We start from the raw sequence: 103,265 nt of genomic DNA on the forward strand, positions 1-103,265 counted from the left end.
AAATTCACCTGTTCAAAGTCAGAACAGTACTGCGACTTAAGCAGACCTTTTGCTGGCCCATTGCATGGGGGTGATTTTCATTCTGTGTTAAGTTATAAATCAGTGCAGTAACTGTTCTGCAAACACATGGTTGTGAAATCCTCATTCAGACAAAACTTTCATGGAAGTTAGCAAGAATTTTGACTTGACTATGGGGCCTGGGCCCCAAATCAAATGTACAGAGTACAAAGTCAAAACATGAAGTGACATTAGATGTATATTATAGTGATTGTTTAGGTATCCATTCAGTAAAAATCCCTGCTCATTTTCAAAAACCATATTAATGGTCTTCTTTAGAACATGTGCCACATTTGGGAATATTTTGTTAACTGGCCTCATTTTACTTTTGTTTTTATCATGTAAATTATGGGCCAGGTCAGGCCATCAAGCGGGTGTTTCAATGGCTTTAAAACTGATAACATGAAATGGACCTATATTATTTCAGTAGGAATTTCTCTAGAAGCACAGTGCCACAATGAGAATTTAGCAGGACAGATTGTTTTGGTTTATAATGCACAGACACTTCTCCCCACACAGCAATCAGATCCAGTGTCTCCTGTATGCTACACGCTGGAGCATGTTTGCATACTTGGGCAGTCTGGTCAACTGTGGTGGTGAGCTCTCCACGCTGATCAAACAGGAAATGAGTTCCCGGGGCTTTTCCTGTTTACCTGGCTGAAGTGCAGTGGAGTTGAAAATGTTGTCCAGAATGGACACATTGGAGCACTCTGGGACACCTCCCGGCAGCCAAACAAGTCGAAATACACTGTGCGGTGTCTACAATACCCCTAATTCAACCGGAGAAGCTCAAATCTAGTGCTACTCCTCTCATTGAGGTGGAGTACAGGCGTCGATTTTAAAAGCCCTTTAGGTTGGCAGGAAGGACTCCATAGTGTAGAGAAGCACATTATAAATTCGACCTAATGCAGGAAATGTCGATCTAACCATGTAGTGTAGACCAGCCCTGATTCAGCAAGCCTAGAGGTGCCGGGGCTCAGCCCTGGCAAGCCCTGGCACAAATTAAGCACTGCTATTCTTCTATCTTGTTGCTTCAGCCACATCAGTTCTCTCTTTGCATCCCTCTACTGGCTCCTCCTTCTCCACTGCATTAAACACAAACTACTTGTCCTCACTTATAAGGCCTTTCACAGCCTACCCCTGCCCTACCCATAATTTCTTACGTAGCATCAAAACATCAGTTCCCACATTTGTAATACAAGTGACGCCTGTCTTAGCTGCCCGTTTGTAAAATTTTCTAACAAACACCTTTGTTCTTTTCTCCCTTTTTACCTCTTATGCATGGAAGGAGTTCCTGAAAATATCCTCAAAGCCACTGTTACTGTCATTTCAACCCTAACAGCTGATCCTCTTTCAGTATGGTTTGACTTTCCCTAAGTACATAGTGCATTACTTATGCCCATGATAAAAAATAATAATGTAACATTATAGTCATTGGCAAACATTTTATGTGGACATCTGCAGTATTGCTTCTTGGTTAATGGCCAACTAAACCATTAACAGCAACTAATGGTGTAGAAGAAAAATTTCCTCCAGTGCTACTTTCTAATTGCTAGAAAAGCAAACTAAAAATACCCTTTGCAGGTTTAGGGCCAGATCCTCAGCTGGTGCAAACAGATGTAACTCCATTGATTTCAATCACTCTGTGCTGATTTACAACAGCTGAGGATCTGGCCCATTGATTTCTGAAAAAATAAAAGCATAGAAATAAACAAACAAATAGGATGAGACTTGTCTCGGTCTCCCCATTGATTTTATTTGTATCTTTAAAAGACTTGCAAAAAGATCAGATAAAATAAATAGCCGCTTACATGAAATTTTAAAATATGCTTGCTCCTTGCTCACGTTTGAATGGTCTTTAAACACTCTCCACCCATCCAAAGTTGTTTAAAGAATTAAAGAGTACATTTTAAGCACACTCTTTTAAAAATTCTCACCTGAGCCTACTCCCAATTCTGATGGATCCCTTTTTCCCAGGTAACCCCCATGGCACCAGTGGCCAGTTGCTTGACATGCAACAGTAGCTACCCCATGCCTCTCCTTGAGATGACTTGGTATAGCCATCCCCACAGAAAGCCCACCATGAAGTCTTGTGAAAGAGGAAATGTGCTGCATGAACAATTCATAATGGTTCTTCTTTATACTGAATCTCTTCTCAAATTCTCTTCCTTGATTCTCTCTTCATCCAGAATCTCACAGACTTCTCTGAGGAGAACACTGATGCAGTACAGAGATTTCACTCTGTTTTCACTATCCACCCTCCCCCTCACCGTCCTCTCAACCCCTCCCCAACTTTCTCTCCACCACCTTGGTCTTGGTCCCTGAAGAGTTGCTCCAACTTGCAACATCTAACCACTCAGCTGGTCCTCTTGTTCCATCCTCCTACCTGACCCTGGAGTGCATGGAGTGCATAGTCCCCCACTCTCTGCAGATGGTTTCTATGTATCTATGTGGCTCTATGAAACTGCAACAGTTCCATTGCTGTAGGGACCTTATGTGGGCTCTGTGAGATAGGGTGGATTTCACCCTAAAAGAGGTATGAAATGGTAATTAGATAGTTTGCACTGCACGTTAAGAAATAGCAGGTGGATGTGTAAAGCGACCTTTTAAAATAATTTGATTTCAACTGGATAACACACCAATTTAATTTCTTTTGTTTTTTCCCCCAAGTCAATACAAATATCAACAGGGTCTCAAATACACCCTATAGTTTTCCAATGTCATGGGCAAGTGAGAGCAGATCAGATTCGGGATACACCTATGCACTGCTGGATGTGGTGAATTTCCAAATATTTTCCTGCTCTGCTCTGATTGGCATGGTGGAGACTTTGACTAAAAAAGCCAGTAGAACTCATTAGATATTCAACAAAGTGTCCTGTTGTTATTAGAGATGGACGTGAGCCACCATGTTCAGATCTGGACTTTCCCAAAGTTTGGCTTATTTGAATCTAGGATTTTAGTTCAAGCTACGAAAAAGATGGGGCAGCTATAACGTTTGGACCTGGACTCAAACTTTTCCAAAGTTAAGGGATTATCTGATCTAGGGATTTGGTTTAAATCTATCCCAAGTTATTATATACAATTGTCTTTTTGTTTCATACAACGAAGTGGGATTTTGTTTTTGGCTTTTTAGAAATTTCACTCATTGTTTATTCAGTGCCAGTACAAAAGACAAGATCCATTCTTCTGTTAATAATTGTGCCAGCGCCTCTGTAATATTAAGGAAGATTAATACTTTCTATGCATATAATGGAAAAATATAAATAGGACTTAAGTTTCATGAAATCTTTGTATGTATTTAACATAGATGATATGCTTTATTCTAAACTTCTGAATACTCTTTTGAATTGTGAACAGAAAGAAGTGTTTTTTCCCCCAGTGGTGCTTGCCAAATTTTATGGATCAGATGTTTGTTGGAACAAATCAGAAGTACATTGTAAGAGATGTAGCACACTGATATATATATATATATATATACACACACACACACACACACATATATACATATATATATACATATACACACACACACACACACACACACACACACCCCCTCATCCAGAAAAGAATGTCACCATTTGCTTAACTTTAAGCATGTGAGGGAGCTTGTGAGGGATTACTCATGAGCTCAATTTAAGCACATGCTTAGGTGCTTTGCTGGATCATAGCCATAGTACAGAATATAGAATTATGAGATACTATAAATATTCACACACATTTCACTGATGGTAAGTTAAGTTAACGTACATCTCTCTTCCAGCAGATACTGTAGACATTTACTATTGTGCCATTCAGTGGCTTCAGGCAAACAACCTTCAATCTGAGTGTTCAAGTACTGATTCTACGCAGAACTTCTAAAAACCTTCACACTGTGCTTAGAACTGGCATCAGAATTAGTTCAAAGGTCCCAAGATAAACATTGTAATTATGGTTCATATAAGAACTTTGCTATTTTCTCCAGAATGGGGGGTTTGGGGCTTTGTGGAAATGTCTTACATTTCTTTTCTCTGCTGCCCATTTAACTGATGGCCTTGATGCGGCGACTGCTCCTTCCTCCTCTTCTGATTCATATCCCTGTATTTCTTCTTCAAACACTGCGTCAAACTGGGGCTTTGGCATTAAAGCCGGTCTTCTTATTCTAGCTGTGTGATCCTGCTTGCTTGGGGTTCCCCTCTGACCTGCAAAATCTGACAGTTTCTCTCTTCTATCTAACCGCTCCATCTCCTGCTGACGACAGTTTGCTCCAAGTGAGCCTGCTCGGAGCTGTGGACTGAACATGATGGAGACCATTGAATCAGAATCACTGCTGTAATCACCTGGACATTAACACAAAAGGGATTGGTATTATTAGAAAAAAAAGAGAGTATTTTATTAAGAACGATTAAAAGAAAATACTTAATATAATAGAGTATTATTCTGAGGTCATACATGTTACACTGGAGCTGTAGTGCTCGGGGTAATTACTGTAAAATAATGTACATGTTATTATGAGGGACAATTAAAATAACCTATATTAAGTAGTGGAGAGACAATGGATTTTTGGCAAATAGTGCATCCTGTATTGGGCTTTGTTCTAACCTTAATAAATGAACGTACTCTGCTCCACGTTAATAGCTCTCAATGCTGCTATGGTCATATTATCCCATGCAGGAAACTCATTCTTGTAAGTTTTAATGTTCTGCAAGTTATTCAAGCAGATATCCAAACCCATAATTCTGAAGCATTACAAAAAACACAACCTAGACCTGAATGTGATTGATGAAAGGTTTCCAACTGGAACATTACAGGTCACCTGCAATTAACAAGACCAAAATAACCAGTTGCACCTGAAGGTTTGGCTTCAGGGCTCTTTGATTAACCTGGGTGTGTCAGAGGAAGAGATTTCTCTGAAGTCAAAGTTCCGTAACCGGATTAGAAAAACACCCTTTGGCACCCAAGGCACTTCCATGGTCTCTGGTGCAAAACTTTTGCCTACAACAAGGTGAACTAGCCCTCTTGTCCTATTTATTTAACTAAGAAAATCTTTGCTCTTTCATTAATTACAGACCATCTGAAGGTGTAAAATAAATTAGCCATACTATTACATAATTACTCATAAAATATACAGGAACCTCCAAATAAGCAAAAATACATGAAGCGTTATAAAAGAGATTATATCCTATTGCAATTAAACACACACATAGTTGTCTCAGAGAAAATGGACAATATGAAGAAAAAAATTTCAACTCTGAAAGAGGACTGGACATAATAAGGTGGCTTATATCTATATCTAGCCAGATGGGGTAATCGGTGCTACAAAGTGTCAGACATATTGGTCATAGAAATGTTTACTTGTGTGAAACAGGAGAAAAATGACCACTATTTTGAAATTTGGTTAATTCGTGTTACCATGCTGTTTTGGATACTCAAGCAACCAAAGCCCCAGATCCTCACATGTAGTTAGATGCCTAGTCCCATGGGCTCTGTCAAAGTGACTAATTTTCTTTGCATCTCACTGTGTTCTGCTGAAGTTTGTTTTGCCTTCCCTGATTATTACCAATGGGTAGCACAAGCTTCTGATTATTGTAAACTCCCTGCATAGATTCACTGATTGTCTCTTTAAAACTATATGCCCTGAGCTAGATTCTCAGCCCAGCCTCAGCTGCTTTGCACCATTCCTGGGGTATGTTCCAAATTCTCCAATGAAATAATAGGAGATTTGCTAATGGCAGCAATAAGGAAAGGTTAGGCCCTAAGAAAGGGATTGCAATAGATCTTCATATCATAGACTGTTGTGCTGAAATATTTAACAGCTTTTTAATAGGGCTGATATCCCTTGACCCAGTGGTGAGCTGGAGCTGGTTCGTGCAAACCGGTTGTTAAATTTTGAAGCCGGTTTAGAACCGGTTTAGACTTCGGCAGCAGGTCCCTCACTCGCTCCAGGTCTTTGGCGGTCCTTCAGTGCCGCTGAAGACTCAGAGCAACTGAAGGACGTGCCACCGAAGTGCCGCCAAAGACCCGGAGCGACTGAAGGAACCGGTTCTTCAGCTTTTGGCAGCTCATCACTGCCTTGACCCATAAATCCTGTTAGTTACCACCTGTTTTATAGCTGTAGTTCAGAAATCTCTTTGGAAATAAATAACTTCGAAGGTTTTGGCTGGGATCTTATCAAGGGCTCCTTACTGTGTTATGCACCCAATGTATGCACAACCTGAAGTGGGTAGTTTGCTTACACGGATCACAAACACTTTCTTTTGTTTCAATAGGAAAAAAGAAATGGAACAGAGTAAATCATTTTGCACATGCAGGAAACAAGCAACATTTGGCTTTTCACTATTTTTCCTACAAAGGTGATTTAAAAAATAGTGTCATTCACTGCCAGATTTTTAATTTTGGCAAAAATGAATAGCCGTTTTCAACAAAAGTGTGTTTCAGGAGTCCATATGTAAACAAAAAGCAGAAATGCGTCTAGTGGCGCATGATCTAACAGGTAGGATGATGGACAGAGAGTTAATAGACCTAGGTTCCATGCCTAGCTCCAACACTGGCCGGCTGTGTGACCTTGACAAGTCACATCACTGCTCTTGACCTCTGTTTCTCCTCCCACCCAGTGTCTGTCTTGTCTACTTAAATTGTAAGCTGTTCAGAGTAGAACTGCATCTTACTCTGTGTATGTAGAATACATGCTACAAGAGGGCCTGATCTGCTACTGTCATACCAAGAAGAAGAAGAAAAATGTATATCACAGTGGAGATGAGGGAAGAGACAATAGACACTTTGGGGCAGATTGTGTCTGAACCCCCAGGTGTCTTCCTGGCTCTTGAGGCAACTACAATGGACTCTGGGAAATATAAGGGGAGCCAAAAGACATTCTAGTTTTCCATCATTTAGGGAAAACAGGGAACGGTGCCCTCTACGTTTCTGAAGGTTGGATCCTCTGGCCTGGAGGGCTATAGATGTTGGTAACTTGAGGTAAGCGAGAAAACTGTTTAGGCAAAAATTGTAACTTGCTAAAATTCAGTTTTAGTCACTAGAAAGTGTGTTATGTTTTGTTTGTCACCTCACCTGTCTCTTTCTTCTGCTTAGTATTATTTAACTCTTTGTTGCTTATTAATAAACTTATTCTTAGTTTTATTATAAACCATCTCAGTGCTGTTATATTGAAGTAAAGAGCGAACCAGCAGGCTAGTCCCATGAGAGGGAACTTGAGAACTGGGATTCACTAATTGTTACCTTGCAAGGCAAGGATCAGACTAGCAGAATCTTGAGGAGTTTGCTGGATAGACTGGTGTGGCAGGAACCTGACCCACAATCTAAACTCCAGCAAAGTTCACCCTGGCTGAGGCGAAGGGGTAACACAGTGGCTTATTGGTTCTGGGTGTCCTGAGCAGGTGACCACAGTTGGTGCCATGTAAACACCATGGAGAGACGATAGGTGAAGGGGATGTGACTCATTTAAAGAAACTTTGGATTTCTTAGGGGATATTGTTGTAAAATTCTGGAACAAATTCTCTGTTTTCCACTGTATCCTTTTGGAGAGATATGCAGAGTAAAGCGTGTTTGTTACCTGTAGAAGCATCATGCCTTGCTTTTCGTCTAGCTGTATGATGAGTACCATACGGTAAAGAGAGGAAACGCAAATTTTGGGTGCTTGCCTGTGAACAAAGACAGAAAAGCATACAGTGTATTTAATTGTGCCAGCCTGGATTCAGAAGCAGAACCAGTTCAGCATGCATGACATTCCAAGCTGTGCCTTTCCACTGTTTAAACTATATGGGCCAAATTCAGTCTGAGATAAATGGGGGCAAGTTCCCAAGGAAGACTCTGGATTTAATTCAATGAAAAGGCAGTATAACAATAGAGGCACTGTTTTGGCATTCAATGATGGGCCAAACCAATGTAATTTACACACCAAGGGACTGGAAATCTGGGTTGTTACAAGAATAGCAACTAGCAGCAGGATGGAAATAAAGGGTAGTGGTTATTTGGGCTTTGCTGCATTTTGTGCTACACCTACACAGGTGTGCTACAACAGTGTGAAACCAGTGTAAGTGGATTTACACTTACACCTTCCACACCCTCAGACCCTGATTCTGAATCCATTTACACTGGGTTTACACCAGTGCAAACAGGATCAAAATCTGACCCTTGGGGTATGATACAAAGCCAGCTGAAGTCAATGGAAAGACTCCCATTGACTTAAAAGGGCTTTGCCTTAGACCCGAGGTGTGTGTTTCACTTGTTTTGTACCCACAGTGAATGGCAAAGTTAGTGCAAGTTACAGTGCTTTACCTCTTACAACCAATTACACTGTGTTCTGACTAGCATACAGGTGACATGTCACTGACATTATTGTTGAAGATAGCCCGTTGTTTCCGGGTGCTTTCCTCTTCTGATGCTCTCTGGGAAATATTCATTCCAATTATTGCAAAAGCAAGTTAAAATTGGCTGGGTTTTGTACGTCTAGAGGCAGACAGGTATTTTTATGCCCTGATCACACAAATTGTAGCTTGCATAACAATTACCGGTTTCCCACAAGAAAAGCTGTTTCCTTTCCTCACACTCTGCCTCAGGCTGTTCTGGCGCCGGATGAGAATTTCTTTGGCTTGTTTCTCGCTTGTTTCTGTTGGCAGGTTGTGTCTGTTATACGACAGGGTCTGAAATAGAAAATACATGTCTTTGACTCTCTTCCCTATGCACACTTGCCGCATTGGCTCAAGCAGTGCAGTCCAGTCAAGCATGCGACTGGGAGCAAGGAACTTCTCGTGTCCTATTCCTGGCTCTGCCACAGACTCGCTGTGAGATCTTGCACAACTTCTCTGGGACAGATCCTGGCCTTCAGTATGGCCCCCTTGTAGCACTCCAGTCCCTCCCTACCTGTGCAGCGGTGAATTCCCTGGCGGTGAACAGCCAGCAAAGCCAGCTCTACATGATCCTTACCCACATGTCACATCCTACAGAGCTGTGGCTGGGCCCAGGAGGAAAGGATTGCATAAACTGGAGGACCCTTAGGAATTAAGGAAGTCCAAAGGTGGGGACCTTTGCTTCCCACTCCGTTCCTGCACCAGATAGATCTCAGTCAGAACCAAGGACTGACCCCTCTGTTTCTTAGGCCTGGTCTACACTAGAAAGGCAGCACATCCTGGCATTTTGTGTCCTACCGACAAAAGTTTCCATTTAGCCAGCAGCGATTCCCCATCTCTGAGCAGCATACATCCTCTGCCAGATTAGTTCTATCCGTGCAATACAAGGGTGGATTCTACCATACTGGTAGAAGCTATAATGCCACAATGCAACATTACCTTCAGCAGTGTCTGGTAAAAGTTTAGTCACTGGGCCTGATTCTCTATTATCTTGGGTGACCATTTACACCTATCCAAAGTGAGTGTAGGGTGGACGTTAAACTCTTTGGGCCTAATTCTCAGCTACACCGAAGCTGCTTTACGCCATGCTGACATTGTAAAAGAGCCTTAAAATGGGCATTCGTTTAATGTATACTCACTTTAAGGCTCTTTAACGCTGCCAGAGTGGTATAAAGTGGCTTTAGTGTAAATGAGAATCAGGCCCTTCCATTTTAACTTGACAGAAATTTACAATCACTGTGCACTGGTGAATATGGCTGCAAATGGTGCAAGGCTGGAGAGAATCAGGCCCTCAACCTGTGAAATGAGAGTAATAGTTATCTACCTTATAGGGGTGTCGTGAGGGAAAATTCACTGATTTTTGTACAGCAATTTGAAGATTTAGGACCTGATCTCAATCCCACTTATATTGGGTTCACACTGATGCAATTCCAGTGACATTCCAGAGCATAGTTAGGTCCTCAAAGTTCAAGATAAGTGGGTAGTAGTGTTATTAAAATCCTTCATTTCCAAAAGAAGATATGGTTTCAAATACCACATAGCATGCTATAGTGCAGCACTAGTAGATCTTAAGGTAACTGATTTTGCAGACGCAGGGTTCACCTCAGTAATGTACAGGACAGATGCATATGGAACTTGCTAGTAAGATAAGAAATACCTTTCATAAAGACAATTGGCTACAATTCAGACAATTTTAAAGAAGAATATAACATGAACAATGACCTGTTATAAAATGATTATTCTTCATATGTTACATTAGTCAGAACAGTTGATCAACATAATTTCAGGGTTACCCAAGTGTACCTGCTAGCACACTTTGCCATAGGAGAGCATGACAGTGCTCAGCATTATGCGTGGTTGGTTAGTGATGCATTGGACTGGGTTACACTGATGTTGCACCTTTGACCAGCATCACACTGTATTTTTACAGGATACCAAAGTCACGTCCATTTTTTTTCAAAATAAATCCTTGCTGAGGCCCAGCTCACAGAAAAGCTTACAAGACGAGGCTCTGGGTGGGAGGGAGTTCTTCCCCCATCATCCTATCTTGAGGGATCTTTGTCTCCCACACAGAACAAGCCATGAGACCTACCTCCCAAATCTGGCAAATCTACGTAGGTCCTGTGCCTCCACAACAGCGCTGGCCCTAATGGCCCTGCTGCTCCTTCACAGAGTAGGGCCACTGAGATTAGAATAATATCAGTTTTAAACCTACTCTGCAGATGGTTTGCTTTAAAAAAAAAAAATGTAACTGCTGCCATGTTCAGGTAAATACCATTACTCCTAAATTCCATATCAGCTCCATCTCCTCAGTTGCCATGAAAATACTCAACAGGCCTGCTGTTGCAGTCACAGGTCACAGCTTGTGTGTGACTGGAGAGAGAGGGCTTGGAAAGTTAAACTAGATAAACTAGGTGTTGGGCAATATCAGAAAGGAGAACATTCCTGAGTCACCGAGATCTTTACAGATAGGGAAGCCTGACCTCTAGAGCTAGTTTCTGGATTTTCTTGTCCTGTTACATTGCAGATCAGACATCAGGGTGAAAAGCTAGAAGGCGAACTCCCTTTTACTTTTTGGTACTGTGAGATCTGAGCACAATGGGCCAGATCCTCAGCTGATGTAAATCAGAGATCCTCCATTGAAATCCAATTGACACCAGCTGAGGATCTGGCTCAGTATTTCCCATTAACACAGTTTCATGGTTCAGCTGAGAAGAACAATACTATCTTTGCAGCTACCATTGGTTGTTGCTATCATGGCGAGGAGGTTGTTGCTATCACGGCTATCAGAGCTTTGTTACAAGAGTCGCTTACACACCCTTTGTCGTACTTGATACAGACTGTGTGTCAGCATATCCCGCATGGACTCCACCTCTTCAGAGGAAAGCCTACGCATTGTTTGATTTCTATAGCTTCTGTAAATAGAAGGAAAAGGTTAACATTATAGTAATTTGTACAAATCACACAGGAATTATCTTTCCTATAAAATTATTTATTTTCATATGTTATTATTTCTAGAGCACTGCAGGTGGGAATGGCAATTTTGTAGCCAATGATACTAAGGAATCAATGAAAGCAAAAAAAAAAGAGAAAACTTCCTAGTTTGTTTTGTTTTGTTTTTTAAATTTTTGCACTTTGCATCATCTTTTGAAGAAAGAACATAAGAATGGCCATACTGGGTCAGACCAAAGGTCCATCTAGCCCAGTATCCTGTCTGCTGACAGTGGCCAATGCCAGGTGCCCCAGAGGGAATGAACAGAACAGGTGATCCATCCCCTGTTGTTCCGGCAAACAGAGGCTAGGGATGCCATCCCTGCCCATCCTGGCTAATAGCCATTGATGGACCTATCCTCCATGAACTTATCTAGTTCTTTTTTGAACCCTGTTATAGTCTTGGCCTTCACAACATCCTCTGGCAAGGAGTTCCACAGACTGACTTGTGCATTCTGTGAAAAAATACTTCCTTTTGTTTGTTTTAAATCTGCTGCCTATTAATTTCATTTGGTGGCCCCTAGTTCTTGTGATATGAAAAGGAGTAAATAACACTTTCTTATTTACTTTCTCCACACCAGTCATGATTTTATAAATCCCTATCATATCCCCCCTTAGTCTCCTCTTTTCCAAGCTGAAAAGTCCCAGTCTTATCTCTCCTCATATGGCAGCCGTTCCATACCCCTAATAATTTTTGTTGCCCTTTTCTGAACCTTTTCACATTCCAATATATCTTTGAGATGGGGTGACCACATCTGCATGCAGTATTCAAGATGTGGGCGTACCATGGATTTATATAGAGGCAATATGATATTTTCTGTCTTATTACCCATCCCTTTCTTAATGATGCCCAACATTCTGTTTCCTTTTTGACTCCCACTGTATACTGAGTGGATGTTTTCAGAGAACTATCCACAATGACTCCAAGAGCTCTTTCTTGAGTGGAAACAGCTAAGTTAGACCCCATCATTTTATATGTATAGTTGGGATGTTATCCAAATGAGCATTACTTTGCATTATCAACATTGAATTTCATCTGCCATTTTGTTGCCCAGTCACCCAAGTTTTGAGCGATCCTTTTGTAGCTCTTCGCAGTCTTTCTGGGACTTAACTATCTTGAACAGTTTTGTATCCTCTGCAAATTTTGCAACCTCACTGTTTACCCCTTTTTCCAGATCATTTATGAATATGTTGAATAGGACTGGGCCCCTACAACCTCTGGGGAACACCACTATTTACCTCTCTCCATTCTGAAAACTAACCATTTATTCCTACCCTTTGTTTCCTATCTTTTAGCCAGTTATCAATCCATAAGAGGACCTTCCCTGTTATCCCATGATAGCTTACCTTGCTTAAGAGCCTTTGGTGAGGGACCTTGTCAAAGGTTTTCTGAAAATCACTGGATCCTTGTCCACATGTTTGTTGACCCCCTCAAAGAACTCTAGTAGATTGGTGAGGCATGATTTCCCCTTTACGAAAAACATGTTGACTCTTCCCCAACAAATTATGTTCATCTATGTGTCTGATAGTTTTGTTCTTTACTATAGTTACAAGCAGTTTGCCCAGTTGAAAACTAAAACATTAACATATTGTGAAGATACAATAAGCTGCCATTCAGTTTACAATAGAAGCCAACCTTTTCTTTTTAAGAATTAACAGGGAAAGTCACCTTCCACACAGTAGGGTCTTGGAGGAAAGTGTTAAATCAGTGATTGAGGGGTGGTGTGGGATGTGGGCAAAAAAGGGTCCATATTTTTAAGGGACCTTTTGGACAGAGTTTCTTTTATACTTTTTTCTTTCTTTGCTCACCACAAACATCTTCCAGTCTCTGAGACCTTGACGTTGTACTGGCTTTAACAACTTTCTGCCAGTGCAAATGAGAAGGGAGCATCATACTCTTAATCCAAAGGAAACCAAGAGATAAAAAGGACAGTCCCATAGAATTGGAGAAAGTTCAGGATTTGTCAAGGGGAATGTCGCAGCCCAGAAAACTTGGCTGGCAGGTCTAGAGAATTTATACAGTTATCCTGTAACAGGGCATAGTCATCATGACAAATCCCAATGGGATCCTTGCAGAGAGAGATCGGGATCCTCTCTCCTTGCAGATAGAGCACAACCCAGATTGATCTCTGGCTAGGTGCTTAAGGTGATCAGGCTGATTTTCAGTTTATGTTCATCACTGACAATCTTATAGCGCCACCAAAGTTTCTGATACCCATGTGCTTGTGGCTGAGTAGCAGCGTTCCTTGATATGCACCCATTGGAATTGTTGGTCTTCCATTCCAATAATACATCCCTACCAAGAAAGCTGCCAAAACCAAACCAGTGCTGATAGAGGTGGTTGCTGGGTTCAGCTATGAATATCCTCATTTCTGATCTTGTCCTACCATTTGATATGGAGCAACTGACAAATACAACAAAAATCAAAACCATCAATCCTGTGTTCTTGTGCTCATGTTTCACTTCTGTACAACAGAGCTAGTATAACTGATTCTATAGATCTGCAGCTTCATAGCATGCTGGATGTCATGATGGATACAGTGATCTCACTCAACTGAAGCTGAAAGAACGTGCCTAAGGCAACAACTCTTCCATTTTTATGAATTAGCGTAAAAATTGTTTACAGTCATTTGTAACTACCTGTCCTTCTTGTGAAAGAAACAATGGAAGCTGGTTGATCTGAAATGCTAACTGGATTTGCCAGGTCAACCTCTGTGAGAGCTTAGTCATGTATCAAAGAGGAGAATGGAAAAAGGGATAAAGGGGCATGACCATCACAGGTGAACCATAGTCAAAGTTCACTTCATTGTTCCCACTTGTTTTCTTTTTCTTCACTTCCTTTTATATTTATTTGTCCCTCTTTTCCCTCATATTAAGTGATGTAATTGTGGTAAATGGCTTGATTAAAGGAGGGTTTCCTTTAATTACATTCTGAAAGGATTATGCATTCAGTTTCCCTTACATTAGGGAAAGAATACAGCCTTTAATATCAAAAAGAAGCTGTGTCTAGAATAAACTAAAAATTGTTATACGATTCATGACTTGGGCCAGAGCACTGATGTTCAGATATGGATTAGTTTAGGCTAGGGCTTGGGGTTCAGGTTCAATGCAGAATCCAGGCCAAGGTATGGTGGCCAGGGCTGGCCTTACCATGAGGCAAACTGAGGCAGCCGCCTCAGGTGCCAGACTGGGGTGGGGGTGGGGGAGCGCCACTAGGACCCAGAGTGTAGAAAATTGTGTCTGCTGCTGGTGCATATGTATTCTCTCTGCTCTAGATGCACAGAGATGGTGGAGTGCTGTGCTGGAGGAAGGAGGGCACAAGAGACAGAACAGGCAGGCAGGAGAAAAGGTGAGAAGGAATAACAAAGCAGCAGGAGCTGCAGGGAGAGAGAGAAGGAGGAGCCTGTTATGTACCTCTCTAGCACCCCCAGGAGCCTGGACTGATTTACACCAGCTTCTCAGGGAGCTTCCTGTTTCCTGCTGCTTCCCTGAACCCACTTGAGGAGAACAGGCAGTCAACTGAAGTAGTAGGAGCCAGTTAGGCCCTTAAGATGCTGACATCTTCCCTCACTCAGGCCCTGCTACCAGCCTGCTTATTTGTCCCCTTCAATTGAGTGTTGAGAGCTACTATAGCTGGCAGGGAACAGCAGTCATGAGTGAAAGAAGAAAATGCCCCTATGGGACAGCATTCAGAAAAAGAAAGAAAGCAAAGGAAGCTTTTCTATCTAAACAGAAAGGAGCTCTCCTGAGATACATAGACACAAATGTTCAGGGTGAGCCTTCCGGCCCGAGTGAGGATCTGAGTGGTAATCTTCCAGTTAGTCAGGGTGCAGGTGACCTGGCAGCTACTGCAGCATCCATCTCTCCATCTCAAATGGAGGTAACCCTGCACATTCCTGAAGAAAAGTGTAGATCAGAGAAGAGAGTGTGGTGGAGGTACAAGAAACAGCTGCTGCTGAGTTTAGTTCCTTAAGTCTAGATGATCCAGGACTTTGGACCCACTTGAGCAGTAGCCTGAGGGACTTCCTTGTACTGCATGGGCCACAGCAAGTGAAAAACTTCATGTTCCCCAAAGACAATGAAAATAGATGTTTCCATCCAATACATTACTGGCGTGAAATCCCCAATGGTGACAAAGTGGAGAGGCCACGGCTTATGTACTCAAAAACCCAGAATGCTGCATACTGTTTTTGTTGCAAACTCTTCCAGTCTAATGTTCCAGCCACATTGGGTTCTACAGAAACAAAAGGACTGGAAAAATCTGGCTAGAAATCTGGCATGCCATGAGAAGGCAGCAAATCACCAGAGAGCATTCCATAGCTGGAAAGAGCTTGAGATGAGACTAAGGTTAAAGGCCACCATAGATGATCAGCATCAAGAGAAGATTGCATCAGAGTCTCTTTACTGGCAAAACTGGAAAAGGCTCATTGCCATTGTGAGAATGCTTGCTACCCCAAACCTAGCACTGCATGGCACTTCAGATCAACTGTATGTGCCAAACAATGGAAACTTCCTTAAAATTGTGGAGCTGGTGGCTGAGCTTGATGCTGTACTCCAGGAGTATCTAAGAAGAGTCACCACCCAAGAAATGGACACACACCACTACCTTGGAAAAACAATTCCAAATGCAATTACTGGCAACCAAAGTCAAACAGAAAATTGTGGCAGATCTGAAGTCAGCAAGATATTACTCTGTTATTCTGGGCTGCACACCTGACATCAGCCATACGGAACAAATGACTTTAATTGTGCATTTTGTAACAGCAACAGAACTTAGTGAAAATGTTCCTGCAACAGTGACTATCAGAGAACATTTTCTAAAATTTATGGACTTTGATGATACTACAGGAGCTGATATGACAAATGTGCTTCTTAAAAAGCTGGAAGATATGGGAATTGCGACAGCTGACATGAGAGGTCAGGGCTACGATAATGGTGCCAACATGAGAGGAAAGAACAGAGGCGTGCAGACATGGATCCGAGAGTTAAATCCTCGAGCTTTTTTTGTCCCATGCAGTTCTCATTCATTGAACTTGGTGGTCAGTGATCCAGCATCAGCTTCTAGTGAGGCTGCTGAATTACTTAATGTAATTCAAAGCATCTATGTATTTTTCTCTGCATCAACTCATCAATGACAAATTTTGAAGCAACATCTGGGAACATCCTCTCTGACACTGAAACCACTGAGTGCCACACGATGGGAAAGTCGAGTGGAGGCGATAAAGCCTATCAAACACCAAATTGGGAAGATAGATGATGCCATAGTTGCCATGATGGAGAATAATGCTACAACAGGAACTGTTCGTGGGAGAAGGAAATGGAATCTCCAGAAACATACATAACTTCAAATTTCTGTGCGGCCAGCATGTCCTGCAGCGGCTCCTGGGGGTGGGGTGGAACAGGCAGCTCCGCCGTGCATTGCCTTCACCTGCCGGTACCACCCCTGCAGTTCCCATTGGTCGTGGTTCCCCGTTCCCGGCAAATGGGAGCTGCGGGGGGCGGTGCCTGCGGGCGAGGGAAGCGCACGGAGCCCTCTGCTCCCTCCCCCAGGGGCCGCAGGGATGTGGTGCTGGCTGCTTCTGGGAGCACAGGGCCAGGGCAGGCAGGGAGCCTGCCTTAGCTCTGCTGCACCATGGGGGTGGCAATGCCACGGGCCAGATTAAAAGCCCTAACAGGCTGGATCCAGCCCGCGGGCCATAGTTTGCCTTCCCCTGATTTAAGGCCTGATGTTCCATCTACATCTGCATGCAGCGGAGAGCCAGATTAGGTTGATCTGGAGTTGGGAAAGTAGCAGGATGAAGTGATTTCTACATGATACCATTCTTCTCAATACTTTCCCCAACACTTTTCCCAATTCTGTGATATAAAATCCCTCTGCAGATGCACCACAGGCTTCTGGTTCCATAGGTCTAGGGAGGGCAGGCCTGGACAAGAAGGGGGTAGAGAAGCAGCTACTCTTTGTGGAATCAGCCATGAGGGGATTGTACTGTATAAGACTTCAGTTGTCAAACTATGTTTCATGGACCACTGGTGATGTGAGAACCACTTGTCAGTGGTCCGCAGAGAGTTTAAAAGCAGCACTTCAAAAAAAAACATTAGCAATTTAAATGGTCACGGGATGAAGCCACAAGTCACTGGCCCATCTCCCCAATTTAGAACTCTAATGTGTGCATTTTTAAGTCCCTAGACAGGGGGCTAGGCTAAATGTGTCTTATTCATTTATTAAACTAGACTATTTAAATGGTTACTTTTTTTAAAATGTGGCTTTTTCTATAAATGTTGCATGACTTTTTCCTTTTCTAACTTGCCATTTTTTACCTGTGATATACTTTTGATCACTACATACAGACAACAGTTGATCTCAACAACTGGTCATTTCCTAGAGATGAGCCACTTTGGATTTTTAACACATTTGAATTTTGGCAGTTTTCAGATTCAAATGCCTGAACCCAAACCTATCCCTATGACTTTAGATTCAGGTTGGATGCAAAACCAGATAAGGCCTAGTTTCTGGTTGTGCTTTGAGGAAGGTGGGAATTTTGCAGTTGCAACAAATGGTGGCAATTTTGTGAAATTAGCTGTAATTGACCATCATACAGCTGCCATCAGGGCCAGCCCACAACACTTTGGCACCTGAGGCGGGAAACTCAAATGACGCCCCCATCCCCCATCGCTTGGGCCAAAACTTTGAAAGGTCTCAATTCTGCTTTCTTCCTGTTCTACTCTTCTCATGGTACTGCTCTGCTACCTACCCCAATAAAGGAGAACTAATAACTTAAAATGCCTTATTCAAAAATTTTAAGTAACATTTAACTTTCAAATGCCTGAACAGCAAATGTAAATTTTCTTGTCTGCATAGTAAACACGGCATTTTTATCTGTTTGAATAATCAAAGTGCTGCTTTCCGTGCCTTCTTGGCTGCAAAGATTTGAACTGCTTTCTGAAGGTCCACAGTCTGGGCCAGCTCATGCTCTATTGAGATGGTTGCAAGGCCGACCAGCCTCTCCTGTGTCATTGTGGAGCGTAGATGTGTTTTTATTAACTTCAGCTTGGAGAAACTGTGTTCTCCACTGGCAACTGTTACAGGAAGTGTTAGAAGTATGCGCAGAGCAACAAAAGCTTTTGGAAAGAGGGTGGTCGTCTTATTTGTGCACATACATGCCAGAACAGCCTTTGGAGTTGATCCTGCTGAGATGTATCTTGAAAGGGCTTTCAGTTCATCACCTAAATCACTCGCATCAATATTGTGCATGTCATCGTGTGTCAACACCGTCTCTAGTGCCCTGCATTGCTGGTGTAGGTCTTCTTCAGGTATAGTGAGGAGTTTTGGAATATCATAGAACATCCCAAATATACTGCTGTGTTCCTTGAGCTGCATGAAACGTTCTTCACCTGACTGTATTGCACAATCTAGCACCTGGTTAAAGAATTCAACTTTCAATTGTTGTTTGGGGTCTCTTATGGGATTATCCCGTGCCTCGTAATCAAAATGTCATCTTCTTCGGTGACTCTTGTATTCTTGAATGGGTAGGAAAATAGCTTCAGTGTGAAGTTCCTCTGCCAACTTCTGTGCACTCTTCAGAACATTTTGAAATCCCTCATCTGACCGGTAAGACTGTAGGTATGACTTTACTTTGTCCAGTTGTTCCATTGCTCCAGATATATCAAGGTCAACACCTTGGAGTCTCTTGCTTACAACATTTATGTCAAACAGTATGTCATGCCACAACACTAAGCCACACAGAAATTTGAAGTTATGTATGTTTCTGGTGATTCCATTTCCTTCTCCCACGAAGGACGTTGTAGCATTATCCTCCATCATGGCAACTATGGCATCATCTATCTTCCCAATTTGGTGTTTGATAGGCTTTGTCGCCTCCACTCGACTTTCCCATCGTGTGGCACTCAGTGGTTTCAGTGTCAGAGAGGATGTTCCCAGATGTTGCTTCAAAATTTGTCATCGATGAATTGATGCAGAGAAAAATACATAGATGCTTTGAATTACATTAAGTAATTCAGCAGCCTCACTAGAAGCTGATGCTGGATCACTGACCATCAAGTTCAATGAGCAGCGCGGGGCCAGGGCAGGCAGGCAGGGAGCCTTCCTTAGCCCCGCTGTGTGCCGCTGCCACCCTGGAGCCACTCGAGGTAAGCGGCGCCAGGCCGAAGCCTGCACCCCAAACGCCTCCTGCACCCCGCCCCTAGCCCTGAGTCCCCTAACCCCCTGCCTTGAGCCCCCTGCCGCATCCCTCCTGCACCCCAACCCCCTGCCCATAGCCCCTTCCTGCACACCACACCCCCTCCCGCACCCCAACCCCCTGCCACAGCCCTACATTCATGGCCCTGCATGCAATTTCCCCACCCAGATGTGGCCCTCGGGCCAAAAAGTTTGCCCATCCCTGCTTTAAATCATATCAGTGCTTGTTATCGTTTCGCTCTTTAGGTGACTCAAATAAAATACCCTCAGTTTCAGCTGAACTGAATTAGCAACAGAACAAACATGAAGATTATCTATATTGTTCTAAAGCACAAATAAAAAGCATACGCTTTGCATGGGATTAGCCATTAATCTGCCATGCTGATAACCTGCTTTCAGATAAAACAAGTTTGACTTGTTACCACTCCCATAAAATCATCTTTATTACCATTCTTTCTCTGATGCTTATTGAAACTTCCTGCATTTTACTTGCAGAGCCCAGGCCAGGTGTTTTATTTGCAAAAACATGATTGAGATTATATCATTCTGGGTGCATAACAATTGGCTATAACTCTCCGTTGGCCAAAAAAAAAAAAAAAAATCAATCTATTCTGATCACGAATGTACCCAAAATACTGTCCACATTTGTTCTAAAAAATAGAGCTGGTTAAAAAATAAAAGCCAAATTCCCCATCCAATTTTTTCCCCATTTTTTACTACGTTTTGAACTTTCTGTACTCTCCATCCAGTTCTACTAAGAAGAAAGTAGCATCCTAGTGGGATAACGCTTGTATAATAGTGTTACTGGCAATGAAAACACTCAGTCTCATTCTGAGCCTGCTTACACCAACGTCCATCAAGAAAAACTCCCCTGATGTCCAAAGACTGAGCTCAGAAATAAGCCCATCTTGTCTTTCTTATGATTATATTTAAAGTATATTGTCTAAAATTCAGCCAGAAATGTGGTATCTATAGCATCTGCTTGGATGTGCTTTGCCTTTTGAAATTCCTATTTCTAATGCTTATGTTCTCTAAGCCAGTATAACTAAGTGCTATATATTATCTCAAATATAGATGCTTTGTTGCACAGTCAATGGGCAAATACTTAATGCATAGTCCACCTGTAGGAATCCCACTGACATGAATGGAAGTTCTGAGCCTGAAGCGAATCCAGAAGGCTCAACTGAGATCTGCCCTGATTACCAGAGAGAAGATTTCTTCCCCTTGTCTCTAAAGCGTGAAAACCCCAGATAGCAATGATATGCCCGTGCAACTGATCAAAAGGGCTGATGAGAATGATCCCATCACCCTCCTGCATCCCAAATCTCTCATCCCCAGCCCTATCCCAAAGCCCGCACCCCCAGCTGGAACCTGCACCCCTTCCCGCACTCGTGCCCCAGCCTGATTCCCCTCCCGCCTTCCAAACCCCTCTCTCCCAGACCAGAGCCCCCTCCTACACCCCAAACTCCTCATCCCCATCCCAGAGCCCGCACCCCCAACCGCACCCTCGCACTTACAGCAACGCCGGCCTATTCAGCCAGACACCAATAATGTTCTAAATGGCCCAGTAGTACATAAAGTAGTCCCGCACCCCCAACCAGAACCCTCACCCCCTCCTGCACCCCAACCCCAATTTGGTGAGCATTCATGGCCCGCCATACAATTTCTATGCCCTGATGTGGCCCTCAGACCAAAAAGTTTGCCCACCCCTGAGCTAGAGGGTTCCTGGCAGCTGCAGTTCCCCACGTGCCCTGAGGGAAGAAGAAGGCAGCACAGCGCGCAGGAAACTCTGAGCAAGCCTGGGACCAAGCATCAGGCTGTTTCTCCCTCTGGATCCTGGGCTCTGCGGGGGGCAGGGGAGGGAGGGAGATGGGTGTATAGATGCGGTGGGGGGGGCACAGCTAGGTCCTGGGGCGAAGGGGGTGTGGGTATATGGGCCAGGGAGGCCCCACGGCTGGGCTCTGGGGGAAGTATCTGAGTTGGAGGGGCCCTGCAATTGGGCTCTGGGGAGAGGAGGTTCGGGTGTATTGGTTGGGGGCCCCCCGCAGGAGGGCTCCGTGGGGAAGGGGTTGCAGGTGTCTGCACCCCCACACCCCAGCTAGGCTCTGGCAGGTGGGCAAAGGGGCAGATAAACAGGAACTGGGTTGTCATAATGGTTTCTTTAACTCTCTACTCCTGGGGGAATTCTTGTGTGTGTTTGCATGGTTACAAACATACTTGCTGACCGGTATTTTGAAATAAATTACCAAAATAATTGAAACTGGTGTGGTTATGTAGTGTTATTTTGACAAATAAAATTTTCAGAATTTTAAAATATTGTGTGCATAATTTTAATTTTTTTGGCGCAGAATGCCCCCAGGAGTAACCTGAGTTCTGGCCAAGACTAGAAGCTGAAGTACCAAAATACTACAGGAAAGCCTGTCCTTATAGCATTCTGACCCAGTCTAAAGTAGCAATCTTACAAGAGAGCCTGGTCTCATGAGAACTATACCCAAATTTACAGATCCCAGAATTCTGGTTACTAATCTGAACTGAGGGCCAGACAAACCAATACGCTCCATTCCTTTGTGTTGCTCTCTTTCAACACAAAGCAGCCATAAACCAGAATTTACTGGCCAGTTAAATGAAGCATATGGCCGCTTTGCATCACTGGAGCAGTACAAAGCAATCAGCGAGTACCACTCAGTCTAGATCTGAATCTCCAGGCCTTTGCAGGCATGCCTGATGCTGCTGAAAAACATGGGTAAAGAGACAGTCTTTTCCCTCTTTGTAAACTCAGAACCATCGCTGAACATTTCCTTTCCTATGTAACATTTCAAGGTCCCAGCACCTAACATTTATTCCTCCCCTCCCAGTACCTTGTTCTTGTCACATTTCTTTTAAAGTCCTTGTCTCCCTCCACTGTTTCTTCATATCCCCCCCACCGCCCCCCACCTTATTCCTCTCTCCCCTGTTTGGTATGCTGTAATGGAGCTGATACTCACTGGAGAGAAGCTGTCGATTCAGCTGAACTTGTCATCCCATTTTCTGCCATGTCAATGGCCTGTTTGATTTCCATCTTCTTGTACAGAGATACAATGCTGGATTGGGGCTGGTTCCCCCGGATCAGGATTTTCTTTAGATATGTATTGTCAAACTTTTTAAATCTATGAAACAGAAATGAAAAGAAAATGTGCAGGAGTGCAGTCAAAGGGTCAAACAAAGGGAACCTGATGGGGAAACCGAGCAGAGAACCCCGGACAGCGCCACTGCTCTGAGAAGGCGTCAAAGGAGTCAGTGGACACCGCCCAGAGGAACTCTGCCTGGATATGTGAAAGGACCGAGGATCGGAAATAGGCCCCGCAGTCACAGGAGGCTCCATCGGCCAACCTCCTCTCCCTGGTTTTATAGATGGCCGTTTTAGCCAGGGCCAGGAGGAGGTTGACCAGGAGGTCCCGTGGCTTTGTGGGGCCATGGATAGGGAGTGCATAGATAAAGAGGGGAAAAATGCAACCAAAAACGTAACAAAATATTAGTGAGGAGCCGGAATAGGGGCTGCAACCTGGAGCACTCCAGGTAAACATGCACCAGGGTCTCCCTCACGCTGCAGAAGGGACAGGTGTCTGGGATGGGGGGGAACTGGGCCAAGTACACGCCTGTGCTCACAGCTCCGTGAAGGAGCCGACAACCAACATCGACGGCGGGCCTCGGGACCAGGGTGGAGTATAGGCTGGCCCACAAGGGCTCCTCACCCTCTAGAGATGGCAGGAGGTCCCGCCACTTTGTGTTGGGGTGGGATGTGCGGGTGAGGAAGTGAAGGTTGTGGAGCACGAGCGTGTATAGATGTTTCTTTGGCGCAGTCTGAAAACGAACCGGCTGCAAGTCATGCAGACGGCTCATGGTGAAGGAGGTGGGGGGGCTGGTTGGGTCCATGAGGCAAGGGCCTGATGAAAAGGTCCAGAGGGCCTGGGGTGGAGGGTGGGCGGGGCATGCCCTCTCACAGGGCCTGGTGGAGATAAACCCGACCAGCTGGAGGTAAAGCGGCCCTCACCTCCTGAAGTACGTGCTGGGGAGTACAAGATCTGGAAAGCCCCATGTGCTGAGCGAAGGTCAGAGGATCCAGCCAGTCTCCCTGATCGTAGTCCAGGAGGTCTCTGATTCTGGTAACTTCTGCCAGGACCAGCCTCTGGCGCACCGAGGGGGACTCCGCCACCTGCGCACTGAGCTGGGGATTGTATAGCAGGGGCTCCGTGAGGAGATCTGCCCCCTCAGTGGCCACCACGGACCTGGTTGCCGAGAATAGTTTCCAGGTCCGGAGGAGGTCCTGGGAGAAGACCGGCAGCCTGGAGAGGTCTCGCGGAAGACCTCTCGGATGGAGATAAAGGAGCTGCCGGTCGTATCGGAGCCCTCGGAAGTGGTGCAGGAAGGCGTGTGCCAGCACTCTCCACACCAGACTACCTGTACCATAAAAGAGCCTCTGCAGGGCATGGAGGCGGAAGGCACTTCAGGCCGTGCCCTTCCTCCTCCAGGGGCAGGTGGAGGACCCCTGCAGAGACCCAGTGCACTCCTGGCCAAAAGAACTCCAGAATCACCAACCAGAGGTTGGCCAGGAAATCCGGGGTTGGGACCAGGGTGTTGAGCCGGTGCCAGAGCATGGACAGGACTAATTGATTGAGCGCCAGTGCCCTCCCTCAAAGGGAGAGGCACCAGAGTAGTCCTGTCCATTTCTGGAGCCACTCTGTCACCCTGCCCTCTAAACCGTGCCAGTTCCCCGGCGGAGACGGATGCGTGGCAGAAAGGTAAACGCCGAGATAGAGCAGCGGACCCGCACTCCACCGGATGGCCTGAAGGGCAGGTGGGAGGCAGCTCGCCTGCCAGCTGGCCCCAACCACCAGGCCAGAGCTCTTGACCCAGTTGACCCAGGCAGAGGAGGCTGCCAAGTAGACAGCCTGGAGCAGGTGGAGGCTTGCCAAGTCGCCCGGGTCCAGGACCACGAGGAGAACATTGTCAGCGTACGCCGACAGGACCAGCCTCAGCTCTGGCTCTCGGAGCACCAACCCCATTAGCCTCCAATGGAGGAGACAAAGGAAGGGCTCAATCTCTGGAGTGTACAGCTGGCCAGAGGGGCACCCCTGCCGTACTCCCCGCCCAAAGCTGACTGGCTCGGTCAGGGTCCAGTTGAGCCTGACCAGACACTCTGCGGAGGTGTACAGCTCCTGGAAAAAGCCCATAAACAGGGGTCCAAAGCCTAATGCTTGCAGAGTGCCCAGGAGATACCTGTGATCCACCCTGTTGAACGCCTTCTCCTGATCCAAGGACAGGCGGGCGAACGACAGACCATCCCTACACCCAAGCTCCAGAAGATCCCGGACCAGATAAAGGTTATCAAAGATGGTACGGCCCGAGATGGTGTAGGTCTGGTCTGGGTGGACCATGTCTGCCAGCACAGACCCCAGCCGCAGCGAGATGGCTTTAGCTATGACTTTGTAGTCTGTGCTGAGGAGCAAGACAGGATGCCAATTCCGTAAGTTGCAGAGTTCCCCTTCTTCGCCAATAAGGTGAGCACGGCTTGTCTGCACAAGAGAGGGAGGACCCCGCTCTGCAAGGACTCAGCCCAGACGGTGACAAGGTCCAGGCCGAGGATGTCCCAGAACATGCGGAAGAGCTCCACGGTCAGCCCGTTCAAGCCCAGAGATTTATTGGTGGGCATGCGGCGGAGGGCTTCCGAGAACTCAGCCAGAGTGAGAGGCAGCTCTAGCCGGTCTCGGTTGCCTGCACTGACCGTCGGGAGCCCATCCCAGAGCACTCTGCAAGTGTTAGGATCAGTCAGATCCAGGGAGAAAAGGCCTGCATAGAAGGTCCTAGCCCTCCCGCACATCTCCACTGGATCCGTGAGGGGGGTGCCATCCTCTGCTAGGAGGTCGGTGACGTGCTTCTTGGGCCCCCCCCTTTTTCTCCAGGGCATAGAAGAAGCAGGAGCCGTGACCCATCTCCCGAAGGAGGCAGATTCGGGATCAAACAAAGGCACCCCAGGCCCGATGGTCCTCGAGGGCCTGGAGCTCCTCCCACTTCTCCCAGCATGCCCTGCAGAGGGATGGATCCTCAGGGCTGGCGGCCAGACGCCTCTCCAGCTCTAAGACCTCCTGTTCCAACTGCCCTATCACCGCATCCCTCTGTCGGCTGGCGCCCCGGGTGTAGTCACAGCAGAAGAGCCGGGCGCGCACCTTTCCCACGTCCCACCACCGCCGTGCCAAGGAAAAGACATGCCTCTGCTCTCACTAGGCCAGCCAGAACTCCCAGAAGGATGCCACAAAGCCCACATCCTCCAGCAAACCGTTGTTAAAATGCCAATAGGCCGGCCCCGGCCTCTCCTCACAGAGAGAGGCCATCATAGTGGCTAGATGATGATCTGAAAATGGGGTTGGCCAGATGCCGGAGGAGTGGGCCCGTGAAAGATGGAAATGTGACAGATAGATGCAGTCCAACCGGGAGTGGCGTGACCAATGGGCTTCCACCCAGACAAAGGTGAACGTTGAGATGTCGTCCGGGTGGTGGTTGTGCCAGACATCCATCAGGGAGTGATGGTCGACAATCTCCCTGAGGACGTTCGCAGTGGCCGGGCACTGCTCGGTCCCTGAGCAGTCCCACTCCTCGAGGGTGGTGTTAAAGTCCCCGCCCAGGACCAGGCACTTGTGAGGATCCAAGATGTCGAGGAAGGCGGACGCCTGCTGATAGAAACGCAGCTGCTCTGGGCCCAATGTCAGAGCATAGACGTTAATGAGGTTGACCACGAGCCCCTCCATACAGACCCGGAGGTGCAGCCGGAGGCCCGGCACAACCTTGGTGACCCCCAGCACCTTGGGCAGTACGTCGGGGGAGAACAGGATAGCCACTCCAGATGTATGAACTGTGAGATGGCTAAAGTAAACCCTGTCCCCCCATTCCAGCTGCCAGCTATCTTTGGCAGCCGGATCCATACGGGTCTCCTGCAGGAAAACCACAGAGTACCCCTCACTCCCAAAGGAAGGAGAGCACCCGACACCTGCGGAGACCCATCCTACAGCCCCGGGTGTTCAATGTTGCAAAGTTGATGGGTGCCATGAGGAGGGATGGGGTGGGATCCTCGCCGGCAGGGACGCTCACAGCCCCCATTGGGCTGCGCAGCAAACCATGACCTATTCCATAGGTGACCAAGGAGTCACAGAAGCTATGGACCCGCTGGTAGGCTGCGGCACCCTGCTTCCTGGTCCTTTTACCCTCCCCCACGAGGGCCCTCACGGCCCGGAAGGATTTGATGAAAATCCCCCCCATCGCTGGAGAGCGAGCTGCACTTTGTTGCGGGAGCCACGGACATCTTCAAGGAAGTCCCGCAGCTCTTCTCGCAGCGTATGTGGGGGTGGGTCACTGGCCCCTGACCGTCCTCTGGTGGAGCCCCTGGCACAGCCCCATGGCCCACCAAGACGTGCAGGCAAGGGGTGGACCCCCGACGTGGCACCCCATGGGCCGGTGCCACACGGCCTGCCTCAGGCTCCAGCTCAATGGGGGATGGCGGAGGGAAAATAGCAGCCCCTAGTGGGTCAGGACAGGGAAACACAAAGGCCGCTCCCTGGGGGGTCATCTGCTGGAAAAGGGAAGGAGACAGCCCCAGGGGCGGCAATAACATCATGGGAGGTGGAGAGGCTAGGGACAGGGTCAGCATCAGGGGCAGGGCCAGGATCAGGAACAGGGGCAGGGACAGGGGTGAGATTCTGGGCTCCAGAAGCCGAGCAACTAGGGGGTGACACCTCCCGGTCAGGCTCAGGGGTTCGGGGGGTGGGAAGGGGGCTCTCAGCGATGCTGGGCGCAGGCTCCATGGTGGGTTTGGCAGCCACGGCAGCAGGAGGCGGACTATCTTCTGTAGGGCCATAGCATCATCAGGGGGCTGGCTAGCAGGGGTCGAGTCAAGGGGCAGGGGCGATGGCTCAGGGACTCAGGGAGGTAACGGTGGGGCAACAGAAGGGAGGGAAGACTCCTCCTGGGGCGGGCCCTCTCCCATGCCCGGCAGTATCCCCGCCGCACCCTCCTCTACAGGCCCCGCCAGAGTGCAGGCAGCAGCGGTGGTGCTCTCCCGCTCATCTGGGCTTGCTGGGGAAGGTGTCCCTAGGGCCCGAGCAGGATCAGTGGTGGGCTGGGAAGGAGGATGGACGGCTCTGGGCAACCAGGGGGGCTGGCGACAAAGGAGTCGGTGCCTTGCCGGGGCTCAGGGGTCCTGGACGCTCCTCCTTGCCAGGCCAAGGGGCAGTCCCTCCGAATGTGCCCCATCACCCGGCAGAGGTAGCACCAGGCCGCCCCCGTAGAATAATGCACCCGGTAGCGGGCCCTCTGGTAGGGGACCAGGAAGGACCCCTCGAACACCTCTCCGCCGCGTGCCACCGGCGGCAGTTGAAGCTGCACCTGCCGGCAGAACGAGAGGACGTGACGGAGGGCGGGGCCTTTGCAGCCCAGTGGGAGAGGGCTGATAACGGAAATGGGTTTCCCCAGGATAGAGAAGTAAGGAAGTAGAGCGGCATTAGGGAGGAAGGGAGGGACGGAGGTTAGGGCACCCAGGTCTTCCAGTGGTTCCAGGGGGACGAACCCCCCCCACCGCCAGGCCCTTTTCTACTGCCTCTTGGGTGGCGGCCTCCAATGCCAGGAAGACGACGACGACCTTCCCATACATTTTAGAGGCCGCCACAATGGCTGTGGGCCCCACCACCCTCACCAACGCCCACACGTAGGTCTCCACGTGGGGTGGAGGCAGGCACCAGGAGGCAACGGATGCCGTGCTTCCTGGTCATGGCGGGAAAGGGGCCCCGGCCGCTAGGGATGGTAACAGAGGCGGTGTCTGGGAGAGATGATGTAGCAGCAGGCGGGGGGGGGGGGCAGGGAAGGGGCACCCACAGAGCTGGTGGAGGGAACAGCGGGGAGGGACACTGTGGCCAGTGGCGTGGCCTCGGCAGCGGAGGCAGCCCCTGCCATGGAGGGCCTGGTCTTTTGGGCAGGGCCCTTAGCCTTCTTCTTGCCCTGGCCATTCCCGCCGGCTGGGGGGGCTCCCCCAGAGTGGGAGGGGGCAAGGGACATGGCAGCAGCAGAGGTCACGTCATTACCCACCACTGCTGGTGCCCCAGCAGGGGCGGTAGCAGGTGGTTCGGCATCGGCGGTTAAGGTAGAGGCTGGGGGGGTGACAGTGGGGCAGGCGGGGGAGGGGCAGTTGGGTCTGCTAGAGGGGCTCCACCCTCCATGTCTCCTGCCATAATGAGGGGGGGGGGGGCGGGAACACCAGAGGGAAGAGGGAAAACAGGGAACAGATTGACCACTCCTCCCCACTAGGCTGCAGGCAGGGGAGGAGGGTGCCGGAAGGGGAGGGAGCTATCATGGGCTTGTGGGGGGCAGTCACTGACTCAGGATGGAAATCCGGCTCCTCTAACTGCACTAGGGGTGGGGGGTTATAACAACGTTGGGGGGTGCGTGAGATGGGGCAAACTCAAACAGGGGAGGGGCACAAGCACATGGAAGGGGGCATGGGCGCACAAGGGGAGGGAGTAATTAGGGGAAGGGAGACCGCAGGCAGCGGGGAACAACCAGGCTGGGGGTGGGGCAGAGGAACCAAGGGGTTAGCTTCAGAGGCTGGGGCAGGACAAACAAACAAAAGCTGCAGAGGGAAATGGGTGGGGCAGGCAAACAAACTGAGGCTAGCGAGGGGCTGGGGCAAGAGGGGGGGCAAAAGACTGCAAGGGGCAAATAGTGCAGGTAGCAAGGGGCAAAGCTGGGGGCTTATCATAGAATCATAGAATATCAGGGTTGGAAGGGACCTCAGAAGGTCATCTAGTCCAACCCCCTGCTCGAAGCAGGACCAAGTCCCAGTTAAATCATCCCAGCCAGGGCTTGGTCAAGCCTGACCTTAAAAACCTCTAAGGAAGGAGATTCTACCACCTCCCTAGGTAACGCATTCCAGTGTTTCACCACCCTCTTAGTGAAAAAGTTTTTCCTAATATCCAATCTAAACCTCCCCCACTGCAACTTGAGACCATTACTCCTCGTTCTGTCATCTGCTACCATTGAGAACAGTCTAGAGCCATCCTCTTTGGAACCCCCTTTCAGGTAGTTGAAAGCAGCTATCAAATCCCCCCTCATTCTTCTCTTCTGTAGACTAAACAATCCCAGCTCCCTCAGCCTCTCCTCATAAGTCATGTGTTCTAGACCCCTAATCATTTTTGTTGCCCTTCGCTGGACTCTCTCCAATTTATCCACATCCTTCTTGTAGTGTGGGGCCCAAAACTGGACACAGTACTCCAGATGAGGCCTCACCAATGTCCAATAGAGGGGAACGATCACGTCCCTCGATCTGCTCGCTATGCCCCTACTTATACATCCCAAAATGCCATTGGCCTTTTTGGCAACAAGGGCACACTGCTGACTCATATCCAGCTTGTCGTCCACTGTCACCCCTAGGTCCTTTTCCGCAGAACTGCTGCCTAGCCATTCGGTCCCTAGTCTGTAGCGGTGCATTGGATTCTTTCGTCCTAAGTGCAGGACCCTGCACTTATCCTTATTGAACCTCATCAGATTTCTTTTGGCCCAATCCTCCAATTTGTCTAGGTCCTTCTGTATCCTATCCCTCCCCTCCAGCGTATCTACCACTCCTCCCAGTTTAGTATCATCCGCAAATTTGCTGACAGTGCAATCCACGCCATCCTCCAGATCATTTATGAAGATATTGAACAAAACCGGCCCCAGGACCGATCCCTGGGGCACTCCACTTGACACCGGCTGCCAACTAGACATGGAGCCATTGATCACTACCCGTTGAGCCCGACAATCTAGCCAACTTTCTACCCACCTTATAGTGCATTCATCCAGCCCATATTTCCTTAACTTGCTTACAAGAATACTGTGGGAGACCGTGTTAAAAGCTTTGCTAAAGTCAAGAAACAATACATCCACTGCTTTCCCTTCATCCACAGAACCAGTAATCTCATCATAAAAGGCGATTAGATTAGTCAGGCATGACCTTCCCTTGGTGAATCCATGCTAGCTGTTCCTGATCACTTTCCTCTCATGCAAGTGCTTCAGGATTGATTCTTTGAGGACCTGCTCCATGATTTTTCCAGGGACTGAGGTGAGGCTGACTGGCCTGTAGTTCCCAGGATCCTCCTTCTTCCCTTTTTTAAAGATTGGCACTACATTAGCCTTTTTCCAGTCATCCGGGACTTCCCCCGTTCGCCACGAGTTTTCAAAGATAATGGCCAATGGCTCTGCAATCACAGCCGCCAATTCCTTCAGCACTCTCGGATGCAACTCGTCCGGCCCCATGGACTTGTGCACGTCCAGCTTTTCTAAATAGTCCCTAACCACCTCTATCTCCACAGAGGGCTGGCCATCTCTTCCCCATTTTGTGATGCCCAGCGCAGCAGTCTGGGAGCTGACCTTGTTAGTGAAGACAGAGGCAAAAAAAGCATTGAGTACATTAGCTTTTTCCACATCCTCTGTCACTAGGTTGCCTCCCTCATTCAGTAAGGGGCCCACACTTTCCTTGGCTTTCTTCTTGTTGCCAACATACCTGAAGAAACCCTTCTTGCTTGCTGGAGGGGGTCAGTCCAAGGGGGGGGGGCACATGCGCCCATGTGCATTTGCGAAAAGTCAGTTTGGGCTGGCTGCTGCTTCAGGCCCAAATGGTGGGAAAGGGTGTGGCAAGCCAAGCAAGCAGCGGAGTCCCAGAGGCAGGAGTTTGTGGCAGATGGTAAGTGTCCACTGGGGGTGGTGGAAGGGGCAGCGATGACAGTGGTGGGGGTTTGGGGGGAGGACACAGATGACCCAGGGGGCAGGCTCAATGCTACACCCCCTGTGTCCCCACAAACACAGTCAAGACCCCCGCCACAAGAGCACAGTTCAAAAGTTACTCAGTCTTAAGGCCCCTTCCACAGTGGCCTGCAGAGTCTCTGTGCACTCCCCCAGCAGCAGATGGTCCTCTTCTTCTCCTCCTTCGGGTTCCAGCAGCTCCAGACGGCAGTCCAGTGGCCAGGCAGGCAGAAAGGACCTCTCACAGGTGGTGGTGGTGTCTGCAGCAGCAACGGCCAGGGCTGGGGTCCCTCACTCCCCTGCTCTTGGGAGTGGGCCAATAGCCCTCCCCCCCCAAGGGGCTGTAGCAGTACCAACAAAAGGTGGGGGGTCCAGTGGCTAGCCAGCAACCAGGTAGCAGAGAAGGGGTGGGGGGGGGTGTCTGGCCCAGCCAGGGGAGTAGCTGGAGGAGCAAGAGCCCAGGGCCGGGCAACAGTCTCCTATCTCCCTCCAGGCCAGTTGGGTACAGCTGAGTAGCAAAAGGCCACTAGATTAACAATTTTCTGTTCCCTGACTGACCAGAGTAGGGGCTGCTCCAGACTAATGAGAACACGTGACTCCAGTTAACCTGCAAAGAGTCAGGTGAGGCCATTAAGCTAATGTGACCACTTGACTCTAATTAAGGCCCCTCTGATACTATAAAAGGGCTCACTCCAGTCAGGCAGAGAAGAGCTAGGGGAGAGGAAGTACAGTTGAAGGGCTGGTTAATGAAGACACTCTCAAGTTACTGGTAAGGGAGAAGTAGGAGAGCTGTAAGGAAGTGGCCCAGAGAAATATAGCAACTCTAGCAGTGAAAGGTTGGCTGCTAACAGCTGCTACCATTAGGGTCCATGGACCAGAACCCTGAGTTTCCCACAACCCACCATTACAGAAACACCTTCTGGGAGGGGGGGAAAGCAGGCCCCTGTCATGAGAGGAGGCTAAACTGTTTTGTTATGAGGCTGTAGGAGCAACAGAGACTGGGAGTTCTCTCACAAACCTTCTTGCTGGCTTATGATGAAAAGGGCTCAGTAGACTGTATCCCTGGTCCTAGAGAGAGAAGGGGTATGTAGAGAGTTGCAGTGAGCCTCTGAAACTAGTATAAACCACCTGGAAGTGTGGGACCCACAGGGACAAGGTTGGAGCTCTGCCACAATATATAATTGCACGTTGGAAACTGAATCCAAATTGTAGGCACCTGTGGCCTACTGAAGGACCAGTGAACAGAAACCTGTTGGAGGACAAAGGGCATGGCCTACTGGTCCACAAGGATGGTAAATTTGCTATACAAAAGAAAGAAACAAGCTGCCATCCTAGCAAAAAGAAGGTTGGGTGAGTGTTAGCATATAGCATCGCCACAATTGTATGAAAAGAAAAAAGGGGCCAGTCTTTCATGCTCTTGTACAAATGTTGTATTCTAATAATGTATAACAGCAGCAGCTGCTGCACTTACAAGCAATGCCGGCCTATTCAGCCAGACACCAATAATGTTCTAAATGGCCCAGTAGTTAGGTCCCATTATGTTGCTGATCATTTTGAATCCTGACAATTAGGGGAAAATATATACGTCCTAATATTCTGAATGCCAGAGAAATTGAATGGACTACAAAATTATGTGTGTATGCATGCTGCATATTATAATATACCACTAATGTGCTGCATACACCAGTTTGAGTGTGTGTGTTGAGGCGTGTACTGGCTTTCAGGCATTAGCTTAACAAAATAGCAGCAGCTCTTCTTATAATTTTTTTTCTATGGGTAGTTTGCTACAGCAGAGAACTGTGCTTTAGAGTGTTATGAAAATCAGTACAGAGTTTATACAATTTCTTATAATAAGCAACTGTTTTTAATATTTGTTGCTATAACAGAAGACTGTACATAGCTCTGCTTTGTTCTGTGAACAAGGATGCTCTGCCGAGCTCTCTAGTCCACAGGAAGTTAGCCTGAGTGTCAGTTAACCAAGGTAATCAATTCTTAAAAGCCTATTACTTTTAATACAAGGAATACCTTCATTTTTATATGACTCCCATATAAATATTTTCATATGATGTGTTTCTTTAGCCTTTACCTTGACTGAAACAGTAACTTACTAGTAGTATTCATCGTCTCCTCCTATCAGGTCTATTGGGTGGATCTGAGAGAAGTGACTGATATTCAATGTATCTCAGTTGCAATGCCTTCAACTGTGTCTGTGGCTTCAAATAGGGAATTCTATTGCCTATGCACCACTGTTATCCTCAATAGATTCTCTGGAAGGCCATTTTTAGTCCATTACATATGAATTCTATAGTTCATAAATTTATTGCAATGAAGGCCGTCTCTCAGGCAGAAAAGATATTCCACCCCCTAAAGGCTTGTATTACTGCTATATAGCAACCATCTGAGCTTGCAGAGGTATTGGGCAGACTGATGATCATATGTATATCTCCACATTCAGATCTGATAATGTAAAGGTTACAAATCAAATGGCAATTTAGAAATCAAGTCAACATCACAAATTGTCTCATCTATCCATCGAAGGTATAATGCTGCTCTCACATAATTCCTGTATTAAGTTAATGGAAACATCATTTGTGTGCTCTCGCCTAGATACAGAAGGCAGTATAATTCTGAGACCAGGAAAAAAAATTATTATTACCTTTGTCCCATATGTTTGCACAGTGATTTACATTCAAATAAAATGACAGCTCCATGCCTCAAGCAGCTTGCAATTTAAAGGGCCACTTTGAAGAACGTTAGGTTTACATTTAGGCCTTGTTTGCAGGCTTTCGCTTGCACGTGGCATGAGAGTGTATGTCATGCTCCTCCTCTCTGAGGAAGCACAGCAGTGAAACATATGAATGTTGAACTCCAAAAGATGATGATTACTCAAGAGCTCGGGTTATATTTTAGAACAGGATATGGTGCATATCCCTAACATTTTCATTCTAATCTAACCTTCTGAGAGCTCAAAATGAATTTCCTACTGTATTTACCTTTGAGTAGATCAATAGGTCACAGCTAAATTGTTTTATTACTGTCTGGTATAATAAAGTATTCTTACTTGTCTCTCAGTTGAGAGTGACTCCAATGCCCACATATATCTTCAATTCCAGCCTTCAGGTGATCCATCATCTAGAGAAAAAAATACAACAAACCAATGGTGATAACATGAAATCAATGTCAAAACAACTCTTCGGCAATTGAAGATCAGATTCTAAGGAAATTAGATACTGATTCAAATTAAACAACATAGAAAATCTAAAATTTTATAACAATCCAGACAAACTTCCCAATATGCCAAGGTCTCTGATCTTTTTATTTTTCCATAAGATTGTCTGATCTATATAAGTAAATCTGCTACTAATTACCAGAATTTACAGGCACATCGATGTGTTTTCAGCACAATAAGGTGGGACCTCAGGAGAAACAGCTTTAAAATTCCAGTTATGACAGTCAAATTACTGTAAGTAATACTATTTTAGATAAAATCATATCTGGCTTCAATATAAAGATAAAAGCACTGAGGTTAATTTCAGGTCAAATTAAAGTTAGCTGCTAACATCTACATATGTGCTTAACTTTATACATATAGTAGTCCCATTAATTTCAGTGGGACTACTCATGGGTAAATGTAACCACATGTTTAAGTGTTTTGTACAGTTTTGTTAAGCTAGTTTAACAACCTTCCCTCTATCCTACCTGTATGTATTATGGGACTTAATATGCTTATAATATATAAACTTAAAGTAAAATGTTTCAGAAGAAAATAAATCTTCCAGAATGACTGAGCGTCTTTCAAAATGAATCCTGAGGTTTTATTCACTTTTAATCAACAAAACAGAGTATCCTGATTTAAAACTTTTCTGTTTTTAGTATGTACTTAGGCTGGTCAAAAGATGGTAATGGAATGAGCCACATCTCTGATCCATTGCTGCTTGGCATAGTATAAGCAGCAGTGGAGACAATGAAGGGGCCTAACCGCAGATTCAGGAAAATGACTCTGCCGCATTTTACACTCGGTTCACATTTGGAAATCCTTCTTCTCAAGCATAAGGACAAGAAACGCTTTAATGAGAACTTAGATTTTGCAGAAGTTGGTGGCACTTGTTGGGAAAGATGCCTGCTCACTATGGTTGTGCCTACACTGCAATCAGAGGTGTGACTGCAGCACATGTAGACCTAATCTGAGCTAGCTTTGACCTACCCTCGCTGGAATAAACATAGCATGTGAAGCCGCAACAGCACAGACTGTACGAGCCCACCTGGGTATGTAGTTGAGCAGTTAAACCCACGCTGCTGCAGCTTTGCTGCTATTGTCATTCCAGCTCACTAGATCAAAGCTTGCTTGGGTATGTCTATCTGTGCTGCAGTCACACCACTGGTTGCAGTGTGGATATACACTATGTGTGAGCTGGTAAGTGGATTTTTCAAACCTGACTATTGTTATGATGCTGGGATTTTTCTTAATAGCAACAAAGTGTCAAGGTAGAAAGGCTGGAATCCGATTGCTACGTTGTTCCATTGCTGTGCCTTTATAAAAAGTTCCATTCTGTAGTTTTGAAATTATAATGAGGTGGCATCCATATCCAGAGGATGTCAGGTATTACTTTGCAACAGCTTCTTTGGACTCAAACACCATCCAATATTTTTATTAAGATATTTTGGTTGGGATTTGCTAAGGGGCTTATTTGCCCAATGAATTTCAATGGGAACTGGGTGCCTAACTCTCTTGGGCTAATTTGGAAATCCCGTTCATTCTCTTTCTAGGATACATGCATCCGATGAAGTGAGCTGTAGCTCACGAAAGCTTATGCTCAAATAAATTGGTTAGTCTCTAAGGTGCCACAAGTCCTCCTTTTCTTTTTGCGAATACAGACTAACACGGCTGCTACTCTGAAATCTTTCTAGGATACAGTTCATCAATAAAGACAACTTACTCGTACATGAACCTCTTCATTGATGGACTCTTTCTTGTTGGTCTTTTTAACATCTAGATACTTGACCAGTGGACCAATTGTGATTCCCTGTATTTAGAAAAATGAGTGAGAAAGTTAATTATCGTTTCAAACAAGCAGATAAAAGGCAAAAGATGAAGTGACTATTTTTTTAATTGATTAACCATGAAAACTGTGCCTAGAATACAGGGCTTATTTGTTGTTAGTTGGGCTGGTTAGAAAATGGAGCTGGAGGGGGAGAACAATTTCTGGGAAAAAGTGTCCTTTTTCTTTTAAAATCAAAATTACATTTTCATCAACATTTTCTAACCAACTGTAAGAATTAGTTTCTGTAAACTACCTGGCCTGCTAATCACTCATACCAAGCTAATATTTCATTCCAGAGGGAAAAAAATAGTTTCAACAATATCAAAGCATCCCGTTTTGACAGTTTTTGAAAGAAATGTTTTGATTTTTAAAACTTTTGATTTCATTTTAAAAACTGTATACTGTAAGGTAATATAATTGTTTAAAAGATTATATCAAAACAAAATGATTCACCCCAAACACTTTTTTTTTTCAGGATTTTCATTTGTAGAGAATTTCTAAATTGTGGGGTTTCATTCCTAATCAGAACAAAGATAAATGTTGAAATCACAAAACCCTTCACAAAACGGAATTTCCATCCTGCATAGCCCTAGTTATGACACAAGGGGAACAACTACTCTTGTATATCAGAGTACAAGGTGAAGTAGAAAATTGGAACATTTTCAGAGGAATTTTTAAGGGAATCTGTTTTTAAATACTTCCAGTGGTGAAGTTACTAAATATTTAACTGAAACTATAAGAAACATTTAATTATCCAGCAAAGGGTTATTGTGTTACATCTGGAGACTCTATCTAGCAACTAAAGTATAAAATAGAAGGATTTAATCCTGATTTAAGTGCAAATCTCAGTGCAAGCTTAACTATGAAGCCTCTAGGCATCTCTGTTGTATGAAATGAACCCATTATGAAACCTACTTACCTGAATGAACACAGTGAAATATATAACTACAAGAGTAGCTGTAATGAACATGTTCTTTCTAGGGAAGAGATACATAGGAAGCAAAAATGCGAGAGAGAAACTACTGGCTCCTCGAAGGCCACTGTAGGCAATAATGAGCTGGTCTTTAATGGTGAAGGGATAAGTCCGAAACTTGTTGCTGATATAAAAGAGAGCAAACACACCTAGAAGGCAGGAAAAACTATTGTTAACCAAGTTACAAAGAGAAATACTTTAAGTGCAACAGCATCTTTAGCCTTTAAGCCGTGAACAGTTTTCTTTGCAATTGTGGGTGCTTGTAACTTTTCTGCTCATTTGTTGAGGCTATTTTTAAATATACTATAAATGTGATGCTGCCTTATGAGCAATTAACACAATCTTCTAATGTAGGTTTCTAAATGTTTTTGTATTTTACTTTGCTGAGTAGGATCAGAAGATGAAATAAGTGATATTATCCACCACCATTTGTATTTTAGACAGGTCTTCCACTGAGGTGATCTGACGACATCATAGATAAGATCTCTTCCTGCTTTTTCCCCTATAATGTTCTTTCAAGCATTTCTTCTTCCCTTTCACTCCAATGCATTTTGGTCCCCTTCTAAGTTACTCCAGACACTTTCCCCACACAGTAGAAGACCAGTGTGTTTGAACAGTTTTGACAGTTGCATATAATAATAATACCTATGTCTTTATCTAGTACTTTTTCATCACTGTATCTCAAAGTGCTTTACAAACAGCAAAGTTCAGTATCAATGAGTAACAGAGATGCAAAGACATACCGAAGATCACCCAGCAAACCAGGGGCAGAGCTGGGAATAGAGTCCAGGACTCCTGAGTTGCAGTCCAGTGTTCTTCACTGACTCCCTTTAAAGGCACTCAGTAACAAAACAGCTATAGTGGAAGCTGCTTAATTCTCCTGATTTGCTTTCCTTTTAATTAAAGGTAAAACTAATGTGACTGCCTATATAACAGAGGTGACCCTTGCGGTCCCTTCTAACCCTATGATTCTATGTGGCTGGGTGTGGACTGCAGTTTCTGCCTACAGTATATTTAGTTGCTTGCGTGTGTTTTTTTTTTTTTTTTTTTTTTTGCCATTACCCTCTTGGGTCCTTTTCCAACAGCTTTATTTTCTTAATGACATGCCCTTGTATCTACGTTTCATATTTAGCACCATGACACATGTAAATAATGAACAGTTATAATTAGAAAAAATCCATTTTATATATCAACACTATAATAAGCTTATTGTATTATTATAGGTGGGTCTCTTAACACTACAAAGGTTGCATGTCACTTCCCATTATGAGATCCTGTTTTCAGTTGCTTATAGCTTTGTCAAACTTCATCCATTTGGGCTGAAAAGTTTTCCATGCTGGGTGTCCAACTCAGGGTGACTGGTGACCTTTATTTGAAAAGCTCTAGAACCCCCATGTGTTGGAACAGGGACTTGAAATTAGTAGGGAGGTGGCCTTTGTGTCAGGGATGTGCCTTTTGCTGTCCCCATTAAAAATTGCTTGCATGTGGCAAAGTTATAAGATTGTAAAATCTCAGTTTGCACATGCTCAGAGACTTCTTTTTTCCCCCTTAAACTCTCCTAGGATTCCATCCTCACTGAGCATGCTCCAGCCTCTCTCAGCTCCTAGCACTGAGCAGACTGCATGGACCATCAAAGAGTAATTGAACCTAGTCCATCCTCTCACTATTCCAGTTGTGACCAGGCTGTGCCTGTACCATCCCCACAGAGATAATGAGCATGCTCCAGACCAGGGCTACAGGAACAAAGCTGGAATTTCCCTATAGTGGCGAATCCCAACTGCTCCCAGGGTGAGGCCAGGCAGTGGAACAGAGAGCACAGAGCCTCTCTCCTGTGGTCTCTGCAACCCCCCTGCTGGCACCCACACAGTGCGGAGAAGAAAGCCACCTAATTTGAATGCAGAAAGGACAAAAGCTGAATCAAGGAGGAGGGAGAGGAGCAGATGGAGACAAGGAGACTAAAGAGGGGGAGAAAAACTGGGAACATCTGGGCACTGAGATTGACTGGGAGCCAGGAAAGAGAGGGAGAAAGGTTGGGACTGGTTAGGCAAGAAGACTTTCTCCCTCTCTTTTTCTGGCTCCCAGGCATAGTCTTCTTGCCCAACCAGTCCCAGCCTATGATTGGGAGCCTTGGACGGGAATTCAGTGAAGGCAGCTGGGGCAGGGAGGCTGGGACTCAGTTCGCTGCAAGGGAGGAACACTGAGACTGTATGAGGAGCTGCAGACAAGGGAGGAGACTGGGCCTGGCTGGGCAAGTAGACTGGGATCAGATGTAGGGAAGGAGAGAAACTGGGAGTGGACAGGGAGATTGGGGCTCAGTCAGCAAGTCGAGAGGTGGAGACTAGAACTCTATGGGAAACATGACTTACAGTGAGAAGCCTGAGGAGAGGAGAATGGAGTGGGACAAGGAGCCAGGGGTGGCAAAGAGACCCAATTGGGATGGGGACAGGTTGTGGGGGATGGAGCAGAAGGGATCACACTTAAGAGCAGAGCGCAGAAGAGTCTGTACCCACTAGAGCACACTCCCCTCCTGAATCTGGAAGATCCCCAAGATTCACCATTTCTCTACTGTCAGCAAATATCTGTGAAATCCACTGGCAAAATCTTATACCCCTCTACTGCTGGGCCACATAGAGGACATCAACCTACTATTGCTATCAGCTCAAGTGGCAGAGATCTGTGAGGTGGATAGAAAAGTTCCAACCTGACTGATGACCACTTGGGTGTCAATATGATGGAATTTATTTTTTCAGTTTGCTTTATTTAAAAAATGGAGATAACGGCACAATAAAATCATGTATTAAGCTTGCAAAGTCAAAAGTACTCAGAAATTAAGAAATGCCAAATCTAAGGTTGCCTCTGCAACTTTAATCTGCCCCCTTGTGCATATGTATTTTGGTACGATCTTTAATTACATGACACATACTATTTTTTCCATAGGACCCATTTCATTCAGTGATATATAAAATAACATTCAAATAAGGAATAATGGTCTCTGAATGCAATGTACTTACTAGCTAGTTGTTTTGGGAATTGTGCCCCATTAGTAGTAACACTTAAATTTACACTGTGCCCAATCCTAGGATCTGGCTGGTGCAGGACCAGAGGCTCTGGGGCAAAGTTAGCTGTGTGCTACCTCTCCACTTCCCCAATCCTGGGGTACCAGGAGCCAATTCAACTACCAGAGTATGTCAGAGCAGCCTCAGGGCTGGGTTGCTAGCCAGGGATCATGAGTGTTCTGCCACACCTTTTCCACTTTGACCATGGGACCAGCTCACCCTAACCACTGGAGAGCTTGGGAAGGGCTGGGGTAAGGCTGGTTATGTGAGTTTTACTTCACCTGGAGATTTCCTCCACCCATGCCACCTGAGCTAAGGGAAGGGCTTTACAGGAGTGGTGCCAAAGGGCTGGGATCTCGATTCAGTGTATAGTACTTTATTTACTTTAAGAATAAATTTAAATAGCTAATATTCTCTCTTTGATTAAAATTGCCGAGACACATTCAAATGGCCAAAAATAGATAAGGAACCATTCAGGATCTCGTTCTATTGGTAAATTAACCACATTCTAAAATGAAACCATTATGAAGCCCACTTACCTAAATAAACATAGTAATAACATGGCCAGCCTAAATATAAACATAATGATGGAAATGGTTTAATTTTATTTAAAAATTTCCCTTCTCACTGAATCACAAAATCCAGCTTCAGGTATTAACTTTTGAGTTGTTTGTTTTCCCCTGCCCCTGCCAGTTCAGTATTAGTATTTGTGAAATTAGCTGGTCAGTGAACCTATTAAACTCATCATTAAACAGGTTATACAAGTCAGCACTACATTTCCTAGCCTACCTTTGCAATGATTACTTTCAAAGACGCAAAGCACCACATCTATCCAGGCTGGCTATGTTAAAATACAGTATTTGGCTCTTACTTAGTGCCCGCCAAATCAAGCAGAAGAGCAGAGTGAAGGAAACAAAGGCCCAGTTCCACTCGTGGTTCTTTCCAATTGTGGACACTCCCATGAACACGAAAATCAGGGTCTCGCTGATACTGCTCAGCATCTTCATGAAGTACTTTATGGTTGTGTAGGAATTCTGGGAAACATTCTCCTCCACATATTTTTTCATAGTCACTGCACATGCCGTCATCCTGTTCAGTCAGAAACACCATGCAAAGCATTAGCTATTGGTTGGCAGGGGTCATCTGCATTTACTGTCTTAAAAGAGGGGCTCCGCTAACTACTTCTGCTTGAAGACTAGTTGAATCCACACTGTCTGCTCATCTCCTTATTTGGGGCCACACATGGGTCAGATTCTGAGACCTTTCCTCATGCAATACCTTCCTCCTTAAATTGAGCCAGTGATTTCAATGGGACTACCTGAGGAGTAAGGGACTGTGTAATGGTATAGATATTGAATCTGGCCTTATGTGTGTATCCCATATAAAGGAAAAGAAAAGGAGCTAGAGTTTGCCAACCTTACTCAAAGTGAGTCTGGTTCAAAGTCCTTTTTGTTTTGAATGCACAACAAATACCAGTAAAGGGACAAACTCATGGCTTTGCCACCAGCACCAAGCAAGGAACAATGCATTGTCGTGCTGCCCTGGGAGCAGAACAGTCAGCGCCACACTCTGCCTCCTAGTAACCCCTCACTCTGGTGTGGCAGAGGAGGAACCCTGCATTAGCCCTACACCTGGCGCAGAGTGTTCCCCCCCCACACACACACACCAGATAGCCAGCATATTAGGGGTTAGAGACCTAGCTCCAATGATTCTCCACCCCTCCCTGCCCACTGCTGTTCGCAAGCATCACAGGAGGAAATGCAGCAGCAGCCCTGCAGAGGCTGCTCTCTCCCTTCATAGCAATCCAGCTTGCACGGGGCAGTGAAGGGACACCTTACAGCTTCTTACTTCTCTGCTTGGCTGCATGAACCAGGCCACCATCTGGCCCAAACACATCAGTAAACAATGTGGGACAGGCGCTGATACTATTACTCGTACTAAATAGCACCTTACTCTCAAATTGGAGATAATGAGACTTCTTATGGAGTAAGGTACAATAGAACCTCAGAGTTATGAACAACAGAGTTATGAACTGACCAGTCAACCACACGCTTCATTTGGAATCGGAAGTACACAATCACGCAGCAGCAGAGACCAAAAAAAGACACTCCCCCTTCCCCTTCTCTTCCCAAAGCAAATACTATACAGTATGATGTAAGAGGTAAACTACTTAAAAAAAAATTACGGGAAAGCAGCATTTTTCTTCCGCATAGTAAAGTTTCAAAGCTGTATTAAGTCAATGTTCAGCTGTAAACTTTTGAAAGAACAACCATAATGTTTTGTTCAAAGTTAAGAACATTTCAGTTACAAACAACCTCCATTCCCAAGGTGTTTGTTACTCTGAGGTTCTACTGTACTTCCTAGCATGAGTATCCTACTGCATGGCAGATTTTGTGTTCTCTGTTAAATCAGCAGTCAGGCATTCTCCCAAGGCTTCCTCATTTCTGTGCGCTCTCTACAGCTTAAAGGAAACTGTAAGTAAATAGGCAGGTTGAATGCTAAACTGATAGATCACCCAGTATGTCACCTAGCTGGTTTCCATCTATAACATTTTAGTCCTATCTGCCTTCTATATGGCAATAGTTTTCTAATCTTGCATGCGCAGAATATTCTGAGTGTTCCTCAAGTCTCCCATTCGTTCCACCTAGACAAAGCTACAGGGTGGTCTGGAGGAACAGAGACATTCAGCAGGTCCAAGGACATTCTAAGACAAGATCAATAGACTTTAATGTTTAATACTGTTAGCTTTTCAAGATATATGAATAGTAAATTTTCATAACCCAAGTGGAAAATGAATGAATTCATCAATAATTCAATTGTGCAATGGTAAGTTCCCATCACTAAAATAAGCAATATTATATTTAATAGGCTAGAAAGAGGAGTAAACCCTGATTATATTAATATTATTTTATTACTAATAATTTCAATAAACTAATGAAAATAAGAAGCATGTGAAATAAAGTTCTATATATTTTAAAATAATGAATATTCACAGAGGTGGTTTGTATGGTACAGGAAGACTGATCAAATCTGTAACTGATTAATAAATTAATATTCAGCCCTGATAGGACCTGATCCTGAAGTCAATGAGAGCTTTGGCAATTACCTATATACCATATATTAGTGGGCAAAACATGGACCAGGATCTGGGTCACTTTGCAACGGGATGTAAATAGCCACACAAGGTATAAAACAGTGGAGAACAGGATTAGAATCATATATACTCTAATAATGTAGATTGGAATAAGAAGCATCTAAATATTGCATTATAAGTGCACTTGGAGTATGAGGATAGGTACTTTATATATGTATCTAATTAAACAATTGGGTTAAATTTTCAAACACAGGCACCTCAGATGATCCTGCAAGGTCTATGTGCATACAACCCCATCTTTGCACAGAGACTGTAAACTGGTGTTTGTGAACAAATCAGGGTCTGAGACGTGCAGTGACAGCTAATGTACAATTTTTGCACTCATAATGGCAGTATACTTTTTTATGCATGTGCAGTATATTGGAGGTGCCCATGTTCCCTCCATTCAAACATTTGTCCCCATTAAGTGAGAATCCTCCCTGGAGGTAGCCTTCACTCATTCAAGGGCAGCAGGCTCTATGAAGTCCCATCCGCACCTCATTCATGTGCGCTCAGGTCAGGAAAAAAAAACCCTGGTGTTGCCAGCCCAGGAGTCAGAGACTGAACTCAGCACCAGCCAGAAGAATTATCTGTAGAACTGAGGATGTCACCAGACTACCACTTCAGTTTTTACTTTGGTTTTCTTTCCACTCAATTGATTGGCTGTTTGCTCCAGCTCCCTCCCACATCCTCACCTCCCATTCCCTTTGCTGCGCCTCACTCCTCTGCCCTCCATGCACCTCTCCATTCCTCCCTCAATCCTTTCACTCTTCTTTCCTATCCCTGTCCCCCTTGTTATCCTCCCATCAGTGTCCTCTCTCTCTCTCTCCCTTTGTGTTTAGTGTAAATTATAGTCCTTTGTGACCTTCCCTCATCATCTCACACCTGTATATTCATAACACATTTGGGACCAGCCATAGAACTATTTCAAGGTTACTGTAGTGAAGTGTCTGGCCTTTAATCAATGGCACCATTGCTCTTTACAGAGCATGGTGTATGCACTGATGAGTTCTTTAAGGGCTGCTGAGTCCAATGCACGAGTGACAGTCTCGTCCACAGGTAAGGCACACCCACATACTAGCAATGCTCTGATTCCGAGCAGCAGATTCTTTCCTCCTCTGACGTCAGTCATCACAAAGATTGATCCAGTCCGCCTTGCCACGCCTTGCTCCATTAACAAGCCGACTCTGTCAACCAGAGTGGCATTCTGCACTCCTTTCCCAGTCATGCAAAGACAATCTAAGGATACTAAGTCATATTTGCAAGCATCCCAAAATCTGCATAGCGGTCTGCCTCTCTTTCTTTGTGTACAGCATGCTCTTTGGGATCCTGTAATGTAATGTAATGTAATCTGGCATTCACTTGACATGTCCAAGTCTTTTCTTACTGATCAACATGCCAATGAATGACATACCAGTACCATTTAACACTTCCACATTTATCACTCTGTCTTGGCTTTTTAATGTGCATATGTTTGTTTAATGCTTCTGAGTTTTATATTTGGGCCAGATTTAGTTCCAAGTTACACAAAATTAATTTAGGTGTAATTCCACTTAAATTAGTTGAGTTCAATTGATATACATTGCTGTAACTGAGTGCAAGATCTGGTCTATTATTCTTTGTTCTTTTGATATTAACAATGTTGTATATAACTACCTCCCTCTCATAAATTATTGGGATGCCACATAGAAATAAATATTAGAGCATAAGTTGGTCTGGTATCTGATCATGCTGTGTTTAAACAGATATATCAGCAGACCAGGTTGCACATTTAGGCCCATAAAGAGTCACAACTGGAAAAAAAAATGGGATGGGGGCAGCAGAAATCATTATACCAATATCAAGCACCTTGAAGTTGTCAAGAATGGAATTCTATCCCTGGGAGGCATTTGAAAATTCTTATTTGATACTCACGCCAGAATGCCTGAGATGTAGACAGTTTCAGCAGACAAATATGATAAATAACTGAACATGAAGACAAGCAGCGGTTCGATGGTAGAAATGTTCTGCGTAAATCGAGTCATGAATGCCGAAACAAATCCAAACACGATGCCAACCAGCACTCCGCCTAGTCCCACTACAAAGAAACGAGCAACTCCAGCAAGAATATCAGTGGGTTTAATCTCTTCGTATCGGTGCATCTGGGTGAAGGTGAGTAATATGTTATATAACACCTGTATGCAAAAATAATGGACAGCAAATTAAAAATCTTTCAAAACTAGTTTTTCCTCAATATTTTTAGTGGTATGTGCCACACACTGTATTATACTCATCTTGCTTAGCAAAATTGTAGTTTAAATCTGAACATATCCTTAAGAGGCCCCAGAATTATCTACCTGGCTGGGATCCTAAAACTAATGAAGAAATGGTACAAAATGCCAGTCAATGTAAAATGTATCATGTAAAAATAGTAAGACTGTAATCTGGGACACCCCATGTGTGCAGTATATGGAATGTATGATGTTTTCAGAAAGTACATGATGCATCAGACACCATAAAATATGTAGCAAAGAAGGTGCTCAGAAGCACCATGATGGGTGAGGTAAGAACTTAAGACTCAAACTGAATCAAATCGAATAGACTAGAATAGAAGCTAAGCAACTCCAGGTTCATACTGGCGGTAGATAAACACTCAACTCATGGTTCAGTATGCAGTTGTTGTTATTAAATATAATAGAACTCTTATTTAACCAATTTTTATTACCTTGCCTTAATAATATAGTAATTACAGTCCGTTGTGTGATGGCTATTGATAAATTTGTACAGTGGATTCGTAAAAATGTCAAAAGGGCATTGTCAAGGCACTTTTCAAAAGTTTGAAAATACTTTTTTTATTTACTTATACTGGCCTCTTGAAGCTCGCTGGAAACTAAACTCTGTTCCACTATGGTTACATGGGTTTTATATTACAGACAACTAAAGCAACAGCAGCAGCAGCACAAGCTTCCCAACACTGCTACTGGTGAAAGGGTTATTCAGTCTCCAGGCCCATTCATTCTGTGACCTCTCTTTTGAAATTGTCGCAGGGATTCCAGTTATGTCAAGGACAATCATCCTCTAGGAACTGGATTGAAGCCATCAACTCCCCTGAACCATCCAGTTCCCTATATATTGTACATTAATGACATAGCAGTCATTCTCAAGATAGGCACTACAAACCATTAGTGATTTGACATTTTTAAGGGTATAAATAGCTAATTAAATTATTTATTTTGGTTAAGGAGCTTGAAATACTGAAAAAACAATGTGCGGTTAGGTAGTAGATTATGCTCAGAACATTACACACTGGGTCTGTAGGGTTGATTTTTATTAAATATAGGCCAGATGCTTAATTATCATGCTTTTGTTAAGAATAATTTCTATTCTGAAAAATGCATGATAAAACTCTCCTTCAGGATTTTCCATTTTCATCCACTTATCAAATGGCAACGGAAGTGTTCAGCAGGGCAGTATGAGGGTATTGATTAAAAATATGTAAGAGTTTTTGACCACCAGTTGATTATAAATCCTATTGTACCTGTTACCAATGAATAATGATCATACCAGATTCACTTCCAGGTTTTAAAAGTCAGTTTGGAAAAGTCTAAAGTCACAAATTTGCCACAATTTTTGCCACTGATGGCATTAGTCCCTAACACTCTCCTGTTTAAAACAAGCCAAAAAGGCTTCACATATCTGGTGGTGTTTAGTTTTTTTCATTGCCTAACTAATTTCAGAAGGCTATTTAATGAGATTAAAGGAGATATTTGCTCGTCAAAGGCTCCAACTCATTAAAGACGATAATTATTCCTCAGATATTATCTAGCTTTAATTGCTTCCTGGGAACATTTAACCATAAGCTGTCATACAGTAGATTCTCAAGGATGCTCATTGTTACGAGATGACAGGAAACACACAATAAAATGTTCTAGATGGCAGCTTCCTACAAATAAGGGTGATTCACTTTTCCAAACTGTGAAGTGTGGAATTGTGCTTCTCAGTAGCAGATCACTGAAACTGGATACGAGTACACCTGTGGTGTCACTGTACAGTACTTGAGTCACAGCAGCTGTTCTCTAACTACTCCCCGTTTCTTGATGATGATACCCTGTCTCCAGCATAGATTTTTGAAAGTGGGCAGTTGGTACCCAGTGCTGATTGTGCACTGTTGAGTTTAGAGCTGGGCAGACTATTTTCAGGGAATAACTTCTAGCATTTGGCCCTTTTCCTGTTCCTGAATTGTCCATTGTCACACAATAGCACAATTTCCATGAGTGCGTTCATTGTGTGCATTCATTGCTAAATGCTTCATGGAAAAGTATTTCAGCCATGGATTGATCACTAACTAGGCACAATGAGTATTTGCTAGTCATTTAAGTCACATGGTATTGTTTCTGTTCCATAAGTGGATTGCCATAATTCTTTTAGTGGCAGGAAGGCCTGAATCAGCCTCTGGTGCTTTGATTCACTCAGGGAGAAGGCAGGGGCATTTTATGGAGAGGTAGCAGGTATTATTTTAAGAATTTTTAAACCTGGTGCTTTCGGCTTTTGCACAAAAACATTATATTCTAGCTAAACACCTGGAGGATGCATTTTAAAATACCTGGCTTCTTTTTGACTGAGGGCAAAGACATAAACTACTGAAAGCAAGATTAACTGGCACTTTACATAAGATTTTACGAATGATTTCCTGTGTCGTGTTCACAAAACAAAATTGGCTTTATGCTGTCTAATTTGTGAAAAGGCAGAGCAGCAAGCACTGCAGAAGCACATGGCAGCTGTGATGGATCTGATGAAGTGAGCTGTAGCTCACGAAACCTTGTGCTCAGATAAATTTGTTAGTCTCTAAGGTGCCACAAGTCCTCCTTTTCTTTTTGCGAATACAGACTAACACGGCTGCTATTCTGAAACCTCTGAGATCTGTAGATTCTAGGGGTTGAAACCACTGTCCTTTCAGCAGGGGGAAATCTCCCCTCTGCCCCGAATGGAAGAATCTGATGGGAACTCAAGGGAAGGAAGCTTGTGAACTTTTTCTGTCCCTTACTAAGGCTTTTCTCTTTAGGGGAATAATCTTGCCTCTTTAATTAGACAGGAAGTCTGATTCTCTACTGCCTTGCACCCTGTGTAGTTTCCAGTGTAAAGTGAGTGTCGAATCCAACAAAGGTTAATATATGACCCATAGTGAGTTGTGACACCCTGTACCTCAAAGCAGCACCCTGGAACCCCCATATTCACCACTGTCATATAATGATATATTTTGCACAAAGTATGCCTTGTGAGGTATCATTTTAAAGGTTTTTATCTGTTGAACATTAATATCCTCTTGGATTGCATGTACTATCATTCTATGCGAAGGTATGACATATAGCTATAGGTGTTACAGAACTATGTTGTGAGGATGGGAACACCCATGGTCAGCCTGTCAGTTACGACAAAGGAGTAGCTATCACTGGCCAGATGGGCATTAGTGATTCGTCAACACCCAATCCACTACCCAGAGACTTCTCCACAAAGGCATGTATATGTGTGCCATGGGGGCAGACTAACCCACCTCACAGCAAAGACCTTTCCAGCAAGCTGGAAGCAAGTATAAAAGAGAGACAGTGACATTATCATTTGGCCTCTTCCGCCTGCCCGCCCGCCCATCTCAACACCTGGAAGAGCATCTGGAAGACAAAGACTTTGAACTGGGGAAATTCAATCCCAGGCTGGAAGGCAGTCCTATCTGTGTATTGAGGAATTGTAACCTGCTTGCACCTTCTGTTCGGGTGAGACATTACAATCTCTATGCAAAAGAATAAATGGACACAAATCTGACATCAGGAATCATAACATTCAAAAACCGGTAGGAGAACACTTCTAGCTCTCTGGCCACTCAGTAAAAGATTTAAGGGTGGCAATTTTGCAACAGAAAAGCTTCAAAAACAGACTCCAACGAGAAACTGCTGAGCTTGAATTAATATGCAAGCTAGATACCATTAACTTGAGTTTGAATAGAGACTGGGAGTGGCTGGGTCATTACACATATTGAATCTATTTCCCTAAGTTAAGTATCCTCACACCTTCTTGTCAACTGTCTAAACGGGCCATCTTCATTATCACTACAAAAGTTTTTTTTCTCCTGCTGATAATAGCTCATCTTAACGAATTAGCCTCTCACAGTTTATATGGCAACTTCCAACTTATATGTTCCAACTTCTTACTATATGTTCCATTCTATGCATCCGATGAAGTGGGCTGTAGCCCACAAAAGCTTATGCTCTAATAAATTTGTTAGTCTCTAAGGTGCCACAAGTACTCCTGTTCTTTTTGTGGATACAGACTAACAAGGCTGCTACTCTGAAAACTGCTTGATTCAAATCTTGCATAGTCTGTTAAAATTAGAATTTAGAGTATGTTTCTATTTTTAGTTGTTAGGTAACCAACTTTGATCTTTCTGCCTGCTACTAATAATCTCTAAAAATCTTTCTGTAGTTAATAAATCTGTTTTTATATTTTACCTAAAACTGTGTTTTCATTGAAGTGCTTGGCAAATCTCAGCTCGGACTACCAAGGCTGCTGCATGTTCATTCCACACTGAGGGAAGGGCAAACTAGGTAATGAGCTTACATTGGTCAGGCTTCTGACTAGTACAAGACAAGATGGTACAGTTCCGGGGTGCAAGGCTAGGGAGTTGGGGGAGAATTGGCTGGAGATTCCCTATTGATGGTTCATGAGTGGCTCGGAGATCATTCATGTAACTCAGGTGGGTGTGTCCCTGCCTGTGAATGTCTGGGTAAGTGCAGTGTCTGTCAGAGGCTTGTAGCTTGACATCAGCATCACAGTGTGAGAGACAACCCAGGCTGGCAGGTTTGGAGGGCTCAGGGGTCCCACAGGTTGCACCCAGGGGATCCCGTCAGAGTAAGAAGAAGATATTTTATATTATATTGCAGTTTTCCTTTAAGACATCAATCAGATATTACATTTATATTCTTTCATTAAAAGAAATATCTTAAGGATTTTGTTTGATAGAGGTTTTGAGGAAGGTTGAGGTATTTGGAGGGTACTGTTGGTACAAAGGAACTTTTCTACTGTTTTGAGTTATTAAATGTTTTAATGTATTTGTATTGACTGAGTTAATTTATTACCAGAGTATGACTTTTATGTTGTGGTGTGGGCATAGTTATGTGATTATAAATTTAATTAAGTGCTATGTTAGGCATTCTACAGCTTTTTGTAAGGTGTTGTGGTTGGTGTCTACATTAGGCTTGGCAAGCCAGTCAATTGACTAGTCAAATCATGTAAATTGATCGGTCAATTGACTGCCTATTATTTGACCCTGGTCAAATATTGTCAAATATTCCAGCAAGAATTCCCTGGTGCAGGTGGCAGCCTATCTGTTTGATTGCATCATGGTGCCAATTTTTCATTTTCTAGAACATTTTTCATTGTGTTTTGCACTTCTCTGTGTTAAAATAACTCAGGTAAGGAACTTGTTTTTGTGATTAAGCCTAAGTAACTATCTAAGGATAAGCCTCATGGAGCCTATAAAGTCATATTCTTTTTGATTGCTGTTGTAATAAATTAGCACTTTAAAACGTTTGGCCATTTTTGTATTATTTGACGATATTTGACTGGTTTTAATTGACCAATAATTTTTGAACCAGTCACAAATGCCCAAACCTACTCTACATCTAAATAATTTTTAAAAAATTATTCTCAAACTTTTCAAACTTGCTTTTGGCACAGTGCAAAACAGGAGTAACTTGAAAGGGTAATTTTTCTATGTTCCAGTGGCTGTATCCGCGTAGACACTTGTATTATTCTGAAATCAAAATATATTATTCATTGAATCTTTACCTACGTGATCCATTATGTATATAGTTCATTTATATTCATTGACTTTACCTCCCCATTCTCTGTAGACACAATTATGTTGCTAATACACAGCTCATAGCAAGCAGTAGAAGAGCTGGCTGATGGAATTCTTCAGCCTTTTCATCTTTCTCATGCAGAGAGTTCTTGTGAAGGTAATGGCACAGCTTGAATAGGTAAGGTGACCATGATTCGGCCTCCAGTCACTTAAATAGGAATATTTTCCAAACCATTATTTCAATTCCACAGGTCTTTAGGGATTTTTTCCCACTAAAGTAGTAAATTTTATATATATTTCTACATTAAATATCATATTTTACATAAGAAATGGCAATATAGCCATTTCTTGTGTAAAATGCAAACACAGCAGAACTCTTAACAGCTTTTCCTGAATGTAGAATACAAAATTTCATTCAACCTGATAAAAATGTAATGTCTTTTTTAAAAGCGACTGTTATAACGAAAGGACACCAGTCTTTAGTGTGCTACCTCAAAAGCAACATACATACAGATTTAAGTAGCAAGGATTTATCACGTGCATCATTAACTTTAAAATCTTTTCATCCTGGTTGGGAAATCAGGAGCTGTCAAGTTTCCTTCCCCACTCTGAGCGCTAGGGTACAGATGTGAGGACCTGCATGAAAACCTCCTAAGCTTACTTTTGCCAGCTTAGGTTAAAACTCCCCCAAGGTACAAACTATTTTACCCTTTGCCCTTGGACTTTCGCTGCCACCACCAAATGTCTAACACCGGTATTATTATTATTAGGAAAGAGTTAGTTTGTAAACGTCTTTCCCCCTAAAATCCTCCCAAATCTTACCCTCTTTTTTCTGGGGAAGGTTTGATAAAAATCCTCACCAATTTGCATAGGTGACCACAGACCCAAACCCTTGGATCTTAAGAACAATGAAAAAAGCATTCAATTTCTTACAAGAAGACTTTTAATAGAAGAAAAGTAAAAAAGAATCAGCTCTGTAAAATCAGGATGGTAAATACCTTACAGGGTAATTAGATTCAAACATAGAGAATCCCTCTAGGTACAAACCTTAAGTTACAAAAAGACACAAAGACAGGAATATTCCATTCCTATTCATCATAAGCTATTTTCTCAGCCATTTAAAGAAATCAGAATCTAACACATACCTGTAGCTAGATTACTTACTAAGTTCTAAGACTCCATTCCTGTTCTGTCCCCGGCAAAAGCATCACACAGACAGACCCAGACCCTTTGTTTCTCTCCCCCCGGCCCTCCTCCAGCTTTGAAAGTATCTTGTCTCCTCATTGGTCATTGTGGTCAAGTGGCAGCGAGGTTATCTTAGCTTCTTAAACCTTTACTGGTGGAAGGGTTTTTCCTCTGGCCAGGAGGGAGTTTAAAGGTGTTTACCCTTCCCTTTATATTTATGACAGGAGCCTGTGATCATTTCATAACAATTAGGTCTAAAGAGATCAAATTAGTTTCCTCCTCTCCCTTTTTTAAATCACTCCTAAAATACCATGGGCTATGAAGACTTTCAACAATGAACTCTGCAAGAGTCTTCCAACACATCGAATTTCCAGTAGCACTTGATGTTCAAGCAGTGTCTGAATTGTTTTTGACGGTGTTCTGGGCTCCTGTGTTTTAGATTCTAAAAGGACCCAATCTAGCAAAGCATTTAATAAGACTAAGCTTGAATTTTAGTACAATTAGTCCTACTGATTTCAGTGGGTCAACTTGCATGCTTAAAGTTAAGCAGGTACAGAAGAGCTTTGCTAGATCAGGACCTAAGGCCAGAATTTCAAAAGTGACATGTGATTCTGGATGCCTCACGTTTTGGCAGAGCTGGCTGAAAACCAGGAAAAGAATTTCACAAATACGTCCCTTTTTTTGTCAAAAATTCAGGTTTTGTTTATTTTTCTTCCAACACCACTTTTGAGTCAGCTTGACCGACTAAAGGGATTGATTCTCAGAAAGAGATGAGCACCTGCTCTCTGAAAATCAGGCCCTTTTTAGGTTGTCTCAGTTTGGGCACCCAAAAATTGAGACACCCAAAATCACTAGTCTTCTTTGGAAATCTTGGCCTGAATTCTTTGAAGCAGAGCCATTTCTTTTATTTGCTTGTACAATACTAAGAAAATTCTTGGTGCTTAGGGTCTGACCCTGCATCACTGATTCAATTATTGTGTGGCCATTCACATCAGTGGGAGCAGAATCAAAGTTTACTGAATAATAAATACAGGACATGATTCTCCTCTCACTTCCAGCAGTTCTATAAGCAGTGTGTTTTTTTTAATGAATTAGTCCGGTGTTTACCATCTGGAAGTGTTATGTGAGTACAGTGCCTAGCACTATGGGGCTCTGATCCCTGATTAGAGCCTTTAGTCACCACTGAAATATACACATTATCATCATCATCATCATCCAGTCACAAATAAATGCATTTCCAGTGGAGTTCCTTCTGTTTCTCCTCTACAACCAACAGAAACTCTGCCTCTGCAAAGTGAGGAAAAAATAAACAGCAAAAGCAAACTCACCACAGTGATTCCATCAGTTAGCAAAGACTCTCCAAATATCATCACGTAAAGCTGCTCATTAACAGAGGCCTCTTCAAAAACAGCTAGTGCCGCCACGGGATCCACAGCTGAAATCAGGCTGCCAAAAAGCAAGTTCTGCACCAGGTTAACGTCAGTGAGACCAAAGGCTTCGATCTGGCAGATCCCATAGAGAGAGAGTCCGATGCCAAATGCATTCAGGAGGGATCCCAGTAGAGACCACCACAGGATGGACACAAAATTTTCAAAAAAGGGGCGAGTGGGCATAAAGTACCCCTCCTCAAGGACAGTGGGTGGGAGGAGATATAGGAAGTAAATGTTGGTAGTCATAACTGGTGGGGATTTGTGATCAGTGCCAAAAATGATTGCTCCAACCAGTGCCCCGACAGCTATCAGAAGGCAGCATTCCGGCATGAGGCTTGGCAGTCGGTGGTAGAGATGGAAACCTTGAATAAAACACGGGGAAATGAGCTGAGTTGAAACGGTTTTAATGCTGCCATATTGCCAATTCTTCCTGACTCCAGACAGATGTTTTCCCCAACTTGCAATATTTTGCACTCAGAAGGCCCAGTTCTACCCTCGGTCACACTAGCATAAATCGATACAAGAGTGGGGGACTAGCCCCAAGTCTTTTCGGTACCCCATACCTGCTAAAAATCTCTTGGGGAGGAGGGGGTTGTTTATTGTATTTTTTTTAACAAAAATAGCAATTTTTATGACCATGGTTTCTCTATTTTCCATCTCTATTTTCCATTTCTGATGTGAACAATTTACAAACATAGAAGTGAGAGGGCAGCCAATGAATTATGAACAGGTAATTCCATATTATACAGTCTGGGGTTTCCTGCACCTTCCTCTGAAATATCTTGTTCTGTCCACTGACAGAGACAGGAGAGTGGATTAGATGGGCTGTGTGTCTAGGACAGTAATTCCTACATATGTGGAACAGAGAAATTGGTCTCCATACCTAGCAGTCATTGACCTCAATCACTGCTGAGATAACAAGATAATCAGCTGAACATGAGCTCTCAGGGCAACGCTGTGGCCAAAATGGCTAATGTGATCCTGGGATGGATAAACAGGGGAATCTTAAGTAGGAGCAGTAGTGCAAGTAGGGTGGTACTCTCCAGTACACAGTCCTGGCAAGAGATTTTTAGCGGGTATGGGGTACCAGAAAGACTTGCGACTAGCTCCCCACTCCAGAGGTGAGGGTGGGGCTGCGCTCTGCTCCTTAAAGGAGCAGAACACTGCTAAAGAGGGCATTCATTCTTGATATGGCTTTAACAGCACAATGCATGTGCTAACAAACTTAAACAAGGTTAAAGTTTGTTAGCATATGTATTGTGCTGTTAAATTGGTCAGGAGTCCTCAAGAGGAGAGGGGTGGGGATGGGGGGACATGGAAGGTGTTTAAACAATGTTTTTTATTCTGTTTCTCCCCATTGGTCTGAATTATCCATGACACCCATACTGCATCACATCAAGTCCAAACCATTAGAGGAATGCCTCTGCTTGCACTGACCAGAGGGTGTTTGGATTCTGATGTCAGCCCAGTTCGGCAGCCTGACAGGAATCAGGTGTTGTCCCCAGTGTACCTAAAATTCTTTGCAGCCAAACTAGTCTAATATGCGTTTTGTTAACTGGAACAGGAGCAGCAAAACAAAGAAAACAAATGCCTCATTTTCCAGCTTTGTGGGTGAGAGAATAATAAGAGAATAATAATGCCGGACACGGATGACCTCAAACCAGCTGCCTCAGGATTCTGCCAAGAACTTCACTGAAAATATGTTCCTCATCTTAGCAACAGAGCTAAGACTTATCACACATCAACCCACCTTTATTTGAATGACGCTCCTCCTGATCTGACAGCTCAGGCATTGTCAATTTCATCCAGAACAATTTACAAACTTGGAATCTAATCCTGTAAACCCTTAATCATTTGATCAATTCCATTGAAGATAATGGGACTATTTGCATGACTATGGACCACTTTTGTGGTAAGAGTTTCAGGAGTCTGTTTTGTTCCTATAAAGGATGTTGAATCTCCCATTAAATGCAATGTTTGGGTACAATACCATAAAGCAGTTTAGGATACAGTTCTACTTAAAATTTGTCTTTTAATAAGTCAGACATATGCTGAAATGGCTCCTAACCCAACTCCCATATTCCATATAAACAGACTGAAATACTACATATTTTGGGGGAAAGTGACTAGTTAAGCATGCTGATGTTTGTATATACAAACACCCATTTCATCACTGTACTGGAAAATATAGCTGAACTTAATTTTCTATGGAATATAAATAAAGTTTAACAGCCCCAATTGTTTTCTGTGTTAATCAGTGTGAACCTGAAAAACTTACATGCCTTCTAAGAGAAAAGAATCAGTCCACATTTACTGAAAAAAAAAAATCCTTCCAACTGGTGTTCAGAAGAGTGCTACAAGACACATACATAATCTCATAAGCAGAGGGTGGAGAGGATATCCTCCCACATTATGACCAGCAACATAAAATAATAATTATTATTATTATTATTAACTTTCAAAGAGGCAGAGGTTCTCAGATTTGCAAACCTAAAAATCTTTGTGTTATGCTTTAAACCACCGTAGTACATACCAGGTTTATGAACATTAAAAAGTTAACTGCAAAGGAACACTGAAGCCCAATAACCTGAATGTGTGCCAGCCAGTATGCCCTCACTGACTAAAGGCTCAATCACACCTGAACAGCTAAAAATTAACCTTATCCTTTTAGGCTAAACAAAGTCAGGTAACTGGCTCCATCTCTGTTGTTACATAACAGATAACAAAACTCCAGTGGGGCATGGTGCTGACACATAGGGTCTCAGGTACATGGTGGAATTTTTCAGAATCTCTTTTGGGAATAGTCATGGAGGTGAAATAGCTGGTACTTATGATTATGCTATTTCTATGCATGTATATTCATCTTGATATCTGAAGTTATGAATATTAGTTATGCTTCCTACATGTTTGCTCTTGTGGTAACACCCACAAGATATTTAGCCAGCACATGAAGGGACAAGTCAAGTTGAATGGCCCATTAAGGAACACTTAGCTCACAATGGACCCTGGAAAACGCCTGTCTACACTTAATGGACTTTTTGTGAATGTTCTAACTGGAGGGATAGCTCAGTGGTTTGAGCATTGGCCTGCTAAACCCAGTGTTGTGAATTCAATCCTTGAGGGGGCCATTTAGGGATCAGGGCAAAAATTGGGGATTGGTCCTGCTTTGAGCAGGGGGTTGGACTAGATGACCTCCTGAGGTCCCTTCCAACCCTGATATTCCATGATTCTAGAATATGGGTGGGGGTGATGGACATGTAACTTGCCCATGTGACTCCAAACACCATCTTTCACAGTATGAACAGATTTCCCTTTACTTGGCACTTGGCAGAAGCTAAAAGGCCCTGGCCTGGAAACATCTCCATTTTGCCTCTTTTCTGCCCTGGCCTCTTTCCTGCTCCAGCCTCTGGACTACAAACATGTACCAATGGGAGCATTCTAACCAAGGGACCGAGGACTTTAATGTACTCTGGAGCCTTGATATTCCTTGATCCTTTGCAGATGGATTTATGAGTTGGATATTGTACAGAGACGGTTCTAGCCTCATTGATTGCTGATTTCTCCCTTGCAATGGACAAAGATCAGCTATCTGCTGACTTTCTCTCATGCATAGGCACTGACTCTGAGGGTGCTCTGGGACTGGAGCACCCATGGGGAAAAATTAGCGGGTGCTCCACTTGCACCAACAGCAAAGCTCCCCATCCTCACCTCCCCTCCTCCTCCCCCGAGCGCTCTGTGTCCCCACTCCACCCCCTCCCTCCCAGCACCTCCTGCCCCCTGCTGCCTAACAGCTGTTTGGCGGTGCTTAGGACTTTCCGGGAGGGAGTGGGAGGAGCGGGGAGGAGGCAGGGCAGGGGCACGGACTTGAGGAGTGGGGGCGGGAAGGGGTGGGGTGGGAAAAGGCGGGGTGGGGTGGGACTTTGGGAAAGGAGTGGAATGGGGTGGAGCGAGGGTGGGGCAGGGGTGAGAAGAGGCGGGGCAGGGGTAAGGATGGGGGGGGGGGGTCGAGCACCCACAGGGCAGAGGGAAAGTCAGCACCTATGCTCACATGAGTCAGCAGTTTTGGTACCTGTGGTATAAGCAACATAGCCCTTGCTTGAGTGGTTTTGTTCTTTCCTCTCCAAATGTCAAAGCCTGTTCCCATTGAACTCAATAGCAAAACTCCTTTTGATTTCAATGGGAACAGGATTTGGCCCCAAGAGATCAGAGAATGTGATTTTGATCAATTGCTTAACTGTTCAGAGACAGTTCTCATGCATGTTCTGCAGGCTGATTTTGATTGCCCCTCCTGTATGTCATGCTGAGGAAAATAATAAAACAATTTGGGCTGTAGTTCTGTCAAGATGTACATGGCACATACAGTTCTATGCCTCTTTTCTATCAAACACAGATGGTGCAGCATCTTTGCTTTCCTAGTGCCTGGAGGAGAGCAATACTTAGATAAAGGCAAGTTGGCAGAAGCTTTTGACATAAGGGAGGCACTGATAGTGTGTTAAGGAAAAGTGGGGGGATTGTCCTTCCTATCCTTCTTTCATTTAAGAAGTTTTCAATTTGGGGTGCTGCTGGATCCTCAATGACATCTGGAAGTACAGGTGGCACCAGGGGCCCAAAGCAGCATTTTACAACTGAATCTGTCCCTCCCATGAGTGCAGGACTGGCAAGAAATGATTTCTACTTAGAACCTGCACCACTGTGTAAGAGCAGAGAGGTTATTTTACCTCTGTATTTGGCACAAGTGTGACCGCTGCTGGAATATTGAGTCCAGTTCTGGTGTCTGTGATTCAAGAAGGATGTTGCTAAATTGGAGAGGCTAAGAGCCATTAGAATGCTTACAGGATTAGAAAACATTCCTTATAGTGATAGACTCAAGGAGCTCAATCTAGTTAATTTAACAAAGAGAAGGTTAAGGGGTTACTTGATTCCAGTCTATAAGTACTGACATGGGGAACAAATATTTAATAATGGGCTCTTCAATCCAGAATAGAAATGTACAACATGAACTAATGTCTGGAATTTGAAGCTAGACAAATTCAGATTGAAATAAGGCATACATTTTTAAGTGCAAGTAATCAGCCATTAGAACAATTTACCATGGTTGGTGACAGATTATCCATCACTGACCATTTTTAAATCAAGATTGGAGGTTTTTCTGAAAGGTATGCTCTAGGAATTATCTTGGGGAAGTTCTATGGCCTGTGTTATATAGGAAGGCGGAATAGATGATCACACTGCTTTTAGCCTTGGAATCTATGAACAAACAAGGATGCAAATTGGTGCTGATTTTGATGATGGTTTTACTAATGAGGACACGTTTCCAGAAACTGCCTGAGACCATCAACATCGGGAAACAGTTGTCAGTGGCAGCAGTCTTTGCTTCCTGTCAGCTGGGACATGAAAGGTTCTATATCCCTAGGCAAATTCCAGGAGTCCACTAGTCTCACGTACCAACTATTCTATGGGAATTTTCAGAAATTATGTGTGAGCTATTGGGGCAGGGCTGTAATTTACTATACGATTGTGCAGCACCTAGCACAATGGTCCCGACATGACTGCGGACTTGAGGAACTAATATATAAATCCTAATTAATAATAATAAAATATTACATGTAGGATACATGATGACGAATCTTTGTTATAAATATGGCCCCAATACTACAATAGTATTCTCTCTCACACTCTCATTTGTACATATACATGTATATACTTGTAGAATATATATGTTTGTGTGTGTGTGTTTGTTTATATTCATGTGATAAATTGCGTTTATCTTGTACCCTGACTGCTAGCCTACATTCTGCCCATTAGTCCATCTCCTCCAGGACAACCTGTAAAATTCCATCCAAGCAATTTCAAATGCTAAACATTTCAAAATATCTCCAGGGAAATGTTTCCTTCAATTTCCCTGAGCTTGAGCAAAATTAAACAGCCCTGAAGTTCAGGATATGCAATACTCAATCCTGCATGCTGCACATATGACTGCTATCTTGTGACATTTAAATGTTAGAAACATCTGAAGAGGAGAGACTGCTAGCTTCCCCCTGGGACAGAAAGCACCTGCTTGTAGCCTAGAAAGGTCCTGGGTTACCAAACTTTAAAGTGTGACATTGTTATTAATGAAAAAGCTATTTTAGACAGTTTCAGAGGTCTTATGTGTTATCATTTATGACATTTCTCTGATGCCGACACAGTTGGCTTTATGGTAACTAAGCCATCTGGTTTTTCCAGCAGAATACATACAAAAAGCAGTCCCAATAATTTAAAAATGCTCTCATACATTTGTAAAATACTTTAGCTATAAAACATGTTTTACTGCTTTCTTTAACTTCCTACCTACAAAAGATTTTTTTTTCCAAATAAGAAAAATCTTACCTTGTCATTTTCTACTTACCTATTTTTGCAAGAGATGCAAGAAGTATCCAAAGTGAAATTTCACAGGGAATTTGCACATAGTTATAATCCACCGTAAAAACATGCAGTCTCTCATCCTGAGCAGAGCCCTCCGCATCATGATGGTCAGGCTTGTAATGAGTTGTTGAATTACTGCTCAAGGTGGATAACTCAAAATAAGTAGCAGCAAAAGGACACTCCAGAGACAATAGCAACAGCAACCAGTTCAAAAAATTAATATGCCTAAATATCTGAGAGCCCATGATTGGGGCTGAAACTTTCTTTTATACTATGTGTAGCATGTACTGTATGCATGAATCTATGTGATATTATCTGCTTTCAGTCTGCACTGACCCTAGCCATCAAGATTCCCTCAGGAAATTATCTATTATGTTATCACTTTAAAAATCCCAAATCAATGTGTCTTTCTGTTTTTGAATTACAGAAGAATCTGGAGTTCAGATGAAGACACAGGTATTTGCAGGCTTCTGAAATCCAGATTAAAACTTTCAGCAGCCTTGCACTTTTCAGGAATAGTCTCTCTTCCCCAGAAGATTTGTACTTGCTCTAGGCTCAATAGTTTTCCTTGCGCCTGAGAAAACTAGGCAACAGAATTCATTCAACAAAGTCCACAAGAGTAAAAAGAATCCCAGGGAGCAGATCCCAGCATGCTGAACAGGTAGGACTGCAAGCTCCACACCTCCTCTTCCTGCCCTTCTCTTTCTCCTTCATGTACTCTGTGTGGTCAAGGCACCTGGTAGCTCAAGTACCTGATTAATTGTATTCACTCACTTCACTAGTAATCAACCGCTTCAGATGTAAATAGACTCTTCAGAGGTTCCGTTAGTGACATCTAGTGGACTCCACAAAGATTGTACTCTTAATTTATAGTAAATTGATCAGCAAAATTTACAGTAAAATTTGCTTTGTTTCTTTTACATCCATAAAATATTGACACTAAGCTTAACATGATAGATAGTAATGATATAAAATTGGCATTTAGCACAAGTACTTAGGCAGCTAGTAGGTCTCTGGTATATGGATGTGGGTCTCTCTGAATCCTTCCTTCCTGCTGAAGCTGTTGTATGTTGTACAAAATGTGCACAGAGGCAGGGACTTGCACTTGGGTCTCCCACATCAGAGGTAAGTACCCTAGCTACCATACTATAGAGTCATCCTCACATGCTCTTGGCCCAATGAATGTTTTAATATTTCATACATGGGACAGCTTCAACAGGAGAGACTGAAAGAGACCCAGTCACAATGTCCCATAGCCCAGAGGTAAGGGCACTCACCTTCAAGATGGGGTCACATCAAAGCCTTGTTCCACATCAGGTAGAAGGGGCATTTGAACCTGTGTCGCCCACATCCTGGGTGAGTGTTCTAGCCACTGGGGGCTAAAGGTTTAAGGGAGGTGACACCATCACTTTCCCCTCCTCAATTTTTGCAAGAGAGGGCTTAATGTGCCTAGCTCCAGGACAGAATTTTCTGCTATGAATCCCAACCAGAAGCAGGCCCCTCCCTTCAGTTTGGATTTGGGACCCTCAATCCCTTTGACGGGCAGGGCTTAGAATCTACCCTTCTCCTTGGCATTTCCTATTGGCTAGCTTAGGTGGATCCCCACTTAGCTTGAGGGCTTTTGTGGATCCCCTTCTTAGATGCCTAACTCTCCCCATACATTGTGTAGGGAGCCTAGGCACCTAACTTGGGGCTATGGATTCCACTAAGCAGCAGGGCATCTAAACATTAGGACTTGCAATGCTAAGTCTAGTCCCCTTTGTGGATCTAGCCTGAAATGTCTCCCATCAGTGGCGGATTAGCCACTGGGCCAATGGGGCCCGTGCCCAGGACCCCGGACAATTGGGGGGGCCCCTGAAAAAATGGCCACCCGCATGCCCCGACCCACTCCACCTGCCCAGCGTTCCTGCAGGGAAGCAAGGGAAGCCCCTGTGCCCTGACCCCACTCCCCAGCAGGAGCACCAGGTGTGGGGGTGGAGGGGACTGCAGGTGGAAGGAGTGGGGAGGAGCCCCCACTTGCTCTGGCCCAGGGCCCCACATACCCCTAATCCATCTCTGTCTCCCATTAATAAACAGATACCAACCCCAGGGTCACCATAGGCATTGTGGCAGCAGCATAATCATGGAAACATTAATTCAGAACAAAGGTGTTGTTCAGGACTTATCTAAAGTCTGTTTCTTCTACGGGTGTGAAAAATCAAAAGGAGATTAGATGACTTGGAGAAAATCTGACTCAGAGGAGAGAGCTGGAAAGAAGAATAATGCCTGGCTATCAGGCTTGACTGTGTAACCAGGCTAAAAGTGCTCAGGAGCAGATAAGCCCAAAAAATACACAGTGCTGGTTTCTGTGTTACATAAAATCACATCTTGCGAATGTAGCTAAGGAGATTATTGGGCACCTCTGTTTCCAAGTCATCCTTAAAGATTTGTTTGCAAAAACTGGTGAAGAGCTCAGTCTCGTTCTCAAAGAACTCTGAGTTGAAATCCTCAAGGCAGCTACCTGCTAAGCTTCAAGCATGCCTGTTTAGGCCTTCGTTTGTAGGACTTTTCAGCTTCTTGCCTATCAAAAAGCAAAGCTTTCTTCTACTCCACAGCTTATCATCCAATTGTGTTAATATGGTATCTAAAATGGGGTTAAAAACCTTGCATATAAAAAGTTTTTGGGTATCTGATGACTTTTTGTTCTTTGCAAGATTTCCTGCATTGAGACCATTGCTCTCTGAACCATTTGAATATTCCTAATATTTCAGCCTCGGAAGCAGCAGCTTCCCTAAATGTGATGAACCTAGAATCGCATGTGACGATTCTCACAGTGTCCAGGACTGTGAGTCACCTTGTTACTCTCCTGCCTCCACTGAGAGAGTGGGACTTGCTTGTGCTTAATTGGCTGATACCTCCAGTCTGTTAGCCACCCAAACACTGTCCTCTGGGCTCTGCCAGACGTTCCTTTGCCTTGAAGATTAACAATAGGTGCAGTTCCATCCCTGAACACCTTTGAAGCATTCCCCTGTAGTTCCCAGCCCCATATCCACTGAACACTCACAGTAATACCAGATCTGCTGCCTCCAAGGGAAAAGTGTACTCACCATTTTGAACAATTTAACTCAGGAAAAGCTCCTTGTATAATCCCACAGCACTGAGATATACTTTGATAGTGAAAACAATATTAACTTTATTATCAAAGGTTCAAGATTCAAGAGAGTGAATAAGGATAACAGAAACAACAGGTTACATATAAAACAAAATATAACATACGTTTTCAAGACTAACTTAACAGGCTGTCCTCCAGTCTAAATAAGTTTACTTGACCTCAAACATCTTCTGCAGCATTTTTAACCATGTATGATTGAGATCCCATTTTCATGAATGTAAATGAACTGTTCATTACTTCCTAGATGTAGGAGGAAAAGGGCATCCTTTTGCCTTCTCTCTGGAGAGAGAGGGACTCTGGAGGGAGTTGTGAGTGAGCTGTTTCTGGGGAGAAGAGACTGTCATGGAATACAGACTCTCCTGTAGGAGTGTCTGAAGCAGTTGGGGCCTTCCCAGGAATGAGAGGCAGGTGTAGAGACTGTTTATCGATTTAAGATGAGTTTTCTTTTAAATGCTTTGGTTCTAAATAAACAATACTCTGCTTTAGGAAGGCTGTCTGGCCGCTGGATACCACAGTCATTATCCCAGCAGGAGCAGAACTGCAGAAACTGAACATAACTCAGACCTACTGAGGTAACTATGGTTAGCATTAGGTGACGGCTGCCCAGGGCTCTGTGTGAGAGTGGGAGACTCACGTGATTGCACCCGGAGAAAGGTAACAGCTTGGGGCCTGACATTTGAAAGGGGGTGTGCTCAAAGAGAACCGGATGGTTCAGAGGTACAGTAAGCCCCATAACTGTGACAATAGGGATGTTGGTATGTGGCCTTATTGGCACAGCTGCTGAGCACCCAGAGCTCCCACCAACTTCCGTGGGTGCGCAGCACTTCTGGAAATCAAGTCAGTGGTGTATATGTGACTGTGCGAGTGAAAGGTTTCCAAGCTAGTAGATGCTCTTTCCCCCCTTCCAAGAATCACAGGATGCCTGGGTTCAATCCTCTAAGAAAATAGTATCCTATTAGAACCACTGGGTTTCAGTGTGTCTCCCCTCTTGTTCAATGAATAGATGGGGCTGCTAGTGAGGTGGTACAGGCTGCAGTACTTTCATTATGCTGTTGACACCCAGCTCTATTATTCTCAGGCTGTCCATGTTTTTGTGAGACCGGGCCATGATGAGAGCAAGCAGACTGAAGCAAAATTCAGACAAAGTAAGGTGATGCTGGCAGGGGGAGGCAACTGGAAGATATTCTGGGGGATCCTCAACATTCAGGGATGGAACTTGTCATAAATATAAAGGGAAAAGTAACCACCTTTCTGTATACAGTGCTATGAAATCCCTCCTGGCCAGAGGCAAAACCCTTTCACCTGTAAAGGGTTAAGAAACTAAGGTAACCTCACTGGCACCTGACCCAAAATGACCAATGAGGGGACAAGATACTTTCAAATCTGGAGTGGGGGGCGGGTGGGCAAAGGGTTCTGCCTGTCTGTGTGATGCTTTTGCCGGGAACAGATCAGGAATGCAGCCTTACAACTCCTGTAAAGTTAGTAAGTAATCTAGCTAGAACATGCATTAGATTTTCTTTTGTTTAATGGCTGGTAAAATAAGCTGTGTCTTTTTGTAACTTAAGGTTTTGTCTAGAGGGATTCTCTATATTTTGAATCTGATTACCCTGTAAGGTATTTACCATCCTGATTTTACAGAGGTGATTCTTTTACTTTTTCTTTAATTAAAATTCTTCTTTTAAGAACCTGATTGATTTTTCATTGTTCTTAAGATCCAAGGGTTTGGGTCTGTGTCCACCTGTACTAATTGGTGAAGATTCCTATCAAGCCTTCCCTAGGAAAGGGGGTGTCGGGCTTGGGGGGATATTCTGGAGGAAGATGTCTCCACATGGTCTCTTTCCCTGGTCTTTATTTAAAACGCTTGGTGGTGGCAGCATACTGTTCATGGACAGGGCAAAGTTTGTACCTTGGGGAAGTTTTAACCTAAGCTGGTAAGAATAAGTTTAGGGGGTCTTTCATGCAGGTCCCCACATCAGTACCCTAGAGTTCAGAGTGGGGAAGGAACCTTGACAGAACTTCCCCCCATTCTATAGGTGAGGAGAACCTCAACCCTGTCATCCCAACATGGCCATGTGAGGGGATTCTCGCAGAGTTTTCCTCTCCACAGGCCCTCTCTCATGGATTTTTTCCACAGAAAGGAACAATCTGGGCTAAGAATTTTAGGGCTGCTCCCTCTGGCCTGCATAGGAAAAGTTACATTGAAAAATTCCTTTGGATTCTTTTTTAATTTTAATTTTTTAATTTTTCAAGAAAAATAGAAAAAACAAACCTCAAATGAAAACACAATGCAATGAGCAAGACATTCAAACTGTTGTATCATTATTATCAACATCAGGGCAAATGAACACAAACAAAAAAGTCCAGGGTTGGAGTTTCAAAAATGCTCAAACTTGGCTTAAATCTGCTCCCACTGAAATCCATGGGAGTTTTACCAATGACATAATGACAGCAGAACTAGGCAAATAAAAATAAAAATCCCATCCATATTTCTTTATGCTTTTAATTTCTTTCACACAGGAAAGCCTGTGTACACAGTGTGTATTAGTTAGAAATAGAATTATGATATTACTATTATTATTAATACATAGTTATACTGTAAATTCTATTTTGTCTTAGGTTTATACACCATCTAGTACAATGGGGCCCAAATTCTGACTGGGATCTCTGGCTACAACTTTGCTGAAAATAATAAATATTAAATATAATAATAAAAGAAAGACATATATCACAGCTGGGCCCAATGCCACTTGCTTCTACTGAAGACTTTAGGGTTTTCACATTATAGGAGGGTTTTTTCACTTTATATTAGAGTGAGCTATCAATGAGACAAAAGATGATGAGCTCCTAAATTTGTGGTCAGGTGGTAGCAGATACGGGATGTTCCTTTACAATCACCTCACCATTTCTTAATCTGCTGACTTCTCCCAGCGGCCTTTCTGCTATTGATAACCACACTAAATAACCTTTGGAAAAAAAATTTTAGACTGTTTTTCCTTAGCCCCCGGGTATTTTTCACTGGCATGTGATATCGCATATATTTCCAGAATTGTTTGTTTGGCGAATTAGAGTTAGAAGATTTCCAGGTAACCACTGGTAAAATTTTAAGAGCTTTCTTCACTATTGGAGGTAAAGACTCTGGCTCTTGGAATGACTTGTACTTAATTAAAATCAGTTTTATCATGTTATCTTCTAAAGCACAGTTCACCGCTGCCTGCAGTTCAAAGATGCTGGGTCCATTGACATAGCCAGGACTCAAGATAATTATAGCTCGTCTGCTTTGTTGAATAGCTGTTACGATATCATCGGTGTAAGCTGAAAAAGAAGTAATGATTAGTACTAGCTTACACCCTGGGCTTTTCAGCCACAGGCACAGAAAGCATTTAAAAAAATTAAATATAATCGTATTAACAACCATGTAAATGCAGCCACCATTGGAGTAAAATGCAACAACTGCACATAACAGCACATAGCAATGTCCCTTACATCATGAGAAGAAGAGAACACAACTGAAACCAAAGGAGCGTTTAGAAAGCCATTACCCAATTAATTTGGCAATGACACCTGGGCTAACATCTTCATTCTTCTGATAAATGCAGTCAAAGATCTGGTTGAGTGCCACTTCTGGATGCTCTCCAGACTGCTGTGCAGGGATCCCAGTGCTGAATCCCACATACTCGTAGCTTGCTAGGGCTGGGCAGAATGTAGGTACTGTCTCTGGCTTTGGGCCTCTAAGGCACGCTGTCTGGTGCAAATCTCATGTCAGTCACCCCCCTCTTGACAGTGGGGACCCTGCAGTCCAATGGCCTAGGCCCTAAAACTAGTGCCATCTCCCACGGGCCTCCCCAGCTGTTCTTGCACTTTCCCCAGGATCCCACTGAAGGTGTGAGCCTTCTGGTTTATGCTTTTCCTCTTTAAGGGTATGCATGGAAGACAATGGACACACACACACACACACACACAGTCTTAGCACAGCATTCTAAACACAGTTTTTTCCTTACATAGCATGAAAGATAAATGGATCTAGACAAAATAATAACTATGTAAACATAGTTTTCCTGACTCAGTTTCCACACCACTCTGGAGAGTTCTTTGGGCATACACCAGAGCCCTCTAAGGAGTCCAGGATGTTTCCTCTCCTCCCTGACCTCAGGCACATGGCTTCTCATCCAGAACATGGAGGCCGAGTCTCACTTCTCCCTCTAAAATAGCTGCTGAGAGACCCTCTCTTTTATAATCTCCAGTCTTTATCAGGTGATTTCCTGATCAGCCTCATCAGGTGATGAAAATCCCCTACCAGGTGACCTATTATTTTCATTATCAGCCCACCTGCACAGACTGGTTCTCTTGGGCAGGACTCAGCCTATTGTCTAAAGTGGTGCCATGTCAATTGGAGAGCACTTAAGTTAATGACCCTTTGTTCTTAGCCCTGTGCTGCTAAACGTTGGCGTTCCAGTCCAACATGGAGGTAAAAGAACAAACGAGAAGGCAAAGAAACCCCTCATTCAAAATTAAATCTGCAGTCTGTCAGATATACAAAAAGAGCTCCTGACTCCCAACAGAACTCATAAGTTGTGCCTAGACAGGTTCCACAAATTGCCACAGGTGCCATGGGCTCTTTAGTGACTACAAGGGGAGATGAATTTTTTTTTTTTTTGACAGAAAGTGTAGTTTTATACAAGAAAAATTTCAATTTTGCTGAAATTTTTCAATTATCCATCAGCAAAATCGAAACAAAATATTTTGTGTCAAACCAAATCAAAACACTTTTGCTTTGTTGAACCAAATCGAAATGTTTTGTTTTGGGTCAGTTCAAAATTAATCTGTGTCCACCTGAGCTGCCAGAGTGACTCATGGAAGTTAAAGTTCAGGCGACTCCTGCCCCTCTTCTCCCCTCTGGCCTCAGCTTTCTAGCAGACTACATCTCCCATAATGCAAGATGGTCTCCCCTTTGGTTGAACCAATGTGGTGTATCATGGCAGTTATGTGACCGTGGTGCATCATGCCAGTCCAACCAAAAAGTCTGGCCTTAGAGGAGAAAAGACTGGAGAGAAGGGTTGTCTCCTGATGTTTTCCACATATCAGGTGGGACCTTACCTCCTCCTGGAAGAATGTCCCTTTCAAGAAGGCACAGTTTGTATCCGTATTTGTTTTCCAACATCTCCGGAAGGACCTCCAGGGCAAACTGTTCCTCATTAAGAAAAGTGGAATCACTTTCAAAGGAGTCTTGTTTTGCATAGGACACAAATGCATCAAATTCTTTGCAATCTAAAAGAAAAGAACATTAAAATTGTGCAGCTCATCGAATGCAACTAAGGTATTTCTGAAGTACCCATCACCTTTAATTTAATGTAATGGTAAATTCTCATTATGGTCAGTATATAAATATTTTATTTAACTGAATACATGTGATTAATAGCAAACAATTGTCAAGTCATGTAATGGAGTCAGTCAGTAATTCAAGATCAGTCCAACTTCTCCATTGCCTTGCAACTCTTGTAGACGTTCACAGCCAAAGTGAGTATAAAATGCTACCATTCTGTAAGCCACTACACAAGATGGAAAGCAATGGAAAATCAGGTCCATTGCTTCATTTCAGAAAGCATGCAGAAAACAAGTAACATCCTTTGCTGCATGACCAGTTGACGATCTGGCCATTTCCCATTAAATTACATATACAGTAACTCCTCACTTAAAGTTGTCCCGGTTAATGTTGTTTTGTTGTTTCATTGCTGATCAATCAGAGAACATGCTCGTTTGATGTTGCACAATGCTCCCTTATAACGTTGTTTGGCAGCCGCCTGCTTTGTCCACTGCTTGCAGGAAGAGCAGCCCATTGCAGCTAGCGGATGGGGGCTTGGAACCAGGGTGGACCGGCAGCGCCCCTATCAGCTCTCCGCTCCCCTAAGTTCCCTGTGCAGCAGCCACCCAGAAGGCTACCAATTGCTGGCAGTTCAGCTGTCCCTCCCCCCACTGCCACATGCTTCTCCTGCCCTCTGCCTTGGAGCTGCTCCCCAGAGCCTCCTGCTTGCTGTGTAGGGGGTGGGGGAAGAAGAGGCAGCTAATACCAGGGTGTCCGCTTCCCCCCTGCTCCTGCCCCCTGCTTACCCCATCCATAGAGCAGGGCGGGAAACACAACAGGTCTCTGCTGTCTCAACTTCCTGATCTACTTAAAAAGGCAATGTACTTAGAGTTGTGTCAGCATACTTAAAGGGGCAATGCATCTCTCTCTCTCACACACAGAGGGTGTATGTCTCTGTCTGCCATGTTGTCTCCCCTCCCTCCATTCGTGCTGCCTTGTAGAGTGGGAGGCTACATTAACAACAACGTGTTAACCCTTGAGGGCTCAGCCGCATGCTAGTTCATCATTTAGCAGTAAGGCATTCCCTGGGAAATATCCCACCCTCTGACTTCACCACCACAACCAAGCTTCACAATCATCATTGCTGTGTACAGTATTAAATTGTTTGTTTAAAACTTATATTGTGTGTGTGTGTGTGTATGTGTATATATATATATAAAATATAGTTTTTTGTCTGGTGAAAAAAATTTCCCTGGAACCTAACCCCCCCATTTACATTAATTCTTATGGGGAAATTGGATTTGCTTAACATCGTTTCACTTAAAGTCACATTTTTCAGGAACATAACTACAACGTTAAGTGAGGAGTTATTGATTTAGAGACTGAGTCAAACTTTTTGCTTTGTGTGCAGTAGTCAACATTTATGTCTCATTTATATCATATCAAAGGATGCAGCTACTCAAGAAAAACATAGCATTTCCAATGCACAAGCTGTTTCCAAAATGCAGTGCATTTTATTGCAAGTAAAACCACATCTCTCTTACACACCATATTGTCATAAAAGCACATGCATTATTCAATACAATACTAGAAAAATTCATGTGTTATAAATAGAGATGGGGGCAAGATGCAAATTTCAGGTCAGGATCCAAACACCACCTCAAACTTCGGAGCCGTCCACTTCTTGAGTTCTGGTTCTGTCCCATTAAAGAAATAGATCCAAGCTGTGGATTTCAAATCCAGATCCAAATTTTCCCAGATTTTGAGAAATTTGGCTATAATGCATACAGAGATATATTTTTGTTTTTTAAATAAAAATGTAACAAGTATTTCCATTTTAAAAACAAACTTTTGCGGGGGGTTAAAAGTTGAACAGGTTAATGACAAAATATGGACAAAGGAGTAATGGATGTTGGGGACAACTGGGGACATCTGTGAACAGGCTGTATTGCCTAGTACTCAGAGCAAAAGTACTGGATAGGGGCTCAGTTCTGCAAGATGCCAGCTGCACTGAAGTCTATGGAACTACTCACATGCTTAAACTTAAACGTGCACTTAAGTGCTTTACTGAATTAAGGCATCTTGCAGTACCCAGCCCTATAAGAACAGTTATCAATACTAATCTGTGATTATGTGATCAATATCAGTTCCTTATGTGATCTTGAACAGGTCATTTGTCCTAAGCGAGGCACAGTCAGCATCACTAGAAAATTATATGTGCATGTTTGTGTAACTACATCTAAGTTTAGCATGTTCAAAAACTTAAGTCCCAGAAAGTGTGCATGCAAAAAAATGTAAGCATGCAAATTTCAACTTGCAGATTTGGAGGCTGAGTTGCGGTCCCTTTGAAAATCTTAAATACTAATAATGATAAAGAATCCTTTGCACTAGATGTTTGCAATTCCTCATTTCACCAGTGGAGGTCACTGTCACCATATTATAAAACAACCACTCCTTATAATTATTATTGGTGGTGGTGGTATTGTTATGGTAGCAACTGAGTTCAGGGCCACACTGTGTTAGACATGCTACAAACAGTCTCTGGGCCAAAGAGATTACAGTCTAAATGGACAAGACAGACAAAGAGTTGGTGCTGCTTTACCTCTCCAGGAATGATCTGGCTTAACACCTCTTTATCTCAGGGATCAGCTGGAGAAACCACCAGGGGACTTTCCAGAGCCCTCATGAAAATCTTGCCACCAAACTGAAGTGGGGGTTGCGTGATTTCCCAGATCACCCTGGCTAGACGTGACTTATCACTGGGCTCACCAATACACTTTCTGAAGAGCAATTTATGAATTTCTTTTAAAATATACCAGCTTGCATCAAGGGCCAGGTGTGTTTCAGAAAAGTCTTACAGGTAGAAACCACCAGACGACTCCACCCCCTGCACCTCACATTAGCTTTGTAAGCACTTTGGGGCAGGGACTGCCATTTCCTATACATTTGTAGAGAGCTTAGCACCTGGGAACCCCAACCTGGGAGAGGCCTGTGGGTGTTATTGCAATATTCATGATTAGAAGTTGATCACTATGATCAACATGAATTTCTTTAGGAAGAAAATATAAATATTTCCAGTAAGTGCCCTTATAAGTTGATTTGCCAAGTGATGTTGTCTCCCTCCTTGGTTATGTTTATGAGAAATTGTGTTGATTAAATAGGAAAATAAATGATTATATGTCTCCATTTCCTCACCCATTTCTCTGCAAGCACATGCACCTCTAGTCTACAGATTTTATCGCAGGTTGAGGGAGAAACTTGTTAACCTGTGGGAACCTCTCGTTAAAATATTGGGAACACCTCACTCCTCTGTCTACAGGGTTTTGCCTAACCTCTATCTCCTATTCTGAATTTCCCTGGCTAATTTACTGCAGTTGTAAATGGCTCATTATAAGACTTCAGTCAGTAAATATGTACTGCCCCATGTGTTCCGGCTTCTCTAAGATCCTGAATCAAAGACCACTGAAGTCAGTGGAAAGTCAACTAGTGGCTTCAGAAGCCTTTGAATTAGCCCTAATGCAATTGAAGACATTAAAGTAAATGGTTAACAGATACTGCAAATGACAATAGAAAAACTGAAGTAAAATAACAGTTTATCATGGTTCTATTTTTCTTACCTCCTACAGTTTCGTCCTTGGCCAAGTAATTTCTATACATCAGCGCTATTTCGATCCAGTGCTGGTAAACAAAAGCACTGCCCACCAGGAGTCCAACTAGAACTGCAATCGCACTATATAATATGTATATGAAAAGTGCTGTTAAAACAAAATTATTGCTGTTAAAATTCAGTGTTTCCATAATAATACTGACATGTACAAGAAATGCTAATAGCAGGGATGGGGACTAAACTGACTGACAAGATTCACTCCTGCCTGCCTCCCAAATTTTGTGTGTGTGTGGAAGTGTTCCAGGAAGTGTGGAACTGGATCCAAGTCCAATTCTGAACACTGGGAGTCAGGCCTAGCATGGGAATTCAAGAGAATACATAGTGTCTTGTTGACAGTGTGAAAAGCAGATCTGTGCTGGAACGCAGAGCAATTCTAGCAGTTTTCAAACAAAACCTTTTCCGGTCAGTTTCAAGGAACCCCTCTAACCTATTGAAAAGTAGAGGGCAATGATGACCACAAGCATATTAGTGACAGTGCTCAAAACATATCTCATTATCAGGAATTGCTAGACCTCTTCTGAATTTACCTCTTTCCTTCCTTTTTAGCTTGAGCACTCCTGTCGAGTTCCCCACAGAATTCTGAGCAAAGCAGATGAAGTTGCTGTTCAGGTCCCTTTCAGTAACTTCCCTGAGTGTGGCAACATGAACAAATGATTTGCCTCCAAATTCTTCTGCACGAATCCTAAACAGAAAAACACTCCTATCATCCATCTACTGTTCATTCACACAAGACACAAAAGCCCATGATTGTACAAATAAAGAGATGCTAACATTCTTGTCATTCACCTGTGATGTCTGTGAAGGAGTAGGAGTATTTTGTAATATTTTTAGGAGTCCTGTCTTTGCTTTATTTTCCCCTATATGCTTCATTGTTACCCAGTGGGTGGAAAAGGACTGTTTGCTCTCAGGGCAAGCTAAGAGATGTGGGTCTGGGTATGGGTTAGCAATCGATCCAGCAGGGGTTGATTTATCATGTCTAGTATAGACACGATAATTGACCACCAATCACTCTAGCGTCAACTCCAGGACTCCACCTCAACGAGAAGCGCAAGGGGAATCGACGCATCGATACACCGCAGTGAAGACACCGTGGTACGTAGATCTAAGTACATCAAATTCAGCTACATTATTCACGGAGCTGAAGTTGCGTAACTTAGATCGATTCCCCTCCTCCTCTCCCCCACTCCGGTAGTGTAGACCAGCCCTGAAGCGTGGTCCCCATATCAGCGGAACATTTGAAAAAACAATGGCAAATCCAATTGTCCAGACATAGACACATAGCAACTGTCGACCCAGAGAGATTTGGATTTCCCCACCTCTCAGCAGGGAGGTTGAGCAACACTCTCCAGCAGAGAACAAAGGACTGGAGAAGTGTGAAGTGGGGGAATTAGAGGTGGTTTCTGGAAGTATTCAGGACTCTTACCAAGAGTCAGATGAAGGAGGGCAGGTCAGACAGAGCTTAAACCAGAGGTTCATTACAGCTTGGCTGGGCTCTGGGCTAACCAGAATGGACTATGCTTTAATTTTCCATTCTCTATACTACCCTAAGGACTTCCTATGCTGCATTCCAGTTAACTAATAAACCTGACTGTTTTGACAACACTGCTTGGTGTCATTGCAAATGCTTGGTGCGGTGCATTAATCCCTGAAGAATGTACAACTCTCCATCAGGAGTCTTTTTCAGTTGGACTTGCTGAATGGAGCTCATGGTGTGACGCAGGAGCTCCGAAAGCCCATAAATCCAGTCTAGGGAAGCAGTGAAGCTGTATGGCTAACAAAGAGAAAGAGTGGGACCCTTTCTGGGGGTCTGGCATACTGAAGTGGTTTCTCCTAGAGACTGCTCCAAAGCTGGGGGTGTAGCACCAATTCTGTGGATCCGTGACAATGTTGCAAAAGAAAAATGATGTCCTTGTATGAAAGTTCAGTTTGGTTCTGATCTCATGGCTAGTGCCCACAGACAACACAATAAAAAGGTTGCTCTTGATCAGTCCTCAGACCTCAATTTAGCAAAGTACTTAAACACATGCCTAACTTTAAGCGCATGCTTAGTCCCATTGACATGTACTTAAAGTTAGGCACCTACATAGCTGAACTGAAGCCTTAAAAAGCAGACTCTATAGCAGTGGCAAGGGACCTTGCTGTGAAAAATCTTAAAATAATTTAATGCTAGCAAAATTCTCAGGTGATGCAGGACACTAGGAATTTGCAGAATCATATCGCATATCTCATGGTCATTTCCCAACCACCAGCTGAGGTCACCTGAACAGAGCAGGGTGAAAACTAGTTGGGTTTACTTTATAGAGTTTCATTCATATTTTGGTTCGGATTATGTGGTGTCACACCCTGAAGTTTCACTTAGCATTTCAGATGAGCTGACACTCATGTAATCCACAAAGTTACACCTGATCACATGATGAAATCATGCAATCATATTACTTTGACTCAAATCACTCTTGATTTCCTTGAAAGTGGATCCCCATTTATCCAAAATTGAGCAGTGTTCCCAAATTTTTACAAATCTTTCAATACACTGTGTCTGAATTTTGAGTTTCTAATGAATTCTGAAAAAGACAATGTTCATCATAACCATTTTGCACTACTCTGTTCAGAAGCTGATAACCTACTGATCTCTGTAATACCACACATGTGCCAGTGAGTGGCTTTAATCATAATAAATCAAATTGATCCATAAAATATTGTAAATCTCTGTCCAGAGTTGTCTGTGTTGATACCATTTGTTCTATTTGTTCACTCTCTGTTATATAATAATATATATCATTATAATATAGATCATTATAGGTGACATTGGTAACACAGCCTAATATTAAGGTTGCACAACACTTTCTATTATAAGACCCTGTTCTCAGTTGCTTACAGCTTTGCCGAACTTTAACCATTGGGCAGAAATTTTCCATGCCAGATATCTGCCTGTTAAAAATTGGCTGGTGACCTTTACTTTGGGAAGTTCTAGCACTCCCATACTTCAAACCAAGGATTTGAAATTTGGTCTTTGTGTTACAGATGTGCTTATTGCTGTTCCTATGAAAAGCTACCCAAATTTGGCCAAGCCAGAAGTCTTTGAAAAAAATCTCAGTTTGCACAAACTCTAAGAAATCTTTATTGAGTATACCAGCTAAAATCTCCAACATTCTGTCCTCAGTGAGCACACTTCATCCTGTGTGTGACCAGACTGCACGCGCCATCCCCACAGAGTGATTGCCCATGCTCTATCCCAGCGGTGCAGGGGCCATGACAGACCTTCTCTAGAATTGCTGCTCCCAGATGCTGGGATGATGCCAGGTACTGCAACTGAGAGCAGGGAGCCTGTCTTTCTTGTGGTCTCAATGATTCTCCTTGCTGATGCTCAAGCAGCATGCAGAAGGAAGCCTTCTGACTTGAATGCTGAGGGGACAAAAGCCAGACTGAAAGAGTAGATTTGGACAAGGAGCCTGGGTCAGCCCGGGAATGGGGAGGGCCAAGATTGTGACTGGGATTGGGGAGGTGGGCACTACGATTGGAAACCAATAAGTGCAGAAGTGCAGAATGTGACTCAGACTCATGGGAGGAGGCTGGGACAGGTAACACAAGAAGACGGAGACTAGGAGCTGGAGAGGAAGCTGGAACTGGGAGCAACCCAATGAAGGACACCCAATGAGGGACATGTGAGGGGCAGTGGGGAGCCAGTTGGCAGATAAGGGGGGAGGGGGACACTGAGATTGGATGAGGAGCTAGGGGGACACTGGGACTAGCTGCACAAGGAGACTGGAACTGGGCACCAATGGGGGTGGGAAGGGGATTGTGCAGGGGAAAGAAAGGTCTAATGAGAAGACAGGGTGCAAGGGTAAAACTGAAACTGGCTGGGCAAAGAGACTGGGACAAGAAACCAGGGAGGGGGTAGGGAGGGAGGCAGAGACAGATTGGATGAGGAGCCCCTGGGACTGGTTGCCAGGAGGCGGGGAGGAGAGAGAGAGATTGAACAAGGAGCTGGGAGAGGAGGGGAAATAGGACTAGCAAAGCAAGGAGATTGGGATTGAAAGTGTCTGTGGGAGGAAGAGACTGGCATCTGGGGGGAGAATGAGAATCTGATGGGGAACCCAGAGAGGGAAAATAGGACTGGCTGGGCAAGGCTACTGGGACTAGGACAAAGAGACAGGGCCAGATCAAAGACAGGACCAGGACAAGCTGGCTGGGATAGAGTGGACAGGATTCAGCTTGGGGGAGAACAAGCAGAAGAGTCTTTAACTACTCTCCTCTGGACCCTGGAATGGAACCCAAGGTTTCTGAGTTTCACCACTCCTCTGCTCTTAGCAAATATCTGTGAAATCCACTGGCAAAGTGTGAGTCTCATTTCCCGCTAGTGCTGGTCCACACAGACAATGACAACCTACTACTGCTTTCAGGTATTCCATTAGCTCAAGTGGCGGAGGGGTGTGCGGTGCATCTAAAAGTTCCAACCATGCTGATGTCCCATGTAGGCGTCAATATGATGCCATATGGTGAGATTTCTGTTTTTTCAGTTTGTCTTTTTTAAACCTAGGAAATCACACATGCACACATCCATGTGCACACAGACACAGACACAAATGTTAAAAGAACATTAAGGTTGAAAAGCCAAGCATTCAAAAGTTAATACCCAAATTAAGGTCTCCCATGCAATCTTAATTCAGTCCCCCTGTGAATATGAATTACGATACAGTCTTTAATGGGATGATCCCACACTATTTTTCCACATGATCCCTGTCTTGTTCAGTGCACAGGATTCACCTGCTCTGTGGATTAACCAGGGTTGTATAGTAAAGGAGACCCTTGTCTGTAGGAACCCTGCTTCATTGGTTGCAGAAGTCAAAGGTATGTAGTGACTGAAGCAGGGGATTGCAAGAAGAGAAAGGAGGGTCTGATGGTCAAGATAGTTGAATGCTGCCATGAGGAATTGGATTTGTCTCTGCATCTGCCACAGAGTTCCTGTGTCATGCAGAGCAGCTCTCTTAAACCAAACTTTTCATAGGTGGTCACTAATTCTCTCTCTCTCTCTCGTTTTCTGGGTGCCTGACTTGAGACCCTAGGGCCTGATTTGCACTGGGAGCTGCAACTGAAGTCAATGGGAGCTGTGCCTACATATAAAGCTTTATGTAAAGCTATATATTATTTGAACATATACAGTGCTATATAATGCTAAGTACTCTGAAAAAATCAAGCCGTAGGTGTCTCAAATCGAGCAGCCAAAATTAGTGGACACATTTGAGCTTAACTTCTCTGTGCCTCAATTCCCATTTGTAAAATGGGGATAATACTAGGGGCTGTGAAGATAAATACATTGCTTGTGACACCAGAAAGATGGGAGCTATAGAAAAGCCCAGGAAGAGATTGACCATTTTTTCTTTAGAGCAGGGTTTGCTCTCAGTATGAAGAGAAACAAATTATTGAACAGCTTCTCATTAATTGAGCACCATCTATTCTGTGCGAGCAAGGCTGGGTTCTGTGGACAATATACTATGTGAGTATTTTAATTAAAGACTGTATTTCTGTATATTAATGCATATGCAAAAAGGGGGCAGAATTCGAGTTGCATGAGCAGCCTAACCCTGGTACTTGCTAAATTTTCAGTGCTTCACTGTACAATCATCATGTTCTTTTAACATACTTTTTTGTATGTAATTACATATACACATGGGTCTATTCATACATATAGAGTAGAGTGTTAACATGTATAATATATATATTAGAAAGAATATGTGTGTGTCACACATATTAGTATGTAATATGTGTGTCTAAAAATCCTCAGTGGACTTTTCTTACATTTTCTGATATTTTGTTAGTGATCTTCCAGTGTCTCCAGGTAAGACGACAGTACATTAAAGTAGATATTGAAGACTCTACATTTGCTTGCACTGTAACCAAGCTGGGATTTTCTGTTTAGTTGGTTTTTCCCCTTACCGTGTTGAGTTCTGCAAAAGTGGCTCACTTTTACTTTCTTTGTTGTCTCTATACCAAGTTATCCTAGGCAAAAAATCCCTTTCAAAGCCAAATGATACTTTGCATTCCATTTTAAGAGGTTTTCCTGTGAAAAGGAAACATAGAAACACTGTTTACAAAAGTCACTGGAAAGTCTTTCTCCTAATTAATATGGAAAGTGGTTGCTGGGTTGAGATGCGTTTTTTTCCCCTTTGATGCCAACAAAGGCATACACTGTCAATATGCTGTCTCAGTTTTTGACCTAATCCATACAAAACATTGGACCTAAGATCCATACATGTCTTAAAACTGGTTTCTATCATCCAGTGAAATGTCAATACTCCATTAAATTGTAATGCCCTTCCCGGCCAGAAAAAGAACCGCAAAAAGCTCCCGCTTACCAACTTCTACTTCAAGGGTCTTCACGCCACTGGGATACAAGATGTTTGGGGTGTGGACAGTGTTTCGTGCTGCAATACAAAATAAAAAATAAAATAAAATAACTGATAAGACTCTATTATGTGAAGTGAAAAGGTGCTATACTGTCTTAGGCTATGGTAAACCCAAGATAGAATCAGCTCTGATAAGGTTATTGATTATTCTAGGTTACAGACAGTCTATTATATGTTATTACTTAACAATTAACATTCCATCCAAAGCCCACTGAAGTCAATGGCAATCTCTCTATTGATTTTAATGGACTTGGGATGAGGACTTTAATGATGTTTAGCCCGATGGCCTGTCTGAACATTCCTAACATATAGTCATTTTGTAAGTGGGGCTTCAGGCTATCAGGCCAAGGGTTCACTGCATTGTGGAGGGAGAAGGAGACCCAGTAAAGATTTCTGAAGAAACAGCCAGAGAAGCAGGAATAGAACCAGGAGAGGACAGCATTGTCACTGTGAGAGAGGACAAGATTTTCAGAATGTGAGCACAAATTAAAACAGTACAGAAGAGGAAAGAGACACTAATTTACTACAGAAAATAAGTTGTTACTACAGATATTTTATTATTCTGAGCTCATATGTTACTTACCAATGATTTTTACTCTAACTACTCTTCTCATTGTCCACTGGATGCTGTTGTCAAATAAAATGTAATCACATACATAAATACCAGCATCTTGCTTATAGATACGAAGCAAGTGGATTTTATCGTCCTTAAGTTTTCGACTTGGTCTAGTCTCCTGAAGCGTTACTCGAATTCCATTCTAACAAAAAGAAAGGAAAATGAAGCAATTAGATGGGTTTTTTCTTTGCTACTAATTAAATTCTCTTTTAAAATCTTAGAGTGAGATGGTCATGAGAGCTGAACGCAGACCTAACTCTGTTCCCATTGAAGTCAATAGCGGAGTCTGTTATACTATGAGTCTCATAAGCTTTGGTGTTGGGGGTGGGGGGTTGGGGGGGTTTTGTTTGTTTGCTTTCGCAAGCCCTAGCTTCTGAAGGCAGCTGAGTACATGAGAATCTTAGCCTTCATATTTAAAACAAAAGCAAAATTCTAACACTCATGATTGCGGAGAAAACTCTGCTAATATGAATGAAGTGGGACCTGAAGACTTAGAAACCAGAAGCCAACTAAAAGGAAAACTGTTCTTTTCTTTTCATATGTTATGATTTTTAAATAAATCTCATGATTTCTTGAGGTCTGACTCGTGAATTTTGAATGCTTGGAGTTGGCAATACTGCTATTGCTTTCACTATGAGCACCGAGCAACACTGAATGCTTTTGAAAATTCCAGCCATTGTTAATGTCTTAAATATACACATATCCTCTAGAATGGTTAAAGGTTTTTGTCATAAATAGAAAGGGAAGGGTAACCACCTTTCTGTATACAGTGCTATGAAATCTCTTCCGGCCAGAGGCAAAACCCTTTCACCTGTAAAGGGTTAAGAAGCTAAGATAACCTCGCTGGCACCTGACCCAAAATGACCAATGAGGGGACAAGATACTTTCAAATCTGGAGGCAGCGGTCGGTCGGGTGGGCAAAGGGTTCTGCCTGTCTGTGTGATGCTTTTGCCAGGAACAGATCAGGAATGCAGCCTTACAACTCCTGTAAAGTTAGTAAGTAATCTAGCTAGAACATGTATTAGATTTTCTTTTGTTTAATGGCTGGTAAAATAAGCTGTGTCTTTTTGTAACTTAAGGTTTTGCCTAGAGGGATTCTCTATGTTTTGAATCTGATTACCCTGTAAGGTATTTACCATCCTGATTTTACAGAGGTGATTCTTTTACCTTTTCTTTAATTAAAATTCTTCTTTTAAGCACCTGATTGATTTTTCATTGTTCTTAAGATCCAAGGGTTTGGATCTGTGTTCACCTGTACCAATTGGTGAGGATTCTTATCAAGCCTTCCCCAGGAAAGGGGGTGTCAGGTTTGGGGGGATATTTTGGGGGAAGATGTCTCCACGTGGTCTCTTTCCCTGGTCTTTATTTAAAACGCTTGGTGGTGGCAGTATACTGTTCAAGGACAGGGCAAAGTTTGTACCTTGGGGAAGTTTTAACCTAAGCTGGTACGAATAAGTTTAGGGGGTCTTTCATGCAGGTCCCCACATCTGTACCCTAGAGTTCAGAGTGGGGAAGGAACCTTGACAGTTTTCAATAAAGGCCAATCCAATGCCCATTAGAGTAAATAGAAAGACTCTCATTGACTTCAATGGGTTTTTGATCAGGCCTTAAATGAACAGAGCAAGGAAATTCAAAGTTCATGCAAAAAGAAACCAGAAAAGAAAATTTGCCATAGAAGATGTACCAGAAATGATTGTTATGCAGGCTCTAAGTGAAGCCTCCACACATAAGGGGCTGATGCTGTTCATCAAATGGGCAGAGATTTCTGATCATTTCTAATGCAATTCATAGTTCTCTGAATTGGGCAATTCTGATATAATGAATCATTGTAACAATTTGGGGATGAATTTATTCTTCATAAAAGTGAGGGACTAACACTGCGGAATGAGAGCCCGACATCACTCAGGCAGGCATTCATTGCACTAGCTTTTACCACACTGCTCTGCCAATCCTGACCTACCCTGTCCTGCTATTCCAGCCCTGCACCCATAGCAATCCTGCCAGTGTACCACACTAATGACCTGCAGAACTAGTACCTTTTACTATCCCAGGCCTTTGTGTCTCTGCCAACAAAACATTGAGGAATCCACCTTTGTACAGTACAATAACATTCTCAAAAAGATAAAGAAAACATAACACCACCTCATTGACCTTTCTGCCCCTTGATCCTGAATTTCACCCATATTTATCCTAAATCCTGCTTTTAAGAGTCCACTCCACCAGCAAGAATGCCCGCCAAACAAACACCTAGGCAGGCAGCAGAACAAGAGCATAAATTCTGATGCGCTGCTTCATTGCATATGGAGCCTCAAGTTCCCTTTTGCCAAACATGACATGACAGAAGCAACAGAAGATGGAAAACAGAAAGATGCAGAAGCCCAAAGAGCATCTAGAAAATATCCTACAAATAAGGCTACATTTTAGTCAGGGGTATTTTTAGTAAAAATCATGGACGGATCATGGGTTGTACATCTTTTACAGGAAATTCAAAAGTCACTTTGGCTACAGAAATGGTTCTAGTCTTGGTTGAACATATACTTAGTGCTGTAACACTAGATGGTATAAATGCGTAGTTAGGTACAATATATCAAGAGTTATTCCTGCAAAGCAGGTAAGTCTATTTAGAAAATTGATTAGACTTCATACTTGGTATTATCTGAATGCAAAGTAATTTCCATGTCTTGCCCTTTTTTAACCTTATACAGAACTGATCAATTTTTTTTAACTGTGTAAAAAGACATCCCTTCCTTGTCTGCCAAATTTTAGCTTCGAGCCAATTTTATGGCCATTATAAGTAAAACTTGTCAGAAATTTTTCAGCAAATCACTTTTAATAAAATGTCATTTTCATCTCAATAGAAACTTTTTGAAAAACACCAATTTTGATTACATTTCATTTAGAAACTAAATGAAGCATTTTTACATTTTAAAAATGGAACATTTTGATGTTTCATTTTGAAATAACTTTTGAAAATGAAATCTTTATATATTTTAATTTAGAAAAATGTTTTTAAAAGTTTTAAAGGCTTGAAATCAGAACAAAATGCTTCAATTTTATTGAAACAAGATGTTTTGATCTAGCAGAAATTTTCATTTTAATTTATTTTTTCATGAGAAGTTTAGAATTCTTTGGTTTTGTTCCATTTTGGAACAATTTTTTTTTCCAAATCATGAAGTTTCCCACAAAACAGAAAATCCATTTCCATCTCAGCTCTAATTAGAAGCCTCTAAAATATTCCCCCTCTGGGAGTTGTGCACAATTTGCATTTGCTTCAGTAGAAATTGTGGTAAATGTGTAAGAGTGCAGAATTTAGCCTAAAATTGTAACAACACTGATTTTATTTCACACAGAATTGGAAAAGAGTGACTGTTACCTGGTACCATGTCACTGGTGACCTTTGTAAATGACTGTAGCAGTGTATCCCAGGACAAGAAATTGAATGTCCCTTTTCAATGAGAAGAGACAGCTCATTTCGGTCATTATCCGAACAATTTGCATTGTTCTTTGCTTGAACCTTTATGATGTTTGAGAGACATGGGATTTCTTCCCTGTGCAGCAAAGAAAAGAAACCAAGGTCAAGTGAAAACAATCAAACATATTGGACCAAAGAAAGAGTTTAGTGGCATGGAGGTTTTTAAGAACAGGTTAGAGAAACTTCTGTCAGGTATAGTCTAGGTCAGGGGTAGGCAACCTATGGCACGCGGGCCAAAGGCGGCAGGCGAGCTGATTTTTGGCAGCACTCACACTGCCTGGGTCCTGGCCTCTGGTCCGGGGGGCTCTGCATTTTAATTTAATTTCAAATGAAGCTTCTTAAACATTTTAAAAACCTTATTTACTTTACATTCAACAATAGTTTAGTTCTATATTATTGACTTATAGAAAGAGACCTTCTAAAAACATTAAAATGTATCACTGGCATGCAAAACCTTAAATTAGAGTGAATAAATGAAGACTCGGCACCCCAATTCTGAAAGGTTGCCGACCCCTGGTCTAGGTATACTTAATCATGTCTTAATGCAGGGGGATGGACTAGATAACTTCTTGACTTTCCAGCCCTTTATTTGTATGAATCTATGATTTTCAGCTATCAGTGAAAGTGTACATCAAGGAAGGCCTTTTGACACACTGACATACCTTATCATACAGATATATACTCCAGTAGCATTAATCCCTATCGGTCTAAACCAAAGTGCATTCCCTTCCTGAGTGGGGTTAGTGCTTTCATTACTGATAATCTTCAGTGGCTCTCCATCTTTTTGTTGCCAGAACCACAGCACTTTACTTTTATAGAGAAATGAGTTGTTGTACATGTGGGTACGTTGTTGGGATGGCAAAACACATTCCAAGATAAACTCCTCGTCAGTAATTGCATGATAAATCCTTCCCGGTCCTTTATGAAGACACCCTGAAAGACAGGCAACAAACATATCAGTGCAATCTGACATGAATATAGCATAGATTTCATTATATTGAGAGAGAAAGAGAGAGAGAGAGAGAGAGAGAGAGAGAGAGAGAGAGAGAGAGAGAGAGAGGAAAATGGCCAAGATTTTTTACGTGATTGGTGATTTGGGGTATTTTTAAGGGGGTGCCTTAAAGGGCCTGTAAGCAAGTGACTTGTCTGCCGATGCGCCTTCTACTCCCCACATCCCCTGCTGATTAAGTGTGGTGTAGCAGGCTCTCCTCCTTTAGCACCTCCTGCTGACAGCCATGCCAGCCCTGCAGTGGTTTGCTTTTTCTTGCAACTCAGCCCAGTGGCCAGTCACATATAGGTCCACCCCTTCTGGAGTAAAACCAGTAGTCCAACAACTGATAGTCCTTCAATTTCACATTGGACTCCCCCCTCCTCCGCCCCCAGAGCAACTCTGAACCCACCAGTCCTTGCACCTGGAATCAGGGAGTTTCAGTAGTCCTTACCTTACCCATCCCAGGGGCATTTCTGCTCCATCTTCCTCAGTGGACTGGTAGGGGAACCCAGCTCCTCCCTTAAACAAGCAGTCAAGACCTGACTACATAGACCTCTTGCTGTCTCCCTGCACCACTTCTTACCTTACCCTGTCTTGGGCCTTTGCCTCATCCTCTTCCCAGGCTCCCAGTATATCAAGGTTACACATGTCTACCTTACTTTGAGTCCCATGTGGGAGTGGAGAGGGAAGATTTTGCTTCTTCAGTTTCTCCAGCAGAATCAGTCTCTGTGTCTTCCCCCTGGCAATTGCTTTCCCCCTCTCTCTAGAGAGTGACTTTTTAACTGTTTAATGTCCTTAAGATCTTTTGGCTTCTAGTCTTTGAAAAACAAGTCTTATAATTTTGAATGGAGCCTGGAAGTAGCATCGTCCCAGCTAATAGCTCAGGCATTGTCTCTTAGGTTATGTCTACACTGAAAAAAAAACAACCCAACAACAACCCTATAGCAGTGAGTCTTCGACCTTCGTCTGTTGACTTGGGCTCATGGAGCTTGGACTACATGGCTAAAAATAGCAGTGTAGATGTCCCCACTCGGGCAGGAACCTGGGCTCTGAGAACCACCCAGACACGAAGAAGAGCTCTGTGTATCTCAAAAGCTTGTACCTTCTGCCAAGGTAAAGATATTACCTCACCCACCTTGTCTCTCTAATATCCAGGGACCAACACAGCTACAACTACACTAGTCACTTTTGAAAATTTAGCCCAACAACATTTAATAACTGAGTATAAATTAACAACGAGTGTCTGGGATTTATAGGTCTGATTCAGCTCCCACTGAAACAAATAGACTTTCCATTGACTTTAATAGCAGTTGGATTGGGCTCTGAGGACCAAAAACTTTCAGTTTGTGTAAATTGTCATAGCTCCATTAACGACAATGCTGATTACACTAGCTGAGGATCTGGCCACATGTCTTAAAACACAAACTGATATGTTGCGGTGGTTTTGATTTTGCCTATGTACAGTAATAAATACAAAGTATTCCAAAGTCCCAGGTCTTCAACGGGGTGGTGCTATCCTCTGCCGTAGACACATTACCATGGTTAAACTACAGATTTATCTCCAAGCATCCTTATTTTTATGGGTATAATACAAAAGTTAATTTACATTAACTAAATTTCACTCCACCTAGGAGGCATCCAGGAGATGTGGGTGGAGTGTTAGCTTAAAGAAAAAGAGTTTCATCCAAACTCTACCACTGAGTTAACTATATGATCTTGGGCAAGTTGTTTGTCTCTGTATATCTCAGTTTTCTCATTTGCAAAATGGATATAATAATATTCACCTATGTCACAGCAATGCTAATAAAACAATTATTTGAAACATCTTCATATCCTATTGTGAGAGGTGCTGAATACATGCAAAGTATTATCATTATGTAATCTGTACACTGGTTTGATACCTTGCCATTGTCTTTAGACTGCATGTGTCAATGGCAACCTTTTATATCCAACTGCTCTCAACAATCCACATCCATACATTTTCCTTTGTCTCTTTGTTCTACCATATCAGAGACACACATTATCTCCACACAATTTACTGTTTATTTTATATTCTCTTCCAGCTAATTCTGGTATGGTATCACTCTGGATAATGGGCTATTGCAGTTACAGCTGGTTGGAGAACAGAAATTTCCAGCCAGAAGGGAAATTTTCAAGTTTTTGGAAAAAATTAGTCCTGATTCCTGACAAAAAGTGAAAACCTTGAAATTTTTCACAGGACAAAAATTCCAAGCTTTTGTCAATTTCATTTTCTCCCTGCCTGCAGAAAGTGAAATTGACAAGAGCCTTCCAGGCAGGCATTTTCCCATGGAAAATTTTGATTTTATGCAAAGGGCATTTTCCGTCAGGATGATTTTCTGACAGAAAAGTCCCCAAAAGCTCGAATTGTAGTGCTCTATTTTTTTTATGAAGCAATGTTTTAGCTTGGATGAAGATGTCAAAGGAATCACAGCAGGCACCTTGCAGCTTTCCCAACTGAAATTAATTAGAGCTCTATGAAATTCCACTAATACATAGCACCATGAGGCCCAATAAAATATAGGCAGGGCAAAACAAAGCAAAGCAATGAAAGGAGTTTGGATTAAGGAAGAGGGGAAATCTATGGAGAGAAAGCCATCTATTCCTGATGTATTATTCAGTGGCGTTACAGCAGCAATTAATTTGTTCCATTATGCTCTCAAAATTCCAGTTTTTATTTTTCCATTATATTGAAAATGTCCATCTACTTTCACTGCTAACTCTGGGACTATGGATTTTGTATTTTCTACAGTCCCAAGCACATCATCAGTGCTTAACAAAAAAAATGCATAAAAATTATAATTCATAAGAAGTCTTACACAGAATCAGTGAAAACTCATAAAATGATGATAGGATGTATATTGATTATTACCAGCCAATAAAAATATTATTGAAACATTTCCAGTAAGACATGAAACAATCTCTTACCTGTCAGATTAAACTCTCTAACCTCTGCTCCTTTGATAAACAATAGTAGGATCCAGCAAAAAGTAAACATTTTTTCCTTTCTAACTTTGATTCACTCTGGAAAAATGTGTTCTTTGCTGGCCTGTGAAGTACTATGAAATAGATGATCAGAGATGTTCTCGGTCAGCATCATCTTCTTTGCTGTAAAAGAGGAAAATAGCCATTTGTTTTGAATGATAATCTACACTACACTGGAGTGGGAAGTGCTAAGCTATTTCACACGGCGCACAAAACTGCAGCATGAAAATTAGGGCTGTCGATTAATCACAGTTAATTCACGCAATTAACTCAAAAAAATTAACACCAATTTTTAAAATTGTGATTAATCACAGTTTTAATTGCGCTGTTAAGCAATAGAATACCAATTGAAATTTATTAAATATTTTTGAATGTTTTTCTACATTTTCAAATATATTGATTTCAGTTACAACACAGAATACAAAGGGTACAGTACTCACTTTATAATATTATTTTTATTACAAATATTTGCACTGTAAAAATGATAAAAAAAATAGTATTTTTCAATTCACCTCATACAAGTACTGTAGTGCAATCTCTTTATCATGAAAGTACAACTTACAAATGTAGATTTTTTTTGGTTACATACCTGCACTCAAAAACAAAACAATGTAAAACTTTAGAGCCTACAAATCCACTCAGTCCTACTTCTTGTTCAGCCAATCGCTCAGACAAACAAGTTTGTTTACATTTACGGGAGATAATGCTGCCCGCTTCTTATTTACAATGTCACCAGAAAGTGAGAACAGGCATTCGCATGGTACTTTTTTGCAAAGTACTTACGTGCCAGATATGCTAAACAATCATATGCCCCTTCATGCTTCTGCCACCATTCCGGAGGAAATGCTTCCATGCAGATGACACTCATTAAAAGAATAACATGTTAATTAAATTTGTGACTGAACTCCTTGGGGAAGCATTGAATGTCTCCTGCTTTGTTTTACCTGCATTCTGCCACATATTTCATGTTATAGCAGTCTCAGATGATGATCCAGCACGTTTGTTTTAAGAACACTTTCACTGCAGATTTGACAAAACACAAAGGTACCAATGTGAGATTTCTAAACATAGCTTTAGCACTCGACCCAAGGTTTAAGAATCTTCCAAAATCTGAGAGGGACAAGGTGTGGAGCATGCTTTCAGAAGTCTTAAAAGAGCAAAACTACAATGTTGAAACTATAGAATCTGAACCACCAAAAAAGAAAATCAACCTTCTGTTAGTGGCATCTGACTCAGATGATGAAAATTAACATGCGTCGGTCCGCACTGCTTTGGATCATTATACAGCAGAACCTGTCATCGACATGGACACAGGTTCTCTGAAATAATGGTCAAAGCATGAAGGGACATGTGAATCTTCAGCGCATCTGGCAAGTAAATATCTTGTGACACCACCTACAACAGTGCCATGCGAACCTCTGTTCTCACTTTCAGGTGACATTGTAAACAAGAAGCCGGCAGCATTATCTCCTGCAAATGTAAACAAACTTGTTTGTCTGAGCAATTGGCTGAACAAGAAGTAGGACTGAGTGGATTTGCAGGCTCTAAAGTTTTACATTGTTTTATTTTTGAATGCAGTTATTTTTTGTACATAATTCTATATTTGTAAGTTCAACTTTCATGATAAAGAGATTGTACTACAGTACTTGTATTAGGTGAATTTAAAAAATACCATTTCTTTTGTTTTTTTAAAGTGCAAATGTTTGTAATCAAAAATAAATATAAAGTGAGCACTGTACACTTTGTATTCTGTGTTTAATTGAAGTCAATATATTTGAAAATGTAGTAAACATCCAAAATATTTAAAGAAATGATATTCTATTATTGTTTAACAGCGCGATTAATTGTGTGATTAATCGCAATTAATTTTTTTAATTGCTTGAAAGCCCTAATAAAAATGGTAAACAGCATTTCCCCCCAAGTCATCATGTCTTTTTGAAAATTGGTATGTGCCATGTTTTGGTCATGCAGAGCATTTTGTGCAGATCCATGGTGGACCATATATACATACTGCAAACTTCAATTAAAACAAGTTGTATAGGGAGAGATAGATGTAGAGCCAGATTTTCAAAAGCATTTGTGCATGCAGTTAGCCTGATAGTGCGCCCAAAGGGTGAATTAAACACTTATGGGTCAGCTCTCCAACTGGTGTAAATCATTGTCACTCCATTGAAGTCAATTGAGTTATGTCAGTTTACAGCAACCTAGGCTGTGATCCTTGGGTTACAACTGCTTTCTTCACGGCTACATGAGAGCAGCTCCCTATACGCATAAGCCACACTCTGTTTTCATTCAGTCCCACCTCTGACCCAGTCTCTCCTAAGAGGATTTAGACCACAGTCTTGCTAGAATTGCACCAATGTTTTGAATGCTAGAATTGCACCCTCTCACTGATATGTCCCAGGTGACTGTTTTGCTTCCATCTAATCAAATGATTTAGATGACTGATAAAGTGACCTTTCGGTTTGTAAATTAATGTAGGCTCCTTCCTAGGCTAACTCTGGTCTAGCACAGCCTTCCAGGCAGTATGAGTTATCTGCACCAACAGAGAAGCACAGATTCACAGCAGGAACAGAATTTCCAATAGCCATTGCAGCTATAATATAAAAAAACCCAGCCACATTCTCAAAGCAAGTTGGCAATATGCCCAATAACCCCACCATCGTTGCAGCTATAATTCTACCCGGCAAGACAGTTGTTCAGTGTGACATCCAGCATAATAATTAATAACATTTTTTGCATGTATACAGTGTCTACCTCTGCAGTGTCTAGGCATCATACAAGGCTTGAATTGAGCTATTTAGCTTCTCAGTAAAACTGATCAAATACCGTGTGTTAGCTACTCTTGAACTGTGTGAACTTTGGCTATATACACTTTTTTTGACATCCTTCATCAGCCCACCAGGTGACACTGCACTTGCAAAGCTGTGTATCAGGCTGTGACTCATGTTGAAGAAAAATCCCTGGGTGAGTTTTTTGATCTGTGGGCACATTATGCAAATCAGGTCCCACTCACACTAGCAGAGGGCTGTACTTCACCCAGTTTATTTTACATCAGTGGCATTAATGAACACACTCCCATTTTGCAGCCTTTGGGGCAACTATGCTACACAGAGAGGTGAGCTGCAGCCACATGCCAGAAACTAAACAGGGCCTGCTGTTTGTCTTTATTCCTGATAAATATGGTTCTCATTTCCCTCCTCTGTTTTGATACTAAACTGGCTCCTGCTCATCTTGCCCATTTCTCGTGGCTTTTAAAATCATCATGAAGCTGCCATTCTGGGGGTCTTGGGCTAGGCTGAATCAGGAGGCAGGGCTTCCTCTGCTTTATGCTGTATTCATTCAGAAGACAGCCATCCCAGTGGCAGAAAGTTCAGCAGAAGAGCATTTGGATAGTGGTTAGGTCAGAACTTCATGTGACGACATCCCATAGTGTATTTATCATTTCTAAGTCAATGGTACTTTTTCTGTATTTTGGGTAAAATCATAACCAGGACACTCTTTTGATGTGTATCCTAACTGTCACACACATGCACCCACACCAAATTTCCAGTAACCAAATGAGACTCATTCCTTCCACCAGGTTCCTCCTCCTAACAGCCAACATCCAACCCCCTTCTTATGAGGAGGAAAGTCTCTCCCGCTGACCTGCTGAGGAGGCAGCCAGGGAGAAATCATACACTCTCTAACACTTTTGTCCAAAGCCAGATTTAGCATTTTGGAGGTGGGCCTGGGAGACAGCTAAGCAAAGCCTCCACACTACAAAGAAAACAGATGCATTTTCACCACAATCACACCACTTGACAGGAGGCTGGTTTGAGGAGCTTGGGGAAGGGTCAGCAAGATGATTCTTTGAGATACACAGTATTAATCAGTTAACTTTGGGATGAGTGTCAGGAAGAGATTGTGAAGTCTCCTGCTGCTGAAGTACAGCCCAGCCATTTGTTCCTTTCACTGCTACCTATTGGTTTGCATTGATTTCTTATTCAAGGCTATCTTCACAAGGGAAAGGGCTAGAGACTTACCTTTATTAAAAATAAAAATAAAAGCTGAGATTCTTCACTTTGTCAGCTCCCCCAGATCACAGGAGCCCATCACCAAAGGCTTCATGAGGCCCAAAGGCTAATTCTGCTTCTGCCACATCTGGCTAGATATAGCTTTCCAAGGATAATAGCTACATGACAAGACCGACAAGCATAAGCATCTAAATTAATGAAGAAACTCATAGACAATTCATGATTAAAACAACTTAATACATTATCTTGTCTATTGCCCTGGCAATACAGGTTGCTTGCAGGTGAAACCTCCTATGGAAGAATAATCCCATCACTTAGATGAGAATTTGGAGAGAAGCATGAAGCAATGCTGAAGTTTTGGCATTCATGGAGATAACCTGGTGGAATGTACTTAGAGTTCGTTGAAAAAATATGTATTTTTAAATTATTCATTTAAAAAGAAGAAAATTTTCATGGAATATACTTACATTTTTCAACCAGCTCTAAATGTATTAATTTCATCTCCTTTATAACATTGCCTCTGGAGAGCCCCCTTCAGAGACTGCATGCCCTGCCAAACAATGATGGATTACATTTGAAAGCAGTTAGCCATTGGGCTGCATTCCCCTCTGGTCTAGTATTCTAGAATCCAGAGTACACAAGGCCTGTCCTCCCACCCCCTGAAACTGTGCCTCTGTTCCTCTCTTTCCACCAGCCTGAGTGAAGAGAGAATCCAATCCTCTCTGTACTGGGGATTTGTGTTAGGATGGTTTGAAAATAGTAACCAGGGAATACAGGGGATTGACTCTTGGTTCTCACGAGGCATGTGGAGGTTCTTACTTGCACTTTGATTCATACCTTTACAAAATGTTACATTTTTACTGCTAGAGCACAGCTCAGAAAGAATGGTCCATTTAGGCAGTATTTAAGTCACTTCTCAATTCTTACTCCTGAGGATTATCATTGCTACCTAGTCTCTCAAAACCAGAGTCTTCAGGACAATGGAGGAGAAAAAGAGGATACTTACCAAAGTCACCCTTGTTCTCTGAATGCATTGCCTGTGTGGATCCATGAAGATCCATCTACTCAGGTGGCTTAAAAGAGGTGCCAGAGATAGAGAGGAACTGAGGGGCAATTAGGAAGGTGGGGCTTTTTTAGTCTAGGTTTTAGGGTGCTGGAACAGAAGGGCTTGTCTGCATTCCCCTAATGGCTAACTATTATGAAGTGGGTTCTGTCCCTGTGTGGCAGTGCACATGGTCTCATAGGGGGGATCTGAGTGCAGGGGACAAAGTAAAGAACCTCTTTTTATCAATCCATCCTTTGTATGCAGAGCTAGTGTTCTCTGGATATGTATGGAATATTCACTTTAAGGGGACAAATTTCCCTACTACAGTTCACGGGGAAGAAAACTAACTTCCTTACCCACCAACCAGGATATTGATTCAATTTGTGGAGAGCCTTTCAGATACAAAATAATTATTGCAATCTTATCTTAATTTCCTGTGGTAAAGGAATGAAGGCAAAAAGTGAACGAACCGTATTACCCTACCAGTATTTCTGATCCTCGAGGTTTCTTGCAGACTAATAGCAAGCCTATGTACACTACATATTGTTTATTTATATAGCATCTTTGATCCAAAGAAATCACAATCCAGTTCATGAGAGATTCAGTGTCAGGATAGCCCTTGAAGATCTAGTGCAGAACAGCATGCTAACAACTGAGAGTTTATTGTCCTGAGTCTGATCTCGCTCATTTACAGCAGTTTCACATTCGTGCAGTGCCACTGACTTCAGCCAAGTCACTCCTGATGCACATCAATGTAATGGAGAGCAGACTCAGATGTGAAGAGCAAGAAGGTGGTTGAAGGTAGCAATATAGAGATGAGAAAAGCCAGATACGTCCGGAAAAGAAGCAAAAACTAGACAACTTCCTAAAATATGCATACTGCATACTGCCATGGTTGCATGAGCACTGAAAGATAATATTACAATATATATATATATAATTAAAATAAAACCAACCAGCCAATAAAATAGACAAAAAGCAGGGGGGAAGACAGTGTTTGGAAATAGCAGTTAAAAATATGACTTGAAATAAGAAATATCTAAAAATCTTACCTGCACATCCTACCATGCATGATAAGAGTTGTGGTTAGTTCTAGCTGTGAAGTTGTTTCCTTTACAGGAATTTCCTTTACCTCAAAGTCATCATCCCTTCCTTTCTCAATGTAGTTGTAAAATGTTCAAACTCAATTTCCGGCTAGTTTTCTCGTAAGAACAGAAAAACTATGTAACCTTCTGATGAAAGACAAGAGCCTGTCATTTCTTTAAAATCTGTTGCTAGCCACACGAAAAGCTTGTGGGCTATTTTGTTTCATTTCACAGCAGGAAGAACAAAGAAAGTTTTTTGGGGGGGTGAGGTTTGCCAAAATGCTGATAATGTTTTATAAAATTTACTTTATAAAATTATCTGTTTATAAAATACCAAATCTCTTCAATATACAAAAGATCAGCATGCTTGTATAATAAAGCATAACTGTCAGCAAAATAAGTACATTTTTTTAACAAGTGATCTCTTCAAACTGCTGGATCCCATCGTGACACTGGCAAATCAAGTGCCAGCTCATGCCAAGGCCCCTGTGCTTCAATGAACATTGACAAATGAATAGCTGGAAACCAGCTTGGCTCACTTGTGTGTTAGTGTTGTTAAAATAGGTGGTAAGTTTATGAGAAAGCATTTAGTGTTTAGACTTTATGAAATGCTTGTGAGTTACTACACGCATTAATCTCATTTATAATATCTGTATCCCTTATAACATGGGGATATTAAACCAATATTTAAGTGTTTGTTTTGTAATTTTAAAAGTGTTTGCTATTAAACTGGACATACACCCCACCCAGGCAGGAGAGAAGCATTACTAAGTGTGAAATACTAATTTACCACACGAGGTGTCACCTCCTGCCCTACGAAAAAAGCCCATAGACATTGGATGAGCTATTTGGCACGTTAGTGGTCAAGCCACTTTGTTGATTGCTTCCCCCACATCCATGAAGAAGGGACGTGCACAAACACTCGTCCCATCCCACTTTGAGCTCTGGGGGAAGAAAATAAAAATCCCTGACCAGAAGGAACTGTATCACTGTGCTGCTTGGAATTTGGAGTGGGTAACATTTCTAACTTTAAGCAGGGAATCCCCAAGCTGCTTGGCTTGGGTTAGCCCTAAAGGACATACAGAGCTTGCATATCATAGCAGCTTCTATTACTTTTGAAACCTAAGACTAACTCATCTGTGTGTGCATGTTTAGCTGCTTTAGCCTTGTAAATAACTATTTCTTTTTCCTAGTTAATAAATCTTTAGTTAATTACAGGATGGGCTGCAAGCATAGTCTTTGGTGAGAGATCTAAAGTACAATTGATCTGGGGTAACTGACTGGTCCTTTGGGACCAGGAGGCATAGGCGCCAACTCCGTGGGTGATCCAGGGTTCAAGCACCCACAGGAACAAGATAGGAGGTGCTCAGCACCCACCAGCCACAGCTGTTTGGCAGGGCCACCAATCAGCTGCCGATCTGCTGTTCAGCAGCTGGCGGGAGGCACTTGGGGAAGGAGGTGGAGCGGGGGTGGGATGAGCCGAGGCGAGGGCAGGGCCTCGGGGGGAGTAGGCAGAGTAGGGGCGGGAAGAGATGGAGGGAGGGTGAGGCCTCAGGGAGGAGAGGGGCCTCAGGGCAGAGCCGGGGTGGAGCAACCCTGGGGAAAAATAAAAGTCGGCGCCTGTGCTGGGAGCAAGGGGAATATTCTATTTTTCACACAAGGGACCATCTAATCACAAGGGCAGGTTTGCCTGGGTGGCAAGATAGGCTGTCTGTGACTCCATGGTAAGGCTGTTGTAGCGCTTGAGGCGTTCGTACTCGAGACTTGGTTGGTGAAATCTAAGTATGGAACTCACGGCCCGTGTGGGGTTTGTGTCCTGCTTCTTCACAGTCTGCCCTGAGGTTCGCAAAAAGAAAAGGAGGATTTGTGGCACCTTAGAGACTAACCAATTCATCTGAGCATAAGCTTTCGTGAGTTCACGAAAGCTTATGCTCAGATAAATTGGTTAGTCTCTAAGGTGCCACAAGTCCTCCTTTTCTTTTGCGAATACAGACTAACACTACTACTCTGAAACCTGCCCTGAGGTTGACACCAACGTTTCATGAGCCATTCCAGACAGTCTGACACCCACTCCTCAACTGAGCAATATATGCCATATTTCCTGCATCCTATTCTCTGTGCCAAAAAAACATGGGCTACCACATCCTGCTCCAGCCTGTTCTCACCCTCCCAGTAAGGCATAGTGACATCACATAGGCCTGACCCTGAACACCCTTCATACAACCTCACAGGCTTCAGTGTGGCTCCATATGGGTCCAGAGGTCCAGCCATGTGAACGCGTCTATCAAAAACATTAGGGCTTGGTCCTTCTCTTTCCATATGTAGCTCTTTCTTGCTGCCACAGTGGCTTCCCTGACTGTTGGATGCACACTTTGCTCAGGATCTTGCCATCACGAGGAGTAAAATATGGACTTTTTGCTCTAAGAGGGTTACAAAAGCCAGTCCAATATTGCCATAGATTTACACACACACATGTTCCCATGGCCAATGGCCAAGATGCTGAGCACCTTTTGAGAAATGCTGAGTGTTCTCAACATCCATTGCAGTCAATGAGGGTTAGAGGGTGCACAGCACTCCACAGGCAGTCTGCTGCACCTTGCGGAACTGAGCCCTCAGACAGGCAACGATGGTGGGGCCATTTTGTTTTGTTATTTTACTTTTTTTGTTGGTATTCTTAGTGCTCATCTACAGTGTGCCAGGCATTTGTGAAAAGGTTTGCGCTGTAGGAAAGGAGAAGTTGATTGCTGCCTCTTATGTTTTATTAAATTTAAAAATTACCCTTTTAAAAGTAGAGCTTTCCGATTATTCAAAGCAATCCCGTTTCAGGGCGTTACAAGGATCCTTACTGATCGTCACCTGTAGTAATTCTCAAAGCTTGTTAAAGTGATATCTCTAGAATCTCTCAACAAATGTTTCACTGATGACTTGCGACTGCAAACTACTGGTGCTCAAACCCCAACAAGTGAAAATTAGTCCTTTCAACACAAGGACAGCCATAATATGTCAAAAGCATATGATTATTATTTTTTATATTCATGAAAAACATAGCCCTCCCACCAAGATCAGAGCCCCATTGTGCTAGGCACGATAAAGACAAATGGTAAGAAGAGACAGTCCCTGCCCCAGTGTGCTTACAATCTAAAAAGACAAAACAGACGTAGGTTGGAGGAAAGGAAGGTAATAGTTATCCGCATTTCACAAATGGAGAACTGAGGTGTGGAAAGATCAAGTGACTTGCCCTAGCTTACAACAGAACACTGAACAGGAACTGAAGCCAGGTATTATTAGCCTGAAGCCAGCACCTTGTCCACAAGTCCATTCTTCCTCTCTAGCACTTGGTTCTAGCTCTTGGCGCTTTCATTCCTTTATTTTATGGTTGTTCACACTTGTCAGAAATGTGTACATTGAAACACTTCTCTGCAACGATCCCCACCCCCAAACCTTCCTCTTTACCAGCTGACACACAGGTCAGGTCAACAAACACCATCTAAAAGCGTAGCCGTGTCTCACTCCCTCCTTGGGGCATGAATTCCTGAGGAACTCATGGAGCACAACATGGACAAGAGCAGTCAAGCCATGGCTAACACCATCGCATGCAATGGTTATTTCTCTCCCCCACCCCACTCCCATAATACTTACTGCACACTTTTAGACAGTGTCAAAGTCAGATCCAAGGCTCACAGAATTTGTCAGACCATTCTGTTTATTAGCAAAGCGCTTTGCCAATGCAACCGGATATGTGAGCCCTCTGCAAAGGCTCAAGCTAACTTATTTATACAGATAAGCCAAAGCCAATTTAACATAAGAGACAAAAGGAAGCAGAAACTGACAAATATACATACATATCTTATTTGCATACTAACATTTACCAATCTCCTAGCTCAGTAGGAGCTCTAAGTTAATTAGTTTGAGGACCCATTGTCTCACACTCCTTAATGTTTCTCTTCCTGACAACTATATTTCAACAAACCCACCAGATGCATTTCTTTAATGAATTATAATTTCAATATAATTCATTCTACTTTCACAACAGTGAGTGTAATAATCTCCAAATAATGTATTTGTTTCATTCAAATGTATAGGAAGGAACAGTCCAAAACTCAAACCCTGACCCCTTTGAATACCAGAGATAAAGGTCATATTTGAGCTGCACCAGGCCCTATAGGTTTGATTCTAGAACAGATCTAAGGTTGGAAATAGGGCCAGATTTACACCTTACATGCCCCTAGGCACAGCATCTTCAGTGCCTCCCATGCCTATAGCTGACCTTTGTGTTTTCCATAAAAAAATGAAACTTTTAACCCACTTTTAACTTTTAGGCACCCCTAGAACTCTGGTACCCCTAGGCACATGCCTACTGTGCCTAATTAGAAATCTGGCCCTGGCTGGAAAGGGTCTAATTTTTTATGGTACCAGTTCAGACAGAGTGGAAGTCTTGGGAGGACAAGTCTCAAAGGGTTCTGAATCAAAGCTTATCACAAGATCAGCTGATCTAATAAGACTTCCACCATTTTGCCTCAAAATCTTATCAGATTTCAAGAATGTCAAATCCAAACCTGAGCCTTAGCTTCTATCCATGTTTTAAAAGTAAGATGGATACTAAAACCATTGTCTCCACCCATCTCTATTTTACAGGACCAGATTAGCTGTATCTCTAAAGCAAGTACGCAGGAGGAAGGAAAAAGGCAAACTCAAGGAGTCTTCCCCTCTCTCCCCTTCTGCCCACCACATCTTGCATACCTAGTGCAATGGCCAAAGGTAATTACAGTGACTCTGCTCAGGAAAGCACTGTGATTACTTCCTGTATGAATAACAGGGGAAAAGATGGGCCCGTGGCTCCACCACCTCTGCCCCTCACTGGCTTATGAAGCTGACTGACCAAGGAGAGGGGAAGAGAGTGCACACTTACCAGGCAGTGCCTAGAGCGCTGGGAGGGATTGTGCTTCCATAGGTTTGTGATACCCCACTGGGGTGATGTAGCTGCACATCACCCCCATCCTGGGCTCTGGTTAATGCCACACACTCACAGAGTAGGTAAAGAATTTTCCAACCCTTAATTCCGTTTCCTAGCATGAGTCAGAGCTGCTAGTGCTGCTTTAGCAGTAGGCGCCAGAAATTGAGACGGTTGAGAGGAAAATTCACACCTAGCAGACTGTGAAGTCAGGGCGGTTACATGCATATAACAGAGCAGAATTTTGCCCAGTGAACTAAACGCTCCAGTTTCTACTTTGTATGATAGTAGAAGGCACTTCATTCAGTGCAGATTATTCTAATTTGCTGCAGCAAAGTACAAGCCACAGAGTTAGGGAATTTCCCAATCATGATTGCACCATGCATCATAGGCACTGAGGTAAAAGGCCAGTGGTTTTTTTTTTTTTTTTTTTTTTTTGCTTTAACAGCTGTTATGATTTTAATTCTAACATATATACACATGTTGCGATAGTTACCACCATCATTTTGAATGTACTATTATCCACATCACATCACGAGTTACTTAGTCAAGTGTTCCGAGTTGGCTTACAGGCTTTTCAAACCCCAACACTCTTTATTTGCAAAGTTAATCCTTTAGAAGAGCGGAGCCATGCGTGTAGCCCAGTCCAGTTTAGGACTATCCTCATCTACAGGTGTGCAGCCTCTGACACCACACCCCCATCATGCATTGCTCCACCTCACTCAGAATGGTCAGGCTGCTATGCAGGCCAAGACTTGTCTCCAGAGGTGGCAGCTCCATATTAAAACGAGGGCAGCTACACTTTGCTACATTTACAAGATAGGTGGAGCTCTCTGGCTCCGGGCAGATTTTCAATCTGCCCATCAGCTGGGCCAAATACAGGCTCCCCTGGTTTATAGGGATCCCCTGGTTTTGATGAACACACACATCCCATCAACAAGAATCACTCAGCAAGAGGGGAGCAGAGTCCTCAGGCCACCAATTCTGATTTCAGGTTTGAATTTATACCAGGGAGACATTACAGTAATGGGAACATTTTTTAAATAAGTCTATTGCCAATTCACTAAGGCAGCACAATACTCCTGTAGCTCACATTAAGAGTCCCTCCCTCAAAATAAATATATCAAGATCCTTGTAGAACCAGAATGTATGCTCCTCCCCCCCCCCCCCGCTTACTCTCACACTCTCACACACACACACACACAGTTAAGATACTGTCTTTAGGAGGTACATGGCACAGATCTGGTCAGATATTGCCAGTGAAGGTTCAAACAGGGTCTGAAACTGAAGTCAGAATTTGTTTTTTTGGCATCTTATTGAGGGTGAAAAATTAAGACATGGAGTCCATCTCACGATTCAGAAAGGAGAGAGTGCCCAATTCACATGAAGTCATCTGCATCATTGCCATCCTGGTTGGAAGACATGTTCTCAGACTTCATTAGTGAAGAGTAGCTCCTGAGATCTTCCATTTCTTTCTTTTTCTTCATTTCCTCCTTCTCTTTCCGTTTCATCTCTTGGATCTGGGCTTTTTTCTCATTCCTCTCCTCTCTGTCCCGGGCTTCCTTCTCAGCAGCGAGGTCAGGGAACCGCTCCACTTTGGCCTTCTCTAGCCTGTTCAGTATCTCATTCACCTTCTTCTCCACTGTCACTGTTCTCACATCCTTTTGTCTGTGAAACCCTATCTGTCCCACATCCATGTCAGCCGTTTTCTTCAGGTTGGTCCACGGCGTATACACCACATTGATGTTGTTCATTTTGCAGCCTTGATTGCTATTGGCCTTCACTAGATGGGTGCAGTCTATCAAAACTTCTTTGGGAATATCATCCACTGTTTGCCCCTTGGGTAATCGGAGGTACATGTGTGCAGAGGAGAGCTTATCCACATGAAACTAAATATCTTCAGGCCAGCCATATTTTATCAGATCTTCACTTTCATATTTATCTTTTCCCATGTAAATTGTGTAAACGGAGGGAACAACGCTGGAGGTGAAGTAGAACACCATGGCGGCGGCGGCGGCTGAGTCCCGGCTCCTCGGCCGGCCCGCCCGGGCTGCTCCCGGCTCCGCAGCCCGCTCCCGGCGTGAGGACGCTCGTCTCGCCCCGACTTCTGACCGGCAAAAGGCCAGTGTTGCATAAGTACCTAGATATAGTAATGTACAGATAGAAAGTCTGGCGGTGGGGACAGAGCAAAGCTAATATCCACAACATGTTGGAGTGTTTAAAAGATATTTTTGAGATCAATTTTCTTAAAACAACATTTACTTTTACAATTTTCAACTTTCTCACTTAGAAAGAAGTGATTTTTTTTAAAAAGCTGGTGTCATAAATATAAAGGGAAGAGTAAACCCCTTTAAAATCCCTCCTGGCCAGAGGAAAAATCCTCTCACCTGTAAAGGGTTAAGAAGCTAAAGGTAACCTCGCTGGCACCTGACCAAAATGACCAATGAGGAGACAAGATACTTTCAAAAGCTGGGAGGAGGGAGAAAAACAAAGGGTCTGTGTCTGTCTGTGTGATGCTTTTGCCGGAGACAGAACAGGAATGGAGTCTTAGAACTTAGTACATAATCTAGCTAGGTATGTGTTAGATTATGATTTCTTTAAATGGCTGAGAAAATAGTTATGCTGAATAGAATGAATATTCCTGTCTGTGTGTCTTTTTTGTAACTTAAGGTTTTGTCTAGAGGGATTCTCTATGTTTGAATCTAATTACCCTGTAAGGTATCTACCATCCTGATTTTACAGAGCTGATTTCTTTTTACTTCTATTAAAAGTCTTCTTGTAAGAAAACTGAATGCTTTTTCATTGTTCTAAGATCCAAGGATTTGGGTCTGTGGTCACCTATGCAAATTGGTGAGGATTTTTACCAAACCTTCCCCAGGAAGTGGGGTGCAAGGGTTGGGAGGATTTTGGGGGGAAAGATGTGTCCAAACTACGTTTTTTCAGGAACCCAGATAAAGTTTGGTGGTGGCAGTGGAACTCCAAGGGCAAAGGGTAAAATAATTTGTACCTTGGGGAAGTTTTAACCTAAGCTGGTAAAAGTAAGCTTAGGAGGTTTTCATGCAGGTCCCCACATCTGTACCCTAGAGTTCAGAGTGGGGAAGGAACGTTGACAGCTGGTGTAAGCAGAAGCAACCTGTCATAAAAATAAAGGGAAGGGTAACCACCTTTCTGTATACAGGGCTATAAAATCCCTTCTGGCCAGAGGCAAAACCCTTTCACCTGTAAAGGGTTAAGAAGCTAAGATAACCTCGCTGGCACCTGACCAAAATGACCAAGGAGGAGACAAGATACTTTCAAAGTTGGAGGGGGGGAAACAAAGGGTCTGTCTGATGATGCTTTTGCCGGGAACAGATCAGGAATGCAGTCTCAGAAACTCTGTTAAGTTAGTAAGTAATCTAGCTAGAAATGTGTTAGATTTCCTTTTGTTTAATGGCTGGTAAAATAGCTGTGCTGGATGGAATGTATATTCCTGTTTTTGTGTCTTTTTGTAACTTAAGGCTAGAGGGATTCTCTATGTTTTGAATCTGATTACCCTGTAAGGTATTTACCATCCTGATTTTACAGAAGTGATTCTTTTACCTTTTCTTTAATTAAAATTCTTCTTTTAAGCATCTGATTGATTTTTCATTGTTCTTAAGATCCACGGGTTTGGGTCTGTGTTCACCTGTACCAATTGGTGAGGATTTTTATCAAGCCTTCCCCAGGAAAGGGGGTGTCGGGCTTGGGGGGATATTTTGGTGGAAGATGTCTCCAAGTGGGCTCTTTCCCTGTTCTTTGTTTAAAACGCTTGGTGGTGGCAGCATAAGGTTCAAGGACAAGAAAAAGTTTGTACATTGGGGAAGTTTTTAACCTAAGCTTTTAAGAATAAGCTTAGGGGGTCTTTCATACAGGTCCCCACATCTGTACCTAGAGTTCAGAGTGGGGAAGGAACTTTGACACAACCCCTTTGACATCAGTGCTCAACCATATTTTGCTTCAGATGGCACTGTGAGTGCTAATATCAGATCTGAATTCAGCCACTCAGTTTTTTAAAGTCTTAAGTCCCAGCTACAGGGTGGCAAATACTGTTTTGTGCCAGCCTCCCACAGCAAGGTAGTCCCTTGATGCAGTTGAAGCACAGTGATATCTTGCAAGGTACAGTAAAGTGAAACTTGTTGTAACCATCTTTTGAAATTTTGCCACAGACCTGCCAAAGTCTCCTCCACAAGAGTGACACAAAGTTTTAAGCATGTCAGTGGACTTGAGAATTACAGAATACACTGAGCCATGAGCCTATTATATTCTGTGCTATGGTGGGAATCCTTTTTCATTAATTAATATGGCAGTTACATTTCGAATGGTGCATATATTCTCTACCCACTAGAGGCCAAACACTAGAGCAACCAGTGGAATTCCCTAGCTGGAGTCTTCCCCCATGTATCTAACCTATATTGAAGCTGAAATGGAAACATAGGACCCTTATGGTCTATCTGCAGCCGCTTTCAGGCAAGCTGAGGAAGCAGCTCCCCTGGCTGACCCACAGGCAGCTGTGCTAGGTTTGTCACAATTGGAATTTCTAGTTTTGAACTCTTGCAGCTCAGTATCTTACCTACTGTTTGTAGTCATCATAATGCTAGTTACACACTGTTCCACTCATATTCTTGCCATGGTTCTGAGGGGGTGCCATGTATAAAGCTACTAAATTTTAGGGCTGGTCGATAAATGCAAGTACATTTTTTGTAAAAAATGTTGAAAATTTTTCATTTCAATTTCAAATTTTCCAAAACACTGTGACCACGCTACAAGCTGGTTGAAAAACAGCCAACAGCACAGGATTGTGCTGATTCAGCTACCACATCTATGCCAATTACTTTCAAATCTCTCTCCCATCTCCTGACCCCCACCTGCTACCTGTTCTCACATCTCCAATTGTTTTATAGACATCACCTCTCAGATGACTCAATGACATCTGAAACTCATTCTCTCCAAAAGTAAACATCCCATCTTTCTCCCTAATCTCTCTACACCACTTCCTTCTGTATCACCTTTGCCAGTTCCATTACCCTTCCCATGATGCAGGCTAACAACTTCAGGTTCACCTCTGAATTCTCTCGCTGCTTCTCCCCCCCGACCAACTCTCTAAATCCT

General features: G+C 43.2%; 3 protein-coding genes across 4 annotated transcripts; all 3 read right to left on the reverse strand.

The window, feature by feature from the left end:
- Positions 1–3,612: 3,612 nt before the first annotated feature.
- SLC9A4 (solute carrier family 9 member A4) lies at positions 3,613–61,123 on the reverse strand. Its single transcript, XM_007068955.3, has 12 exons — positions 60,422–61,123; positions 53,932–54,395; positions 45,502–45,761; positions 41,326–41,543; positions 37,345–37,547; positions 36,321–36,407; positions 34,445–34,515; positions 22,572–22,733; positions 11,218–11,314; positions 8,562–8,693; positions 7,604–7,691; positions 3,613–4,373 (listed from the first exon to the last, which is right to left on the reverse strand). Exons 1-12 carry the CDS (start codon positions 60,681–60,683, stop codon positions 4,006–4,008), a joined length of 2,412 nt encoding a protein of 803 aa, XP_007069017.2. The 5' UTR covers positions 60,684–61,123; the 3' UTR covers positions 3,613–4,005.
- A 2,467-nt stretch (positions 61,124–63,590) lies between these two features.
- LOC102944333 (interleukin 18 receptor accessory protein) lies at positions 63,591–93,269 on the reverse strand. 2 transcript variants are annotated; one of them, XM_043536660.1, is made up of 13 exons: positions 93,155–93,269; positions 91,525–91,607; positions 91,067–91,215; positions 86,985–87,164; positions 83,710–83,980; positions 82,949–83,123; positions 79,543–79,717; positions 78,909–78,977; positions 78,490–78,613; positions 73,083–73,237; positions 72,506–72,643; positions 68,684–68,854; positions 63,591–66,901 (listed from the first exon to the last, which is right to left on the reverse strand). In XM_043536660.1, the coding sequence occupies exons 4-13, from the start codon at positions 87,052–87,054 to the stop codon at positions 66,486–66,488; spliced, it is 1,764 nt and encodes a 587-aa protein (XP_043392595.1). In that variant the 5' UTR covers positions 87,055–87,164; positions 91,067–91,215; positions 91,525–91,607; positions 93,155–93,269; the 3' UTR covers positions 63,591–66,485. The 2 variants fall into 2 exon arrangements, with proteins under 2 accessions (XP_043392595.1, XP_043392601.1); XM_043536666.1 differs by lacking the exon at positions 91,525–91,607 and having other exon boundaries at positions 93,155–93,219.
- Positions 93,270–98,701: 5,432 nt separating this feature from the next.
- Positions 98,702–100,247, reverse strand: LOC102937302 (coiled-coil domain-containing protein 25-like). Its single transcript, XM_037889695.2, has one exon. It carries the CDS (start codon positions 99,995–99,997, stop codon positions 99,518–99,520), a length of 480 nt encoding a protein of 159 aa, XP_037745623.2. The 5' UTR covers positions 99,998–100,247; the 3' UTR covers positions 98,702–99,517.
- Between the last annotated feature and the right edge of the window lie 3,018 nt (positions 100,248–103,265).

The sequence above is a fragment of the Chelonia mydas genome, chromosome 1 (genome assembly GCF_015237465.2).
Source record: "Chelonia mydas isolate rCheMyd1 chromosome 1, rCheMyd1.pri.v2, whole genome shotgun sequence".
NCBI lineage: Eukaryota > Metazoa > Chordata > Testudines > Cheloniidae > Chelonia > Chelonia mydas.

Excerpts from the sequence above, each read along its gene's own strand:
- SLC9A4 (XM_007068955.3), bottom strand. The coding sequence starts at position 60,683 with ATGGGCTCTCAGATATTTAGGCATATTAATTTTTTGAACTGGTTGCTG. Across the intron at positions 41,544-45,501 it reads TACATCTCAGGCATTCTGGC|GATGACGGCATGTGCAGTGA; the intron begins GTGAGTATCAAA and ends CTGACTGAACAG. Across the intron at positions 22,734-34,444 it reads CACTCTCAACTGAGAGACAA|ATTTAAAAAGTTTGACAATA; the intron begins GTAAGAATACTT and ends TCTGTTTCATAG.
- LOC102944333 (XM_043536660.1), bottom strand. The coding sequence starts at position 87,054 with ATGTTTACTTTTTGCTGGATCCTACTATTGTTTATCAAAGGAGCAGAG. Across the intron at positions 78,614-78,908 it reads GACCCTTGAAGTAGAAGTTG|GAAAACCTCTTAAAATGGAA; the intron begins GTAAGCGGGAGC and ends TCCTTTTCACAG. Across the intron at positions 72,644-73,082 it reads GCTAAAAAGGAAGGAAAGAG|CACTTTTCATATACATATTA; the intron begins GTAAATTCAGAA and ends TTGTTTTAACAG.
- LOC102937302 (XM_037889695.2), bottom strand. The coding sequence starts at position 99,997 with ATGTACCTCCGATTACCCAAGGGGCAAACAGTGGATGATATTCCCAAA.